The following is a 144,179-nucleotide window of genomic DNA, read 5'->3' on the forward strand; positions in this document are numbered from 1 at the left end:
AGTCCTGGCCTGCAGTGGCCAGTCACTCCCAGCTGCTTCCAGGACATCCCTCCAAGTAGCTATTGGACGTAGAAGCCTTCTCCTTCTGAGGTTTTTCCCAACAAAGAATAGTTTGGTTTTATATAGCCGTCATTCAAAGGAGTACAACAGGACCAGTTAAGCAAAATTGTACCTTAATTTTAGGTGTAGTAATTTCATGTATACACAGAACATTACGCCATTGTGTGTAAATGGCGATCACATAACCACAAGTCGCACATGCAACCATCATAAGTGCATGCCAGTTGCCAAGCATCTAAATTTTGATCACCTGACCAAAGAGATGGTGCAACAGACGTAAGTATGAGGACCTATTGTAAGTCAATTTTTCAGTGCCATTGTAATTTTGAATGATTGATAAACAGATGATTGTAAGTCAAGGACTACCTATACATTCATCTTGTCATCAAAGAATCAATCAAAGTCCTGCTGATTGAATTGTTATTTTTTCCCCTCTCTTTTTGCATGACTGTTGCTGAATAATCAACAGAAGCTTTATCTACAAACCATAATAGGCTTGTTTTAAGGCCCCAAAATATTTTGGAAGGTTCTTTTTAGATCACTTGGCTACTCTTGCTACTATACCTCAAAAAGGACAAGCCTACAGTTCTCTTGGCAACAGATGAAGTACTTTGCCATGGTCTACTTCTGAGATATTTTTCAACTTCTAAGTATAGCACCTGGATTACTGGGTGGTCTCCCATCCTATCACCAAACAGGTCTATCCCTGTTTATCTATTTAAGATCAGTGAAAGACAGCTATGTGCTGCCCCTTATTCATATGAGAATTGATACATTTAAGTCTTAAAACAACAAAAAATGCTTGAAGTAACTCTAATGCAAGAATAACTAACTGTAATTAACATAGAGGATGATTGGTTGGACAGAGATGTCAATGGGAGGTGTAATTTTAAAAAATCAAGGTAGCAGCCATGATCACATGATCAAAGCCTTACCTGTATTGTGTCTGGTAGAATTTTAAAAAGGGGAAGGGCTTTCATTGCACAACTGTAGCCAACCATTTTGATATTTTGGCAACCTTCCCAGATTGAAAATTCAAGATGGCGGTTGTGATCCCATGACTGAAGCTCTGCCCCTTTTGAGCAATGGGCATTGCATTGGTTGCTTCAATCTCACAATCATAGATCCCGCCTTGACTTTTTTGACCCCCTTCCCTCCCATGACGGCCTTGCTTGGTAAGGAGTTATTGTTATAAATGTTGAGACAAAAAACGTGTCTGTGATGCAATTAAGTGAATACACCGCTTGGCTAACTTGCTGCTGTAATCTTTTGAAGTGCTTTTAGTTGGCGCATTTTAACAAAAAAAAAAAAGAGAGAGAGAGAGAGAGATAAATGTCTTTTTTGCCTTAGACTGAGTATGATTTAAATGTGCATGTTGGGTCCAGGAGACCTATGTTATAGGGAAGTTGGATAATATACTTTTTGAAAAAGTCTAACTGGCCCCTAATCAGACTCCTTGATTTTAATCAGGAATGGAATAGGCCGGCTGCAATCCAGCTGGCAAGGGAGACAGGGAAGTGAAGTTGCAATTTCTTTGTTTGCTTCCTCTGTTCTCACCCACCTTTGTCCTTTTTATCTCCGCTCCATAAGCAAGAGAGTGGCATTGCACAACCGCTTCTGATAGAACCACCTCTACAAAAGGTCCTGCTATATAATATGAACCATATTTGACTTTTAAGATGCAAAACTAATTCTGCCGCAGTAGACCAAACCGAAATCAGAAGTCCCCACTTTTCAAAACGGGACGGAGAGAGTTTCAGCTTGGTCCCAGTTTGCTATTTGTTTTGTTCCCTGGCTTAGTGTGTTGTGTCTACCAAGCTCTTTGGCTGGTTTGTGACTGTATTGTGGAGAGAAAAAAAATGAGATAATTCAGTACTAAATTTATAACGTTGGACAGACCACCGTGGAATTTAGCATTAGATAGCCAGCTGGGTGACCTTGGGCCAGTCCTTCATTCTCAGACCTCAAAGAAGAAAACAAGGACAAAGCACTTCTGAAAAAACCCTGCCAAGAAAACTGTGGTTACCTCTAGTCAAGTCTGACTCAAAAACACACAGACACACAAACAAAAACTTTTCAAGGCTCATAGACCTGGAAGCCATTACTCTCATTTAAATGGGTTTGCACTGTATCTTGCTCAACTGAGGCAATCTCTGTTCCTGCTTATGCAATTGATAGGCAAATATAAAGTCCCATTTTCCATAATTTCAGCAATGTTGTTATGGTCAGCCCAAGGCTGTAATGCCCACAGAACAGTGGTGGGTTTCAAATTTTTTTACTACCGGTTCTGTGGGTGTGGCTTGGTGGGTGTGGCATGGCTTCGTGGGCGTGGCAGGGGAAGGATACTGTAAAATTTCCATTCCCTCCCCAATCCAGGGGAAGGTTATTGCAAAATTTCCTCCCGATCAGCTGGGACTTGGGAGGCAGAGAATAGATGGGGGCGGGGCCAGTCAGAATTTTAACTACTGGTTCTCCGAACTACTCAAAATTTCTGCTACCAGTTCTCCAGAACTGGTCAAAACCTGCTGAAACCCACCTCTGCCACAGAAGTCCCAAACAAGCTCCACACATCTTAAAATCAGCAATAACAGCACCAGCTATAATCTGTCCTTTTTCTCTTCTGCTTTTGAGAGGTCTCTTGGAAAAACTAAACTTTTAGGCAGGGGTGGGATTGAAAAAAATTAGCAACTGGTTCTCTGTCCGGTTGCTGGGTGGGCGTGGCCATGGGGACGTGGCCTACTTGGCCTCCTGCACCACGGCGGTGGGGGGATGTTTTTGCCCTCCCCAGGCTCCAAGAGGGTGAAAACGGCCTCCCCCAGGCTCCGGAAGCCTTCCGGAGGCCAGAAATGGGCCTGTTTCCAGACTTCCGGGAGGCCCATTTTTTGCCCTCCAAGAGCCTCGACGGCCCTGCACCACAAGAGGGGAGGGGTCTCCAGTGCCTTGATCCAGCCCAAACTCTGATTAGCTCCAGTGCGTGCCCCAAAGGTGTTTTTTCAAAAGGCAGCTGGACTTTTTTGTTTTTCTGTGAAGACATTTTGCTTCTCATCCAAGAAGCTTCTTCAGCTCCCCGAAGAAAGTCCAGTTGCCTCTTGAAAAAGCACCTTCAGGACAACCCGTGATCTGGATGATTGAGAATCTCCTCAGAAAGTGGGTGGCATTCCCCCTTCTCTTGGTCACTGCCCTGCGCAGTGATTTCAACCTGGGCTTGTTGGCTGCTCGGTTTTCTGTGGGTTGGCCGTTGTGGATTTTTAAACAATTTTGCAATTGACCTGTTATGTCCTATTAAGTCAATGAACTTAACTCAACCAGGCTTAGAAGTTTGGGCACCTTTCAGCTTTGATTTCTGCCCAGGTTGAATGAAGAAGTCTGGAAGTTGAGTCATGGGAACTGAATTTCTTTTTTTTTGTTGTTGTTGCTTTGAACCGTTTCGCTGCTTATCCAAGTAGTTTCTTCGGTCTGAGCAAGTTGGTGAGGGAGACCCCATATACAGGTAGTCCTCGACTGACGACCACAGAAAGAGGCCAAAATGTTTGTTGCTAAGCAAGGCAGTTGTTAAGCTAGTTTTACCCCATTTTACAACCTTTCTTGCCACAGTTGTTAAGTGAATTGCTGCGGTTATTAAGTTAGAAACTTAACACAGTTATTAAGTGGATCTGGCTTCTCCATTGACTACTTGTCAGAAGGTCATAAAAGGGGATCGCGTGACCCCCCCCCCCATGGACACCGCAACCGTCATAAATATGAGTCAAGCATTCCAGAGCCTTGGTAGTGCAGTGGTCTAAAGCACCCTGTTATTAAGACCAGCTGCCTGCAGTTACTGCAGGTTCGAATCTCGCCAGGCTCAAGGTTGACTCAGCCTTCCATCCTTTCTAAGGTAGGTAAATTGAGGACCCAGTTGTGGGGGCAATAAGCTGACTTTGTAGAAATATACAAAAGGATGACAGCTATTGCTTAGCGCATTGTAAGCCACCCTGAGTCTCCGGAGAAGGGCGGCATATAAATCAAATTAAAAAAAAAAAAAGCATTCAAAATTTTGGTTACATGACTGTAATGCAATGGTTGTTAGTATGAAAAACAGTCATGTCACTTTTTTCAGTGCAGTTGTTGTAACTAATGAATTGTTCTATATATCAAAGTCTACCTGCAGTTTATGTCCTCCAGGGAGGGTTTCATTTCTTACCTAATCTGGATAAATTCAATGGGTGAGTAGGCAGAGAATCATTGGGATGAAAATGTTCCGACTCCTAAATCCTTTGCCCTAGAGCAGGGGTGTCAAACTCAAGGCCTGTGGGCCAAATCCGGCCCACAAGATGCTTAGATCTGTCCCACGGGCCGCCCTGGAAATAGCGAAGGACTGGCCCGCAGTGCCTCTGCCAGCGAATGGCATGGCTGGGCATGGCCCTCCCGAGCTCTGTTTTTGCTGGCAGAGAGTTGCAGGAGGCTGTTGCAGCCAAAAATGGAGCTCAGGAACCTGTTTTCGCTGGCAGAGTGCTTGGGCCACCATAGGTGCCCCCCAACCAGTGGTGAAATCCAATTTTTTTTTACTACCGGTTCTGTGGGTGTGGCTTGGTGGGCGTAATGTGGCTTGGTGGGCATGGCTCGGTGAGCATGGCAGGGGAAGGATACTGCAAAATCCCCATTCCCACCCCACTCTGGGGCCAGCCAGAGGTGGTATTTGCTGGTTCTCCAAACTACTCAAATTTTCCGTTATTGGTTCTGCGAACTGCTCAAACTTTCTGCTACCAGTTCTCCAGAACCTGTCAGAACCTGCTGGATTTCACCCCTGCCCCCAACACAAATGATGTCATGCTGGCCATGCCCACCCTGGCCACGCCCACCCCAGCCCCACGAGGTCAAACCACAAACCTGATGCGGCCCTCAATGAAATTGAGTTTGACATCCCTGTTCTAGTGGGTTGTTAAATGTGGTCTCCCTGGGAAATCTCCTTCATGCCATCCCAACGATGCCCTTGAAGTGATACCCCGGTGCCTGGAGGCCGTGCGGACCTGGATGGGGAGTAACAGGCTTCGACTCAACCCTTCCAAGACCTGTGGCTTCCGGCATCCCGATATAACCAGCTGGTGCCATTGCTGGCTATTGGGGGCGAGTTATTGGCCCCCACGGATAGGGCTCGCAACTTGGGTGTCCTCCTGGATGCACGGCTGTCTTTAGAAGAGCATATGATGGCCGAGGCCAGGGGGGCTTTTTATCAGGTCCGCCTGATTCGCCAGTTGCGTCCCTTTCTGGATCGGGACTCCCTACGCACAGTCACTCAGGTGCTCGTCACTTCCCGCCTGGACTACTGCAATGCTCTCTACATGGGGCTCCCCTTGAGGAGCACCCGGAGGCTCCAACTGGTGCAGAATGTGGCCACGCAGGGGATTATGGGAGCGAGGGGCTGCTCCCATGTGACACCTCTCCTGCGTGAGCTGCAGTGGCTTCCAGTAGTCTCCGGGTGTGTTTCAAGGTGTTGGTCACCACCTTTAAAGTGCTCCATGGCATGGGACCTGGGTATTTGCGGGACCGCCTTCTGCCGCCGATAGCCTCCCACTGACCAGTACGCTCCCACAGAGAGGGACTCCTCAGGGTGCCGTCAGCCAGGCAATGTCGGCTGGCGACCCCCAGGGGGAGGGCCTTCTCTGTGGCAGCTCCTGCCCTCTGGAACGATTTGCCCCCAGAGATACGAAGGATATCGGATCTCCGGGTTTTTCACCATGCCTTAAAAACTTTTCTTTTCCATCAAGCAGGGCTGGCGTGAAACCCCCACCTTTTTTTTTTTTAGTTTTTTAGCTTTTAAATTGTCAAAGGGGTTTTAGTTTTCAATGTTTTAATTTTGGGGGGGCACAGTTATTCAATTCTTTTAATAATTTTAAATTTTGTATTGATATGTGTTTTAGTTCTGGCTGTGCACCGCCCTGAGTCCACTTGGAGAAGGGCGGAATATAAATGGAATAAAATAAATAAATAAATGCTCCCTGCCAAAAGTTCTCCAAAGTTTCCCTTCTCTTTCCTATATCTAAATACCTTTAGGTTGCAAGGTAGGGTTGTTGCTACAGTTAGTCCTCAACGTACAACAATTCATTTAGTGACCGTTCGAAGTTACAACGACACTGAAAAAAGTGACTTATTTTAGGACAGTTGCATTATCTCCATGTCACGTGATCAAAATTCAGCCGCTTGGTCACTGACTTATATTTATGACGTGCGGTGTCTCAGAGTTGTGTAGTCAACTTCTGCAACCTTCTGACAAGCAAAGTCAATGGGGAAGCCAGCTTTCCTTAACAATCATGTTACTCACTTAACAACTACAGTGATTCAGGTAACAAACCTGGGGCAAGAAATGTTGTAAAATGGGGCAAATTAACAAATGTCTCACTCAGGAACATAAATTTTGGGGTTCTATTGTGGTCGTAAATCGAGGACTACCTATGCTTGGCTTCTCTGAAGCTGAACTCTCAATTCTTCATTGCTACCAAGTTTCCAACAAGTTTCCCCTTATTTGCTTTGATTAGGTTAGTCTGGGAGCTATGAAGCGACAAATAAGGGGGTTTAAAAAGAGAGAGAAAGGACCAATGACAGTAACAAAGGAGTTGGTGTAGGAAGTGGGCGTGCAAGTACGTGTGCAAACATTTCTGAGAAAGCGAAAGAAAAGCACGGGGATTAGTGAGAAGAGAACAGTCCCTAAAAGGAAAAGAGGGACACTGGTAGATTGAACCACCCAGGAACCAGCCAGCAAGGATAGGAAAAGCCAGATGCAAGGGACTCACTCAGCAGCAGAGGTGTTATTCAGCTGGTTCGGGCGAATCAGTAGCGGCGACTGTGGGTGGCACCTGCCCCGGCATAATGCCGTCCTATTTAGCCACGTTTTTGAGGCCGGATGCATGCGTGGAAGGCGCATACGTGGCAAACTAGTGGTAAGAATATGTGAAACCCACTGCTGCCCAGCAGGTGTTCTGGTGGCCATAGTCCACAGCCTGGACTCATTGGCAATCCCTTGCAGTCTGGACTGGAATGACAGAATAACAGAGTTGGAAGGGACCTTGGAGGTCTTCTAGTCCAACCCCTTGCACGAGCAGCAGACCCTATGCCATTCCAGACAAGTAGCTGCCCAGTCTCTTCTTAAAAGCCTCCCGTGATGGAGCACCCACAACTTCTGAAGGCAAACTATTCCACTGGTTAATTGTTCTCACTGATAGGAAATTTCTCCTTAGTTCCAGGTTGGTTCTCTCCTTGTTTAGTTTCCATCCATCGCTTCTTGTCCTGCCTTCAGGTGGCTTGGAAAACAGGTGGCAGCCCCTCAAATATTGGAATACTCCTATCATGGCACCCCCTCGTCACCCCTAGTCCTAGAATGTCTGAAGGTGGCGGAAGAAACAGTCTGAAGCAGCCAGGGAGAGAAGCAGCTTAGGCTGCAGCATGGAATCACCCTTACAAGTAGTCCTCCATTTACGACCATTCATTTAGCAACTATTCAAAGTTACGATGGCACTGGGGAAGAAAGTGAATTACGACCAATCCTCACGCTTATGACAGGTGCAGCGATCCGGATGCTCAGCAAACGGCTTGGCTTGCACTTAAACAACAGTTGCAACGTCTGTAGTCACAGAATCACGCTTCACAACCTTCCCAGCCAGCTTCTGCCAAGCAAAAATAAGTGGGGAAGCTGACAGGGAAGGTTGAAAGTCACATGATGTCTCACTTAATGACTGCAGCCCCAAAAAAGTCATAAAATCCGGTATGGTCACGTAATGCCTCCCTCGTGTTTTTAATAAAACAATAAATTAAAATTAACATGCCATCTTTTCTATAGGACAAGAACTTCCTGGAGCCAAAAAAAAAAAAAACCAGAGCATCTTCATTACATCTTGTTAAAAGCATGCTGAGCACTCAAAGAGCCTTCTGTACAATCCAGTAATAAGCCTCTTGTGACCAGTGTAGTAAGAGCTGTTATGACGAGGCTTTCTAAGAAAAAGGGCTGCTGGCTTCAATTGACTAAAACCTTAGACCAGTCCTCAAAAAGTCCTCACTGATTGATTGGTTCACTTATGGCTCATTTTTCCCCCCATTTGAAATGGATTGTCTGAATACACATTTCTTTTGGCTTGGAGACCATTATTTCAAGTATTAAAGTTTTTTTAAAATATAAATATATATATATATTTCGTGCACTTTTGGTGTCTGTATTATTTAAAAGATAACAAATCCTATTTCTACAAGATGGGTCGATACAAAACACTTCAATAAAGTTTATAGAGAAAAAAGAAAAAAGCGAAGAAGAAGCAAAGACTTTAAAAGGATCGGATTAAAGAAGTAAACAGGGGAAAGGAGTAACGCCTGCATGGTATGAGGCAGCTATCTTCCTTCAGATTTCTTTCAATATAAATTCAATAAGTAAAATAAATAAACATATTGTCTTTAAGCATTTAATCCATTCCTTTAAAAATATTTCTCCTTTGGTAGTGTGGTTATTAAAATCTCAATTATAAACACCAATACAGAAAGGAGAATATTTGTAGCTCAGGATTGACATGAGGGGTCCTCGTTGCTCTCTGAGCTTGCTTGTTTTCTTGCAGACTTTCATTACCCAAACTAGGTAACATCATCAGTGCTAATGACCACACTACCAAAGGAGAAATATTTTTAAAGGAATGGATTAAGTGCTTAAGGACAGATGATTGATCAGCCCAACATCTTCTCATAGGCGACAATCCTACAAACAAGGGGAACCTCTGCTACATTGGGAGGCTATAGATCTCAGCTATCATTTATGAAGTGTTAACCTCTGAGCAGTCCTCCTTGTGTACCCCAAAGCATTGCAGCAACCGTTAATGACCTTAAGAGTTTGACTCAAAGTCACTGGCCTTTGCTGCGGGAGCGGTTGAAAAACTGATTTAGAAAAGGGAGATGTTTGAGAATAGAACACTGCATCCAGTTTTGGTCACCACACTATAAAAAAGATGTTGAGACTCTAGAAAAAGTGCAGAGAAGAGCAAACAGGATGATTAGGGAACTGAAGATTAAAACATATGAAGAAAAGTTACAGGAACCGGGCATGGCTAGTCTAGTGAAGAGAAGGACCGGGGGAGGCATGATAGCAGTCTTCCAATATTTGAGGGGCTGCCACAGAGAGGAGGGGGTCAAGCTATTTTCCAAGGCACCCAAAGGCCAGACAAGGAATAATGGATGGAAACTGGCCAAGGAGAGATTCAACCTAGAAATAAGGAGGAAGTTTTTGACAGAACAATCAACCAATGAAACAGACGTTTCTTTCAGAAGTTGTGGGAGCTTCATAACTAGAAGCTTTCAAGAACAGACTGGACTGCCATTTGTCAGAAATGGTGTAGAGTCTCCTGCTTGGGTGGGTGGGGGGTTGGACTAGATGACCTACAAGGTCCCTTCCAACTCTGTTAATCTGTAATCTTAATCTGAGAGACCTCAAAAGAAGCTACTCACCAGTGATTTCCACTATGCCATCCTTTGTCTTCACCAGCAACTCTTCCGGTGCAAAGTGGTTGACATCCAAAACCACTTTCCAGCTCTCTGAAGTCTGCCGGATCTCAGAGACGCCACTGCTCAATTGGCGGCTCAAAGCCCGGTTGTAGGCAGGGTTGGGCCCTGGTGAGCTGACGACGGGGCTAGCGGCCACCGGCTCTGGATTTGAGCTGACCAGAGGTCGCATGTAACCTGGCCAGCCGGTGGTCCCTGTAGGCCACTTGTACCAGTCCTCGGGAATCAGTGGCATGCCAAAGGACTGGTCCAAGAGCCTGCTGCCCCTGTACCAGTCCCAGCTGGGGCTGCGTAGAAAAGTGAAGGGCACTAGACGTTCCGACATGTCCTGTTCCAGAGCCGTCCCAAAACTCTCTGCCCAGACCTGGAGAGTGAAGATCTACTCCCTCTAGCTGGCCCTTATCAACACACAGCTAGCTATTTTGGGACAAGAATCTCAGTTCTCTATTAATGGAAATTACGCTTGGCTGAAGGAAGTTGATGAATATTACACAGGTCTCAATGACATTCCCCCTGTGCATTTGTCATCCTCTGCTTTCTCTGCTGGGGAGGGGGAGCAAGGAGGGAGGGGGAAAGGAGAACAATTCCCGTTGCAGGACTGCAGGGACCCAAATTCCAGTCTTGCCCTTTTGACCTCAGCAGTCTGAAAATAAAGTAAGACTAACTAAAAGGATTTTTGAAGTACAGCAAAAATTACCCCATCTTTCTTGCAACACCAGAGCTTTCAGGACAGTGTGACATGGGTTGTTTATTTTCGCCCAGTCTTTCTTGGCTCCTATTCTCCTTTTTAGTATAGTTTTTTTTTTTTAAGAACATAAAACAAATCTCTGAGAGATGTACGTGCTAAAATGTGCATAAAACCAATCAAATGAATTTTTTTTTTTCAATTTCAAAAACAGAAAATCAGTAGGGATAACTTTAGGGAAAGGAGAGGAGAGGGGGAGGGAGGGAGGGGAGGGGGGAAGGAAGAAAGAAAAAGAAAGGAAAGAAAAGAAAGAAAAGGAAGGAAGGAAAGAGAAAGAGAAAGAAAGAAAGAAAGAAAGAAAGAAAGAAAGAAAGAAAGAAAGAAAGAAAGAAAAAAAAAGAAAACAAACCTTTACATTGGAGGCTTGGACAATCACCAAAATGGCACTGTTTTACTTTTTGTGACTAAATAGGCTTCCGTTTAATATAGAAATCTATAGTGGGAGATCTTTAGCTCCGGGAAAAGTGACGTGGGAGGAAAATTTCCCAAATATCCCATCCCCAGCGAGCTAAAAGCAGCAACTTTTGTAACTGTGTTAGTAAAGGTTCATACACTAATGCGTATCCATTAGCTCCTAAATTTTGTTACTGAGTGCTTGGACTTGCCTTTTTCTCCTATTTTACATCTGATGTTTGTCAGTCAGCCTTGTTCCCTTCTAATAAAAGAGAGGGGTTAAAACATAACAGTAGACATTTCCCCATATTAGTTAACATTCATTGTCTCAAGCCATGCTGGTTCTGTGAATAATCCAGCATATTTTGGGACAGAATTCAATTCTCAATTATTACCTACTAGTTGATGGTCAGTGGTCCTCATGAATTATGACCTGGCTGAACACATTTTGGCACCTGGATTAGAAAAGTCTGAATGTCACCCTCTTTTGATCTAATTAAGATTTGGGACATAATCCAGCAATCTCTTCTACAAACATCAAGGAAATGAATGGGAATCAGGGCCAGCCCTAACATTTGGCTGAAGAGAGCAGCCTACACTGGGCCAGAAGGTCTTATGTGACATGAAAGAGTAGCACATTTGAATCACTTATTTATCACTGTGTCCTCTTTTTTTTTTTTTTTAAATGCCAAAGTGGTCAGAGGGGCTTGTGGGATCTTGTGTTTCATGTATCCAAATTACTTGCTTGATTCCAGGCCCTGAATTGCGAATACCGTAGTTGTAAGTGGGAAGGTGTCATTCATTGCCCTACCATTGGGAGCCAGTCTCTTATCGCTTATCTCATTTGACCCATGACTTTAAAAAACAACCCCCAACTGATAGCCCCATAGCTCATTTCTTTCACACTGTGCCCTCTCTGCTATTTTTCATCAGGTTCCAAGCACATCGTTTCAGGATGTTCTTGAATGGCTATGATACATTCATGAAGCATTGATAGATGATAGGTAGAATCAGATCTAAGTGAAGAGCAAATGCCTGTTGAAGATGAGGCTGGCCATATCATTAAGCAGGGCAAAGCATCTGTCAAGTAGCAGATACTATGCTGGGATGTGAGATGTTTGACAATTGAGCTGGGGTGCCAAGTAGATGGCCCTGGATCTGCAGCCATTCCATGTCTGGCCGTGTTTAGTCAGCGTCTCTCCTGGTGAGTTGTTGGACTAAGGAGTCAAGGGTGATGGCTTGTCTATCCCTGAGCAGTAAAAGGTCTTTGAGGGTCTGGAGGGAGTAGAAGATCTTTCACACCTTCTTAGTGGCCATGAGTCATCAAGTGGAAAGCAGCTACTTCAGAAGGAAGAGACCCTCTGAAGTCATCCGCCTCATCTAGCCAAGACGGTCCCTAGAGGATACAATGGCCTTTCTGGCACATTCTATATGTTTGACACACTTGCAAAGTATGACTTAGCCTGGTAGTTAATAATATAGTCCATTTCCTCCCAATGTTTAAAGGGAAGAACATTCTACAGAAATAGACTAATTTTGAGATATGGGGGGGGGGGGTTGTAATTAAAGTAATTTGTATTTTATTGCAAGGAGGGAATAAAATACCTGGGGTTATCTGCCTTCAGGTCAGAAATATCATAGCTGGCTACCCTTGGTGAGACAGAGAAGGCAGATAAAAATGTTGGGACAACCCATTTCTAACTTCTACTTCCATGCTGGAACAAGGTTATGCCATGCTTTTTTAAAAAAATGATTTGTTAGATTTGTCTAGAAGCTCAAGGTGACATACACAGCATTTCTTTCTTCCATTGTTTCTTCACAACAATCACCTTATAAGAAGTGTTATAAGAGAACCTATGGGTATAGTCAAGGGTGAGCTGCTGGGGGTTCACAGGGGTTCAGGAGAACCTCCAGCTAAGATTCTGTGCAGTTCGGAGAACCCCCAAATCACACTCCTGGCTGGCCCCGCCCACCCTGCCCCTCCCCTCCCAGGAGTCCCCATGTGGCCCATTTTGGATGCAGGTAAGTGCAGGGCACGCGTGGAGGCTCGGGGAGGGCAAAAAACGGGCCTACCAGAAGTTCGGGAAGGCCGGAAATGGGCCGTTTCTGGCCTCCAGAGGGCCTCTGGAGCCTGGGAAGGCCATTTTCGCCCTTCCGGAGGCTCGAGGAAAGCCTCCGGAGCCTGGGGAGGGGAAAAACGCCCCCCCCCCCTGCCGTGGTGCAGGAGGCTGACTAGGCCGCACCCACCATGGCCACGCCCACCTAGCAACCGGGCAAAGAACCCCTTGCTAAAATTTTTGAAGCCCACCCCTGGGTATCGTGGTGAAGGTGTTGGACCAGAAGTAAAAGACTCTGCCCATTCTCTCTCAGACCTCTCAGACCAACCTATCTCAGGAGATTGTTGTTGTCTTGGGAGAGAAAATAGGAGGAGGGAGACTTCTCTACCTCCATCTTGAGATCCTGTACAGTATGAATGGTGGGATATAAAGCTAAAGAAACAAAAAGAAGTTAGGGCTGAGAGTTAATGACTAGTACAAAACTATTCAGTGATGGCAACCAAGTCAATTAAGGATTTAATGATAATAGTGTGGGAAGGCCCTCCCTCCTAAAAAATGAAATATTTTGGGGAATATTAAAAGAGGTAGAATATTATATTTTCACAAAGGAGAAGGGAGAAAAATCTTATCAAAAGCAGAAAGCATCCACAGTGTTCCTGCCATAGCCTCAAGCAGAAGCCTGAAACCTTTAGAGGTGGATATTTTGTACCAATTAAGAAAGCCAGGCTATCCTATTCATAAACAAAACACCTTCAGCCACAGCAACCACAGAAGGCTGGAGCTGATGGGTTTAAGAATTTACTTTCCCCCCACCCAAATTCCAAGGACAGGACATGACCATTAGGACATAATAGGATTAACCCACTGCCATTGGAATAGTAAAAGACACAAGGCTCACTACATTGCACAACCCCCTGGAGCATCTCAATCTCCAAACCCCAGAATCCTTTAAAAACCCACCCACTCATCCAGCCAATTGGTCAGCCACTCCAGAAATATATTGCTGTCGCTGAAGTTTCTGAAAAACAAATCAACAGGACCTTCTTTCCTTGTAGCCAGCCTCCATTTTATTTCCAGCATCTTTCTCCCGGCTTGGAACCAGACCGGATTTTTCTTCCAACAATAGCATTTCCACAAAGCTAATTTTAACTTCAAGGATTGTACGAATGAACCTTTTGGTTAGTTCACTATGTTTTATGAACTCGGAAAATGAGTATCAAGCTCATTTTTGTTGTGAATGACTTTCCATGAGTTTGAACTTTCTTCATCCATTAATATAATTCCAGGTTTTGTGCCTAACATCATGCTGACATCTGGCTTAAATATTACTAAACTACATATCCCAGCAGTCTCAGTTATCCCACAAAGAAAGACATATGGCCATCTTCCAATGTTCATAAAATAAGTAGATCCGTTTTCTGTTTGGAACAACAGGACCATGTCAGCATTACAGCTTTTGAGAGTGAAGAAATATATATAGGGCCAGATTTTTCAGGGTTTCATTACTTAAAAGTATGCAATTTCTGTGGAAGTTAGTTTGACTCTTCTTCACAAAGTATAATCCCACAACATCCATCCATTCCTGCCTCATTGTTTTTCATCCACTAAAGCCAACAAGTCAGAGATCAGGAAGGAGGAGGAAACATTATGTTGAGTTTGGGGGAAGGGGCTAAAATAACTCTTCTGCCATTCTAAGTTATTAGATTTGCTGCCCTAAATGAAAAAGTATTAATTCAATGTGGAGGCCCAGGAGGTTGAGGGTCCTCCTTACAAGGCCATAATTGCTTAATTCCCATTGACAGCAGTTGCCTTTCTGTACCCTGTTCTCCCACCCCACCTGCCCTACCCCAACAACATTGCCTTGTGTAATTGCATAATTGCAACTTAAACCCATCTAAATCCCTCATCCTACTTCTCCTTTTTGCTCTTTTGGCAGGGTAGTATAAAAGAGCTTTTAAAGAGCTCATGTTTAATTAAGGATTGGTTTCCTAGGATTTATATCCATCTAGCAACTTTATCTTTTTACCTACCCATCTTGATGCATCTATCTATCCGTTTATCTATTTGAAAGCTGCATTAACATAATTTCAAGTGATATACATATATGCAAGAAAAGAAATATAGAAAAAAATTATGTGATATTGTAAAGGGGAAAAATAAACTACAAAAATATTTTTTCTTTTCTTCCTTCCTTCCTCTTTCTTTCTTTTCCTTCTTCCCTTCCTCTTTCTTTCTTTCTTTCTTTCTCTCCCCTGCATGATGAACGCTTGCGAGATTAGTCCTCTTGCGTTAGAGATTATCCTGCAGCTGGATTGAACTGTGAGTCACTAGTGGACAGGCAGCCAATTTTCCGTGCTTGGTTGCTGATGGTGTTAATATATTCTGGGGAGCAGCTGCTGATGGGCATGCAAATGACATACTGATTTATAAATTCATTTTCCCTAAGCCGGTTTTTTGTTGTTGTTGAAAAAGAGTGGGCATGCCTGATCCCTCCAGGTCTAATACAAAAATCAAATAGCCAGTTCCCAAGCAACTTTATACAGATTATGATGGGACTAATTGCCACAAAATATAACAAACGGTGGGTTTTTCTCTAGCCAGTTGAGAGACTCCTAATTAATTAAGTAGAGAGTCCATTTCCTTGGTTCTCTACTCTTTCGGTTTCTTTTTCATGCAACAATCAGTATTTTCCATCCCATGAAAAATGTGTGTGCATGCGTGTGCGCACACCTACACCCACACCCACACAGGAAGGCAGATAACATGGACGATTTACATTTTTTTCCTCTACAAATGAAGAAGTATTTATAACCACCCTAATTTAACAGAAACCACTATGGTAGCCAAAGGAGGAAGTCATAGTAGGATAGAATCATAGAGCTGCAAGGAGACATTTTGGATAGTAACTCTGACTTCCTTTAAAGCATCTATTTCACCTACCCAATGAAGGAGAATCCACATGTCTATAACTGAATGCAGTATTGAACTGCTCTTTTGGTTTTTCTTCTGATATTGAATTGGGATCTGCTTTGCAGATAATAAATCCATTACAGGGGGTCCTTATTTAGTAACTACCTCATTCAGTAACTGTTTGCAGTTCTGATGGTGATGAAAAAGTAACTTTAGCACCAATTCTTGGCATTTACAGTCTTCACAGGTCTATAAAACAAAGGAAACCTGAAGTAAGATTGTAAGGCACAGATGCGGTTTCACTTGGTGATTACTTTACTGAATAACCAAGTTGCCAGTCCCAATTATGGTCATTAAATGAATATCTTTATTCTCTCCCCTGCATATTAGAAAAAAGGTTCTTGGCTTTCTTCTGTGTGCTGTCAAGTATTTAATGTGTTTGAAGAATATCAATATGGCTCATCTCACTTTTTTCAAGACTAAACATTTCCATTTCCTCAGTTTCTCTTCAATGCCTTTATTTTCCACCCCCAGTAATTGTTATTGCCCTTCTATGGGTATGTCTTAGTGGGATCCCAATGGTGCTTTTTCAGGAGGCAACTGGATTTTTTTGTTTTTTGTTTCTCTGAAGACGTTTCGCTTCTCATCCAAGAAGCTTCTTCAGCTTTGACTGGATGGTGGGGAATGGAAGGATTTACTGTATTTTTCAATCTATAAGATGCACTTTTCCTCTCCCCCCCAAAAAAAAAAGTGGGTGCCAGTCCTTTGGTGAATAGCAGTCGGGGCTCTGCGGCAGGGTCCTTTTACAGTGCTGAACCCCACCTCTTCTGTCTCTTTTTTGCAGTGCAGGAGTCAATAGGACGAGCTGGCATATGAGAGGACACCTATCTGTGGTCCTCTCAGGCTCCGCCTGATTTTTTTTTTCTTGTTTTCCTCCTCTAAACCGAGGTGCATCTTATGGTCTGGTGCGTCTTATAGTGCGAAAAATATGGTATATTCCTTGTAGACAGCAGGTCATTTGCATCCTTTTTGAAGGTCGTTGAAGCACTTGGAGGTTTATCTGTGTCCTCAGTGTCACCTGAGTAGTGCTCCTGGTTCCTGTAGTCTGCAACTTTTCTGGAAATCCATTCATACGCCCACACCATTCAAAGTCTTAGTGGGATGTTACAAACTGGGCACAATTCTCCAGGTGGGTCCAACCAAGGCAGAGTAAAGTGGCACCATTACATCCCATGGTTTGGAAATTATGCTACCTTTGATATAGTATAAAATTGCAGTGAATTTTTTGAAGCCACATCACACCACTGACTTACCTTTAGTTTTTTTTTTTTTTAATTTGATTTATATGCCGCCCTTCTCCAGAGACTCAGGGCGGCTTACAATGTGTTAAGCAATAGCCTTCATCCTTTTGTATATTTTATACAAAGTCAGCTTATTGCCCCCACAAACTGGGTCCTCATTTCACCTACCTTAGAAAGGATGGAAGGCTGAGTCAACCTTGAGCCTTGGAGAGATTCGAACCAGCAGAAATTGCAGGCAGCTGTGTTAATAACAGGGTGCACTAAACCCCTGTACTATCAAGGCTCCACCAATATTCCAAGGTTTTTTTCTACCATTAGCATTACCAAAGCCAAAGCCATTATTACTGATTCTATATCTGTGCCTTTTGTTTTTCTTTCCTAAAGGTGATGAACTTTGCATTTCACTCTGTTAAATTTCATTTTGTTATGCTCCGTCCATTTCTCTTGCATATTGATTGACTTGAATTTTATTTCTGTCTTCTAAAATGCTAGTTTTCCTTCCCCATTCTGTGTTGTCTGCAGAATCAATTAGTATTCCTGCTGTTTCTTCATCCAAGTCAATTAATGACAACATTGAAGACCACAGAAATTAAGCCCTAACCTTCTAGCACTCCAATCATTCTAGTTTGATGAGAAACCATTAATTAGCACTCACTGAACAGGATTCTCAAATCAGCTGTGTTTCCACTTAATTGTCATGCCATTCAGTTTACACATAACTAGCTTACCAAACAGAACGTTACGGGGCATTTTATCAAATATTTTGCTGAAATTGAGTACCTTTTCCTAGTTATATTAAATCACAGGGAAGCAGGCCCTGATAATGTTTCTTGCTCTGCACCCATCTTGTTTTCATTGAGCCTCGGTGGTGCGATGGTTAAAGTGCAGTACTGCTGCTTGCCGGCTGCCTGCAATTTAGCAGTTCAAATCCCACCAGGCTCAAGGTTGACTCAGCCTTCCATCCTTCTGAGGTGGGTAAAATGAGGACCCAAATTGTTGGGGGCAATATGCTGACTCTGTAAACTGCTTAAAGAGGGCTGTAAAGCACTGTAAAGCAGTTTATAACTCTAAGTGCTATTGCTATCCCATAAATGAGATAGCTTTGTGTTAAAATCCTTTATTTCCCTCCTTATTCCAGCATTGTCCAAAGACAGGCTTATGGAAACACTGTTAAGGTTTGTCACCTGTTATCTAAAAATGACAGAATTAATTCCCACACAATCAGTGAAAAACAAGATAGCACATCTGACCATTATAAAAATAGTGGACATCTGGAGACAGACAGGCCCACTCAGAAGCAGCAGAAACCAGGTAGTCTACTTAGTGAGAGTGGGAAGGAAAGCTGAGTGCAAGAGAGTTTGAATGTTGTTTCTGTAGATATAGGTAATCCTCGATTTACAACCACAACTGTGACTAGGATTTCTATTGCTATGCAATGTGTTGTTAAGTGAGTTGCACCTGATTATACAACTTTTCTGCCATTGTTATTAACCAAATCACTGTAGATGTTAAGTGAATCAGAATGCAGGCTAACAAGAATTGGAAGGGACCTTGGAGGTCTTCTAGTCCAACCCCCGGCTCAGGCAGGAAACCCTGGCCTATATCATTTCAGACAAATGGCTGTCCAATCTCTTGTTAAAAATGTCTAGTATTGGAACAACTTTTAGAGGTAAGTTGTTCACTGATTAATTGTTCTGTCAGGAAATGTCTCCTTAGTTCTAGGTTGAATCATATGGTTAATTGAATCTGACTTTCCCCCATTGACTTAGCTTGTTGGAAGCCAGTTGGGAAGGTCACAAATGATGATCATAAGACCCTGAAACCATTATAAATACATGCCAGCTGCCGAGTGCCTGAATTTTGAACACATGACTGTGGGGGATGTCGTGAGGGTTGTAAATGTGAGGGCTGGTTGTAACTACTTTTTTGTGTGTGTGCTGTTGTAACTTCAAATAGTTACTAAACTGTTGAGAATGGAATCAAAGGCTGGAACAAGGCTGTGATTGTAGGCAGCCCCTGTTCTCTAGCCTGAAGAAAGTGGACTTCAACTTGTAGAGCAATGATAAATTCAAAGCATCTTTGAAGATGGCAAATAACATCCCTCTGATCTCACTAGGCAGATCCTATCTTCCATGCAGCAGCATCTGATTCCCTCTAGGCTTTAAAGCAGATTAGAAAGTTGATTGTGTCATGGGCAGGCTAGGAGAAGCCAGCGTGGTTTTGGGGAGAGGAAAATTAGATGCTGCAGCAACAGCTGCTTACATGCAAAACAACTTCCAGCACATATGTGGAAACCGTAGACTTCATCTCCTCCTGCTGGCCAGATGTGCACACAGCAACAGAGTCCTAACTTCTGTTTTTCAAAAAGTCGATTGTCTATTCAAAGGCATTGTCCATTGCTGGAATAGGTTGGGCTTGCTACATCAGCTTGTGCAATCCAGGAATACTCCTTTGAGATTGGAGTTGAGCTAGCAGTGCTTTCATACACAAGTCCATCCCAGGTTGTACCAATTAAGCTTTCCATGTCAGCTCCCCAGTTTACATGGGGGCAAATCCCTCTTGTGACATTAGACCCAGTAATTGATTGCTAAGACCTAGCTTAAGAGCTGATCTATCTTATTTTTATTTACATATATATTTTCCTTCACTGCAGTAGTCAGTTTTCATCCCATTACTGCATTTGAAAAAAAATGACCAATTCTAGCACCTTAATGCAGCTTCTCCCAACCTAACAATTTTCTTATATATTAGAATTACATGCCTAAATTAATTTTTTGACAGTTCCAAGCTTACTATGTTGCACAAATGTATCTGCTATGTCTGTATCACCCCTTATTTATCTTGCTGCACAAATTCTGCCACCGCGTCTTGCATTTTTCTAGGTGCTCCATCTAATGTGAGGATGGTGATGCAGTTGGGCATGAGGAGGAGATAAGCAAGCAGTCTCTGGTCACTGGTATATTTGTGTTTTTTTCCTATAGAAATCTCCCACTCAAGCGGGAGTGAAAATTTTTATCCTCTCTTTATAGGAACAACACGGTACAGTGCAGTGGTGAATTCATTCTTGTAACCAGGAATCACACTTTCTAAAGATTAAGATCCCTAAGATCAGACCAACAGCCCATTTAGTCCAACATTTTCTGTCACCCAAGAATCAACTGGGTACTGCACATCCAAGAAACATCCCTGCAAGAAGGGCAGGAGGACAATAGTTTTAATTTTTTTTAAAAAAAATTGTCCTAGTAGAAAAGTGACAAAGTAGTCATGACATCACCATGGGCATGTGAGATATTTAGCCAATTTCTTTTTAAACTGTATTTTTAAAGATGCGTATGACCTATTGTGAAGTTATTTGACTTCCTTCTTGGCTGCCAAGTACAGTGTAAAAGTCCTTTTAAGTTTTCAATCAACTTTGATTAAATCATCTCTCATTTATTTTATTATGCTTCCAACACTGATGTGCCAAAAACCCTCTTTTCTATATGAATGAAATACTATGGGAAATGTCATTTCAAGCCAGAACTGAATAGCACATTTAGGACAATTGGAAGAAAAGAATCTTCCATCCAATCCGTAATATATCAAACTAGCAGCTGTAAGATGTATCAAGTATTGAATTAGTTAACTTTGAAATAGTAGTAGATAAATTCATAAAATCTATTTAACAATTAGTGGCTATTTTCTATGTTGACTGAACCGTTTGCTGTGCTGAGGCAGTATGTTTGGGCTTCAAATGCTTCAACTCATTAGGCCTTCTCTGGCATCTTCAAAAACATCTGATTTGGCCACTGGACACTGAGCTAAGTGGACGTTTGCTCTGATTTTATAGGAGCCTCTGTTCTCATTAGCATGAACACAGTGGAACTTCTGTCTTCCAGAATGCATGGCACGGATGATTTCCTTGAAGACAACTGAGTTGGTGGCTATTTAAGTGGATTCATAAAAGTTTTTTTCTCACATTTTAGACACAGATGTAGCCAAATTCCCCTTTTGTGAAAAAAAATGAAGGAGGATGATACATTCCTATGTGATTAGGTCTCATTTTTCACTGTCTTTCCCTGAGTGAGGGCATAAAAGTAGAAGCCTTTGTTAAATAAGCTTGTGGATTGCTCAGTAATAGTGTGATTGCCTCTATTTCCAGTTAAATTCAGTATCTTTAATTTTGACCTTTAGTATAAAGTATTGTCTACTTCTAAACTATTCTTTAAAAAAACAAAAAGGCCTATTTTGTAGTTCTTATTCTTGTTTAATTTGTTCAGTGTCACTTTGCATTTCAGTTTTCTTGAATGTGATCAATCTTTCATATAATTTCTTCCTGATTATTTTCATTCACTCTGATGAAAAGCAATTATTTTCAATTATTATTATTATTTTACCATGGAGAAAGTATTAAAGAAATTTTCATGGACAGGATGTTACTTCTTGTACTTACTGTATGAGAATGAAAAATCTCTGTAATTGCAAAATTATCTTTATCTTTGTGATGTGTCTCTTTCCTGTTTTATAAAAAGTTCACTTGAGGCTTTTTAAATCAGATTAGGAAGGAGGGGCAATTTGGGAGTCTTTGAAACAGCACAGATAGGCTCATTGAAAACAAATTTTCTGCTTTTACCTATTCCAACATAACTCAATAAAACAAGTTTAAAAAACAGGAAGAAAAAATTGGGAAGCAAAGAAGAGTTTTTGGTAGCGTTGCCACAAATATATTTAATAATTCCACCAATACCCAAAGTGGGACCAAAAATATGTATTCAGAGCTGTATGAATTTAATGCGAACGGAGCTGATGGCTAGACAAGATGTCACACTATCAGGGGTTCAACTAGACAAGAATAGCTATCAATGTGTTCCTTTGCCCAAAGAAGTACACTTTATCTGGAAAAGCTTTCTTTTAAAAGTGGAGGGATTCTGAATTCATTTTGGAGTGGAAGCACAGATGTGATGTCTTAGAACTTTAGTGTCTGAATCACACGAAATTATTCAACTTAAACATTCTGATAAATAATGTGCCACAGATGTTGAAACAGTGTCAAAAAATGTTCAAATGGAATGGCTTATTTATAGGTTCTGTTGTAGACATACCGTAATTTACTGTATATGTTTAAAGATTCCTTATAGCCAATATATAGCCAATATAGCCAATAGCAGTCTTTAAAGAGAAATATTTATGCAAAGTTTTTTTTAAAATAATTGCATTTGAAATGAAAATTTCTCATTATGTAGATTTCCTTTTTCATTCAGGATATATCCCAAGTCCTACTGTAAAATGTTTAAAGTCTGAAATATGAGATATATGCTGCATTTAGGAAGCTAGATACTTGGAGTAAAAAAGTATTTTTTCCAAGAGGCTTCTACAAACAATTCAGAAGTGAAAGCTATTCAGTAAAGTTTGCAATAAGAGAGAGAGAGAGAGAGAGAGAGAGAGAGAGAGAGAGAGAGAGAATTTTATTAATTACTATGGTCCTATGTTGTATATATGCTAGATGTTCCAGATGTTCTACATTGATTATCTTTTTAAATTTAGCTATGGATCAGAGATTTTAGAGATTTTGTTAGATTGTAATTCTATTCAAGCTAAATTTAATTCCTGTACATATATACATTGTTCTCAACCTGATTATTTTTAGAAGCATGATCCTTAGTTAATCAAATAGATGAATATAGATTCTGTTACAATATCCAATCATGGCTCTATAACTTTCTCAATTATTACGAGAAAAGACTCATCCTACTTTTGGAAGATGGTATTTAAATTTTTTAATAAAAGAGATAAAACATTTAAAAAAAACATTTCTTAAATGTGAATCTGTCAATTTTAATGGGAGTTTGGGAAGATTTTTAGGGATGTATTTAAATATTTCCACTGATGTATTATTGCATTATGCCATGGAAAATGAAACTAAATAGGAATAATAAAAAAAAAAAACTAAACAGGAACTTTGGGAAAATAAATTGAGGAACTTTTAATTTATGCTATGCTTTTTATCCCTCCTTTTATAATAATTCTTTTTGTCAATTGGAACAATATTTTAATGCACTTGATACAGAATATTAACTGAATTGCACAATGAAGAGATACTGAGAATGAGGGGAAATTACTGGTTTCTTGTCTGAAACAGCAACAACAAAAATTTCTATTAAGGATGCTCAGGGTAAAATAGGTAATAACTCTCATCAGCAAATTTTACATTTTTATCATCTATTTTATAATACTAAGCCATAATTACATGGAATAAAATTAATTAAAATAACTCTTATCTATGATTACCTATGGCCACATTGTTTAGCTAACAGTTCCTTCATTTCTAGATGAAATAAAAGATTTGTTTAAATCCATACAAACAGGAAAAGTTCCTGGCCCTGATGGTTATGATATTGGTTTTCCAAAAAGTCATTAAAACCTGGCTCCTCTACAGAGCCTTGAATAAATTGGTGATGGGTGAAACCCTCCTGGATATGGATATATATATAGTAGGTAGTCCTTGACTTATGACCATTCGCTTAGTAATGGTTGAAAGTTACAGTGGCACTGGAAAAAGTGACTTACTCGTATCCCCATGGTCATGTGATCAAAACTTGGCTACTTGGCAACCGGCACGCATTTATGATGGTTGTAAAATCCCAGGATCATATGATCACCATCTATGACCTTGCCAACATAGCAAATGGAAATTGTTATTCCAAATGTGGTTGTAAGTTGAGGACTACCTATAATAATTGTTTTTTGGGTCACAGTTGTTTTGTTTTCATTTTTATAATTAGTTTTATTTTAATGGTGTGATTTTTTCCTATTGTGATATACTTAAACTCTAGTTAGATTGACTATAAGTAAATAAATATTTTTACTTTAATTGGAAGTTTATAAAAGCTTATAAAAATGAGTTTTGAATAATTTTTCATAACTTCTTCTAACAAGGTCTATGCAACTGGAACTTGCTTGCTAATTTTGCAAATAATTATCCAATTTCTTTGTTAAATATATTTTGCCAAAATTTTTATTCTGAACCCAAACTACAGAGAAAATTATCTTTGTTTGCTCAATATAATTTCATAAAATGCTAACATGACTTAAATAGAGCAGCAGATATTTTATATATATATTTTATACTATATATTCATTTTAGATATACTTTTGTTATACTTCTAAAAAAATTGAATCTGTAGTTGGCAGTCTAGTTGGACATACAACAGTTATTTGATATTGTGCAGTAGAAATTTTTGCAGCTGATGTTGGCCCAATATGGATTTATGTTACAAATTAAAAAGGGCATCAGTTATCAAAATAAAAAATAAAAAAGTGAACCGCTCCAAACTCAATTGCAGAAAATATGATTTCAGCAACAGAGTGGTAAATGCCTAGAATGCACTACCTGAACTCTGTGGTTTCATCCCAAAACCCCCAAAATTTTAACCTAAGACTGGCTACTGTTGACCTCACCCCATTCCTAAGAGGTCCTTAAGGGCCGTGCATAAGAGCACCAGCATGCCTACCGTCCCTGTCCTAATGTTCCCTTTAATTGTATTCATTTTATGTATTCAATTCATGCTTATACTTATATATTATCTAATATGTACTCGACAAATAAATAAAATAAAAAAAAATAACAAATAACAAACAAGTGAAAACTTTCCTTCCTTCACAAAACAGGAGGTTCAAGAAAGAAGGAGAGGTAACCAACAAACATTTTGTGCTCTGGAAATTGCTTTTTATTGGTCTCTCATTTGAAAGTAGAGTACTTGTTGGAGTTCCTGTGTTGGAACTTTAACTTTTCTTCTAATAAACACATGTATTTCAGGTTCCACTTTTTCAAAGCAATCAGCTTCCAGTTCCCTTGACAGTTCCTTCCATTATAAAATGTATGTGAGAATCATAAAAATGTTTTACTACCAATATATAGAGAAATCTCATTTGCAAATAAAGCTAAAGCTCTCATAGGAATTCATGTGTTGTAAACTCAACTAATAAATATTAATAACCAAAGGGTAGGAGATTTCCTCTTTGGAGTAACTGGTTCTTGTCCAGACTCCAGGCAATAATACTAATCAAAATTCTTAGATTTTTTTTACTGTTATTTCTATTTCCAATGAAAAAGTCCTTTTTTAAATAAAATGTGGTATTCCACTCCTTCATCCAGGATTATCACAAATAGAATTTTCCTCGCCTTTTTATGTTTTGTTCTAATGTCATCAAGGATCAGAAGCATCCATGAACTGGGAAGAAATGATGCAATTATGCTATTGTGATTCTAGCTTTGGTCCTTTTGTAAATTCATGGTGACATCATACACTTTCATCATTTTGATAAAAGAATTGGAACCTGTAATAAAGGATATACTTTTATTGAGGATGTGCCTTATCTCTATCTTCTTACATTTAATTTGATATTGGGACTATTGTTCAGGCAATAGAAAGAAAGCCCTGGCATAAAACCAGCTGGAATTGAACACCAATTATTACTCCATGCTGATATCTTATTATTATGAAAGTTGTGTACTAGAATTCATTAATGCAGTAAAAAAGTTTGGAAAGTTAAGAAGTTACTCACTTAGCTGAAATAAGTATCGTACACTTCCTATAAACTCTAAGATATTTATGGAAATTTTACTTGGTGTTTGAACATGCTTAAATATTTCAACAGATTAATATTGATGTAGAAATTTGGTAAAAAAACAACAACATACCACCCTCAGTGAGTTTACCGGATTCTAAAATTGGGCAGCTGATGGACTCACTTGTCCAGTAGTAGGTGGGATACTTATGCACAAACACGTACATATCTCATTGGCTCTTAATGAATGCTTACTCAAGGTTGATTCAGCCTTCCATCCTTTCAAGGTCAGTAAAATGAGGAGCCAGACTGTTAGGGGCAATATGCTGACTCTGAAAACCTCTTAGAGGGGGCTGTAAAGCACTATGAAGTAGTATATAAGTCTAAGTGCTATTGCTATTACCGCCTGTCACTTTTAGACACCTACTATGAAAGACTTCTGCTGACTGCAAAGCTCGTTGCAAGGTCTCGGGTTCCACTCCCAATTCTATATCTTTATGGTTGCCCTCCAGGGTTTTGAGAGGAATTCTTTGCACACATATCTGGATATATATTTGAGTATATCTTTGAAATAGTCTTTGGCAATAAGTCAGGCTATTGAGTGCGGTTTTGCCTAAAGCGACTAGCAGCAGCTCCTCAATCTCAGATCAAGGTTTTTTTCCCCCAGCTCTTTTTCCACCCATTGGTATTAAACCTTGGACTTTTCCATGCAAAGCATGGTTTCTGCCGCTGACTTATGGCTTTTCATTGACATTGTCCAATCCCCGAGCAAGGACTCTATTTCATGATGGAGATTCCATTACAATATAGATATTGTACATTTTATTATAATTGAACCAGATCATTGAATCTACAGCTTAACTCACAATCTAGAAAGAGAGAGGGAGAGAGAGGAAGAGAGAGATTTTCTACAACATATTTTGTTCCTGTTTGCTATTTCTTGCAGAGATGCCCAATGAATGCTAGGAAGACTGAACATTTTCCCTGATAAACCATTTTTTTCTGTTCATTACTGCTGGCTGGGTTTTGCTGTTATAGAAACTAGAAAGCCAGAGAGAATGCACTAATGGGGAGGAGCACTGTGGTTGCAGTCCTTGTTAACTTGGTTTGGAAACTGCTGGCCATTAATCAATGTTTAATATTGTCAAATTGGCCATAGAGTGCCAACCCACACAAAGGCTGTGTGTGATTTAATGGGAGAAGTTTTGACCAAACTCATTGCCTGCCCTCCTTCCCAAGCACTTATAAAAACATTAAGAATATAAATTGTTGAACACTAGACAGGGAATTGTTCTGCAAACAGAGAAACCTCAAACCATATTTTTTAAAAATGGAGCCCGTTATTCCTTTCATTTTGTCAACCAAACCAGACTTTCTTTTATCTTATAATTGTGCCTGGCAGTGCTTGATCTCCACAATCCCAGAGGTACTTGGTGTGCCACTTAAAAATAGAGATAAACAGAAGTCACTTTCCTTCAAAACATTTTCTAACTCAGACTGACTAAACAGGTTCAAAATGATAAAGGTTTCAGTGCCACAGAAAGAATTATTTTGCCAAAATATATTGTCCACTGTCAATCTATCAACTATACCCCATCCCCCAATATTTCTACACTGAATTTCAAAATACTATTTCGGAGTCTAAAATTTGGCTTTTAAAAAACTGGAGGATGATAAAAAGCCTATAAATTTGTATGACAAAGGTCTTTCAAAATGTCTACCTTGTTTTGGCTTTGGAATGGCTATAGGCCAGAATTAATTGTTCCAGTTTCTACAGGAACAACTTCTGGAGTGAAACCTTAAAACTAAATGGGATGATTTGCAGATTTCATATCTATGGAACAGAGAAAACTTAACCAATACAGCAGTGTTTCTCAACTTCAACAGTTTTGAGCTTCAACAACTTTAAAATGTGTGGGCTTCAACTCCCTGAATTTCCAGCAGGCTGGCTGGGGAATTTTGGGAGTCAAAGTTCACACACTTTAAAGTTTCCAGAGATTGAGAAGTGCTGCAATAAAAAAAAAAATGCTTCCACAGATGTGATAGACCCTTCATTTTATTTTTATTATGCTAACAAAGGATCTACCAATATTTCTGTTCCTCTATTCTGCATATCTTCAGCTATTTTAATATTCAATTTTTCAGATTATCAGTCCTCTTTATATCATGTTTTTTAGAAATATCTTTGACTTGATTGAAAGGTTCTTAATAGATTTTAAAGGGTTGCCAGGGAAATCGTATAGGTACATGTATAAAATGTATAGGAAATCCTATAGATGCATGTTTCTTCCCTGCCCCCAACCCCTGCAGCAGGGGCCCCCCCAACTTCTGGGCCACAGCCCACTAGTGGGCTGTGATGTGTTTGCAACCGGGCCATCGAAACAGTGGGCGAGCCTGCAAGTGCGGACATGCACACATGAGGAGCAGCGAACGTGTGCATGTGCACTCCATTTGCATGAGCGGCAGGCGTGTGTGCACACTGCTAGTGCAAATGGAACTGTGTACATGCATCCGCTTGCCGCCCGCTCGTCTGGAACCATCCCCTCTCTCCCCCACCTCCTCTGGTCCACAAGGCCGGAAAGGTTGGGGAACTCTGCCCTACAGCTTGACATGATCAGGGACAGGTTAATCTCTTGGGAAGGCTGCACTTTATGCCCATTTGGGCATTTTGCATTAAAGCTATTATTTGTATACTGTAAACTTAACTGAGTTTTGACATGGTTTGCAAGGAAGGTACCTGGTTGTGCTCTAAATTACATTAGAGCCAATTCTAGGACAGCTCACCTGTATGACTAGCAACTCTCAATCTCTCTCTCTCTCTTCTGGTTTTGTTTAGCTGATTGAAGAACTTGTCATCCAAGTTCAAGAGCTCGAGGTGTGTAGATTAATATTCATACAAAGTGCTTTTTTATACATCAGGCTGACAGTCTGCCATTTCCAACAACCCTTGGGCTTTTCAGCCAGCCTGCTATCATGGGGCAGGGGATAGTATCATGTGTCAGTTCAGACTATTTGTCCAGCTAGCTCTTCATTGTTTGCGCTCAGCAGCAATTATCCAAAGTATTAGGAAGGGAAAAATCAAGAAGTATCACTTGGACCTTTTCAACAAATACACCTGAAATCAAATTAGTTTCTGCAGGTGACAGCATCTACCAGGAAGTGCTTGGCATTTGTTACTGGTGACCATATCCAATAATCTCAGGGTGTTGCAATTAGGCTGTGGCTGGTTTTAGGCCCACAGACGTGGACCCTCTTTTAAAAACTGAAAATCCAGTATTTATCTCTGCATCCTTGTGAAGCCTGCCTTCCTTCTTTCCTTCCTTCCTTCCTTCCTTCCTTCCTTCCTCCCTCCCTCCCTCCCTTTCTTTTCCTTCCTTCTTCTCCATACATACATCCACCTCAATTTTTGACAGCTATCAGAGCTTTTCTTCCCCTATGAACATGACAGAGTTATGCCCATTCCCACCCATCTCCTTTTTGTCCAAATAAATTAAACCCCAAACTTCAGTTGGTACCAAAATTGAAATAAATATCTGCAAGAAATAAATTAAAAAGTCAACCCCAAGGAAGAATCTTCTGTGGCCTGTTTGTTAAGAAAACAAGAACAAGAAATTAAAAAGCCCTCCCGCCCCCACTCCCGCTTTTCTTCCTTTTCCGGCATCCAAAGTTCTTTGCTGGAATTGAAATTTGTTCATTTGTTCTACTTATCTTATGGAATCATAGGTGCATTATTCCTCTGGAGAATTCTTTCTACCTTTTATTGGTAGAAATTAAAGAATTAAATGAAAGCAATGTGCCTCTCCTCCATGTAAGCAGCCATAGATTTGAGTCCTCGCCGGGAGAGACTTGAGCCACACTAAAATGTCACATCCTGTTTGAGTTTTTCATCCTCTCTGCTGAGCTGCATTTTCAAAGGTAGCTTCATGGTTTTCCCTGGGGCCCATGGGTCCTGCTTACAGAATTTCTGACTCCCCACTTAAGGTTTGGGCCCAAATTCATAAGGCCCTTGCCCACGGGACACATCTAGCATCTCCAGAAATGCCAGGATGAGTCCCTGAAGGGACCAGAGAAATGACAGAGACAAGCCCTGTTGGAGGAATTAAGTTGGGCCATGCCTGGAAAAAGGGGATGGAGACAGGGTTGGAGAGAAAGCTGGACCAGCTCATTCCTCAAAGTGGCTGGCAGGGGGTGCTCAAAATCCAGTGCTCTCAGAACTGCTTCGGCTGTTGTAGCTTGGACTGCGGCTCTGGGTGCGAGTCCGGCTCCTGCTGCTGCTGTAGCTGTCATAGCTGCGACTGCGGCTGCGACTGTAGGAGTAGCTGGTAAGTGAGCTGGAAGAGGAAGGGCTGGGTCGATAATAGGGGATTGGACGCTTCCGAGCACTGGAGGAAGAAAAAGAAAAAGTCTCATACTTTGGTAATAATAATAATAATAATAATAATATGAAGTGAATGGAACTGAGGGGGGAGGGGGCATTGGCTTTAGCACAGAGGACAGCTTTAAAAACTTGGAACAGAGGACAGCCCTGATGATCATGATGTCACCATATTAATTCTTAGAAGTGTTTTGTTAAGTTTGCTCACTTCCCATTCATTTTTTAAACTGAAATTTCTTTTCTAAAATAAAGTCAGATGGGATATATAGCAAATAAATATGATAATATGTAGAAATCTTCTAACAGAGTTTCAAATGTTCAGTTCATAATTTTTTTTTTAATGCAAACAATGGAGAATAGAATTTGCAATTGTTTAAGATTAAACTACAATGTTTCCATATTTGTTCCTTTTTATCTGGTATGATCTGACTAAGTGGACTTGTAACTCTTCCTAAACACCTCCTCTTATTAAACTGGACTCTTCAGTGCTAAAGCTGCTGCCCCGCCAGTAGTTAGTCCTGGATTAGCCAGCTAAAACAACCAAATGTGAAAGAATTAATAATGTTTGTGATTTGCAGGAGACACTGGAGAATTAAAGCTGTAAAAAACAGAGGTTAGGTGTTAGTTAGAAGCAGACTTTTTCCTGGAAGCAGCAGTGCCTTTCCCTAAAGAAGTGTTATTTCCTGGCCAAAAGCCCACCCATAATTGTCCACAGAATTAAAGTCCCAGGAGATACTAACTATAAACATTGACTACAGTCCCAAGCCAGGGTATATATAATTTAAATATTATAATTTCAAGCCTGTTAATTTGGGCTGAAAGAATCATTGATCTAAATCACAGAATCTTGAATAAAGGCTCAGTGCAAACAGTTGGAAGTATCCTGGATCAGGCATACCTTGATTGCATTGAATAAAACAATTAAATGAGTGAATAGACTATATACTGAATATACTGGGGGTGGCATGAGATCAGTTAGATTGATGGTGTGTATTTACACTTGCAACCCTTCTGTGGACATTGGTATGTGTGAAACTGCCTTCAGTCACTCCAATAAATCTTCAGATTCCCCCAGTTTCAAATAACCTGGTACATGCACCTCAGAGTCATTCTGAACATTTTAGATTCCACTTGAATTTTCATTACTTTTCTTGCATTGCAGGCCAGTTTAGATATCTCTATGGGTGATATACAGATAATTTCTTTATTCTGAATGTAGATCTCTACTAAAGCTAGGCTCACAGTACTGTTATGTTGCACAAGAGAGAATCTCTCTCTCTTGGGCTGGATGCAAATTAATGGCTAATCAATGCTGCAAGGTGTGCCCAAATTGCTTAGACAGTCTGGATGTATGTTAAATTGCCCCCAATTGCAGGGTGATAGGAAGTCAATTAGTTGTTTTGCTCAACATAGATTTAGGCCTAAGGAACTCATTTGATATCTTGGGAATGTTTGGTGTATAATAAAGATTAAGGTATCAGGCTAGAAACCAGGAGACTATGAGTTCTAGTCCCACCTTAAACATGAAGCCAAGTGGATGACCTTGGGCCAATCATATCCTTGCAGCCCTAGGCTGCCCTAGGTTTCCAAGAAAACGTCAGAAACTTCAGAAACATCCAGGCAGTTGCCAAATGTCAATGCTGACTCAAAGGCATATATGTATCATCTTCAGCAATAGACATTTTGTTAGAGAGTAATTTTCATATGAAAAAGGAGTGGAAGAGAAAATAATTACTTATATCACTTCAAAACTTACCTCTGTTTGCAATGTTTTGCCCTTACTGACTATGAAAATAAACCAGTCAGAGATCATGGAATCAGCATTATGTCATAGTGGCAGATTTAATTTCACATGTCATAAAATCACACAGAAGGAGGGCCATGTTTCCTATTTTTTGAAATTCAAAACATTTCACCCTTTTGACAAATTGTTACTAAAGCATGGAGACAGAGAAATTTCCCAGGGGGCAATTTTTAAAATATGTGAAAAATGTAGCCCTTTTTTCATCCAGTCCTCTAATCTTAGAGGACAAGAAAAAGTCCCATTCTTCCCATCTGCAGCCAGATAAACTTCTCCTGATGTCGGAACGTGAAGGTGAAGCAATACCCTGTGGAGAACATGAAATGTGTGAGGAAGATAGGAGGGTCTAGAAAGAAACCAACTTGTTTCATCAACACCAAACCCATCTATAATTTTCTCAGCCATTAGATACCAATCAAAGCAACACTTGAACTGATATACTCATCATCCTAGCTTCATTATTAATGAGACAAGAGAGAGAGAGAGAGAGGGAGAGAGAGAGAGAGAGAAGTGGTAAAGCATAGCTCTACAAAGCTTCACAAAGTGATGGATTCAAGGACACACAGCAGGTTTCTGATGGAGGAGAATGTTACCATGGTAACCCAGCCCTGCCGTTATGGGCTTCACTTGAAGTTTCTTCAGGAAGAACCTTGAAAGAGGATGGAAAAGGAGAGATTTGCATCTTTGACAGTGGGGGGAGCAAAGCAGAAGACAGCAAGAACAAGTGGGGAACTGGTAAGTGAAGGGAGTTACATTTGCACAAGAATAATGAGCACAATAGAGCTCAGTTGCCTTTTAGATTTGACTAAAGGTTTTCATAAATCTGCAAAGCTGAACTCCTTCCAATAGTGAGTTTGAGGGAGTAGTGATTATTAAGGAAGTAATAAGAAAGTGACTTTTAAATATTCTACATTGTAGGTGTCATGTATGCAGAAAAAGATAAACTTGTGAATCAAAATATTTTATTTAATTATGTATAAGTTATATGCTACCCATATGCCCAATAAATTGACACTGGCCAGTTTATATTAGTTGATTAGAAAAACTTCCAAATTCCTTGATAATAACCTATGAGTTTATAAAGTGCTGGTTGCAACTGAAGAGAGGAAGAAGGGAGGAAGAAGAGGCAGAGGGGAGTGAAGTTAATTTTAAGGCACACTTCCCCAGTCTGATGTCCTCCAACTATACTGGAGTAAAAATCCCATTATCCTAGTCACACGACTGAAGCTGGTAGGATTTTTAGTTGGAGAGATCTGGAGTAATCTGAGTTTGGAAAGGCAACTAAAGGAATTACATCAAACCAATATTGTGAGTGAATGAATTAGCTTTACATTTAACTTTAATTTGACTCATGGTTTGCTTCTGTGTAACTTGGAAAAAAAAAAAGAACCTGGAAGGAAGAAGGAAAAAGCAGACTGACTGACTCTCTGTAATAACAATTTTGGGAATTTGGGCCCCCGAATATGTTTCCTGTGTATTTTCTATAGAGAAACACAACTGACAGGTTAATGCAAAAAGTCAAGGTCTATCAGACATTACAGACCAAAGCTTTTAAAACAGGGTTTCTCAGCCTTAGCTGCTTGAAGATATGTGGACTTTTTCTTTTTTTAAGGAATAGAGAACTTAGTACAGGTAGTCCTCGACTTACAACCTTTCATTTAGCGACTGCTCAAAGTTACAACAGCACTGAGAAAAGTGACGTACAACTGATTCTCGCACTTATGATCATTGCAGCATCCCCAAAATTACATCGTCCAAATTCAGGCGCTTGATGACCATTATGTATTTACAAGGGTTATAGTATGCTGGGGTCATGTGATTGCAATTTGTGACCTTACCAGCAACTCCCAACAAAGCAAAGTCAACGGGGGAAGCTGGATTTGCTTAACAACTGTGTGATTCACTTAGCTGATGTGATTCACTTAACAACTCTTGTAGAATAGATCATACAATTGGGCACAACTCACTTAGCAACTGCCCTGTTTAACAACAAAAAAATCTGGTTCCAATTGTGGTTATAAGTCGAAAACTATCTGTATGCCAGGTAAAGCAAAAGCTTTTCTAGACAAAGAACTCAGTAGACATGCAGGAACAACACGGACTCAAATACATGTGCAAATTGTGAACATAGTCAGGTTTGGGACTGACTACTCTATGGAGTTAGACATTGTATCAGAGGCAAGTTCTAGATAAGAGTGAAAAAAGATAAGACCTTTAGTTATCTCTTTTGCTGGAAACTCTAACCTCCTTTACCCCAATAGATGTCCGAATGTATCTCAAGCCCCCAGTGCCTCCTCTTCTTCCCCTGTAGATGCCTATGCATCTTTCAGAGATGAAAATATTTTAAATGCTAAATAATTTAAATAAAAATGTTTCCATTAATGCCAATATTATCTGTATAAGTGCAATACACTATGAAAATGTTATATAAATTTCTGAAAATATAATATGGTAACATCCAGCTAAATTTCACAGTCATCTTTATTTGTTTGGTCTCAATACTAGTTGAATAAACTTCCTAATGTTTATTTTTGGAACTCTTTCAATTTTATTTTATTTTATATTTTATTTTATTTATGTTATTATTTTATTTTATCAAATTTCTAAACAGCCCATCACACGTAAGTGACCAGGTGGCTTTCAAACAACATTTTATTAATGCTGAGATAATGTTCTGGCCTATTTATTTTATGATGATTTTACTCTGTAGAATTTTCCCCAAACAGATAGAGATAAATTTGCCACATGCAAATTTCTTGGCTTAATTGTACTACTTATTAATGTCAAGTTTCTTCAACATAGGCTGGTTTTTATATAATGCTACTGTTTGTACAATGTTTTTGGATGTATTCTTTTTTAGCTGCAGACATTAAATTGAAGAATATTAATCTTTTAGGATATTTTTCTATATGAAGCAGGTCATGTAAATCTGTTTCCAGTGAAATCTGTGAGTGCTAGGCATATGCTGTATTGTTACCTCTGGAAAGGTAGATGTTTGGATAATACAGATCAAGGAATTTTTAAATCACTAAATAGGACCAGATTTCTAAAAATTTCAGAGAATGCCTTAATTCTTCTGAAATCAATTTGCATTTGTACACTTTGCAAGTTCTCAGATCAGCAATTATCTGCCATGAACTCTACAAGCATTTTATTTTATTTTTCAATTTTTTATTCTACATTTTGTTTGAAAAAGAATTCTATGAAACTCAAAAGCTTTTTTCCAAGATCTGCTGTAAATAACAAATTTTGTCCCACATGTTCAGGGCAGTGGTGAAATCCAATTTTTTTTTACTACCGGTTCTGTGGGCGTGGCTTGGTGGGCATGGTGTGGCTTGGGGCGTGGCTTGGTGGGCGTGGCAGGGGAAGGATACTGCAAAATCTCCATTCCCACCCCACTCCAGGGGAAGGATACTGCAAAATCTCCATTCCCACCCCACTCCAGGGGAAGGATACTGCAAAATCTCCATTCCCACCCAACTCTGGGGCCAGAGGTGGTTTTTGCCAGTTCTCCGAACTACTCAAAATTTCCGCTACCAGTTCTCCAAACTATTCAAAATTTCCGCTACCGGTTCTCCAGAACCTGTCAGAACCTCCTGGATTTTACCCCTGGTTCAGGGGCTTGCCATAGGAATGGAGAATCTAATATTTACCTAGTGATTCTTCTAGGCTCCATGAAACTTGGTGAATCACGCCTTCTCTTTCTGATGGGGGAGTAGCTGCGGGAACGTCGTCGGGCACGGGTTGGTTCTGTGTCACTATGACGTGTTCGTGGCTCATTGTCCTTCTCTCTAGTTGTTAAAAAAAAACAATCCCATTTAAATGCTACTTCCATACATATTTAAGACACACTGGACTTGAGGAGTTCAGGTTATGAGATTGTGGACATCCTGGGCTAAGCGTTGTAGGTAAAATAATCAAGTTCCCACCAGGCCTAGAAACAAACCCACACTGAAACACTGATATAACATTTATTTTACATGTTTATGTACTGTCTATGTCCAAATGTCTCTCCCTGCTTATAAAATATTAATGCTAAAACTGCACTGCAGAAGGCTACTATTGCCTGAATTGAAAAAGCAATTTATTTCTGAAAAAAACAAAAACAAAACCAACTTCCCAATATCTTTAAAAAGCAGCATTTTAATAGACTTTATTCTTTAATAGACCCAGTGAAAATGGTACAAAAGAGTGTGCAAATCTGGAACTCTTTCAACACTTTATAATTTCTGCAGTGGTAGACTGCAGAAATAAAGGAACTGAGCAGATGCTTTGGTGCCGGAGAATTTAATAAAGTTTAATTTAATTATCTGAGTTTTATTACATGACAATCTGTCCAACTCATCTCTAATTCACTCTAGAACCATTGTTCCCTTCTCCTGCATTGTGTTCATAACCTGTGGTGGAAAGTAGTGGGCCAGAGATCCCCAGGGAGGAGAGGGTGCATTCCAGAGGAGTAAGACGCAGCTCAGTTCAAATAGTTTGTGTGAGAGAAAAAGGGTATTCACTATTACTATTAGCCACTTCCTAATAATTTTCAGAGTATATGAATAATGTAGATAGTATGGACACTTCCGTTTGGCAAGATTCTGTGTATAGGTGTGGAACAATAAAGAAATCTGCTTGGAAGAACCACCACGTAACTTTCTTGGTTTTGAGGTCTGACCCAGCCCTTAATTTTCACCAGAACAGCAACTGGGTCTCTTCTTAATGGACCATAGCTCACACCAGATGAGCATGCAACTCACCAGGAAGGGCTCTGTTAAAAACGACAATTACCATTGCTTTCTCCATTCTGCAAACTTGAGAGGAACAGGACAGATTAGACTAAATATATTTATATTTTGAACCAAGTAATATGTGTACAGGTATTAATCATGGCTTGGAAGAAGCATCATAAAGAGTCCTGCATTTGTTCCTCAGTTTGTTGTGTACGCAAAATGCACAATTGTTAAAAGCAATGGTAACTTTCTTACCATTTTATATACTTCAAATCATAGTATGAGCAATTTTTTTTTTAAATCAATGAAAAGGTATGCATTAAAAATGCCCCTAAAGTTCTCAGGCAAGAACTATCACTTTCCCCACCTTGTTAGAAGTAGGGATTGCAGCCTCCATACCTGCTGCTTGTTATTTTTTTCTGTGATCCCGATCGAGTCCTGCTGCGCCCAGCTCTCTTCTCCCGAGATCGGGATCGGGATTTTGATGGAGACCGGCTGGAGCTCCAGGAACTGCTTCGAGATAGACTCCTCTTTCGTTCAGAGTTGTGTCTGGAGTGTTTGGCTGAAGTTGGAGAACAACTATGTGGTCTTCCCCGGTGGTGCCTCTCTTTTACCCTAAAAGATGCAGTGGGTTAAAATTTAAATGGCCTCAAGCTCAGATCCATGCAAAGGTATGGGCACAAAATATGTTACCTTTTAAGGACCTAGGAAAAGCCTGGATTAGAATACAGATCTATCTAATTCAGCTCCCACTTCCTGTAGTTGCCACAGTAGTTCTCCTGACCTCCACCCTCAGCTCTTTATAAGTTTTCACTTATTGAATCCGGAAGTTCAATTTTGTTATGGTTAAAAGGAGCTGATAACCTAATTTAGTTATTCATTATATTACTCCAGTGCATTGCTCTTGCATATTTTCTCAGATGCTGTATGTGTCAGCAAAAAAAGAGATTGCTATTTAGATCTATCTGTCCTAATCTGATGGTTTCATATATGTTGGGATGCTAACATTCCAATATTTTCAATAGAAAATTTTGCTTGTTGGAGTCTCAACACAATCTGGAAAGTACCAATTTGGAAAATTTGCATTAGATTTGTTTTAGAAGAGATGCAAACCCAAATACAGATATCTCATTACCTGTACATGCCATTTGCTTCACTCATACTAAATGCTTTCCAAAGAACTGATATGAATTCTACTAACTTTGTGAACAGAATGGGACATCTTATTTAAATAAATCCTTAGGGTATTTATATGGACATTAGAATGATCACCCAATGGCCACTGAATACAACTGTAGTATTTTCCTTTCTCATGAAAGGAAAAGCCGGTTGTGGCATTCTCTATCAATCTCTTCCATAGAAAGACATGGGTTATCATGTCAGAAACAGGTATGGGAAGAAGGTGGACAATAGGACTTTTGATTCTGCCTGTTTCCTTGATTTAAAGGTTATTTGAGTCTGGTTAATGACCAAAGTAAAGCACATTGGTTTTGAATAGGCACCCTTCAGACGGCTATAAAGATTTTGGAAAAATTAATGGAAGAAAGTCTTGTAGAAATCCTTTATGACATTGCAGTGTTCTTCTCAGGATGGAAGAGTCTGTAGGATATACTATAAACTATTGGTCATACAGTCAGACAGATGTTTAGACTGGATTTGACATTTTTGTTCACCGAGTCCTTCCAAGGACCTGGTATAAGCAGATGTTGTTTGATGATGTTGAAAATATTCTTGAAGGATGTAAGATTATTATTATTATTATTATTATTATTATTATTATTATTATTATTATTGATCATCGCACAGTCAGCCAGATGTTCAGACTGGGTTTGGCATTTTTGTCTACCTATCAAGTCCTTACCAAGAACCTGGGATAGGCAGATCTGGATGTTTGATGGAGTTCCAGATATTCCCGCAGGATGGAAACTGTTCCCAGCTTTTGCAAATGATTGATGGCGAATTTGTCAATGCCAATGGTGTTCAAGTGGTGCTCCAGTTGTTTTGGGATTGCACCCAAGACGTCTATTACTATTGGTACTACCCTTGCTTGCCTTTGCCACAATCATTCTATTTCTATTTGTAGGTCTTTGTATTTTGTTATCTTCTCCGGTTCTTTCTTGTCTAGTCTGTATATTATTATTTAAGATTTAATGTTCAATTCGATTCACAGTAAGGGACTGGTAAATAACCAGACTCCTAAACAAGGACCTAAGAGTTTATTATTATTATTATTTCAGAGAAAATGAACCAATTAATATGTTGGATAGAGAGGATGGAGACAGTGAAGAAGCCTGTCATCTTGTTTATGGTCTTGCTGGAAATTTCTCACTGGCAGCTGAAAATATAGGACAGTCAAAAATGTCAGGAGGTATGATAGCCATATACATATCACCAAACAAGGGGACAAAGAGCATATATATTTATATAAAATGCAAATGCTAATTTGTATGAATAAATTCAAATGTGGAAAGAATGAAGTCTGTCACACCATCATTCATTCCATTGTGCCACTCAAGGCACTGTAAAGCCAAGTCACATCTCTCCATTGATCTCATTAATGGCTCTTTATAAAGGTATTTTATCATGGTGCCAGAATTAGGGAGAGATGGAACTAAGAGTCGAGAGAGCTCTAAAACGAATACGATGTAAGGACAACAACAACAACAACAAAGGATACCTAATGAAAAACAGAGTGGGGAAAAGACAGTCAAACAATCTAACTTTGTTTTGATAATTAAGCAGTTGACACATTTTCTAGACTTGTGTTCAGCTTTCAAGTTGGAATTAAATTCTCACAAAAAGGGAAAGTTCCTTTATAAACCTATTCCAATTCAATTTTTGAGTGGACAAAGCTGTTTCCATCAGCAGGACCTGGAGCAGAATTTTATCTTAAATGACATCTGGTGTGCAAAGAACAGGAAGAAAACAGAATATTTCAGGACTTACAGTATACTATGCTTTCTGGGGAACTTTTATCTTAGGTTGGCTGAGATATACTGGTATTCCATCGTAGATGCAGGATATTATCCTGCAAGTGGTAGTACTCAATTATTATCATTATAATAATATAAATTATTATAATTTAAATTAAATCTATCTTGCTGCGGTGACTGATCAGGTGACCCATATGTCTTGACAATCTGCTGTCCAAAATGTCATTGTGGGATATTCGAATCTCTTATTTGTTTTTATTATTCTTTATCTTTAAACCAACCTTCTTCTGGCCATTGCTCCGAATAATCTGGTGTCTTTAAAAACAGGATATACTTTATGTAAATTCCTTTCAAAAGGAATTTTAAAAAGTTTAAGGACAGTAATCAAGCCTCATGTTTTTTTCAAAACAGATGGTCTTTTATTTTTGAGGTCTGGAGTACACAAAACCCATTTTTGCAAATTTGTACTGAATCCAGGAATGTGACTTACGCAACGAACATTTGCTCAACTCAAAATATTGGCTGTCAAAAGCTACCCATTTGCTACTGAGATACAGCTAAACTCAATCCCAGATAGAATCTAATCCAAGGAGGTATTCCTGACTACAGGGTTGGATGCTTGAATTGAACTATTCATTCATGCACTGAATTAGTCATACATGCACCACAATCTTTGGCTCTTACGTTTTCAGATGTACCCTGTGGTTCTTTTCTGCCCCGGTTGTTGCGTGGTATTGATGTGAATAGGTAGACCCTTCTGAGTCACTGCTATATCCTGTATGGCTGACCGACCAGGATGATTCCTTGCTTGCAGAGGTTTTGGCCCTGCGATGCCCTTTGCGCTTGTGTTTTGATGTGGATCTGGTGTGGCGCCTGTGGGAGGGTTTGTCTCCTCCAGAGCATCTCCCTGGGGATGTGGACCTCCGGGGGGTCTTGGCCCCATGTTTGTTCCCCCTGCTTTCTTTGGCGTGGAGCGATAGGGTTTCGGTCTTTATGTGCCCTTTGGCTGAAGGCGACAGGGAACCCAACCTCTGGCAGAATGAAAAAAAGGGAGCGAGCAGGAGGGGGAAAAAGAAAGAAAAAGGAGAGGAGAGGTTTTTAAAAGAAACCCCCCACCAACAAGGAAAGCTGCAATTCACAACAGCAATGCACAATGATTGAATAAGGCAGGCTACACAGAAACTACTCTGCACCTCGATCCCCTGTTCAATCTCTCGTCCTTAAACAACGCAGCTCATGCAAATCTCTGGCATGCAAAACAGAAAATGAACCAAAACCAAATGTAAATAGGAGGGAAAGTTCAATCGGGAGGAGGGAATCACCTTGGAAAAATGAAATTACATGATATATAATCTTTGTAATGATTTAAAATGATATTTAAAAAGAGAGAAAGGGGAGGATGTGGATGAGGGAATATTATGGGATGAAGAAAGGATTAGAAATAGGGGTCCAAGTGTGGGATTGGATTAAAAAAATAAATTTATTTCTTGATAGCCAATCGAGGAGTAGAAGAGAAGACAGAAGTATGGGGAGGAACATGGTGGTGTATATGATGGAAGGGGAAAGGGATGGTGGGGTGGGGGAAAACAAATTTTAAATAAAAAGGAAACTCCACAAATGTCATCAGTACTGAAAATAAACAAAGAAAAGTTTCTGAACTCTTCCTGGGTTTTGAACTTTGTGCAGAGTCTCCACCAGCGTTCTATTCTCTTTTATTTTTCTTTAAATTTCACTTTATAATATTTTTGTTAAATTACCACTTTTTTTAAGACCCTCTTGGTTAACGTCCACTTACCAAGAAAGTGGCATTTCCTCCTTTAGTAGGTAAGGTATGAAGAGAAGGGAAAAGTTGGGCAATATAAGTGAATCATTAGATTGACAAAAATGCAAGAGAGAAAGAGAGATAAAGAAAGAGAAAGAGAGAGAGAGAGAAAGAGAGAAGAGAAATAAAAAAAACAAAACCACCCTTGTCTCCTAGGGCCTTGCAGCAAACAATTAGGGAAAGGAGGGAAACAATCTCTTTGTTCCTCTCTCTGGGTAAATTGTCAGACCTGGACTTCAGTTTGGCTCCTTTAAAAAAACACCCATCAAGAACTGGTCTTTGTGCCTTGACTTTCTTCCAATGAAGAAGCAATGACAACATGGGAGTAATGAGGATTTATTTATTGATTTGGAGAGTTGAATATGATTGGTGTCTTATTAGCACTTCCCAACAAACTGTGTGGTTTCCATCCAGATTTGGAATCTGAGAAATTTGTAACCCCCAGACCTGAAGCAGGAAGCCCACCTTCATCTTTGTCTGCTGATGATTTGAAGCAATTTCTCTCTTTATCCTGATGTTCCATTCTGTCTCTGATCCTGAGCAACCAGGTCCCCTAATTCAAAACTCCTCTACTCTCAACAGCCATGCTGACTAGGGGTATTGAAAATTGTGCATTGAAAGGATACCATACTGATGACATCCATTCAATTCTGCCATTAGCTTTGGTTAACCAGATGTATTTTGAGAAATGTTTCAGAAGAACAGCATTCCTTCATTTCTCCCTTTCATCTAATCTAATTCTATTATAGGTTAATGGATTCTCCTTTCTTTAGCAGAGGAAAATCTTTCCCTTCACTGTTGCATTTTCCCTTTTAACTTTAGTTATTGGAAAATTAGCCATGGGTTTAGTATGGAAACACGCACTTTAGGAGATGGGCTTTCCCCCAGCAAACAAAAAGATATATAACCATAACAGATATTTCTTGTTCTAAGAAATAATTATTGTGATACAGAAAAGCTTAACATGGATTCCGTGCTATTTCAGAATCCCATCACTGTAAATAATGCGTCAAGATAGTAGAAGTTAGGCTGACAGAGATAATTACCAAATCAAATCTTTATTATGATCATAGACCAGCATAACAGAGATCATTAGATTCTCTGTATTTCAAGCATTTATAAGCTTTTTTTTTTATTTTTACCAATGTTACCATAATGTTTTTCCTAGGACACCCTGATCATTGTAATTTCCCATGGATCTTCAGTCTCACCCTTCACAGAACAGTTTCAAAAATCCCCTCATTAGTATAAGAAGCTGTACCAATGTAAATTTTCCTTGAACAACTGAATGGCAGAACGCAACTGGATCAGATAACAAATCTCTTTTCCTAAAAAGTTTAATGGTTTGCTCAAATTTTTTTCAACAAACATGGTAAGGTAGCCTTCAAATTTCTGAATCCCAGTTGTACTTTGCCCCAGTCATGTTAAATTGGGTGGGCCTACAAACACCAATTTGCTTGCTTATAATACTTAAATACACTGTGCAATGCCTTATTCCTATTAAAACAAAGCCTTATTTTCCATGTTTCTGGTTAGTTTTTCCAGCCAGCGAAATGAAAACACTAATAAGCTCACATATGTTGCCTTTCCTAAAATGGTGCTTTCCAATGGTCCTGCTGGATGAGCAAAATGAAAGTTGCAGTCCAGCACATCTGGAGGGCATCAGTTTAGGCAAGGCTGATCTATACACATCATGATGCTGATAGGAACTCCTTATGGCTTCTCTTGATCAGAAAAGGCCTTCACATTATTATCAAGGTTATTTCAAAATGGAATTAAAAACAAGTGTGTGGCTTAGTACTACAAACACACATCAGAGATTATCTGAAAATGTCTCTACTAACTTGGCATCATATGGAGATGTTCTATCTCTGAATTATTCTTACAGAAGAACAAAATAATAGGCACCACTGGGCACTTTGATTCTGAAGAGTCTAGTTAAGGAGCTAGACTAGAAACAAGGAGATTGCATTCTAGTCCTGCCCTAGGCATGGAAGTAGACTAGTTGACTTGGGCCAGTCATTCTCTTTCAGCCCAACTCACCTCAAATATATATCATCTTGAGTTGTAAAAAGACAGGTGGGATATATCTCAAATGAATAAATACATTTCCCACTTCTGAAGTCTGCCAGATGCCCTTGGACAAGTATATTGTTCAGGCTAAATTTGATTAGTAAAGGTATTTACAATTAAAACCTTGTTCAGAAGTTGTAGCTAGCAAATGACTCTTTAGTGGGCAATCAAAGGGAATCTTAAGGATGACTATGAGGTGGACAGTGAAGGAATGAGGCATTTTACAAAGATTGCAGTTGTTCATTATATAGTATTCAATATAGACACAGACAACCAGCATTTTCTTTTTATGATTGCAGGTAAAAGAGTACAAGGATATATGGTTTCCAAGATGTTTGGCATTTATCTTAAAAACGGACATTATATTTCCCAAGATCCAAAACTGGGATGTTATGTTATGGGGACAAAGCCCCAGGAAAGCAATGAGGCAGAGCTGCTGAGGTTTGTAGTACTGTCAAAGCATTATGACTTTTGCATATCCATATGCAAAAGCAGAAAATTATGAACTTAATGCTTTTTCGTTTCTCTTACAGTAAGAGAACTAAAAACAATAATGGACAAAATGGCATTAAGGGATTCAGCTTTACAAAGTGCTACATATTTACAACAAAAATGAGGAATGCTACCTACCAAGTGTCTACTTGGTATTTTTAGGGTCAAAAATATAATTATTTTTAACTCAAAATAGGTTCTATTTTGCATTTGGTAGGCCACCTAGGAATTCCAGGATCAGGTGGGAATTTGAAAAAATATTTTGGAAAAAGCCATGGCAATCCATTAATGTAATGCTAACAAGAAACTGCATGTACCAAAGGAGCTTTTTCAGGAGGCAACCGGACTTTCTTGTTTTTTCTTTTGAAGATGTTTCGTTATCATCCAAGAAGCTTCTTCAGAGCTGAAGAAGATTCTTGGATGAGAAGCGAAATGTCTTTGAAAGAAAAAAACAAGAAAGTCCAGTTGACTCTTGAAAAAGCACCTTTGGGACAACCATGACCTGGATGACTGAGAATCTCTACAGATTTAAGAAACTGCATGGGTGGTATCAGCAGACATTGATCTTGACTCAAGGGCATCTTTTCTTTTTTATATTTTTCATCAAAAAGGACTTGCTTTTTAAGGCTTCAGAAAGCTAAAGTTTGGGAAATAGCTTGAGAATATCACCTTTCCAAAAACAAAAAACAAAAAAATCCAGGCCACCAAATCTTTAGCTCCTTTGGCTAAGGATGTAGGTGCAATAGACTATGAGCAACACCTGGAGAAATCTCAAGAGGCTGGATGTGGGAATGTGGAGAAAATCTGGGTCAGAAGAAAGGAAGGGATTTCTCCATGTGTTTCTGTGATAAGCATATGACCACTACAACTTCTGCAGTGTAGAAAACTACTAAACTCAGTGAAATTCTGGGGACACATACAGAAAAATTCAGCACACTTTTTGCCAAATCTTCAAATATATTAATGTCCAAGATCTGTGATCATGTAGACTTGAGTTCATCATACAGAACTCAAAACATTCTTGGCACAGGATTTGTAATGTGTGGTTTTTAAGTCACATTAAGTGTGTATGTATAAATTATATTTTAAAAATCTTGAAGGAATGAGGACTCTCTTGATTCTTTCTTCATGTTCTACCAATATTATAGTTCTGAGTGATGGTAATATTGTATAACTCTGTCATCTCAGATAGTCTATCCTAGTCTGGTGAGCTGCAAATATGTTGATGAGGTATAATTCTGAACTTGACTGGATAGCTCCATTTGATGCAGTATGTAGTACAATATTTTTGGAAAATGTCAGGTTGGAAATTCTTAAGCCAAAAGATTATTTGTGTAGTCCTTCAACATTTCACTGATAGAAATAAGGAAACACATTCATGTATATAGAACTCTTTCACAAAGAACTTCCATACTTGTAAAGCATTACTGCATTATACTTAATGTACCAATATTATCCATTTTTTCTTTCTCCCTTCCTTTTTTTTCTTGTTTAATTTTCTAATGAAACATTTATATTTAATTCATAGTATATCTTTAATTGATGATTGCTAAAAATGTCCTTAAAGATCTTCAGCAAGGGAGAGTCCATTCATCCTCTGAATAATTGGTTCTATTGTCAATAATTTTATCTTCAATAATTTCCTGTTAATATAATTGAAATTTTCCTTCTCTAACTTAAACTCCCTCCTCAAGTCTGCCTCAAGGAACAAGTTTCTATTTCTTGGTGATAGTCCTTCAAGAATCTGTACAGCAGTATTTCTCAAGCTTAGCAAATTGAAAATGTGTGGACTTCAACTCCCAGAATTCCCCAACCAGCCCATGTTGGTTGGGGATTTCTGAGATTTGAAGTCCACACATCTTCAAGTTGCCAGAATTGGAAAATACTGCAGTAGAGTGTTAACATATACACAGCCACTGTTTTTTTTTTCCAAGCTAAGTATTCCCTGTCCCTTTAATCTTTCTTTACTTGTTTCCATATATGTAGCTATCTGCTTTAAATCCTCCAAACAATAAATGATAAATAATAATTACTGGGGCAGCAAATGGATCTTAATAATTCTGAAGAATTATAAAATATATATACCATGGATCTTGCTGGAAGCAAATTTAAATATTTCACTGCCAGTTGATCTATCATGGGACAAGTGCTGCTAATTATGACAGGCTACCATTAGTCCTTTCCTTGAAAAAAAAATCCAAAGTGGGTAATGAGATATTTGAAGGGTCTCTTCCATCTTTTGTTTTTTTGAATAAACTTGTAAACCAAACCTGTTTTTGATGTTCAGTGGTCTAAAACTACTCCAATAAACAGCAGGAATAATGCTTCTATTTTCTAAAATGTCCTGCCATAGATATGTCAGGCTTATTAAAAATTAAAGGAAGATAGAAGACACTTTTCCCTACTTTTTTAGAGTTGTAGAAATCTGGGGAAAGGGATTGGAACTTTTAAAATTGTAACACAGTTTGCATGCATCTATGAAAAGGAAAAATATCCTCTAACTAATCCCAAAAGAAAAACTGGATAATGATTTGAAAACTGGAACATTGGGAAAGGATTGGAAAGCCTTTAGCAAGCTTGTCAGGATATGAAAGGAATCTCTTTCCCTTGGGCTCTGTAAATTTCAATCATTTGAATTATATTCCATTGGCAAAAACATGTATATCATGTCTCAAAGTCGATTGCAGAGTTGGCTGTAAGATGGGCAGCTATATGAATGTTTTAAATCAATCAATCAATAAGGTCAAAATGGCCTCTCAAATGGCAGTAGTTGCAAAAGGACATGTCTAAATGTTGCCCTTTGCTTTTGGGTTGCTGGAGCTAAGGAGCTCCACTGGTTAACATCAGGGGGCTGGTCAATGGCAATCCTGCTGAGGGGATTCGGCCTGGGCTCAGCTGGTGGCCAATCTACCTTTTCCAAGCATGCCCAACTAAATCTCAAGAGAGTTAGCAATCCTTCTAAAATGTATATACCTACCAGTGAGGCACGCTATGGAGGCTTCAGCATGAACAAGAAAACAAAAGGAAATCAGTATATGTCATTCTGAAAAGTTAGCATTTCCACCACCAAACTAGCACCACCATGAGCTCAGGCAACAGTCTTTAACTCCTTCAAATTGTTCAGTATGTACTGGAATTGGGGTGGTGATTGTGAAAACCATCTGATTCAGGCCAGAAAGGACAGGAAGTACAGAGATGATATAGTTGTTCTCTACTTACAAAGTATGCCAGTATTATATCAAATAATATTTTTTCCATGATGGATTTGTCTTGTATTCTGCTCCAGCAGGATTACATTTGTCAAATAATGATGGAAAAACCGATCAAGAAGTAGTGAGCAGATTGTTCTTTTTGTTCCATATCTAATTATTCTGATATGAGTTAATTAACTAGACAATTGTGGTAATATATCCATCCCTTCCAAGCCCTGTTTCATTATGCAGGGCTTTGTCCTCAAATCGTTTTTGTGCTCAGTTGTGACATTTCTGGATTTTCTCTGACATGCATGGGGGATCCCAATACTGCAAGCAGTTCCAATCTTTCTGTGCTTCTTAACCTGAGCTGAAGTGCTGTTTGATAGACTGCAAAATGCTTTATGCTAGATTGATAAAAAGAGCTTATTAAAAGGTTGTGCTTGTGTGTTTATGAAAGTGTGCATTAAATCAGAGGAGGATTATTGGAGAAATGGTCTCCATATCAGTGACCTATCTTGCAGGAACCTCTAACAATTCTTTACTTTCTGGACATTTCTTGGTGCAAGTCAGATTTGCTTCATTACAAATGTCCCGTGCAATAAACAGCATAAGATGGAAAAGCAAGAAGGGTCTGATTTGAACCAGGAAAATAGGAGGCTTATAAGCATGCATTAAATGGAGCAAATTAATTTATCCCCAGAAAAATAATTGGAAACATAGTGAAGTATGAAACTCAAAATCCATTGGGGTGCGTGCATTTTTTGGCCCAATTCAGTTGTTTAGATGTTTCATGTTAGGTCAATTGACTGCAGAAAGTCAATATCAGAAACAGATCTTGAAATCTACCACATAGCTCAAGCTTTCTGGCAATCAGTACTCTAGGATTAAGATTTGGGTGATAATGGTATTTGCTTTACTGTGCAGCAGATACTTAATTTCTGCTGCTGCTTCCCAAAATGTGAACTATGACAGGCAAGCAAATGTTTGCCAGCCTTGGAAAACTTGGGAAGAACCCTATAGGGTTACTGTTCATACACCTGAGGATAAGGGACTGAGGAATTCTTGTTAAGATATCAGAACACGGGGCAAAAGGGTATAGCAAAGAGGATGGAGGATTATGCTTTGGAGTAGGTCGAGGACCAATTCCATCAGTTGCCTTACCTTAATCTTTCCCAATCCAGTACCCTCCAGATATGCTGGACTTCCACCAAAGCTAAATCCAGAGGACATTAGGTTGGGGAAGGCTGCTTTATCCCTAAGCAAAACTAAGGAGGAGAAAAACCTGAGTATACAAAAGGATAACCAAGTAAACTTTACAGGAAAAGAAAAATGGATATACTTTTAAGTAACCTTTGAGGTAATTGGCTATGGAATGGACGTAGAAGGGGCCAAAAAAATCCAAATCCTTATTGATTATGGACCTTTATAATGTGTTATTTTGCTGAATGAGAAGAGTTTAAAGTCCAGAGAAAAACACCTGATTTAGGTCAAGAACTTCTGGAGCTGGCTATCCTTTCAGCTATTTTCAAGGCTATTTTTAAAAACTTCATATGTTTTAGAGCTAACCGTGTCCTTTTTCTTAAGATAATTCAAAATATATGGGACAAAGTGCAGAGGAGTTGAGGGAAGGAGGGATGATTTCCTAGACTGGCCACATAGGAATGAGTGGGAGAGCAAACCATCAGAGAAGCTGCTTTCCGATACTTTTTGACAATGACTTCCCAAGAAGAAAAAAGGCATCCGAAGGCTTATTTTGTTGTAAATATTCCTGAAAGTTGCATCAGAGTTAGATCTAGTCAATGGAGTCACTCCAAAACAGTGTTATTCTAGTCATACACTGACATTTATCTTAGTCTTCTAGTTTTTAACTTCTTTTAACTTTCCATGAAGTAATGTCATATGAAGTCTAGCCCAACTTGGAACCTCATCAGGAGCCACCATTTAAAATACAAATAAATGTTTGTGGCAAACTAAAAATGTATACAGTCAGTCCTCATTTAGCAATTACCTTATTTAACAACCATCTGCAGTTATGATGGTGACAAAAAAGTAACTTTATGACCAATCCTCACATTTACAACCTTCCCAGTCTATAGAACAAAGGAAAGCAGAAGTAACATACTCATGATTTCACTTAGTGACCACGTCAGTTGTTGTTGCCAATTGTGTCACTAAACAAGGACTACCTGTATTGTAATTCATTATCAAACCCTGTCTAGGCGATATCTTAAGATTAATAAGGTTGTTAAAATTATTCTTGCTTCCCTTGAAACTGATGCTTTGGTGTAAATAGAAACCTTTATGTTTCTGAATTGTACAGTATACAAAGTTGTGTATGCTACTATAGTAATCACAAAGTTGTGATTACTACTGTATATTTGGAATTATTTTTTTCACAGCTTTTGCAAAGTCAGTAACCACTAAATCAGTATATAAGTTCAACGATGAGGATTCTATGGATAGTCCCTCTATTTAAAGATTCTTTAATGGGGATCATTAAATGACTTATGTTTAATCAGCCATATTAAAAATCATACTTAAACCACACAGAGGAAATCAAATCAGCTGACATAATTATACCATTTATGAAAACAAACACAAGATCGAAGAGCTGAAAACACACAGAAATGCATTCTAACAATATAACAATTTTTTTTAAAAAAAAGAAAGAAAAAACACGGGGAAAAAGAAAAGCATGATTTTGTAGCTGTTAAAAAAAATACAATGAAAATTGTACAGAGCCACCAAAAAGAGACAAGCGTAAGGAGAGAGAAAGAAGGAGAGAAAGAATGAAAGAGAGATACAGAGAGAGAAAGAAATAGAAAGACAGAAAAATAACATTTAATCAAACTACGGTGCTTTTCAACAGGCTGATCTGTAGAAGTGAACGTGCGGAGGGAGAAAAATACCTACCTTCTGTTTGATCAGGAATGCAATAATAAAAAAAAGAAACAATAATCTCCACATTTGGAGGGCAGAATGGGAAAAAGACAATGACTCTTTAGTAATGTACTTCAGACCCCTTTGCTTTGCTCTGAGTATTCTTTTGACTCAGCTTTTCTTTTTTCTTTTGATCCATCAAGGTAAACATATTTTTTGCTATCTATGTATCGGCATATTTACCAATTGTCTAAATAGCACAGCCATTGGGAAATAAAATTTTAAAAAGTTACTATGTAACATTTAAAAATTTTAAAGGAAACAAAAAGTCCCAACAGCATGCAAGAAAAGCAGCAGATGAAAGCAGAAAATGTCAAGATTTAAGGTTCTCTTTGTAATAGGGAATAGGCCAGAAGTGATTTCCCTCAAAAGATGGAGGCATTATATAAGGTGACCATGAGGGAAAGATATAAGGGGGGGGAGGGAGGGAGGGAGGCGCAATAAGAAATGGGAGGGCAGTGTATGGGCCGAAAGAAAGAGCTGTAAAGGAGGTCCATTATGTGAAAAGTTTACATGAACATTGAAAGGATTTCTTTATAAGGGAAGTCAGCATTTCTTTGAGTTTAATAGAATTCTACTCCTATATCTACCTATCAAGTTGTTTTAATTGGTTTTCCAGAGAGAATTGGATGATTCGGGGATAGGTGAACAGCAATACTGCTGATTGTATTTTATAAGTTGAAAACCTACCAAAGATATCAGCTCAGAGAAGTTGGTGTTCTACTAAGGATCGATAAAGGATGGCACTTGTGTCATAATACTGGGGTGCAGTAGTTTTCCTCACCTATCTCCACCCTTTTCTACCTATGGCTACAGTCCTCCCCAACTCCTATTCTCCAGTAGCTGGTGTTTGGAGACATGCTAATGTGGAGGTAGTAATTCAGGACACAGGCAGCTTGCAGTCTTTAATGGTGTGTTGTGGGTTACATTTTATAAGGTGGGTGGAGCAGGATAAAGAGGGCTGGGCAGAACAAAAACTAAGTTTAATTTTGCTTAATGTTACCTTAATAAAAATTAAATTCAACATTGTTAATATGATTGTTTGGAATAGCAGTGTATGCCTCTCTGGTTTAGAGGCAAAAGAGTTCCTAATTTCTGTGTCCCTAAAACCAGAAATCAGAAGAGGCAATCTTATAATTAGCCTAATGACCAGGTGAAGGAAGATAATTCAGATTCTGAATTTTTCTGATAATTTTATTGAAATATATTTGGATTCAAAAGTTTTAATTTTATTCTAACTTTTTAAAATCTGCCTTTTATCTTAAAAGAATCTCTGGAACAGCTTAACAGATCTTTCCACTTGGCAAAAGCTAAAATTTAAGTAAAGTTGAACTGAACTTATTTTTTTAACAATGTATGTAATTGTTTTCCCTTTTAAACATGAAATCTAAGAAACCAAAATGTTTAAGAGTCATAAATAAGTACAGAAAGGTATCTGTGCATTTCATAATTGGCTGGAGGGTTCTACAGTAACACACGTACATGTGTATACACACACACGCACACATATATATATTTCTAGATTCATCTAGCTAGTTCTATATATATATATATATATATCCAAATGACAATAGAGAAAAAAGAAAAAGTGAACAGTTTGCATTTCTATACATTACAAAGTGGAAGAAATCAGAATGAAATAAAAGCCCCTCTAGCCCCCTTTCCTGTTTCTACTGAGCAAGAAATCAAGCTACCACATTTCAAATTGGGGGCTAAAGAAAAGCACAGTTTCAGATAAAAAATAAAGACTTTTTGAAAGTAATTGGCCATTGATGTTTAAAACAGGAAAATGTGAAGCAGGACAAGAAGGGCTTTATTTTGGAATCTTTAAAGCTAGTTATTTTTTTTAAATCAATTTTAAATAAATATTTCCAAAATTTCAGAGAAGTGAAGCATATTAATAGATTACATATTAGGATTTAAGACAGTTTCACTAACTTGGATTCATCCAGCTATTATTGGTTATTTCTTCTGAAATTAAGCCATTATCTTGGATCTCTGCATTAATAATGAATTGATTGCCCAATTGCAGCTGATATTGGAGAAAAAAAATATCAGATCCAATGAAACTGATGCTGAAATAGGGACTCAGGCAGAGTAGGTGGCCTCTACTGAGGTTTCCAAAGCCCCTTTTGTTCTCTAATTGATCCATTTCTCAGGGCATACAAGTCACATTATGCTTTAAAGCAGTGGTTCTCAACCTGTGGGTCGCGACCCCTTTGGGGGTCGAACGACCCTTTCACAGGGGTTGCCTTAGACCATCGGAAAACACATATTTTTAATGGTTTTAGGAATAATTTTATGGTTTGGGGTCACCACAACATGAGGAACTGTATTAAAGGGTCGCAGCATTAGGAAGGTTGAGAACCACTGCTTTAAAGCATTGTTTTAAAAGCAAAGAGCATGAAATTGAAATGAATGGAATAAATACAGTACTGTGTGTTTATGTGTACATGCACGTATGTTTTGTACATGGAAAGAAGAAAAATATAAATGATAAGAATAACAACAAGCAAATGTTGTTTTGAGACACAAAATGGGGATAAGGCTTATGACCAAGAAAAAAGAATGGGTAAGCTGAGCAGAAATATAGAGCCCTATTTAATTCTCTGTGAAGATGACTTGCAGGGGCTTGCTTTAATAAATCATTAACAATTGGGAAGATCAGGAGCTCTGTTTTTAGGTAATGGATTCCATGCTGGAGCATGAAAGGCGTGTTCAGCCCAAAGCCTGAACACCCCTTAGCCAGAAATGAGGTCTCAGTACACATGGCTCAATACAGCTAAATGCCTCTTGAAGAGACAGGCAACAGAAAATCGTGTAATGCCTGACTCTGTCCCTAAGGTCAGGTCTCCCCTTCTTCAAATAGACTAGTAGTGCCATCCAATGCAATAATCTCATTGGGTCAAAATAAGTTGCAAGTAAGATATTGACAACGAATAATGAGTTTTTCATCCGGAATCATTTGAGCTAAGACATCTGAGGGGACACATATATTCACCTTCATTTGTAAGACATCTGAGGTCAACTGAGCTAAGACTTCTTCCAAGTGCTCTCTGTCATCCTGAAAATGTGACGGCCTTTCCTTCCATCTCTATGGTGCCTGAAATTTTACTGCCAGATCACTTCAACACTGGATCACTTCAGTAATCAATCACTCATTGAGTTCTGCCATGAAATTCATTGGGTGATTCTGGGCCTGTTATTGCCTCACAATCTAATTTATATCAAAGGCTTCCTGAGAATATAATATGTTTGCATGTATGCAAACTATGTCTTCTGTCATAAGATTCTTGGCAGAAAGCAAATAGCTGGGAATCTGTTGGAAATCCTTGACCACTGGTCCTATTGGATAGGGCTGGTGGGATTGGAATTCAACAATAGTTGAAAGGCTACAGATTTCCTATTCCTGCAGCAGATTATTTTCTTTCCCCCCAGAATGACAGATATGTTACAATATAAGGAATGAACAACCAACAATGCTACTAATAGAGACAAAAAGTAGTCTGCCAAATGAGATCTTTATATTTATTCATATTATTTTAAGTGATTTGTATATTCTCTTTCCATTACATATTTCCAATTGTTGAAGAATTAAAAAAATAAAGCATAACTGAAAAACATCTAGTTTCCTGTAACTATGTTTTGCAAAATTAGTTTCCAGAGTTTTCAGAGCATTTATGAAATATTTGGACCAGAGGCAACCATGAAGTTGGAAAAAAAAAAGTGGATACTACTTGACTATCAATGGTTCTATAATGGTCCTTTGAATTTTTTGATGTGGGACAAGAGCAAATTTATTACTTATTTCCAACTATGTTTGGGTTGGGTTTGGATGATATTGTTATGACAGTGTAGGAGAAGGAGTAGCAGAATTTGGGGTGGGATTAAAAGAGAGGTCAGCGTAGAATCCCTACATAACCACAAATGAACTAAGTCCAACCTCCTTTGAATTTCATTGACCTGAGAAGATTAATGTCAGGAGTGAAAGATTAGGTCCACTTCTGCAGGTTAATGACTGAAATGAAGTTATTTGAATTTGAGATTATGAAGATCCAATTAAACTGATTTATTGCTAATCACACTAATGCACAAGAATCTTTTCAGTTAATGGTTAACACCTGCTTGGGGTTAGATAAGAGTCAACGGAATTCAAGGGAAGTTGGGCTTAGTTCACTTGTGGCTATGTAGGGATTCTAAGCTTATCCTCCTTTTAACTCCACCCTCCCGATTCTGCCACTCTTGTTCCTTCAGAAAGGCCCACTAACAAACAAGCAACTGTCCCAGGAAACTGTGGGTGAAAGTGTCATGGACAATTCTTCCTTTCCTTGACTTTTTAGAAAGGAGGGTATATGAGCAAGAATGAATCATCTTCCTATTCACAGTACAAATGATCATACTCCTTATTTTTTCCAGTGACAATTCTTTAGTTTTTAATTTATTATGATTACTATTAAAATGTCACAATAGTGGCAGGAACCACTGCCCTGTCACTAGAGATTTTGATTAATACCCAGCTATGTTTGACATCAAAAGAACAAGGCAATGTGAACAATATCTTCAAAATAGGAAGATGCCTTATACACTTCATTGAATTCAGCATTATTTGTCCTAAATGGACTTTCTTTCTCATCCTGCCACCCTCCAAAGATGATGAATGACAACTCCCTGTTTTTGGCCACTTAGCAATGGAATTTTATGAATTGTAATTCAATACATTTAGAGGTTACAGAAGGATGATCTGTGGTTGCTGGGGATTTCTAGGAATTGAAATCCACATATCTTCAAGTGGCCAAGTTTGAGAAACACTGATCTATACTTAGTGGCTTTTGAGGGGTTCAAGCAGTTACAGACTGCCTCTGGGGATCTCCTGTAAACAAAGAATATGCTCTGTCCCACTGATTTAAGGAATGTTCCTATCCTCGAAGCGGCTTGTGGATAAAAGTTAACAATCTCTACAATTGCCAGAAATCATGAACAGGCCATGAAAGAGGGTGATAGAGGTGTGTGTGCATTTTGTGTGTGTATTTGTGTGCACAAGAGAGAGAGAAAGAGAGAAAGAAAAATGGGATTTAGAATGTTTTGCACTTGCAACACCCCAACTTTTTGAACTGAAAAGATTTGCCAGCAAACTTTTCCCCTCATTCCTAATCTTAACTAAAACCTGAGAAACAGTTCATTTCTCCCCATGGTTTCAATTTTTTGCCCCTTCATATTGTACAGGTATATGAAGGTGCTTGGATGTAGATTGCTGGATTGTAATTGGCATGGCAGAATAATGGTTATGGGGAATCTCACTCTGAATCAACGGAGCCTTTGCTATCCATCATATCCTGAGCAAAGTGTCCAAAAGAGAACAAGGGAGGAGTGAAAGGAGGGGACAAGGCTGTTTTGGAAAGGAGGAATAGGTGAGGCTCAAATCATGGTAAAAACAGAAGCATCCATACCTCCTGTTTCTTCTCCAACAGGGCGCCATGGCTATGGCGGCCATTCTGGGCACTGCCCTTGTGCCCATTTTGATGAGGCGTGGCTGATCGGCTGTGGCCAGTGCAAGAGGAGGATGGGCTGTGGCTGGATCTGTGGCTGCTGGCCCTTTGACCATCCTCTCTGTATTTGGGGCTCAATCTGTAGACAAAAGGGAAGGCAGAGGAACTGTCTATTCTCGTAAGTCATACTGAAGGCAGATAGCAGAAGGGAAGGCTGCTGTTTATCACAACAGGTCAGGGATGCAAAATGTGGCATTTATAGTTGGGCTGTGATTTTCCTTTTTCCTCTGAACACATATGTATGAAAGGAGGGGTTCGAGAGTTTGGGATTTTAAAAAAATCAACTGTATTAATCTTATTTTGGAGTTTATGCTTTTTATATATTACCTTTCTCAGCTGATGGAAAGCCTTGTTGTTTTGTTGCTCTGATTAAATCAGAGTTACAAGCCACGCCACAGATTGCCAAAAGGGGGGGAAAAAGAATATTTGGAGGAGTCTGCATGCAGCCTGGGTCTTCCACTGCCTACCCCTGAATCAGAGGAAGTCTACTTGTGGAAAAGCTGTACAGAAAATAGAACATTATTGTCCTTACCATGGTATTTAAGACCAGTTTCCCCAGTCTAATGCCATCCTTATATGGGAATTACTGCATTAGGTATTATCTTCAAACAGTCACTTTTACAAGATTTGAATCCAGTGCTCTTTCTCTCCTATTTGCTGACACACTTCTTACCAAATAATGTTAATACTATAATTCAGTACTTTAACTGAACAGCAGCCATATTTAATTCAATGTTGCAAAACAGTTTGTGTCAAATTTCATTTCCAGTTATTTAGAGATATGTGTTCTTGTACAGATGTAGTTAAAGTTAGGAAGGATTTTCAGGGGCTGCCTTGAATAAAATGAACTCTATTTAGTTGTATTCCTCTTTCATGCTCCTGCCCTTTAAAAGAAAACTGGGGGGAAAAAAACCTGGCTCATTGAGCAGATTCTGGACCATAGCAATTTGTAAACCTACTGGAATGTTGAGTTTTTGTATTCCCTGTTACCATTTTTAGTTTTTATTGTGCATCACTTTGAATTACTTGAGGATCAGGCAGCCTTAGAAATTGACTAAATGAAATTGTAAATAATATTGCATCTCCACTAAAATGTGCCAGATCAGACTCAACCACAGCTTACCTGCTTGTGGATTTGCAGTCACTGTATTCCGAGGAAAGAGAAAGGCTCCGAGAACTATAGCTGCTGTGTCTGTGGGAGCGACGAGGAGACAGTTCACTGTGAGATCTGTAAGAAGGCAGTGAGAAGCTGGAGCATAAGGTAGCTAAGCAGAAAACAGTGATCAGATACTCTCTCATGGGATTAGCAGGGTTGTACTCGAAATTATGGATTGTTCTGCCCCTCAAGTGCTGCTGACTAACTCTCTGGTTTTCACTGCAGTGGTGGGAAAGGAGGAAGGGAAGAAAAGAAGAGGATGACCAGCAGCAAGGACTCAATGACAATGCTGATGGGTGCAAAGACTCGAATGACCACGTTAAGGATAGATTGTCATTGATAAAATCCAGTTATGCTGTGCTAGGAGTCAAAAATAGCTTGATTGCATAAATTAACCAACAAATCAATCAATCAATCAATCAAACAAACAAACAAAAAAACAAACCTGCCCTGTCAAGTGCTGCTGTTGATCTTGTTGTCCTATTGCCGGGAAAGGCAAGCTGTTTAAAATTGGATGTCACAGGTCAATCTCATTTTATGGTCAAAATAAACCCTAAACCCTAAAATTTCATATGATCTTATAGGAAGGTCCTCAGATACTGGGAGATTTGGCAGGTGTGCAAGATTCAGACTGTTTTTCATTATTACTTTTTGTCTTTATTCATGTCAATCTGGGGATTCTCTGGATATTAACTGGGGTGCTCCAATGTCAATTCTTATCAACTTGCTGTTTTCACAGACATTTTAATGGAAAATATTTAAATGCTTGTAATGAAACCCTTATGAAAATAAGGATCTTTAAATGTTGGAACAGAAAAGGAGATACAAAGAAAACACAATATTCAACAGCAAAACCTACAAAGACATTGGACTTTTATTCAGAGGCTTCTGAACAAGAACAAAGGGAGGAAAAATGCAGAGTCAGATTCTCTTCAAGGTCCTCAGCCAGCCAGAAAGCAGGAGGGGCAACAGCCTGAGCCTCTGGCAATGTCCCAATCCTGGATTTGAACATTTACTTTTTTTCAAAAGAATTTTCCCAAGCTACCAGTATTTTTTTTAAATCAATTTCGCCCTTGCTTCTTCTGGAAACTTTGCTGTACTATCAGTGATGCTTCTTGTCACTCTTAGAAGCTATGTATACACACACACACACACACACACACACACAAATATATATACACACACACACATCTGAGTAGCATTTCAGAGGAAAAATGTCTTCCTTTAAGTCTGCACCATGGCATTTTTCTGCTTGTGGGGTTGGATGGCAACAAATAGCATCTCATCCTATGAGAATCTGTTGCAGCTCCAGTGGCTATTCTCTAAGGCAGTCTTTCTCAATCTCAGCAACTTTAAGATGTGTGGACTTCACCTCTTAAAATTCCCTGGAGCTAAGGGTCCTGTTTCTTCAAGCTCCACTGAGTACAGTATTCTCAGAGTAGAATGTTTGAAGAAGTTCATTTTCCTGCAGATTCCAGAATTCCCCCTGGAATTTTTGCATCTTTCCCCCTTATTAGTAATGAAGGAAACTCAATTAAGAAAAATAGCTTGACGTAACTATGAGTAATAAAGGGTTTTTTTCCCTTGTACTGCATGTGTTTCCCCATCCACACCCAGCAAAATTATCATTCAAGAAGAATTTCAGTACTTTTGTGTGCAAATGCAGCATAAATGCACAGACTGGTCATAAAGTTATTTTTTCATTACTGTAATAATTGAACAGTTGTTAAAACAAGACAGTCATTAAATGACAAGTACCTATAAAACTAGTGACAAGCTGCAGAGGTGGCTGCTGGTTACCAAATTAAACTGGGTTTTCAGAATCCAGTGAACCATGAATTAACCAAACTTGATGGGTTCACACGGTAAGCTAAGTAACACAAAAGGAACCTAACCAAAATGTGTAACTGATCTGATTAAGAGTCTTTCAAGAACCCAGCCTGAGTGTATTTTGAAAAAAATGATTGTCCTGATAAAGCCCATTATCTTGTAAACAAGGTTTTTGTTTTTGCCCTTACCTTACAAAACATCTTCCCCCTGACGATTCCGGCAGGTCTCCACCCTTTTAGCCTTTGGCGTTTTACCCAGACCTGGCTCTTTACCCAGGCGCTGGGATAGAATAGAATAAATAGAATGAAATGTTGGAGCTGGCTGTGCAGCTTCCCAAAGGGAAGATTATAGCACCAGGGATTTGTTTTGTTTTATGGGTGTGTTTTATACATATTGGGTTTTACTGCTGTTGTGAGCCGCCTGGACTTGTTTAACATGGGCTAGCATATAAATCTTTTAAATAAGAGCTCTCTACATGCTTCTCAGGTTGTAAATCTGAAATTATTTCTGATATTTAAAGGTTTCTACTATAAATAAAGGAGAAAAGACAAGCATTTGCTAGACACAGGATCAAAAGACAATGTCAATGCCCAAGATGCATTGCCTATTCTGATTTAAAAACTTTCCCACGGGGGTGTTGTGGGGGAGAGTAAATAGATTCAACTCTCTGGAAGAAAAAGCAAAATGTTCAAAATGATCTCTCCATTCCCAATTCAATTTTAATTTCCTTCAACCCCACAAATTTATCAACAGTCTTTATCTCAGTTATTCATAAGTTATTACTTTAATCAGGGATAAGGCAACATGGAGCTCATGTCAGTGCTTTTCAGGACTTCTGCTCTATTTGATCTTTTAAAAGAGAAATGGAGAATTATTGTTGCAGATAATCCAGCTTTTCCCAATTTGCTCATTGCAAATGTATTAGGACTGTAATTCCCAATTTTTCTGGAAGCTTGTTGTTCTTCTGTTCAAACATTTAAATTGTTTTAACATTGTTTTCATTTTCCAGAGTTGCAATGAACAGGTGGCCTTGTATATTTAATAAATTAATAATCCCAGCAAATGAATTCTGAAGCATACTGAATTAGGAAAGACTGATGATAAGACACCTGGGAAAGTCAAGGGAAATCATCAAAACCATAAAAAAGAGAAAGTTAGAATATTTTGGACATGTGATGTGACACCCGGAAAAATACGGCATACTTCACTTATTCCTACAAGGAAAGATTGAAGGCAAACAGAATCCAGGCAGAAGAAGAAATATCAAGGCTTCAAAATCTAAGGGACTGGTTTGGACAAAACTCAACAGCACTTTTTTGTGTGGTTGTTGATAAAAATAAGATCACCAACATGATCGCCAATGTCTAATGACGCATATGGCACAAGAAGATGATTCTATAAGTAACTTGGCAACTGCCTGGGCAAGTTCCAGCAGTTTTCTTGGTAAGGCTTTTCCTTGCCTTCTTCTTCCATGGGCTGAGAATGACTGGTCCAATGTCACCCATCTGGCTTCATGCCTAAGGCAGGATTAAAGCTCATGTTTTCCCACTTTCTAGCCTGATGTCATAACCACTACCCCAAGCTGGCTCTCCTGTCAGTAATGTAAACAATCCATAGAAATTCCCTTGTGGCCAAACTATGATGAATTTAGGCCTGGCCAACAAAGCAAGTGCCCCAGATTAATCATCTTCTCCCCGCCCCCCCATGTAAAATCAAGTGATATAATTTATTCCACCTTCTGATGAATTCCTCCATTTTAGATCTACTTCATATATCACTGCCAGTGAGATATAACACATATCACAGGTAGATACTCTGCCTACTTTAGAAAGATGCTTTCTAAAGCATTAGTTTGAAGCAAAGACTGAAATGCTTAGAAGGAGACTTTTTAGCATTTTCTTGCCCTGCTCCATTTGTTGATCTCACTCCTTTTTGTGATCTGGCAACTTCCATCAAGCTCTATTCCAGTATTAATATCAGCACTGCTACATCTGCTAATGCTACGTTCTTGGAGCCAACACAAGCAACAAGCTAACAGGCAGAAAAAGAAACTATTGATGAATTAAAATTGTTTAAATCAGAGGTTTATACAAAAATATTAAAGTACATGATTTTAAAGGCTGTCTTAAAAGAAGCATTTTCCTCCTTTCTGATATATAGGAAAGAGAGTCTCTTCTTGGATGAAGCACTTTCCTTACATGAGAGACAATGCCTTTTCTTAAGTGTGGCATTTCCACTTCCTTCTTCTTTCCATAGGAAGGAATGTTTTTATTAAATGGGAATAAAACACCAGCTTTATAGTGGTGGGTTTCAAATTTTTTTACTACCGGTTCTGTGGGTGTGGCTTGGTGGGCATGGCAGGGGAAGGATACTGTAAAATCTCCATTCCCTCCCCACTCCTGGAGTAAGGTTACTGCAAAATCCCCATTTCCTCTCTGGGTCTCAGGAGGCAGAGAATAGATGGAAGCGGAGCCAGTCAGAGGTGGTATTTACCGGTTCTCTGAGCTACTCAAAATTTCCGCTACTGATTCTCCAGAACTGGTCAGAACCTGCTGAAACCCACCTCTGACCCAGATGCATTTTATAGACACCAACATCTTATCCTTCCTGTTTTCTAGCTCCAGAAATTCATAAGCATTGCAGACTGAGAACTGAAAGCTCACCTTTTTCTATCTTTATTTTTTTCTTTCCTTTTGTTCTTGGGACTTCTGGACCTACAAGAGAGCAGAAAACAAAATATTCAGGAGAAGGAGAAAGAAAGAAGAGAGAGCACGGTGGGGTAAAACAAACAGAAGGAACAGCCACTTGGTTGGGCCTACTGAGTAATTTGCAGATAGTCTCATCTGCTGGCATCTCCTTTTTCTTCATTTATCAAATGCCCCCCTGTCTCCCCTCCCCCAGTTTATTTTTATCCTAATCTCAACCCTTATGAAACCTCACTTCTCTTTGCTCTGCATATGCAAAACTTTTATGTTGCTAAAATGAATGGAGATGTGGGCAGTGTCAGGGAAGGCTGTGTGGGCACAATATGTGACATGCAATTCTTACGGTTAGGTTGCTGTGGAGCTACTACTCTGGATTTTTAATTGGGATATCAAGATCAGATTTCTTGATGAGTTGCTATAACATCACCTGAAGATGCCTTTCTGCCAAGTGAAGCAGTTTTCTCACTGCTACCAAGCTTTTGAATTTTGAATCTTTCACTCAAGATGGTAGCTAGTGGTGTGCTAGCGCTGGCTTGTACCTGCTCGTGAGAGCCAATTATCAAATTTTGGGGAATTTTGCAGACTGGCTGAAAGTAAAGCTGAGCTATGACACCTAGTGAACCGAAGCATAGCCACAGACATGGAGCTGGCAGAACTGGTTGTTATACACTTACCAGCACAGCACTGCTTTACAGCTCTAAAGCTATCTTTGCTATAGTCCAGTGATGGCTAACCTTTTTGCCGTCATGTGCCAAAAATGGGGGTCACGCCCTCGTGTGCCCACACTCATAATTCAATGCCCCCCAGTGCCCCCTGTGCATGCACGTGCAACCCCACTGCGCTCCCCTGCTTTTGGCACACAACGGCAAAAAGGTTACCAGTGGGCCCAGTAGGCCCGTTTTTTCGCCCTCCTCAGGCTCCAGAGGCTTTCTTGGAGCCTGGGGAGGATGAAAACGGCCTTCCCCATCCCCCCGGAGGCCTTCCGGAGGCTGGAAACGGCCTGTTTCCCGACTTCTGGTGGGCCCAGAAGGCCCGAAAATCAGCTGGCCGGCACACACATGCGTGCTGGAGCTGAGGTAGGGCAATGCTCGTGTGCCCACAGATATGGCTCCACGTGCCACCTGTGGCATGCGTGCCATAGATTCGCCATCACGGCTATAGTCCCTAGCCCATTTCAAAGCAATCTGTATGAATATGCCAGGCTGTTTTAAGCTCATCACAAGAAAAAGAGTCAAATAATTAAGTTTAAATTAATATTATCCTCAAACCGCAAGGCAATTTATTATCTATCTTGCTAATTATAAAGCAGACAGTAGCACCTACTTTACCTTTGCTAAATTCAAAAGCTAAACAGGATTAGAGCTGGTCAGCACTTGAACAGGAGACCAGCACAAAACTGGAAAAGCCTCCCAGAGGAAGGCACTGACCAATCTTCCTGGTGTTATTGCCAAGAATACATGGTTCTTCCATGTAATCATCAGGAATTAGGCTTGATTAGGGCCAGAATTAGCATCTATGAACAAAGAAAGGAAAGGGGTGCTAGGCCTAGCCTGGAGTGCAAAGCAGTGAAAACAAGAAGGGGGAGAAAGCTATACCGTCCGCCCTCACCTGTGCCTCCTCTTCTTATGAGATCCAGATCCAGACCTGACAGGCAACCAACCAGAGGAAAACAAAGGGGAGGGAATGGGAGAGGGATACATTGTTTGAAACAGAGGATTAATAGCACAACCAAATATTAACTGGAATGTTTAAAGGTTTTTTTCCTCTACACTGTATTCCATCGTATGACAATATTGTATGAGAAAAATGGAATCCAAGGTAGAGACAGCGTAAGTGTGGCAACATTGACTCTTAATGACTGAAATTTCTACAGGAAGCTTTAGTCTTCACTCAGAAGGGTGTACCGTTTAATTGTGTTATATAACTATTTCTCAGAGAGAAAGAGAGAGGAAAGGAGGGAGGGAGGGATCTTGCAAGCTTTGGCTATCTTGTAATATTTTACCCTTTTTTCCTTATACTGTGAAATAACTATTTAAAAAAAAAACAATAGGGTGATCATTTGTCTATGGAGATTTTCAGTCATTCATGTCATGGTTGTCCCAAAGACGCTTTTTCAAAAGGCAACTGGTCTTTGTTTTTTTTTTCCTTGAAGACATTTCACTTCTCATCCAAGAAGCTTCTTCAGTTCTGAAGAACTTCTTGGATGAGAAGCAAAACATCTTCAAAACAAAAACAAAAAACCCCAAAACAAAGTCCAGTTGCCTTTTGAAAAAGCACCTTTGGGAGAGTAGTCATATGTCTCCTAATATTACCAGCCCTTCAGTCTGTTCCTACCTTCCCTAATCTAGTGTTTTCTGTGTAGATTAATGCATCTTCTACAGATACTGTCCCAAACTGTTAGGGAAGGCTCCCATCAGGAACTTTTCTGGGTTTTTGGGATCAGTGGCTCCTTTAGCTGTTTTAGCTGTTGGGAGGCTGAATCAGTATCTTTTTCCTTAATGGAATTGCTCTAGCAGTGAATTACATCATTTCTTCCAATAAGTCCTTCGTGTATACAGTATTTTTCTATACTCAACATCGTATAAAAGTTCTTGTGTATAGTTTAGTTGTGTATGAGTGTCTATGTACGTGCACGCACACGCGCGCACACACACACACAAGCACAGTGTCATTCTCCAAATCCCATAACAGTTTAATATGACCAAGAAACTAAATCCAAAGTGTGAATATTAAAAAGGGACAATCTGCACTGAATCTGTTTTGACAATCTGCACTGAAACCCAAACTTTATGAGTGCCATAAAAGCATTAAAAAGAATAAAAACATTTAAAAAAAAACATAAAAGTATAAAAACATGTTATAAGTGGTCCTTGGCTTATATCATGCATTTAGTGGTCAAGATTCTGACGGCACTGGAGAATGTGATTTATAACCTGTCCTCACACTTATGATTGTTGCAGCATCCTCACAGTCATATGATTGTATCTTCTAAAGATACTGTCCCAAACTGTTAGGGAAGGCTCCCATCAGGAACTTTTCTGAGTTTTTGGGATCAGTGGCTCCTTTAGCTGTTTTAGCTGTTGGGAGGCTGAATCAGTATCTTTTTCCTTAATGGATTTGCTCTAGCATTGAATTACATCATTTCTTCCAATAAGTCCTTCGTGTATACAGTATTTTTCTATACTCAATATTGTATACATTCGGTCACTGCACTGAAGAAAGTGACTTATGACCCATCCTCACATTTATGACTGTTGCAGCATCCTCACAGTCACATGATTGTGATTTGGGCACTTGAAAACCGATATGCATTTATTGCAGTTGCAGCATCGGGGGGTGGGGTTCACATGATCTCCATTTGTAATATTCTCAGCCAGCTTCCTACAAGCAAAGTGAATGGAGGAAGCGGGATTCACTTAATGATCATGATAAAAAAAAGTTTGTAAAATCAGGTGTGGTTACATGATGACCCAATGACCACATGACTTAGTGACTGAAGTTCCAGTCCCAATTGTGGTTATAAGCGAAGGACTATCTGTACCATAATTTGAATGGGAGTGAATTTTGTTTTTTTTACTGCCATCTGTTGCAGCCAAAGATCAGAAGTCCTTTTATTTTCACATTAACAAATTTCATTAGAAGGCATACATTTTCATGATTTACAGCACAATGCATCCGATGCACAGAGTGGCTAAACTGCTGTAGGTTTTACGCTGGGTTGGTGGAGGAAGAGAAGAGAGGGCTGTTGTACAGATGCAGGTTACACATTCAAGTGAGATTGAGGATAGCAAAGGAAACATTGGCCTAGCCTAGAATTTTTAATGTCAGCCATTTTAAATGTGGACTTCAACTCCCAGAATTTCTCAGCTGGCTGGAGAAGTCTGCAAGTTAGATAGTGAGGTTACCAATATATTATATAGTAAATTCAATTGGCTTTTAAATGTTTAAGAAAGAAGACAAGAACTTTCTTTGTAAGATTTATAAAGTACAAACAATTCTATCCATATCCAAGCCTGACAAAGTTCTTTCAAGCCAAGATGAATGCTTGCTAATTTGGCTAAACTGGAATTTAAACACAATTTAAATGGGACAGATTTGTTTTGGCTGCTTAATCCCTAATGGTATTGTCTCTGGAGTAACTGGATACACACACTGATTCATATAACCCAGAGTTTCTCAATATCAGCAACTTTCCTATGTTTGGATTTTAACTTGCAGACTTCTCCAGCCAGCTGAGAAATTCTGGGAGTTGAAGTCCACATTTAAAATGGCTGACATTAAAAATTCTAGGCTAGGCCAATGTTTCCTTTGCTATCCTCAATCTCACTTAAAGAACAAACTGTACCTGTTGGTTACATTCCTTTTAACTGGAGATACATGAGAATGTGCTTAAGACACTCAACAAAGATAGCCAAATAGATTACCTGTCTCTCCGGTGTTTTTTCCCACTTTTCTTCTTCTTCTCCTTCCGAACTGGGGAAGAACTACCCCCACTGTAAGTAATAACAAGTATCAGATGTTAGTTAGTAAAAGGTAGGAAGGAAGAAACGCAGGCAGGGGCTGATTAAGTCTTATATATCCCCAATATCCTGAGTGGGTGGAAAAGCTGTAGTTTTAGAACCTGGGAAAATGGATGGACAGATCCATTATCTTTCTCAGTCTTTGTCTCATGTATGTCCTGCACTCATTGCATCAATATTGGATTTTTTGTTAGTTCTGAGCAGGATTTCTCAACCTTGGCAACTTTAAGATATGTGGATTTCAACTCCCAGAATTCCCCAGCCAGCTGGTTCTGACTATGAAGGATAAGAAGTATATTCTGTGAAGTGCTTCTTCTCTTTTAAGAATATATTTTGGTATTATATTGCCAGAATGCTCAGTCATCATGGGAGTTACAGTTCCCAAGGCAAGAAGAAGGGCAGAAGTTTGAGTAGATGAATGACCACGCACAACATGAATACACACAATCACAGAACCTCATAGATGTACACCTATATAATCCCATGCAAGGGGATTTCTTAATAAATTCCAGCTATGGGTATCTGATATGAGCTACAAAATTCTGGATCAGTGGAGTCTAGGTTGGTGGGATGCCAAAAAGGCAAGATGACAGAAGCGTCACAGTACAAGTCCTATCTCTTTTGTACATGCCGATGTTCATGCAAAACAGACCGGGCTTGCATTGCCATGCACCTTCTGCCATCTTGCCTTTTTAGACACGGACATGCTACCATGGGCCTGGACAACCATTGGGTCACTGATGGTGAACCACAACATTTTGAGCGACACATGAGCGTTCATCAATGCCCAACAACAACTATTCTCAAAAACACACAAAATTCTTGTGTGCTTTTTGGAGACTGTGGAGGCCTCATGAGAATGGAGTGTGCTCTGGCATAGCCTATGGACCTTCTGCAACTTATACAAAAGGGCTGTGCTCTTGCATGGGCTCCAGAGCCTCCAAAAATCATGTGAGAATAGAGCATTTACTGCAGCTGAAGGTCTCATGTGACCCGGGGTAGTCTTGTAGAGGCCGCAGGGGCCTATCAATAAAAAGAAAACATTGTCTGAAGGTAAGTGGTATATAACAGATCCTGAGAGCACTGGGTCCTGGGGGAAATCTCATGCACCTTGGGGAACAGCATGAGGTGGCCTTTTTGAGAGGCTGTGATGGTGCTAGGACTGAAGTTGAGTTCCACCATTCAAAGGATTTGAGGGAGGGGGAAAAAGGTGGGTGGGAGAAGGTTTGTTTAGAGACTCCAATCCTAGTTCTAGCTGGATACCTAATCTGTAAGGGAAAATAACATATAAGAATTCTTTTGTAACCATCTCATTATAGGCCATGCAATTCTAGGAAATGCTGTCCCCATTCAAGAGGAATAGGATTTGCATTTTTCTCTGAAAGTGTACTGCTTTCTGCAAAAGATAAATAGCTTCACAAAAGTTGAGAGAGAGTGTGTAGTTATATGTAGGTATGTTTTCCACAAGGACAAGAAAATTAAAGGGTACAAATGAAAGGATACCAGCTTAAACCAAAAGGCCAGATTAATCAATAAAAGAATTCTCAGTTAGTTTAAAAACCTCTGAAAGAGCCAGGAGCAAAGAATTTTGGACAGGATTTTCACATCCAGGTTTCAGATTGCTGGGGGGGAAAAGCATGACATCAATTATGTTGCCCTCCCCCCAAAAAACCTGAGACTCACCTACGCTCTGATCCAGGTTTCCTTTTTTTGCTGAAGTTGCAAAACAGAAACAGACAAAGCAGATATTAAGGAAAATCTCTTCATAAAGAGAATTTGGGAAAAGGACCAGCTTCTAAAATTGGATTTATCAAAAGACGGGAATTTCTTTTTCTCTCACCATCCCCACAGGTTCTATTTATAAACTTTCTGCAAGTTCTGTCATCTTGCATGCGCTCTGAATAAATCCATGAGTATCTAAAGAATATCAGATTTCCTGAACAATGTATTAGTTCACATTGAGGTGAAAAAAATGGGCTTCAGAAGCTGTGGATCCTCTTTGAAAGAGATGTACAGAGATACATAAAGATTTTGCAGCATTGCTAAGTGACAAAGCATAAAACATTGACATGCCAATTATATTTAGTCTATTTTTTTATGAACCCAACCAATTATTCAGTTTTCAATACAGCATGTTGTGCAAATTGGACTAAAATCATGGGTTTTAGTTATCCATGGGAAAGTACAACATATAAACAAAGCCAATCTAGAAGACTTTAGTTAATTATTTAATATCCTACACTTTTCTCCAAGAAGCTCAAGGAATTCTAACAATTAACTGAAAACCACTTCATGAACATTAGGAATTAGAATGTGTGTCATATCTGATATTAATAGAAAGCTTAATGCCATCTAGTGCTCGAAGGGAGATATAATAAGAAGCTACCCTGCCAAAATATCTTCCTCTGGATTCATCAGGTCACACCTATATTTCATCCAATTGAAGACCAGTCAGGTGGTACTATAATTTGTTTCCTTGCCCATAGTTCAGAGTAATTTCTTTTAAAACAAAAGTTATTTGTGGATGCACTTACTATTGGTTTTATATGGTTAGCACTAAGAGTGAGCATTTATTAGATCATTCATTTAGAGGTTATAGTTTGAAAGATCATCATATAGCAGGTGCTGTAAGTGCTCAGAAGAAACTTTAAAAATGACTAAGAATTTAGGAACCAACGGGGAGTTACATTTTGCAAATCTTCCTGAAAAATGCTTTAATCTGCATTTGACTAGTTAATGTGTAGATTGGAACATGGTTATCACATTTTACATTTCCCAACCATTGGAGGAAGAGAAGATGATTAAGCTGTTAAAATGGTTAAAATAGTTGTTCAAAAGTAGGAGGGCAAAGAATGACAAACACATCACTGCTATAAATGCTCAAGATCTTTTTAACATCCCTGGAGAGACCTGAAGGGAGAATTTTAATTGAAATCTGCTGTTCCGGGCCCCCTCCTTCCATTTCTCCACTTTTTCCTCACTTCATGCTGGGTCAATATATTTTTTTATCCATTGTTTTTGTCCTTTGAAGCCAGTAACCCAATATAATGGAATGTGTGTAGAAACCCTACTAACTCATGGTATTATATTCTTGCTTTCCTGCCCAGAATGAAAAGTGTTCATCCATTCAATCATTTCAAATTCTGAAACATTGTATTTCTGGACAGAGCCTCCCTGTGAGGATTGAGGCCAGCGGGACTAAAGGCAAAAAGTTAAGATGATGGTTGCAACTATATAATCAAATCCATCAACTTTTTTGACACCCTCTCCCCTGTGATATCCTGCTTGAGGCAATTGCTGCCACCATTGTTTCTAAAGGCTTTGCCAATTCCTATAAAATATCTTAGTTCGTCAAAAGAGACATTCCAGGTTGCTCTTGTTTTGAGTAATTATTTACTGCATTTACCAAATGGCTAGACAAATCTAGTTGGCTTGATAGACACCAAACAAGCAAGACTCATAGAAGAAACAGAGTGAATAGCAGATAAAGCCAGATAGTTTTACCACTCTATAGTTCCTCTTTTTAAGTGCTTCTCACTCAGTCTAAAAAAAACCTTGTTCCTCAAAACAGTCATTCTCTGAAAAGACTAGCACATTTAAGCAGAAAACATGGAAGATTGGTGGGAAGAAAGAAAGGAAATGGGTATTCCTGCTCCTTGGTCTACATTGCCTCTCACAGCTTGTTGCAGTTCACTATCCGGCTGGAGATATTACCAACAGAGCTGGGCAGCCATTCATATTTTAAAAAAATATGTGACACAGGAGCAGGCTGGTCTTTACATTAAGTGGGAGAAACTGGAGATGTCAGTTGTGGTTGTGATATCCTCAGCATCTCACTTTGATCCATTTCTTTCTGATGTATGGGGGTCTCAGCCTTAATTGCACCCTGAAGATCAAGTACACTGCTGCCTAAAAATGTCCAAGAATTGGGGAATTTCTTCGGCCAGCAAAACTGAAAAAATATGCAAAAATTAAATGTGATATGATAGCAGTGTTCCAATATTTGAGGGGCTGCCACAAAGAAGAGAGGGTCAACCTATTCTCCAAAGCATCAGAAGGCAGGACAAGAAACAATGGATGGAAACTAATCAAAGAGAGAACCAGCCTAGAACTAAGGAGAAAATTCCTGACAGTGAGAACAATTAACTAATGTTAATTGGCTTGCCTCAGAAAGCTGAGGTTCCAAGAGTTGCAAAACTCTGGAGGTTTTGGAACTTCCACTCCTGGAATTCTCAATTAGCAAACACACCTGGAAGTCAACCGCTAAAGAAAGGATGGAATCATTTGGAAACAAAGATAATAGGCTGTCTGGTTCTGTTACTAATCTCTTAGTCTTCATTCACAACTGCTCCTGTTGCCATGCCTTCCTTCTTTAATGGATGTGAATCATGTTTAGTGCAAAGACCATCATGCTCAATTGTACAGGGAGCCTCCTAAAGTCCAGCTCTCTCTCACACAAAGCAACAAAGCCAGGTAATCCTTTGGCAGCATCTTCACAGAGATCCAACCATTGTCAGATGCTACTGATGCAAGAGGTTTTGCTCTCTGAAGCAAGGGTGAGATGGTGTCAACCTTCCCCATTCCCTTTACTGAAGGCCATTTGACTGATAAGATGAAATTTAGATTTATACCCTGTTTATCAGGCAGAAACTCAAGGCTCTGGCAGCTGAGTAGCATTTTTGCCTAAAGCTGATGGAAGCAAGCTACCGGTAGTTTAGTAGATAAAGGCTCTGTTCTCAATAGGCAGAACAGCTTGGGAAGCTAAAGATAATCTAGACAGCTCATTCCTGTTGTCTCCTAGCATTTATTACTCAGGTGATTGCTTCCCTTTGCTTCTATATAGCCACAAAAATGGGTGAGGATGGACAGCCCAGGTGGGGAGAGGGGAACCAATTGCCCTTTCATGGGGTCTACAAGAAAACTTTTCCAAGTCCTTCACAAAGTCCAGGCAGAAGAAGAACATCATGGTTTCAAAATCCAAGGGACTGGTTTGGACAAAACACAGCAGCACTTTTTCATGCGGCTGTTGATAAAAATAGGATCGCCAACATGATTGCCAACGTCCGATGATGGATATGGCACAAGAAGAAGAAGTCCTTCACTACCTTTAGTCACCTGGTGGTCTTCCTACTCCAAAATATATCTTTTTAATTGAAAAAGGTTTATTTGGCATGGGGGTGGGAGTGTTTGTTCTTTCAGTTTTGATAGTTTCCAAGGTAGAGTTTTCTCAATGAGTGTAGAATAGGGAAGGATTCAAAGTCTCATTTTGTTCCATCTTCTCGCAACATTTATATGTGTGTTGTTAATACTAATGCTACCAGTTCCGGCTGCAGAAAACCAGATGAGCCCTTGATGGTAGTAAGAAGATCCAGAACACTCTAATGCTTTATTGCCACCTGGTGATTATCTTGATTTATGCAGCCCAGATCTGGTAACTCTATTAACGTGCATGCTCAAAACAATGAACCATTTAATATCATATCTACCTTGCCCACAAGATGGCGACCATGGAAGACTTTATATTCTCTAGATATAAAGGTATGTATGTATGTATGTATGTATGTATGTATGTATGTATGTACCCTGTTTCTCCCAAAATAAGACATCCCCTGATAATAAGACCAATCTGAGTGCATGGCAGTAAGGCCAAGCGCTTATTTCAGGGTTCAAAAAAAATATAAGACAGGGTCTTACTTTCAGGGAAACACGGTATGTATGTATGTATGTATGTACCAGTATGTATGTATGTATTTATATTTCTATAGCCATCTGTCTCAGCAAACGACTCTGGGTGGTTCACAATTCAAAACATATATTACAATTAAAATTTTAAAATCATTTTGAAATAATTAAAACAGTAAAAAGCATTAAAACAGTAAAAAAATTAAAATGTCTAATTCAAAATACATATAAAAGCAAGGTATCTGGCCTGTTAACAATATACCCAGGAGACAGGGCCCTTGGCACATGTTGTGCCCCAGACCCGCGAGCACAGCCAGATTTTTAGTGCTTTATGGAAGGCTAACAGGGTTGGGGCTACTCTAATCTCCAAAGGGACACTGTTCCACAGTGCAGGGGCCACTGCAGAAAAAGCTCGCCTTCTAGTCCTTGTCAGCCGACATTCTTTGGCTGACAGGATCATGTGATGTGAGAAAGACCTGAAGAGATGCTGCTTAAGGAATGGTCAGGTAAGAGAGGACAGAGCCTGGAGCTACATAATGGGTAGAGAACGAGGCTCAGAAGGAACTCTCCCTAACTTCTCAGGCTGTAAAGGAGATGGCAGGAGATTTGTACTTTCAGGTATGCACGATTTTGTCAGTATAGTTTTACAATAAAAGTAGAATTAGTTCATCTGATAATGTTTCCTGTCTGATTTACCTGGGAAGGCTGCCAATAGATAAAATTATATTGAATCAGATATCAGCCAACTTTTCCAGCTAAGGAGGGAGTCTTTTTGCCAGATTCAAGGTCTAAAACCTTCCTAACTTCCCTAACCCATGCTCTCAAGATGTTTTACCTTGGCAACTATGACTTCCCTAATGTCTAGATCATTAGGAAGGTGTAGCCCATTGCAACTGGAGAGTATCAGGTCAGAAAAGGCTATCAAATCATTGATTCAACTAGCCTCGTAGTTCTCAACCTGTGTCCATGGACCCTTGGGGAGGCTGCAATGTCATCACAGGGTATACATGAAGGCTTGAAGAAATGTTACAATTTAAAATTTGAGTTAGCGCTTGGGGGTTCATGGCCATGGACCATGGCCACAAAAGGGTGGTGGTGGTGAAGAAAAGGTTGAGAACCAGTGATCTAGCCTATTATATAGTAGACTATTCTACTTGGCAGCAGTGTAAGATTATTTTTGATGCAAAATGCATGCAAGAAATAGATGGTAATACAGAGATACAGAAAACACTCTTTTCTGCCATCTAAGGATCATTCTGGTTATTTCAGCCTAGTTCTGGAAGCCCTCAGTATAGATCTAATTAGAGATATCAGGAATCACACTTAGAATTTTCTGCATAAATGCATGAATGAAGCAGTTCGATTGGATAGCCCCTGATTCAAGTCATAGACTTCCAGATATCAGTTCCATTGAAGAGACTCACCGGTTTCTCCGGTGACCTGATTTTTTTTTCTTTTTCTTCTTTGGTGGTGGAGAGGTGGAGCTACTAGATTGTCTCTTCAGCCTAAGGAAGAAGTAAATAGAAGACACTCAGTCATTTCTTTAACGATTTCTCACAGCAGAAGAGTAGATTTGTCTGAATCTGAACTGCACCACTTTACAGAGTACAGTACATGGTACAGGTAATGACTAAATACTCATCTTATATAACTACCAATTCATTTCTTGACATGCTTATTGGTTTTATTTTCATTTGCAATCTATCACTTATGTGATCCTTTCCGCAAACTACAACTGTAATTGCAGGACTCTATGGTTGTAACTCGAGGACTACATGTAGTATCAGTCAGCATACAATGTTGAATCAAGTCAAAAGGGAGCTCCGACAATCCCAGAAGAGTAAAAAGAGAATTCTCCAACATTTTAAGAGCAAAGACAAAAATGATAATATCTGTTTTATAATAAACTTTAGATACATAATATGAAAACAGCTGCATAAGCAAAAAATGCATTTCCTGAGTTTAGAAATATGTGTTTGCTATGGTTGAAAATAAGTCTTTATTTGTGAGCCGTGGTGGTGCAGAGGTTAGAATGCAGTATTGTAAAATAACTCTGCCCATAATCAGGAGTTCGATCCTGACTGGCTCAGGGTTGACTCAGCCTTCCATTCTTCTGTGATAAATAAAATGAGGACCCAGATCATTAGGGGCAATATGCTGACTCTATAAACCATTCAGAGTGCTATAAAGCACTAAGGCACGGTATATCAGTCTAAATGATACTGCTATTGCTATCTTTGCCACTATTATTTCAAGCCAGAGGAGATGCTTGTACACTTGAAGACCCTCAGTTGATGGATTTAAGCTACCTCTAGGAAAGGTCTTCCCTCACAGGGTTCCTCAGCATTTGTCCCCCTGCCTTCACTTATGGAATAGTCTCTCGAAAGAGATACATATTATAGTTAGTATTAGCATTTATCATTGTTTCAAACTTTCATATATATAAAAGCTTAATTATTTCTTAATTATTTTTTGTTTGCTGCTCCAAATGATGCATCAGAAGGGAAGCAAAAGAGAATTATTTAACATAAACATGCCTCTGTGTGTGTGTGGATGTGGGTGTGGGTGTGGGTGTGGGTGTGTTTGTGTATCTGTGGGTGTCAATGATAACAGCATTTCTATAGTATTCTCTCTGGGTGACATAGACAGAAATTAAAACCATAAAATAGAGAAATGGAAAATAAAGGTAAGATTAAAAGCAAATTAAAAGAGCAGTGAAACTAAACCAGCAACAGTAGAACCAAGATATCTATCACTTAATACATAAAAGTGGGCCCCTTTACAGGGAGTACAGATATGATGACTTCATTTATTTCACAAAATGGGCCTTGTGTGTCTATTTCTTCATATCACCATGAGGGATAAATCAGAAAATGACCTGAATTAAATAGAAAGCTCAGAATTGTCAGGGCCTTTTCCATACAGAATTAACTGTCGAGTAAAATTATTGGTCCTTAAAATTGCTGAATGCAGAATCCTAAAATTATACATTGGATTCACGCAACCCTCTACAGTACATCCTAAAGGGAAAAGGGAAACAAAATACAAGTACAGTGTTCACAGCATAATATTATCCAAAATCCCATTTTATAGCTTTATGCAATGGCCTGTTTTGCACAACATTCTACAGTCATGACTCAGTTGCCATAATATCCCGAATCACAAAATGTTCAACTTCATTTTTGCATTGTTTGAATTGGAAAGGCCTTCAACTATGTTCTAACCCCTGCCAATTACTAACTAATCACTGCAGCATCCTTGGGATTATTTGATCATCCAGCCTGAAGACTTCATAGCAAAGGTGAGGCTGGGGCCATCTCATGTGCTGGAAAGTTAAATTATTTTGTCTTGTAATTTGCTTTGGAATGTTTGGGAGCAAAAAGTGGCGAATTGATGGTGTAAGTAATTCTTTTTTCTCACTAGAAAAGGAGAAGGGAAAGGATCCAAGGAAGGAAAGGGGTTGGTGTTTGGGAGGAGAGGGGGAGGGGGAGGGAGAGGGAGAGGGAGAGGGGAAAGAAAAGAGAAGAGAAGAGAAGAGAAGAGAAGAGAAGAGAAGAGAAGAGAAGAGAAGAGAAAAGAAAAGAAAAGAAAAGAAAAGAAAAGAAAAGAAAAGAAAAGAAAAGAAAAGAAAAGAAAAGAAAAGAAAAATCAGATGCAATGTTGAGGAAATTCCAGAAGCATCTGTAGGTTTGGTCAAAAACTGTGTAGTGATGGCAATAGTGTGATGCAAACAGACAGATAGACAGACACAGACAGACAGACAGGTGACAGAACTTCAATTGCACCATAATCTTGGCTTTTTTCACCACACCCTGCAGACATCCCTGATGAATTCTCTTAAATTCATTAGTCTGCAATAATGAAAAGAAGTCTTACATAATCAGTAAAGAAAGTAGATATAAACTAGGCAGTGTCTGTAGAGATTCTCAATCATCCAGGTCATGGTTGCCCCAAAGATGCTTTTTCAGGAGGCAACTGGACTTTTTTTGTTTTTTCTTTTGAAGAAGTTTCACTTCTCATCCAAGAAGCTTCTTCAGCTCTGACAGGACCCCCACTTCCATTCCCCACTGTCCTTCAGAGCTGAAGAAGCTTCTTGGATGAGAAGTGAAACTTCTTCAAAAGAAAAAACAAAAAAAGTCCAGTTGCCTCCTGAAAAAGCACCTTTGGGAAAACTAGACAGTGGCTTGAAGTTATATTTTTGGTTACATTTGTACGATTTATTCCCCATTCAAGTTCTTTGGCATTGGAAGCCTGCCCCTAATAAAGCATAGCAGAGATGTATAAATATTATCCCTTTTAGCTGCGTACAACACGTGGACCTGACCTGGTTAAAAATCTAGCAGCCACTTTGCATGAATCTTCATTTGTTTCTTTTGGGTCTTAGCATGTTGTGCAAACCCAGCTTATTTACAGTATCTTCAATGTTGTATAATCAGGTTATTCATAAAGTGTGGAGCCACCTGCACAGTAGGTAAATTAATGTGACCTTTGGGGGATTAATCAGCCCATTGAAGTCTAGTCTCCTGAGTGCTGTCAACTTTGACACAGATCTGACAATTAAAAAGATTGTTTTGGCCAGGGAAGAAGATTTTCTACCCCAGTTTAAAATAAACAGTGGTACTTTACCAGTGAGATGCATAAAAAAGGCACATCTGGGTATTCTGAGCATGAATGGACAGTCCAGAGAAAAAGGGTAAAATATAATTGAGAATTTAGAGCGTTTTATCTTGACATATGGGACATCTATTGTGGGGGGATAAAAAATCAAGTTGGCAGCTATAGTGTCAGGGAATTGTGCAACAATGAAGTCGGAGATGCTGACAATAACGTGTAGTTTTATATAAATAAATATATGTTACATCTATATTTACAGTAAACAAGATAGCCAGGCTAACAGGCGCATCATAAGGTAAATCACAGAGCATACAGGGCACACAGAAGAAAAAGGCAGGAAAAAAGGGAAACTCCCCCTTCACACCAATAGCAACCAATCAGAGTGCAGATTGCCTCATGCAAGAGCCAGCACTCTCAAATCAATCAACTATAACGGTGTTCTGGCTCACTGCACAACCCACTGCTTCAGCTACTAAATTTAAATATCTTAACATATAGTCACATAAAGATCATCAATGTGGCATCAATGTACATAGAAAAGGGATGGGGCTTTAACTGTGGCTGCCATCTTGATTTTTTTTTTTTTTTTTTGACATTCCCCCTCTATGGACACTCTTACTGCGACAGCTATCTTCTTGTCTTTTGATGGATTTTACTTCAAACCAAATACATCCAACTCCTTTTACCTTTCATCCTAGAAAATAAATAGCTAGCAAATCTGGTCACATGGAATTGCATAGAAGTCTGACCCCAAATAAGGGCGAGGAGGTAAATAAGAAATTTTATCACTTCCAAAATTACCAAAAAAAAAAATATCTCCCAAAGTCAAAAATTCCAACTGACAGCTGAAATCTAAGCTTTTATCTAAGCTAGAATTGCAATGCCATTGGTGGATGTGTGGGCTTATCCTAAGAAAAGTAGAAGAATCTGAGATTGTTCTACCAGTATTTACTATAATACTGCTTCCTGCATTTGTCAGGAAGTTAGTATTTTATTTCAAAATTTCACTGAAAAACCTCTCTTCCTAGGCATTAGAAAATTGGCTCAGCTGCTGCATCTGTTTCCTTGACTTGCTCATTTTAAGTTCTAAGTAAGATCTAAGTAAGTTCATGGCATAGGAATTGTTTTTTTAAAAAATCTATTTGGGTGTTATTATTTGGCAGATTTCAAAATCCACAGTTGCCATTTGAAATGAACCAACGGTAAAGCTCTTATCTGTAAAATTAAGCTTCATGTAATAAAAGAGCTCTGATTAAGCTTCATAGAATACTAAAATCTTGCTAGAAAATCATTGCACCTAACTTACAATAGAGTTTCCCTTGGAGCCATAGCTGATATCTGTGACATTTACCTGTATTCTTGGTGACTGCTGTCGTATTGGTAACAGTCAGCTGCACAGTCACACTGCAATGGGCAACCTTCTTCATATTCTGCATATTGTATGGCGTATTCTTCTCCATCTACCATATGATGATTTTCTATCACTCTGCCAAGAAAAAAAGAGGAAAACAGTCCTTCAGAGCTTACCCAATATATCTAGTATTATGTGGAAAGCCCCATTGTGAATATGATTTTATTCATACTTGCACCAGGATTCTTTGTTTCTTTCACTGCACATTGTAAAACAACCAACCAAACAAATCTCATTGTTACTATAGGCCAGAATCACATTTAAACTTCTTTTCTGTAATGTTTTGTCAATATGTGTGTAAGTGTGTATATGTGGATGATATACAGTAGATATACATACACACATACCCATTCTAATTATAAGGGAAAATGGAGTGATTGAGCAAAATTTCAATCTTCAGCAAATTTGCAGTCCACACATACAGGTAATCCTCAATTTATAACCACAATTGAGACCAAAAATTTCTGTTGCTAAGTGAGACAGTTGTTAGGTGAATTTTGCTCCGTTTCTTGCCACAGTTATGTGAATCACTACAGTCATTAAGTTAGTAACATGGTTGTTAAGTGAACCTGGCTTTCCTATTGAGTTTGCTTGTGAGACATTCACAAAAGGTGATCACATGATCCCAGGACTGTCATTAATATGAGTCAGTTGCCAAGCGTCTGACTTTTGATATGACTATGGGGATGCTGCAGATATGACTATGGGGATGCTGCAGTGGTCATAAGCATACAGTCATAAGTGATTTTTTCAGTGCCTTTGTAACTTCGAACCATTACTAGATGAACTGTTGTAAATTGAACACTATCTGTACTTATAAGGCTGTCTACCTCATTTTTACACTTATGTGTTGAGTGGTGTTTCTAAAATGCATTTGAAAAGTTGTTTTAAAGTAAATTTTTGAATAAATTATCTTTCAAAATCTACTTAGATATATGCATGTTGTCTAAAGATATGTTTTAAAATACAGGTAGTTCTCAACTTACAACCACAATTGAGGCCAACATTTTTGTTGTGAGACATAATAACAACATTTCTGTTGTTAAGTAAATCTGGCTTCCCCATTGACTTGCTTGTCAGAAAATATGAACTAGTTGCCAAGCATTTGAATTTTGATTACATGATCATGGGATGCTAGAAATGTCGTAACTGTGAAAAATGGTCATTAGTCACTTTTTCCAGTACAGTTGTAACTTTGAACAGTCACTAAACAATTTTCTATGTCAAGGATTACCTGTACTTTAATGCATCTGAGTATTATATCACAAAATATGGGGAAAGGCTTCACCCAAAGGATAATTCTACTATCAACTCACATTGAAATTTATAAATTTAAAAATGCACAAATATTGAGCACTTTTATATAAAAAGTGTAGGAATATATATCTAATAATTTTACCACTACTTTGGAACTATCAGCTTGAATGATCTCTTTTGTGTCCCAATTGAAGTTTGCCTTAATGAAAGTAATATTTGTTGTATTTGGCATATGCAGTTTCTGCACATTTATGAACAGTGCAATAATAATTTTAAACTGAGGAAAGGAACTCAGCTAAATAGAATGGTCAAGGAGACTACAAATTCTCCATCAGTTTTATTATCTGGAGAAAGACTGACAGTGGAGGCAGACAGTTCATTTGGACTTATATTTCTTACTAAAGTGAAATATATTAAATTGCTATTTTTAAGTTACTATAATTCACTCTTAATTTGCACATATAAATTAGCATCTTAATATAAATTAGCATTCACTAATCTTATACAAAGACCAGCATTGTCCAAAGACTTCCTATGTCAGCATGCAGTTGCCTGGAGCTCTCATTTACACCCAGCCTGACATATTGTTCTTTCTAGCTGACCCTGACAGTACAGGAAATGTAGAAAATAGGGACAGCTACTGAGCTGGTAAGAGCAGGGTGAAAAGGCTGAGAGAAAGAGAAATGAAATATAATGGTTAGTAGACCAATATGAATTCTAGGACAGCTTTTTCAAGACAGCCCAGGGCAAGACATTTGATGGGATCAGAAGTGAGCAGAAATTTCAAGATCCACTGAAGGAAAGAAAGTATTGTCATAGGCAAATCTACCCAAGACAGATAACTTGTGGGAAGCCAAAAAAATAATACCAGAATAATAAACCCCTCCTTGCTTATCTCTAAGAGATAGATAGATAGATAGATAGATAGATAGATAGATAGATAGATTATATGCCATCAACTAATTTTCTACCACATAGACTTTCTCCAGGAAGATCTATGACAATCTATAACAGAATAATAGAATAACAGAATTGGAAGTTCTTCTAGTCCAACCCCTTGCTCAAGCAGGAAATCCTCTACCATTCCAGACAAGTGACTGTCCAGTCTCTTCTTAAAAGCCTCCAGTGATGGAGCACCCACGACTTCTGAAGGCAAACTATTCCACTGGTTAATTGTTCTCATTGTCAGGAAATTTCTCCTTAGTTCTAGGTTGGTTCTCTCATTGATTTCCATCCATTGCTTCTTGTCTTGTCTTCTGGTGTTTTGGAAAATAGGTTAACCCCCCTCTTCTTTGTGGCAGCCCCTCAAATATTAAAACACTGCTGTCATATCACCCTCTAGTCCTTTTTTTAAAGAAGACTAGCCATATCTAATTCCTGCAACTGTATTTCATATGTTTTAGCCTCCAGCCACCTACCGGTAATCATCTTGGTTGCTCTTCTCTGTAATCTTTCAGAGTCTCAATGTATTTTTATAATACGGTGACCAAAACTGGATGCAATATTTTAAGTGTGGTCTTACTAAGGCTTTATAATTGGTACTATCCTATTTAAATATGGAGTGTAAAAGTAGAAGAGTTCTTATTTAGTGAAGAAAACTCTAAGACTGAAAGCTTTACTTTGCAAATAGAAAAGTATTTTAGCCTAAGAATTTTTGGCACATATTACAAGCTCCCCCCGGAGATACGGAGGATCCCGGACCTGCACGCTTTTCGACGTGCCATCAAAACATTTCTTTTTCAACAGGCTGGCCTGCCCTAACCTCTCTTTTAAACTTTTAAACTTTTAAAAAATTTTAAATTTTAAATTTGTCTTAAGAATTTGGGGTGTTTTAAATTTCGTTTTCCAGGCCAAATTATTTAATTGTATTTTAATGCTTTTTAACATTTGTATTATATGTATTTTATCTGGCTGTTCACCACCCTGAGTCCTTCGGGAGTAGGGCGGTATACAAATTCAATAAATAATAATAATAAAATAATAATAATAATATTAGTCAAGTCAATTGATTTTTCTTCGCATTATGGATTTATTGGTACTTCCTGGGTATTTCAGAATTTGGTTGCTTAGCTAAATTATAACGCTGCTTAAAATGAACCCTCCCTTGTTTGGTTATATTAATAAGAGAATAATCACAGTTTTCCCCTGAATGCCATCATTCTGCTAAACAATTAATTCCCACAACATTGTCAAATTATTTACTAAGACTGTATTACTATTATTCTTCTCATCCTTCCTAGTACCTATCTCTTCCCACTTATTCCTATAACCATGTTGCTTGTATCTTTACAATTTATATTGTTTTATTTGTTTCCTAGTATGGTTTGATTGCTTATTAGTAACCTATGACTATCACTAAGTGTTGTATCTTATGATTTTTGATGAATGTATTTTATTTTTCTTTATGTACACTGAGATCATATGTACCAAAGACAAATTCCTTGTGTGTCCAATCACACTTGGCCAATCAAGAATTCTATTCTGTTCTGTTCTATTCTATTCTATTTTCTATTCTATTCTATCACAAAAAATGACTTGGGTGCTGCATCTTGGATCACATTCACAACTGCCAAAGCCCTCATGACATCTCTGTAAATACTATTTATAATCTAGATGACATTTTAAATCTAGGAATTTGGCTAAATTATTTCTTGGATTAGGTAGACTGGGAAGAGGAATCCCTTTAGTTGTATTTATTTATTAAAAATTAACCCATGCATTGTCAATAAGAGTAAATTCTTTACTGAGAGCTGCCTGTCTTAAAAATTCCAAAAAGTATTGAATCAGCATGGAAGCAATGCCTCCACATCAACAAAAAAATCCAGCATGGACAAAAATAAGAGAGATTCACTATAACATTTGGAAATGTCACCCCCTCTGCCTTTGTCTCTGCTTTTTCAGAAAAAGCATATAATTACAATATTATGGCTGACTAATGTTTTTGGAGGTGGAACTCTCCAGCCTTCCCTTGGAAAGAAGTCAGTAGGGGGAAATTGCAGCAAGAGTAGTACAGCCCAGCAGATACTGCCTGGGAGACATTAATCTCTGCTGTTGAAGAAGCTTAACCCGATTATAAGCCAAGTGAATAATTGGCTGTTGTAAAGGAAATGAACCCCAGGATGTTTGAGGGAGCAATATTAGTGGGCTGGGGAAACAAAAAAAAGGGAGCATACAGTAGCTTTTGGATGGGTAAAAAGCATACTCATAGTTTTCTCCAGGATAAAAGATAAAGTATCGATTGAGTCAAAGTTTGTCCTTTGGTAAGTTCATGGACATATCCATGAATTCTTCTGGTTAACGTTACAGCCTTTTTTCTATTGTTATTGGAAAGCAAAATAGAGGAAAATTCTTAAAAACAGTATTGTGAGCTTCAGTTCATTATTGTCTCATGACAGAAGACTGAGAAGGGGATTGTATTGTCTGTGTGTCCAGTTTTTTTGCAATAATTTGTGGGCAGGAGAACAATGAAACACAATACAAATGTTCTTCCACTGAAAGAAAGTTAAATCTCATTGCTCTCTATTAGATTTGACTTCGTGATCCTGCCATGTATTCATAGCTGATACAATAGATTGCAAGCTAAAGAACAGCATCATAAAGCAGGCTATACATCCTTCACTAGTTCTATCACAAGATCAACCAAAAGAAGATTATGTTGGATCAGGCCAAAAGCCTAACTAATCCAGTCCAGGCAAGCCAAAGAATTAGACATCCCTGATCTAGACCAAGATATAGAAACTCTTCAGAATAAGGGATCCCTAAAACTCAGAGCCATTTAGTTTTGCAAGGTTGAGTTGAAGTCTGTTTTTTCCCATCCAAACCCCCTCAGCCTTCAGACTTAAAGACAGAACCTCCATAGCATCATTTCAGTGGGCAGGGTGGAGATATAAAATTACTTTGTAAAGTTATTACATAAAGTTACTACATCATACTGATGTTGCCAGATGACTTTATCTAGAGATGTCATAGGTAAGGACATAAACAAGAGTGGAGAGCCTGCTGAAGCCTTTGGGACCCTGTAAATCACAGGCCACAGATTAAACTCCTACCTTTTATCAACACTGACTGGAACTGGCCCTTGGAGAAGGAAGAGAACCAGCATAATGGACTGCTACCCATTCCCCAATCCAATTCAGAAAAATACCATGATCAAGGGTGTGCTGAAGGCTACTAAGAGCTCAAAGGAAGAGATGACCATTATCCACTTCTGCCAGAGGTCACCTACAAGCATGATCAATGCCATTCCAGTCCTGTACTCAGCGCTTGGTTTTGAGAACAAGCATATCCCTAATTTTCACCTCTAAAATGATGGAGGATACAATATAGTCATGTATAAAAGAAGTGGGGCAGGCAAGAAGAAGAAGGAGTTTTGAAGCACTTCAGTCCCCAAATGATCTCCTTTAGCTGCTTTTCATCTGGTAGAAGAACCTTTTAGAATTTAGATTGTGATCAAAATGAAACTTTTGGGGGTCTCAGTGGAGCTTGAGATGCAAATGCATCTGCTCTTGCTAATCTATAGTTTAGGTTACATGTAATAAACATCATTTGGGTTTACATAACATTCTTATCCTTGTAGTACTTTGACCCATAAACTAACCAAATATCACATTAACCTAACCAAGGCCAGGCAGCAATCAACTTTTGTGGTACAAATGAAATGTGTTATGTAGATGCTGCCAGCAGAACCTTAGCTAACCTAGTTAATCTTATTACATAAACACGGCTAGCTAGTTCTTACTTGAAATAAGGCAAGTAATCTGCAGCAAGATCATGATTACAAGCAAAGCAGATGGAGTTTGCTAAAAAAAGAAACTGATCTAACCTTGAAAGCTAAGGCTTAGGACTCCTTTGGCATCTTTTGATTCCATTCTGAGCATTATGCCTGTTTTTCTCCTTCCCTTCCTCAGGACCATGGCTAATTTATCTCTGATGTCCCAAATGGCCAGCCCTAGCTAACAAAGTTTTCATGCTAATAAATTAACTTTATTCCTCTCCGGAAAATCCTTCTGATTTGTCTCTTGGTCTCCTGATGGCTGTCCTGGCTGATGGCTGTACGTTCATGTGTAATTCATTTGCTGTGCAATGTGTAGTACATTAGTTCAATCAATCAAAATAGAGCTGGAAGGGACCTGGGAAGTCGTCTAGTCCAAACCCCTGCTCAAGCAGGATACCCTATACCAGGGGTCTCCAAACTAGGCAACTTTAAACCTGGAGGACTTCAACTCCCAGAATTCAGCTTTGCTGGCTGAGGAATTCTGGGAGTTGAAGTCCACCAGGCTTAAAGTTGCCAAGCTCTATACCATTTCCAACAACTAACTCTCTTCTTAAAACCTCCAGTGATGAAGCACCCACAACTTTTGAAGGCAAGCTGTTCTACTGGTTAATTGTTCTCACTGTTAGAAGTTTCTAATTAATTCCAGGTTGCTGCCCTCCTTGATTAGTTTCCTTCCATTGTTTCTTGTCTTGCCTTTTGGTGCTTTGGAAAATAAGGTGACCCCCTCTTCTTTGTGACAACCCCTCAAATACTGGAACACTGCTATCATGTCACCTGTAGTCCTTCTTTTCTCTAGACTAGCCATACTCAATTCCTGCAACTGTTCTTCATATGTTTTAGACTCCAGGCCTTTAGTTCAGGTGAAGCCTCCAGTTCAGAAGAAGCAACATCCTTAATAATGAAAAGACTTGTGCAAGGGACAGATCACCATCTTTGTGATCCATTAGGAAATAAACTCCAGAGAAGAGAAGACTATAGTGTTGTTCATAGCAAGTTGTATTCTCCTTTTGATAAATTGGTGGTTTTTGACAAGCAGCAAATAGACTGGTTAACTAGCCAATGACAGCAGGGATGGTTGGTCATTTGACAGAAAATGGTTGGGATGATGAATTTAGACTGAATTGAAGTAGCCTTGATGCAATCTATCCACAGTATAGGAAGAGTGCTTCAGAAACCAAGGGTTAGCATGACAGAAAACAATCTCTTTGAAGGCTTGCCCAGCCAATTAACCTTTTCTAGTAATCAAGATTAATATTGAACTTAATGAACTATCTGTTGAATGTTCAGTCAAGTACATATACATGAATACCGAAGTGCATGAAAATACAAATATTGGGATAAACTAAAACAATGATGTACCAAAGATCAGGGGAACATCAAAGTACAACTGCTGGATAAAAGAACTGGCCAGGACATGTATTTCGATGATGAAGAGCTGGCTAAGAAGAACCAAATCCCTTTCTGATAGTCTTCTCCATTAGTCTTTTGTAACAATATTCCAGGATAAAAACCAGCTGGTCAGAATCAACACTTTCAGATTATAAAACCGGAGATTAAAAGGGACTGTGCTTGCCTATCTCTGGGTGTGCTTGTGTGAGAAGTATTCTCTCATCCATACCTTGCCATTTTATTAGCTGTTTTTTGCCTGCTACTTCTCTGCTATCTCCTCATTTCAGCAATCTTTCTAGAGTTACAAGATAACTTTTCCCAACTATCCGACGACTAATTTAGATAATTCTCCTGCTAACATTAGTTGGGGAAACAGCATTCATCAGCAATGAGTGTCTCTAATTAGTTGTGCTGGAAGTGAGGAATGTACTGAAGGGATAACTATATTCAAGCTGTGGTTCAATAAACCTGTGCAATAGTTTGAATCCCTAGTGCTGCATAACAGGGTGAGCTCCCGTTACTTGTCCCAGCTTCTGCCAACCTAGCAATTTGAAAGCACGTAAAAAATGCAAGTAGAAAAATAGGGACCACCTTTTGTGGGAAGGTAACAGTGTTCTGTGCGCCTTTGGCGTTTATTCATGCTGACCACATGACCACGGAGACGTCTTCGGACAGTGCTGGCTCTTCGGCTTTGAAATGGAGATGAGCACTGCCCCCTAGAGTTGGGAACGACTAGCACATATGTGCGAGGGAAACCTTTACCTTTTAATAGCTGTACTATACTGAGAAACTGTTACTTTCTGCAGTGATTGAACCAGCTAAGGACAAAGTTCCTGCGAAGTAGGAAAAAGGTTGTCTATGATTTCCTCCGTTAAGAATCACTTCCCGAGAATTGAGATTATTGTGGAGTTAAGTCCAGGCCCCCATCTGAACTGGACAGAACCATCAAAGGGGCTACATTGGGGTGGGGGGAGAGAAAACTGTGTTTCCCAATAAGTATTTAGAGACAGGAGAGGTTCTTACAACCATCTCCCTCTGCCTGTACTGTGGTTTCATGGATAAAAATTTAAATATTTCAGTCCAGTATTTTGCAATATGGTTCCTTTTCAATGGCCATATTGGATTGTAATTGAGAATCACCACACTAATTATCTGATATTTGGGGCTCCTGCTATTTTTATGGCATTGGTGGTAGTTATCATACCACCCATACCACTGGGTAGAACAATGTACAGGTTAATTATGAGCACCAGTTCCCTTTCTGCGAAGGCTTGTGTTAGTTGTATCAGAGCAACACTAACTGATGAAATGTTAACTGACTGTCATGGGATTTGCTGTTTTCTTCAGCAGGGAGACATTTTCCCCCCTCAGTGGGTAGAAAAAAAAGAATACTGGATGGAAAGTCCAGTTTATCCTTTTTGCTGGCATGCTAAATTTCTACATGAAAGGATTTGGGGCAGAGGTGGGTTTCAACAGGTTCTGACCAGTTCTGGAGAACCGGTAGCAGAAATTTTGATTAGTTTGGAGAACTGGTAAATACCACTTCTGACTGGCCCCACCCCCATCTATTCTCTGGCTCCTGAGTCCCAGCTGATCGGGAGGGTATGGAGATTTTGCAGTATCCTTCCCCTGGAGTAGGCTGGGAATGGAGATTTTACAGTATCCTTCCCCTGCCACACCCACCAAGCTACACCCACAGAATCAGTAGTAAAAAATTTTGAAACCCACCACTGATTTGGGGGCAATTAGACTCTTTTGAATCTGCTCCACAAAGCTGGAAAAAAAGAAGCCAAACTGACATGATTGCATAGCAACCTCTCCATACTCACATATGCCGTCCATGTTGGTCTTCACGGGTGAGAACACCCTCCTTTTCCATCAGCATTTGCCGGAAGGTGCCAACCTTCTGCCGGATATCCTCTTCAGAATACCTGTTGGAAGGAAGGAAGATGGGAAGCGCATCAGCAATGTTTAAAGTTTGCCATCCTACAGATATCTATCTTTCCTTTATTAAAGGCTCCTCCTCCAAATCACAAGTCAACCATCTTGACTTTTTTCATATTTTCCTTCCCTCAAGAACACCCCTGCTAAGGATAATTAGCATCTGGGGCTATCTCTTTCCATTTCCTCATATTAATTCAGTAACAGAAGACTTTACGTTGGCTTGCTGAACTGACAGCACCAACAAGAAACAGCACTAATGGTCTCATTCTGCTTGGTCTACAGTACTACAGCATCTTGTCCTTGATGCTTTAAGGTGCTGAGCACACCATCTGCCTTTGGTCTCCATAGCAGAGCCTCTGGGATTCCGTTGTGCACTCAGAGTCCAGGAATTAAGATATCAATAATTCTTATTCATCTAACTTCAAAGAATATAAAGCAACACATTTGGGAGTCCCATAGTGACTCAACAATGTTGAACAGACCTCACAGACATACAAGGAGGAAATTAGGAAGGGATGGATACTGAAAGAACTGATGCATGCTTTCACACAAATTGAACAATGGGCCTTATTTCAAATTGCAGCTTTGCCTTTGGAATGGTATGTGTTATATAAACAGCTCAGATCAAATAATTTGTTGTTATTGTGGCATGGGTGGCACCTATATTAACAGAATAATGGAACAGAATAACATTGTTGGAAAGGCCCTTGGAGATCTTCTAGTCCAACCTTCTGCTCAAGCAGGAAAGCCTATACCATTTCAGACAATGGTTGTCCAATCTCTTCTTAAAAAATTGTTGGAGCATTCACAACTTCTGGAGGCAAATTATTCCACTGATTATTTGTTCTAGCTGTCAGGAAATTTCTCCATAGTTCTAGGTTGCTTCTCTCCTTGATTAGTTTTCATCCATTGCTTCTTGTCTTGCCTTCAGGTGCTTTGGAGAATAGGTTGACTCCCTCTTCTTTGTGGCAACCCCTTAGATATTGGAACATGTATTCACAATAGCCATCCTAAATCTTCTTAGCATTGACTGTTACCACCCAATATACTGTACATAGTGGCCACCCCTTTGATCTTCTCAGAAACTTCCTACCAGCTTGTCCTGTATTCACCAGCTAACCTTCTTACTGTCCTCCATCTTCAATGATATGTTTTTTAGAAATTATTTTAAAAATTGAATGCTTTATTCAATTTAGCACAGAATGGCAAAAAGGTGAGATATAATTTAGATAAACAATTAACAAACCTAACTCCTTAATGCCTCTATATTTAACTATATTCCAGTGAATGGAATCAGCCATAAATCAGACATTTCCCTCTTCAGAATTTCATCTACTTACTCATCCCCTATTTTCAGATGCCAATATCTACCTGCCAAATCACTGACTGTCTTCACACTTTACTCTCAGCCTTAATGTGCTTTGTTTAGTTTTCACTTAGTGTGATGTGTAAAGCCAGTCACCATGCCTTATTTAACAAATCCTATTTAAATTAAATCAGGATTCAAAGCAATGTATGTGGCCAGGCACTGACCTGATTTATGGGTGCATCTATGCTTCAGAATGTCCATGGAACAGTGATTCCTAAACTGGGGTGAGGGGGGTAATTCCCCCAAGGTGGTAATTTGAGCATATCCTAATTGTATGAATAGAACAATTTGTAATTGCTTGATTGTGAACTGAGGGCCGGTTTTTGGACTGCCACTGTTAAGATAACTGTAAAATAAGAGATTCTGCTATTTTTGTCAGGTTAATGACATTATTTGAGACTGAAAACAAGGGTAATTGGGTCAAACAGTTTAAGAACTATTCCTCTTGAAGTTAAATCCCCAAATATGGAGTGGATTTACTTCTCTACAGTGGTGGGATTCAGCCGGTTCGGGTTGAAGGGAAACAATAATAAGGATATAATAAATAACAGTAGAATATGATATACTGGTATACTAGATTCTGTAACCATTAGGTTTCTGTAATGCATATATGCCTTTGTATTTGTGTCACATATATTATGCCTTTATATTTGTATCGCCTGTAACAAACATATTCTGTTATTAGGCCTCTGTAATGTATCTGGTATTCGTCAAACATATGTCCCTGCCATTTGACCTGAACCCATATCAATCTTCTTCCTGTTTTTCTTGTGCCATCTAAGAGCATGGTACGTATCTCCAAGGGATAATTTACACCTAAGCCCTAATTTATGTTTGATCTGGATGAGCTCCTGCCTTGCAGAACCAGGGGGCTAAATGGCCAATTGAGAAAACAAAGGAATGCTCAAGGACGACTAATTGGGAAATTTCTATTCCCTTGCAGGGCAGCAAGGAATACACAAACCTAAATTAGGAGGCCAGAATTGGGTACTAAGCCGACGTCTCTGAGGGTATAAAAGGACACCATACCTTCCCCAAGGTGTGGCTATCTCCTCACATGCATTGTATCTGTATGTTCTGGATATAGTTCCACCCAGTATTTTGTTTTTGGCCATGAATAAAATCTGCTTTTTTGCAAGCCTCGTCTTGAGTCTCTCTCTTTGGCATTCTGGTGACTCGAGTATATTTTGGGACCTTACAGGGTGAACCAGTAGTTAAATTGCTGGCTGGTGCTGCCCTGCCCCGTCCCTTCCAGGATTCCCCACGTGCCCCATTTCGGCTCCCAGGTAAGTGCAGAGAGGCCTCCTAGGCCCAAAACAGGGTACGGGGGACACTCCTCATGGCCCATTTTTGCTTCCAGGAAGCTTCAGGGAGGCTTCCTAGGCCCTGTTTTCACTTCCCAAGGGAGTGCAGGGAGGCCTACTAAACTCAAAATGGGGGTTGGTGCATCCTTCCCCCCCCCCCAGCCCTTTTTTGCTCCCAGAAGGGTGCAGGAGGCCGAGTGCTGCCTGTCACACCCCCATGGCCATGCCCACCATGACCACGCCCACCCAGCCAGTCAATAGGGCAGAGAACCAGTTGTTAAATTATTTGAATCCCACCACTGCTTCTATATCCTCTATCTGTTATAATAGAGGTGCATGCATGTTTCTACGGCTTTGCTGAATTATTTATGTATGTGTGTGGGGTGTGGGGGGGTGTTTTCCATGTAGCTAGCCACCCAGAGTCACTACACTGAATAAATAAAAAATTTAAAACCTGCATGAATAATTAAAGTATGGCATAAGCTCTAAATTCCATGCAGGTCAAAGGGTCTTTCCCCACAACTGAATTAAAAAGCTTTTTACTCTTGAATGGGCAGAAGACAACCCCAGCATTAAATTTGCTATTCCCCTTACCAAGTCCATATCTTGCTTCTATTGTTCCTCTCCCCAGTCAGAGCAAATCTTGACCCTGAAGTCTCTTCTTCACTTAATAGTTAGGAGTTGAATCCCTGTATTCAGGGGCAAGGATGTCTTTATCTACTTCTCTGAAGCATTCATCAGTTTTAAGTTGAAAAGGGTTCTTCCCTCCAAAGTAAATGCTAATAACGTTTTAAGAGATTTTATATTGTACACGCAAGGCTGTTGTTAAACATTGCTCAAACAAGTGGGGAAATGCTATTTTTATATCATCACAGCTTATAACCATTTCTCTCACTCATGGGCTGAGGACAAGATGAAAGCAATGTGAAAGGGGAAAATAAGAACGATTGCAGAATAATTTGGTCTTGTAAATAATTGACTGTAATGTAAGATGCTTTTGCTCTGCTATTGTATCTGGATAAAAAGACACCCCTCTCTTTAGCCAAGACAGGAGAAATGAAAATGAAAGCAGATGGAAAGTAATATCCCTACATCACATTTAACCAGGTCTGATGAAAACCTGGCACAGTGTTTCTCAACCTTGGCCACTTTAGTCTGGCTGGGGGATTCTGGGAATTGAAGTCCACAGAATTTAATGTTGCCAAGATTGAGAAACACTGATCTAGCAGTTGCTTTTGTACACTCCCTTGTTGACTTTGGTTCGTGTAATCCGTAGTTTTGTTTGTTGTCACTTAAGGTGTTGTGTGAAGTTAACTCGGGTTATTATTTAATTGTATGACGTAGTGTGTGAACCCTGAAAATAGATTAATTCAGAAATCAGGTTAATTGTTATCAATCAATCAGTTAATCAGAATAGAGCTGGAAGGGATCTTGGAGGTCTTCTAATCCAATCTCCTGAATTGAATTTGGATTTCATTCTACTACTGCCAAACTCCAAACCAACTCATATATATATTCCCAACTCATATATATATTCCCAACTCATATATATATTCCTTCTTCCCTGTGACATCTCGGTGTTATCTTCCAAAGTTCTTTCTTTTTCTGTGTAGTTGTCATTACTTCTATCTTGATCCTTATCCAGTCTACAATATCAATTCATCACTAACATAACATTCAACTCATCACATATTTTTACATACTTATATAATTAATCATTTATATCTCTTCTCCAGCCAATAATAAAAATCATTCCATATTTTAAAAGATTCTTAGTCTTCTCTATCTTTAATCATCAGAGTTAATCTATTCATTTCTGCACAATCTTAAGATTTTTTTTATTACTTCTTCCAAAGGTATTTTCTCCGCTTTCCAATTTTGTGCATAGACAATCCTTGCAGCTGTTATTACATATATTATCAGATAAACTTTTTCCTTGCTAATTTTTTTAGGTAGGATACCCAGTAGGAACAGCTCTGGTTGAAATTCGATACGTTGATGTATCATTTCCTCCAACCAAGTCTTAAATTTAATCCAATAGTTTTTAGCTTCCAGACATGTCCACCAGGTATATATATATGTGTGTGTTTGTGTGTGTGTATGTATCATCAGACACACACACAGAGATATCCATACACACACACACACACACACACACACACACACACACTAAAACCAGGTAAATAAAAATACATTTAAGGAACTAAGATAAGGAAATGATGCTTCAGATATCCTACCAATTGGGAAATGAGGAAATCAAACCAAAGCAAGCAGCTTGTTTCTGCTATTAAGATGGAAAGAAAAAGCTTGTGTGGGCTCTTACAGATGGCTCAGCTGCCATCAAAGCCCTGATGAATATTTCATGGCTTCCTTGCATGCTTAGCTTTTCAATAATAGAACAGTTGACTTTGGGTTGGCGTTCAAATACACAGAAGGGACTATCAGCTCTTCCCCACCTCTGTCAGCAGCCTTCTCTCTGCCTTGCATATTTTTATTGCGGTCGTCCTTTTCCTCTCTTCATGAAACAGCAAGGCGCAAAACAGTTCCCCTTCTTTTTCCACATAGTTCTCACTCTCTACCCACAGGTGAGACACATGTGCCAAACTAGATGTAAGAGATCATTGCAGGGCAAATGATGGTGGTGGTGATACTGGATGTATTGTAATTCATGTTCATATTTATATAAAACTATATAACTCTCTATTTATCATATTTGTATGTACCATATTTTTCAGAGTATAAGACGCACCTTTTTCCCCCTAAAAGGGGGTGAAAATTTAGGTGCGTCTTATACACCGAATGTAGCCCCGCCTACCCACTGCCCCCCCCCCACCCTTTGGCCTCTGCCTCGCAGCAGTTACCTCCTTGCAAGCAAACAGCAAGAAAAAACATCTGCTTTCAGTTTCATTACAGGCTAATTAGCACAAGTTGATTGGATCGGTCTCCTGACTCTCAGCTGATTTGCTCTCAGCTGTTTTGCACAAAGAGATAAATTGCTGGTGCAGATTTTTTTTTTCTTTGTGCTAATCAAGCTTGCTGAAAATGAAAATGAAAGTAAAGCAGGCTGTTTTGCAATGAGGCAAAATTGCTCAGAGGCAGAGGGAAATTTCTTTTTCTTCTTTTCCTCACAAAAAAAGGTAGGTGTATCTTATACTCTGGTGCGTCTTATACTCTGAAAAATATGGTATTTTGATATTCTTCTGGTGGGGGTTTTAATTTCTCTGCTATGGTTTTTCAGTTCTTACCCACACACAGGTGAGACACCTGTGCGAAACCAGATGTAAGGGATCATTGTAGTGGATATATTACACAGGTAATCCTCGAGTTACCACAGTTCATTTAGTGACCATTCAAAGTTACAATGGCACTGAAAAATATGACTTATGACCATTTGCAGCAGCCTCATGATCATGTGATCAAAATTCAGATGTTTGCTAACTGATTCTGTTGCAATATTTTTCAGGATCAGACTCAATAAATTTAGTAAGAGTTAAAGGTTTAAATATATCTCCTTTTATTTACAATAGGCATTCTATATTCACTGAATATTCATAGGTAGAAGCAAGTAAATGGGGGCAAACAGCTCCTTATATATACAATGGGTGGAGCTAGATGTGGGAGTGGTGAATCATGAATACATTAAGAAGTGAAGAATAAGTTAACCCCTGATACCCCGTTCATATATTATTTACACATTATAGAATAACGCATTTACATCTGACAAATCCCCCTCTAAATGCCGATTCGTTATACAACACCAATTACATTCAGATTCAGGACAGTACAAAACATACAATTTAGAAGTTAAGTATTTATGCTGCTTGGCAGGTAAAGGCTTTGTCAATATGTCAGCTAATTGTTCTGAAGTTTCACAATGCACAGCTTTAATAAATCCATCCTGAGATAATTGTCTCACATGTTTAAATTTTATATCTATGTGTCTGGACCTTTGTCCAATGGCGTCAGATCTGGATATTTCAATAGCTGCTTTATTATCTTCATGCATAATAAAAGGTAAAGCAGGTTTTTTCCAAACATCTGAAATCAAATCATTAAACCATACAAGGTTATTTGCAGCTTTAGATAAACAAACATATTCTGCTTCTGTCGTTGAAGTGGCCACTAATTCTTGTTTACCAGTGTACCAGTAAACTGGACAGTCATTTAAGAGGAATATATAACCAGATGTACTTTTTCTACATGATGTGTCTCCAGCCCAGTCTGCATCTGCATAACATGTAAGCTTTGGTTCTTTATTATCGTTAGGTTCCAACATTAAACAAAAGTCTAGTGTACTTTTCAGATATCTTAATATTCTTTTAACAGCTTCCCAGTGGTACATTGTTGGCTTGCTGACATGTCTGGATAATAAATTGAGGGGTAAAGCGATATCTGGTCTTGTCCAATTAGATATATAAAGAAGTGAACCTATGACTGATCTATAAAATGTGTTATCTTTGAATTCAGGGGATGATTCATCAGTATTTCTTAGAAAGTCAGTTTGCATAGGAGTATCACAAGGTTTGGCATTACTTAGATTGCATTTATTTAAAAGCTCTATGATCTTATCTCTCTGAGTAAGTTTGAATCCTCTTTTTGTTTTATTAATTTGAACACCAAGATATTTGTTTACTTTGCCTAAAGATTTCAATGAGAAATGTTCATTTAGCTTAGTTACAAAAGTTTCTCTTCTCTCTTTATGTTTTCCTATGTATAAAATGTCATCCACATAAATCAATACAAATTCCATGTAATCATCACCCTTTTTAACGAAAAAACAGTTATCAGCAGTGGTGGCATTGAAGTCCATGGTTTTAAGTACTTTTACTAAGCAATCATACCATCGTTTACCAGATTGTTTTAACCCGTATAAACTCTTGTTTAACAACCAAGTCTCATTTCTGTTTGTGTATTGACTGTGGGGTGCTCTTACATATATTTCCTTATCTAGTTTTGCGTGTAGGTACGCTGTCTGTATGTCATATTGGAATACATCGAGATTAAGTGCTGATGCTACCACTAGAGCTGTTTTGACACTCTCGGTTCTTACTGTGGGGGAATACGTGTCAGTGTAATCCTCCGGATATTTCTGTGCATAACCTTGTGCAACTAGTCTAGCTTTGTACAGGGTATTGCCTCCCTCTAAGTTCTTAATTTTATATATCCACCTGGTACCAATAATTGTTTTATCCTTTGGTGCGATTGCAGGTGTAAATACATTTAGTCCTTGTAAGCTTTCCATTTCTTTTTTCATTGCTAATTCCCATTTTTCTTTTTCTTCACGAGGGAGTTTTAACACTTCCTCATATGTATTAGGTGTCTTTGACTCATCATCCATATGCATTATATAGTCTTTATATTTATTTGGCATCTGATTTCTGGTGTTTCTAATTGTTTTTTCAGGTTTACTATTGTTATCATGCAAATATCTTGCTTCCTTTTTAGTTAGTGTGTCTGTCTTTATTTTGTGTTGGCTATTTGTCCATGTTTTGGTTTTGTTTTTATATTTGTTGATGTTTTGCTTTTCTATGGTCCCTTTCTCTTGAGATTTTGTATCTTTGTTGTCACTTGGAAATATTTCATTAAGATGTATTTTAGACCAGTTGGCCTGTTCATGGAACACAGCTGTTCTGGAGACTATAAATTTGTTATTACTATCAATGAATCTGTATCCTTTAGTACCTGTCTCATATCCCATAAATCTGAGTCTTCTGGACACGTTTTCTCCCTTTCTTCTCAGTTGCTTAGGTATGTGTACGTCTGCAGTGACCCCAAATATGTGCATGTGTGCCAATTTTGGTTTTCTATTATACATTACTTCATATGGTGTTTTATTTACAATGCTGGACCAGGTTCTATTCTGTGTGTAATTGGAATAATGTAAGGCTTCTGACCAGAATTGTTTGCTTAAGCCAGCATCTTCCAATGTGCATCTAATCATGGTTTGTAATGTTGAGTTCTTCCTCTCTGCAATCCCGTTCTGGAACGCAGAAAATGGACTAGACGTGTAATGTAACATTCCTCTGTCCTTTAACCATTGGGAGAATTCTTTAGACATGAATTCACATCCCCTATCTGTCATAATTTGTTTTATTCTGATATTGTGTTGTGTTTCTATGCGTTTATAAAATTCTTTAAATTTTTGGAAGGTTTCGTCTTTGTGTTTTAATGTATAGACAAATCCATAACGGCTATAATCGTCTACTATGGTTAAGAAGTAACGTTTTCTATAAGTGATTGATGGAGTTAGTGGACCAACTAAGTCCATGTGTACTAAATCAAAAATTTGGTTGGTTGATCTGGTGGATTTTCTTGGTCTGGGACTAGTCTTTAGTTTTGTAGATTTACATACTGAGCATTCCAAATAGTTTTCACAATTTTTTATTTTGACACCTTCTGCGTGTTCAGTCATTTTTTGTACTACAGGAAAACTGGCATGTCCTAACTTCCTATGTAAGATGTGAGCACACTCATCATGAATTGGCTTACCTATTTTTGGTTTTTTTTCATTGTGTACATCTTTGTGATCATGAGATATTTTACATTCATCATTGTCACTGTTGCTAATGTTTCCATCATCTACTTCAATACAATCTTCCATATTTGAATCAATGTTGTGTAACCATTTTTCCTTTGTTATCAGATAAGGTAGGCCTCCTTTAATTATTACAGTGCCTATATCTATTTTATTTTTCTCTAAAGTCGCCTTTCCTTTAGAAAAAACTATGTTAATATCAGAATCTCTACTTAGTTTTATGGCACTTAGTATGTTATGAGGTATTTCAGGTATTAGCAATACCCCCTCTATTTTTCCTAGACCTGGCAGTATTACATTCCCTCTGCCTAATACTTGAACCTTTTCTTGGTTAGCTACCTTTATTACAAATTTATCTTCTACAAATGAAGACAATATATCTTTGTTATTAGTGGTGTGATTAGTTGCTCCAGAATCAATAAGCCAATTACTATTTTCATTCTGCTGTGTGTTAGTGTTGTCTTGTTTATTTAATCCATTCAATGAACCAGATTTTCTATCCTTTGAATTATCTCTGCCCCCTCTATTGTCTTTGTAATTTGGTGGGCTTCTGTATCTATGTCTATCCATGGAAGACTGTCTATAATTGTATTTGTTTCTATATTCTGACCTATGTCTTTCTTTTGAAATTTTGGGGCAATCCCTTCTATTGTGTTCCCTGGATCCACAGTTATGACATTTAAATGTTTCATTATATTTTTCTTGGAAAGCTACTTTCCTATACGTTTTGTGTTCTATGTGATTGTTAGAACGATTCCTTCTTGAATTGTCTTCTGCTATTAATTTATTGGATAGACTTTCTATGGATAAGTATCCTAGATTGATTGTGTCTAAATGTGACATATAATTGTCCCATGATGGATCAAGTGAGTTGATAATAACACTTTTCATTGTTTGATCTGAAATCACCTCCCCCCTTAAATGCAGCTCAGCTCTTATTTTGTTTAAAGATATTAAATGCTCACTTATGGAAACCCCTGGTTTTATCCTAGATGAAAAGAAATCTTTAGACATCCTTGTAGTGGTAGCTACACTGTCACTGTAAAACAAATTGAACATGCATTGAATAATTTCTGACACAGTCATATTTTGCTTAATGCTATGATACATTGCAGGAGACACGCTAGATATTAATAAGAAAAATGCTCTATGGTGTAAGCAGTCTATTTTTAGAGTCCAAGGTCTTTTTGGGGGACTAGTGATAAAAAACAGTAAGTTTTCCTTCATAAAGACAACCTGGAGCTGCTGATACCATTCTTGCAAATTAATGCCATCTACCCTTAGCTTTGGGAAGTCACTGGGTAAATTTCCGACATTATTAGGTCCATTACTTACAACCTGAGGTAGTCCGTGGTCTCGCAAATGCAGAAAGTTACAAAACGGCGTGGGGATGCTCGCAACGAGCCTGCACGGTCTCCTCGCCAGTTCATGTCTTCCCGGACCGTCTGCGTAGTCTTGCGCATGCGCGTTGTTCATTTCTTCCACGGAGTCGTCGTGAGAGGTTCTCCTCGTTGCGGCTCGCTCGTTCTGCTCCTCCTCAGACGAATTGGTCTCTGGTTCGATTTTGGGAGTCTTGACGATGGCGGCTGCTCTTCTTCTTCCTTTGACGGCGTTGGTGCTTGCTTCGGTCTGTGGCGTGGGGCGGTATCGGCAGGGCTCTCTGGGTTCGGGCGTCGTCGCTCTCGTAGTCAGAATGGGAGCGGGCAGGTCTTGAGGCATTGGCTTGCCCGCTCGCTTCTTCGTTAGCTTTTTTGTTATTTTTAGTTTTGGTCCAAAGGCAGCAAAAAGCGTTTTCATTGCTGATTTTATTGGATTGTTTGTTGAATCCTCTTCACTTTCCGATTCTGATTCTTCAGAGGTGTTAGAGTCTTCTTTTTCATTTTCGTTGTCTGATGTTTTTCGCGCCAGAAATTTTGAATTGAGCTTTCTGATTGGCTCTGCTTCGCTCACCCTGGAGGTCTGTTGAAACCAAGATGGCTGCCATTCAAAATTTCGCGCGGGAAATTTCACAACAATATTTTCTGTAGTCATATCACTCACTATTTTGGTGTCTTTTGATTTTTCATTAGTGATGTGCTTCTCTCTCGCTGCTCCGCTGTTCTTCAGCATATCTTGGAGGTTCGCGATGAGGCTTTCATCATTCTTCTGGCTCTTCAATAGTTTTAATATTTCTGACCTGAGTTCGTTATTCTCTATTTCGATTTCCTCCTCATCATCATTTTCATCTATTATTTCTTCGTCTTCAGTGGTGTATTCTTCAGATTCTCTCGAAATCGCATTTGTGGATTCGTTGATTATTTCTTGTTCTGTTTCTATTTCTTTGCTGTATGCCCTGGTGTTGGGCCTATCTTTCTTAGACATTTTTAATTTTTATTGAGTCAATTAACCATCCTCTGCTACCAGCTTGTTGCAATATTTTTCAGGATCAGACTCAATAAATTTAGTAAGAGTTAAAGGTTTAAATATATCTCCTTTTATTTACAATAGGCATTCTATATTCACTGAATATTCATAGGTAGAAGCAAGTAAATGGGGGCAAACAGCTCCTTATATATACAATGGGTGGAGCTAGATGTGGGAGTGGTGAATCATGAATACATTAAGAAGTGAAGAATAAGTTAACCCCTGATACCCCGTTCATATATTATTTACACATTATAGAATAAGGCATTTACATCTGACAGATTCATTTTTATGATAGTTGCTGTGCAAAGTCAATGGGGAAGCCAGATTCTCTTAACAACTGGGTTACTAATTTATCAACTACAGTGATTCACTTAACAACTGTTGCCCCAAGCCTAATCCCTAACTCTTTCTTTCCACAATTGTTTATGATGGGAACTGGAATTCAGTCTTTGAAGAATTATACTTTGCACAGCTGTACTCATTTGGGCTGCATTTTGTTTATTATAGAGCAGTGTTTCTCAGCCTTGGCTACTTTAAGATGTGTGGACCTCACCTCACAGAATTCTGGCTGAGGAAGATGCCAGGTTTGAAAAAAAAAGTAAAGCCTGTGAACTCAGCTTCAAGCTAATTGTCTCTTTTGCTTTCTTCCCAGAAAGAAATTGGAATGGCTTCCATACAGAAGCTTCCAATTAGCTGTTGTAGTGAATAAAAGTGTTAAAAAAATTCTTGACAGACAAATGAAGGTTACCCTAATTCTTCAGAGAGCACCAGCAAGATGCCACTTGGTATCACCTGATGCCACCTGGTGAGATGGTGGAAAAGTTAGACAAGGAGTGAAAGAGAACACAGATATAAAACGATCAAGAAAAAGAACCAAGTCAGCTAGCAGATGATCTCATGAATGGGTGTCAGGTTTTAACGTTGTTGTTGTTGTTGTTTATTAAATGGCAACTTAGTGTTGTAGTCCACCAGCAGCCTGCGGAACTGGCAGCGGAGTCGGACAGTGAGGAGGCTGGGGAGGAACATGGGCCAGTCCTGGAATCTGGGAAAGGCCTGGACGAGGGCTCTGCATTGGAGGCAGATGGGGCCAGGGCCATCTGGGAGTGATGCATGGACCTCCGGAGCCCCCAGAGTCGGACAGCAGAGAAGCAGAGGAACAGGAGGAGCCTGTTCCTAGTGCACACATGTGCAGAGCTGCCAGAAGGCAAGAGCAGCTAAAGCAAAAGGGATGACTCGGGAGTAAGGCCAGGAGATGATTGGCCCCTCCCATAAGGCTTAAAAGAGAAACAAAGGCACTTGGGCTTTTTGCAGGAAAGCAATGTTGCTAACTCTGTTTCCAGTCAGCATCTGGGGCTTTGCCAAGTAAGGCCTTTGGCAGGGTGTCAAAGAAGATAAAGGGTGGGGATTATCCTGAAGGACTTCTTCCGAAGGACTTGTTTTGCAACTAATTGGGACTCAACTGGGAATGAACGTAATTCTCAGCTGTTACAATAAAATAGGTTTTTGGGGGACTAATTGTATATTGTAATGACTCAGTAAGCCTAGGTCACAACACTTAGCTCAAGTGACCAGAAACCTGGGAAGGAGTTTCCCAAATCTTTCCAAGAGACTTCCTGCGCTAATAATAACTAGTTTGGGTAATTAAATGTCTGCAAAAAAACCAACCAAGCTCAGAGAGAATCAAGAGCCCTTCAGACTCTTCCTTATTGTCAGCCCTACAAGGTAGACCAGATGAAGAAATCAGTATCAGGACCAATTTTACGGTAACTATAAAAGCAAAACAACCTCAAAAAAACATTGCCAAGAAAACTTTAGAATCTTGTTCAAAGAATCATTACTGACTTGAAGGCAAACACAGACAGAGTAACAGAATCTTGCAAATCTGAATGGGTTCCCCTTTCCCTTCCTCTATCTTCATTTGAACTAAGGAGGGGCTTATCTGAGATATTTTCTTAAGTTATTTTCTTGGCCTGGGCTCAAGACTCTCTTATCTGATTGTTGACTTTGATAGTCCCTTTTCCTCCTGCCCTTCAAGGCCACTCTCTATGTCCTCCACACTTTTTGAACTCATTATAAATGAGGGTGAGAAATTGTTTTTATTTTTTATAAGATTCTCTAATTATCTCAGTGTTTTTTAAGCTTGGCAATTTTACAATGTGTGGACTTCAACTTTTATCATTTCCCAGGCAGCAAGCTGGCTGAGGAATTCTGGAGTTGAAGTCCATTCATTCTTAAAGTTGGCAAAGTTGAAAAACAATTATTTTATTTTTTTCAGTAAAGATATCTTCCTGATCTCTGTACTATTTATTCTTTCTTGATCTCACCCCGGCTGCATGGGGCTTGACAACCAGTTACAGAGGACATAGCAATGTAGCAACTATATCATCATAAAACATTTAATGCTTTAGTTTCAAAAGGAGTAGCTTTCTCCTGTTGCCTGCCTCTTATCCCTAATACAGGGATACTCTACCTCTGAATAGAGAGGTTCAACTTAAGAATCATTACTAGTAACCATTGAGCGGTGCAAGCTTGATGAATCAGTTCTCTTGACTTATTTCTTTCTTTCAGGATGGTTTTGATAAGAGTGGGAGAGAAAAAAAATCCATTATTCACAGCACATGATTAGAATAAATAGCAACTCTGCCTTCCATGGGTCTTCCTTCCCCATGATTACCCTATCTATTCCCACTGTGACCATGCCAGCTCTCTGAAGTAGCTCACTGGGAAGATACCCACAACATGAAAACTGTCTCCTGGGTTTGAGATATTACAAAAGAATTGTCAGATGAAAGGGAGCTGGTGAGGCAAGCAGGAGACAGAGAAAAAAGCAAGAAATAACTGGCTCGTTAAATCATTGCCTTTGAAATATACATTAAAATTCAGCAGCACAAAGGGGGGTGGGGGAGGAGAAAGAAAGCAGCTATAAACCAAGATATCCATCCTACAAATTCCTAAGCTTCATAACAGGTAAGGATGTTTTGAAGTAGCCTGCTTTTAAAGTTGATGCGGGAAGTGTAACTTTGGTGTAAGAAGTGAGGAAGAGAACCTTGATGGAGTTATGCAGGCTTTGTTATCTGGTCAAAAGGGGCTGAAACATTTTTTAAAGTCCAGATCAACGAGCTTAACAGTCAGAAGCTGCTCAGGCAGACCCTTCCTTAATTCACTGGAGTATAAGGAGGAGGAGGAAGTACAGCACAATCAAATTTACAAGATTCTGCTCTTATAACCCAATAAAAGTAATTTTAACTTTCTTATGGAGATTATTTCTTGATCTGGTTTAGCTAGTGGGGCTGACCCCTGGTATCAGGACCTGTGTATTCACATTTTTCATTTGCCAAGTATTGTGAAACTTTTAAGAAGGGTTGGGGGGGCTTTGCTGATCACAGCACTGTCTTGACTATTTTGACACCTCTCTCAACATCTTGAATTTCCCCACAGCTCCTGAGAAAAGGGAGTATCTACATGCAGTGAACATTTTGCTCTTTATCACTAACAAACAAACCAAAGTCTTTACACCTTGTGTTGGTGGCGTTCAATTGCAAAACAGGCAGCAGGGATAAAAAAAATGAGGAGATAACAAGAGAGCTGACTGCCTTCCCCAGCAAGTACAAAGACATAGAAGAAGACAGTGACGAACTCATGCTTTGCTTCCTTGTGAGGGTTCTTTGATCTCCAAGAACTGGACATCTCATAGATTGGCACACCTATACAAAATATTTTATTGCAAGACACACCTTCCCCAACACTAGGCTATTTCTCTGGGTCAACTCCACCTTTCTAGACCTTGCCAGGTGTTGTTGCCATGCAAACAAGTCTTTAATACTCCCTCCTTTATAGTCAATCTGTTAATACTCACTTCAAATTAAAGTCTCAAGGTCTTTAACATACAATCTTTGCCTTTTCCCCAAATGTTCTAGCACTTGTTTGGGATGAGATGCTATTTCATTATGGTCGCTCCCTTTCTAGGTGCTACTGAGCCCCAGGAAAAGTTCCAAGCTCCAATCTGGACTCCAGGATATAAGTACCATAGTACTTGACGTACGACCGGTTGCTTAGCAACCATGCAAAGTTCCGACAAATTGGGGAGGAACTTATGAACCAGATTTGGAGTTCCCATGAACAGATTCCCCTCATGTCATGTGACTTCACTCAACAACTGGCCTGCAGATGCTTTTCGAACAATCCAGTAACAACCCCAACTTCATTCCCTTATGTACTTCTCCCTTTTAGAAGGTCAAAATTCCTCTCTAACATTCTTTCATTGGCATAGAATTTATTCATTTATTTATTTATTTAATTTATATACCACCCATTTCACTTTGAAAAGTCACTCTGGGTAGCTTACAATTAAAAACATAAATATTAAAAATATTTAAAACACACACACACACAGTGTGAGAAGACAGCAGAAGTGGGCAAAATTGTCATTATCATGTCTGCCAAAGGAGGACAATTTCCATCTCTGTTGTTGCTAGGCAAAATGCCAAGTCCGTTTCCTTGAAGAATGCCATAACTATGGCAACAGTCTTACACCTTTGCCTATGGAGGTTATAATATAAATATTATATTATAAATGCTGAGTATGGGGACAAATTTTCCCCCTGTCAAGAATCAAGATTAAACAGAATGATGCCAATGTGCTAGCACTATGTGGCAGGATAAGTTAACCAGAAAACAATTAACTTTTTTTCCTCAGGAACTAAAGAGCTGATCCGGAATTGAGTAGGATTCCTCCCTCACCACTGTTATTTGCTGTTGAGATTAGCAGTGTTTTCAATCCTGGTCTTCGTCCTAATGTCCTCCTCAAAACTGCCCAAATTATTATTTTTTAAAATTTAAATTTTCTTTTGTTTTACTATATACAGCACACAGAGTCACTACATGAGATGGGGGGCTATACAAATGTGATAAAATAGTTTGAATTTTGATATAAGAATGCTGACAGTTTATGAAATTGTGATGTACCTCTCACGAGGTCTCAAAAAGATGTGGCAGTTCTCATAAGTGATCTACACTCATCTCCCCTTTGTGTCGGAGACTACAACAATCTGACACAAATAGCAATTGGCTACAGTGGAGCGAACTCTGACATCTACTTTTTGGTGTGATGGCCTCTTCCTGAATAGAATCCAATCCATGATCTTTCCCCTGCTGATACCAGCCTCAGATCAACCTAGGACAGTGATGGTGAAACTTTTTGGCACGCGCTCGTCGGGGCTGCACTCCAGAAAAGCTGAACTTCCTGGTTCTAGTGCACATGCGTGCCTGACGATCAGCTGGCCAGTGAGTATGCGCAGGCCGCTTTTTGGCACTGCCACCACGTGAAGGGATCATGCTCTGGAAAAGCTGAATTTCTGGGCTCTGGGGTGCCTGCGCACCCAACAATCAGCTGGTCAGCGCGCATGCACACACTAGTTTTCGGCACTACCACGTGTATGAAGAACAGCATGCGTGCCAGAAACCCAGAAGACAAACAGGCAAGGCCCGCATGCCGGGCGACATGGCTTTGTGTGCCACTTTGGGCAAGCGTGCCATAAGTTCGCCATCACGGACCTAGGAGAACTACTGTTTAGGATAACTGGTTTCTCCAGAGAGTCAGACAGAAAAGGTTAAGAATCCAGAACTTTTTATATTGGCCAATCCATGCTTCCATTTTGATGACACTTTTCATTGCTCTTGTAAAGTGACTTCTTTACAATCAAAGATGGACAAGAGTGAAACAATTCCATCTGCGAATAATTTCGGGGGGGGGGGGAATCCATCTGATCACGGAAATAAAACGATTTATTTTATGATCAAATGTTTATTTTTCAAATGACTAAGAGTTCCATTTAACAAAGCTAACAACTCTACCATCCCTCATTAAAACTCCCTTCCTTGACTTAGCGATAGGATCTGAATAAAAATAAAGCAAAAGAGACTTTTTTAGGCAAAGAAAACTCGCATCAGCCTGAAATCTATAGCCAATCTAATAGACTGTACTATTGTGATTAATTCAGCATTAGGTGGAGCTCTACTGCCTTCCCCATTGCAATCAGCCCCAAATCTACACTGGTAGCTTGTGCTTAGCAAACACAGTGACTAATCCAGCCTCAGATGGAGCTCTATAAAGAGTCAGGTCTGAGAGATTAAAAATAACCAACAGTTACCCACTGGTTGGTGAAAGATCCAGCTGAACGAGGTAAATATTTGCCATTGCACATTATTCATACCAACAATGTACTTGGTGACAGGATGTCAAAAGATTGTGGCATATGGGAGGCAACAGATGGCCACTCTTCTTATTAGCCCCTTTATGTTTTATTTATTTATTTATTTGCAGATGGAGCTGATCAGGGAGGGAAAAAAAACCCAGAGAGGACAGCTTTGAATTATAAACAAGGAAGAGAATCTGTGACTCTCAGTAGGAAGGAGACACAGAGCATTACCAATTAAATGAACTATGTCTGATTCTTTGGATGCAAGCATATTCATCAGGGAAGTCCTTTAAAGTTCCTTCTTTAGTGCTTTCAGATGTCATCTGATTAATTCTGAATTGCTCTGATCATGACTTGCAGTATGTCCTGTTGAAAATAGGCCATTTTTTTCAGTAGATACATAAACAGCTGTAACTTCCCATTTCTGACACAATTACAGGTAGTCCTCAATGGGTTGAGGACTTAAAATGGGTTGCTTAGAGACAATTTGAGGTTACAACAGACAATAAAGCTACTTACAACCTGATTTGAAGTTCTGATGGTCCAGTACCCCTTGCAGTCATATGACTATATTTTGGGTGCTTAGCAACTTAAATTGTATTCATAGCTGTTTCAAGCGTCGTGCAATTTACGTTTTTGCTGAAAAGCAGCAATTTTTTTTTTGTTTTCACATGATCGCCATTTACAACATTTTTGCTGAAAACCAGCTTTTATTTCCAGTTACCAGAAAAAAAAAAACCCTCTCCATAGTGAACAATGGGTTAGCCTAATACTGCAGCATTCATTTAACGACCACGGTGTTCACTTAACCACAGCTGTAAAAAAAGGTTGTGAAATTGGGCATGGTCATATGATAACTAGCTAAACGACTGTCGTGATTTACAACCATCACTGTGAGTTCATTTAGGGTTGTAAATCAAGGACTATCTTCGGATCAATAGCGTGATGGTATGCCAAACAGACATCCAGAGCTAGGGCTTTTTTGCAAAAATATACAGAAGAAAATATTTTCTTGCATTCCGACTATTTGTGAGAGGTATGTAGCACAATAATCTACGCTGTAGGGATATATCCAGGCAAAAAAACCTGCAGTGTTTCAGACAAACAGACGCAAGGAGCATCCTTCACTTTTGCTAAGAGAATATTTGCATCGCTATTTCTACCCAAGGAACACTGTAGAGATGCCACTAAATAAATAACATATAGAATGTCATACAGAGCATTGGGGAAGAAGGAATGATGGAATCAGAGGTGTTTCATGAGGTGTAAAAGTTAGATGATGGGCACAGCCATGTGAGTGAAGTCACATAATGCGATGCGCATAAAATCATGGGGCTTTGAAAGCATGGCTATGGCTGTCATGTACACTTTTCTCATCCCTCTGCAGACAGCCATGTGTGGAATTAGGATGAATAGAAAGCAGTTAACACAAAATGTCAGATTCCTTTTATCTTGTTCTCGAAATAATCTAGAAAAGTTGATGGGGGAAATAAAAAGAAAGCCCCCATAAGCAATCATCTTATAAGAGGTTTGTAAATCATAACCTATAACTACCTCCCCTGTATTCCTTGGTTCTCTTTGCCTTCCCTTTATTCATTTGTTGGTTTATTCATAAGATGCATAGGGGTGCCCAATTTGCATAATTGTGCCCAAACTCACGCAATTATATATATCAAATAATTATAGGTAACAAAAACATAACCAGTTACTAAATGAATTGCTGCAGTTGTTAAGTTAGTAACATGGTTGTTAAGTGAATCTGCTTCCCCAGTGACTTTGTTTGTCAGAAGGTCACAAAATGGGATTACATGACGCCGGGACACTGCATCCATCAAAAATATGAATCAGTTGCCAAGCCTGGGGATGCTGCGATGGTCATAAGTCTGAAAAATGGTCATAAGTGACTTTTTTCAGTGCAGCTGCAGCTTTGAACGGTCAGTGAACAAACTCTTGTAAGACTACCTGTATTTTGGATTTTCCCCATTTACCTATTTACTGTCCGATTATATTGGTGGTCAAAAAAGCATTAGGGAAAAAATATTGACATAGGATCAGTGGTGGGTTGCCCCTGGTTCAGACCGGTTCACAAGAACCGGTAGTAAAACCGATGGGAGGCCCTGCCCACCGCCCCGGAAGTCGTCATCGGCGATCTGCACATGCGCAGAAGCTTCCCATTGCAAACTGGTAGTAAAGGTAAGTAGAACCCACCCCTGCATAGGATGCACTGAAAAGTGGAGGTTCTGCAAATGAATATCCTATCTATAGGCTTCTTGGAGTCTTGCAAACATGCATGAAACATTTAAGCATCACATGTACCAACATTATTTTATTCCAATTCATTTGCAAATTGTATTTAGAGAAAATCTATGTTTTTATGCATAGCTTTGCCTAAGAAGCACAATCTTGCTTATCTAAGCTTATACTTCAGTTACCATCAGTATGTTTTTAGTTTTCGGTAATATACTTGGTTTTTTTTTTTCATAGTTTCTTTTAATATATTGTTTTATAGAATGAAAAATGAAGGAACGAAGAATAAAAGATGCTGGCAGATATGTACATTATTGCCATTTGGACCGTGATGAAATTTGCATTTTGCATTGTTCACCAAGCAATTAACTTAAATGAGAGAATGCTGGACAGATATTGGCAGTGATAATGCCATATCCAGATATAAAGGATCTATTCTGCTAGGCTAATGACTTTCTGAATGGATCACTAATCTGTTTAAAAATCCTAGCCAATTAGTTGATTAGTTAGGAGCCTCTAATCAAATATATGTCATTTGGAGTATGCATTCTCTTTTTTCTTATAATGCTGTCTTTCTACTGAGAGCAATAGAAGACGGGCCTCCTCCTGGGCTCCTGCCAATGACAAGGAAGTGAATCTGACAGGCTTGATTTCTTAAGATAGTTGTTGCTGCTAGTTAAATCTGAGTCACAAACTAGCTGGCTGAGTTAGAAGCAGCTGCTTCTCTTTAAAAGGTAAAGGTTCCCCTCGCACATATGTGCTAGTTGTTCCTGACTCTAGGGGGTGGTGCTCATCTCCGTTTCAAAGCCAAAGAGCCAGTGCTGTCCGAAGATGTCTCCGTGGTCATGTGGCCAGTATGATTAAACGCCAAAGGCACACGGAATGCTGTTACCTTCCCACCAAAGATGGTCCCTATTTTTCTACTTGCATTTTTAGGTGCTTTTGAACTGCTAGGTTGTCAGAAGCTGGGATAAGTAACGGGAGCTCACCCCATTACACGGCACTAGGGATTCGAACCGCTGAACTGCCGACCCTTCGATCGGCAAGCTCAGCATCTTAGCCACTGAGCCACCACATCCCTTTAGGAGGACAGAAAAACTCATGTCATACGTTCCCAGTGGCCTTCTGCTCCCCTGTTTCCTGTGATGCATCGATCCCTTGGTGCATCACAGTAGTAAAAAAAAAACCCAGAAAAGCAAAGCAGGGTTGAAATGGAAGACAGTGCTGCCTGGGGATCTCTCTTTCCAACATTAAGAGCAAAACACCTCTCTTCCCCTAACTGGTTTTTCTTCTCAAAGATGCAGGAAACCCGTCACTCAAGCGGATGATGCCCTGCAGCAAATCTGAACTACACAGATTCATGTTCAGGTTGATTTAACCTGAATAGCGGATTAGCCAGTAATCAGAGCATACCTTTTCCCTACAATTTTGGGGATTATGCAAGTCTATGGTAGACTAGCAGGTAAATCATAATATTTGAGATTTCATGTGATGGGAAGAACTGCATTTTTTACTACTCTCTTCATTTTACAGTTCTTTAAACTTTAGGGTTTCCCTGTAACAATCTATATTGTTTATTACAATATTCTCTGCCAAACCTGTGGCTGGTTTCATGTAACCTGCTAAAATAATGATTTCTTTGCTTTGACTTTTATGGCTTATGAACTAGAATTGCTGAATGTGCCAAAGGTGGCCTATTCAATGCACAATTTTTATTTATTTATTTATTTTATGTATTTATTAGAGCAGCGTAGTGGCCTAGTGATGAAGATGCTCGCCTTCCACTTGGAAGGTTGAGAGTTCAATCCTAGGTAGCGATAGATGTTCCTGTCCTAGGACGCAAAGAAAAAAATATCTGCTGTGAACTACCACGTGGCATCATGAAGGGCATCTGGTCAGTAAATGCTCAGCTCCATCCAATTACCCCCAACTCTACCCTGAATAAAGGAATTACCTGGTTGTTAAAAAAAGGAATTTTTTAATGTATTAAATTTGTTTGCTGCCCATCTTTCAGTGTGATGACTCTGCTACTGAGTAGCTGTTATTATTACATTATGCTTTAATGTGGTGTATAAATTTTGTGTGTTATGGCAGGTGCAGAAGCAAAAAGGGACAGAATTTGAGATGGGAACAAGACAGAACATCCAAAAGGAATTCAATTGGTCAAACTCTCCTAGAGACAGTTCCCCAGCATTGTAGACAGGTGGCGTTGACCATGATGCTGTTTTCCTGTATGAACAATGTGGGTATATGACAGTCAGTTCTAGAAGGGCCACAAGCAAATAACCAGAAACAAGGTGGGATTATTACCAAATCAAGAGGTAGATGGAAACCATTACATCATATGAGCAAAAGGCTCACATGGGAATTTGATCCTTAATTTCACTATAAATAGGGCTTCCATTTAATACACAGCAATTATTGGAATTCTTTCACAATATCAAATATCAATAGCATATACGGCTTCACGGTGCTTTACAGCCCTCTGTTTACAGAGTCAGCCTATTGCTCCCAACAATCTAAATCCTCATTTTACCCACCTCGGAAGGATGGAAGACTGAGTCAACCTTGAGCCGGTGAGAATCGAACTGCTGTCAGTCTGCAGAATTAGCTTGCAATACTGAATTCTAACCACTGCACCACCACTGCTATTCACAATAGCTCCAATATATCTTCAATATATCTATGTATTAAAAGTTCTTGAATCTGTTTTTCTGCTTCTGGTTTGTCCTGAGAAGCCTGACAGGGTAAATCTCTCAGAAACATTGGGATAGCTATTGTGCAAACTCGGGTACTAGGTCAAACAAGCACTCACTCAACCAATAGCACTGATGACGTTATCTAGTTTGGGTAATGAAATGTTTGCAAGGAAATGACCAAGCTCAGGGAGCACCAAGGACCCCTCACTCACTCAATCCTCACTTACCCTTGCTCTTCCATCATCTCCTGCAGCTCCATGCACTTCAGCTCCACCCGCCGTTTCCGCTCATGGTCCAGGATTTCTCGGTGTGCCTTCTTCACCAAGCCAGATTCTACCAGTCGCACTTCCTCTTCTGGTTTATGCCAAGTGCCTGAGGCACTAGGCTGGGGGAAGCCATTGGATGCCTCCTGTGGTGAAGGCATCTTGGTGCCGTTGTTATAGACAGACATGTAAACTGGGTGGTCTTTGGTGGTACAGGCTGAAAACTAAGAAGAGAGGAAAAGCACACGCTTATTTTTTGATTCTGGAGGGTGGGAAAATCCTCTCACATCTTACAATTAAAATTAACATCAGCAGATAATTTCACTGGGATCACACTGGTTGTGTTCACTCAACACACTTAATTGATGAACTACTGATGACTAACTTCATTTCCGAATATGTTAAATCTTGAACTAGTTAGTTTCGTACAACATGCTAAGCAACAAACAACCCAAGTGTAGTATGTAGATTCAGCAACAACTTTTAACTAACCTGGTTATGTTGGATTCACACCGCCAAAATGCTTTTAAGGTGCAAAAGAGAAGAAATAATAACGATGAGTTGAAGTCAGTGGTGGGTTGCTACCGGTTCGCCCCGGATCGGGCGAACTGGTAGAGGCGGTGGCGGGAGGCTCTACCAACCTGCCCGGATGTCTCTGCACATGCGCAAAAGCATTGCGGGGGCACGTTAGCACATAGGCATGCCCACGAGCGAACGGTAGTGACTGAAATTGAAACCCACTACTGGTTGAAGTCCATGTATCTTAAAGCTACCAAGGTTGGGAAATATTGCCCTAGGATGTATTTCCTATGAATAAATATCCTATCTGTTATAGGGATAAAATATGCTTCTCTAATAATTATTCATTATTCACAACAATCAATACATTAAAACATGTTCAAATGTACATGAGAGTAGATGCTAAAAAAATAACATCTGAGAACCAGTTGTTACTGAAACATTAAGTGATTGAGTGTCTACTTATACAAAATATCTGCTTAGGGAACACTTGCCATATTTTGAAGGCCACCATGGAAATGGCCCATGGAGTCTCATATATTTACCGCTATGGAGATTCAAAAAAGGGCCCCCCAATGCCACATTCAACCCTTGATATCTGAATGGTTCGTGTGGCTCAGTGGCTAAGATACTGAGCTTGTTGATCAGAAAGGTTGGCAGTTTGGCAGTTCGAATCCCTAGTAGAGGTCTTCTGCATGAGCAAGGGGTTGGACTAGATGACCTCCAAGGTCCCTTCCAACTCTGTTACTGTTACTAAAGATTATTTTGCTCTCAAGCCATTAAGACTGCTTTTCTCACTTTAATACCCTCCAGTATGTTATCCTTTAATCTCTATGCTGGCTAGGAGATGATGGAATCTCTTTGTTGTAAACCGCCCAGAGTCCCTTGGGAGTTGGGCGGCATAGAAATGCGACAAAATAAATGAATAAATAAATAAATAAATAAATAAATAAATGTAACATATGAAAGTCACCAGTTTAAGGAAGGCTGAGTTTAGTCACTTTAAAGTGAAAGCATAGCACTCTAATCCTGCTACTGACACTGAGAAACCATAGCCAACAAAAGAAACTGGCATAAATTGCATGAGATAAATCAGAGTGTTTGAATTTCAGAATCCGAGTTTGATTTCATTGTGGAGAATAATACAGAATGGAGGAAAGCGAGCAGAGGGAGATTTTACTGATTAGAATTACTCAGTGTTATTGCAAGTCATCAAACAGAAACTCACATCTTTAAAACTGCTATGTATCAGTAACCAAAAACAGGCAATGTCGGTTGCTATAGATCACATTTTGTCAAAATCTGACTGCCGGAATTCAGCTATTGTCACCTTGAACAGTTGCAAAAGCTTTGTATGACAAAGAAGACTGATAAAAAGACACATCTACTTCTTTAAAATTAATTCATTCCAGCTCCTACCTTCTCTTATCTTATCCAGTCAAGAAGTTTATTTTCAGCTTAATAAAAATCAGCAACAGCTGAGGAAGGGAGGAGGATGGCACCCAAGAACCACTGAGAAAGTATCTGCAGTATCATGAAGCACACATTGCTGTGAACTAATTCAAACTACAGGTTTAAACAGGTTTAAGCCATGCAATGATGATCTCAAGAGAGACTGATGAACTGCTATTCTCACAATTTCTAGGCCAGCTGAAGATCAGTGGAGGATCCAAAACCTGGAAACTACATCTCTAAACCAACCAGGATGCCAGATTGGGAAAGATGATGGTTCTTTCTCCAGGTAGGGAAGTGGGTTCCCAGGATACCTACAGCAAGAATCACCAGCTTCACTGGTGAGTATGATCAGGCATGAAAAGCCATGTCTCTCTGTAATGTGAATTACAGGCATTGCACAGGGTAAAGGTTGGCAGGGCTACGGTTCCCCAGTGATGTTCCTAGTGGTGGGTTGCAAAAATTTTTACTACCGGTTCTGTGGGTGTGGCTTGGTGGGCGTGGCGTGGCTTGGTGGGCGTGGCAGGGGAAAGATACTGTAAAATCTCCATTCCTTCCCCATTCCTGGAGGAAGGTTACTGCAAAATCCCCATTTCCGCCCAGCCATCAAAGTCAATGGGGGAAGATTGATTTATTTAACAACTACAGTAATTTGCTTAACTGTGGGGAAAAAAGATTGTAAAATCAGGAGGGATTCACTTAACAAGCACCTTGCTTAGCAATGGAAATTCTGGTCCCAACTCCTGGTCGTAAGTCAAGGACTACCTGCATGTGCTACATTTTTTACTCTCTGCTTCCACATATGTTTGACTTGTATAATTGCAAATAAACCCAAACCAACCAAAAATCCCAACCAGCCTTATGACCTCTTTGAAAAAAGGAATGAAAGCTGGGCAAGTTACATGACCCTGGAATTTCTTACTTCATCTGAAGCAGCAAAGGGAGCATAACCATTAATGGAATAGAATAGAATAGAATTCTTTATTGGCCAAGTGTGATTGGACACACAAGGAATTTGTCTTGGTGCATATGCTCTCAGTGTACATAAAAGAAAAGATACGTTCATCAAGAATCATAAGATACAACACTTAATGATAGTCATAGGGTACAAATAAACAATCAGGAAACAATATCAATATAAATTGTAAGGATACAAGTAACAAAATTACAGTCATAGCTTAGTGTTATCTTCATTTATTTAATTTCTATTAATTTCTAATCTAACAGGGCTCTGTAAAATAGGTTGTCTTGGTATCTTCCCTCAATAGAGCAGAAAATGTGAGATTGGAATCCAAGCTTAATTTTTTTTCCCAGCTTGTTGCAATTCAGCACTTCAGATCTTTGTCTGCAATCCCTTTGTTGTCAAAAGCAGAGCCACGCTGACGCTAAGAAGTGGTAGCCTAATGCACTTGGTGTAGGACTCAAGGATTTCCTTCTTCCATTTTTGTTTCCCTCTGCAACCCATTAGACATCACAACTTTTCTGCTGGCTGATATTCAATGGGAACAAACAAAGAGTGGGACCCTTTCCATTATGGGCTCATCGCCGTACGGTTTCTAATATCACACAAATATCTGGCTGCTTAAAAGAAACCCAGGGAAGCCATACTGAGATCGTGTGTTCTATGTTATCACATATTTGCAGTTCGCTTGCTTTTTCTTTGAGCAAAAGAATGAAGGTGGGAAGATTTCAAAAGCTGAGATTCAAAGGAAGGTTTTTTTTTTTTTTTTCTCATTTAGCAGTCTTGGAGCTGTGGCGAGCGGCTGTTTTGTGTCTGTAGCAGCTGTGACAAGATTCAGAATGTTCTGTACAGAGTAGAACCATGCACAAATGTACTCTAATCTGCTTCAAGCCAAGGGCTAGTGCAGGCTAGGTTAATTAAAGAACCTGAGCGAGGAAAACAAAGGCCAAGCAGAAGGAAATTAAACTGGGAAGGCTGCCTCTGGTCTCTGAGCTTTTATCAACATTCTCCTCAGCAGTCAGAAACTGTGTCTGGGATTCTGCTTTGGAAGCACAGAAGGCTGAGAATCCGTCTGGGGATTTTGCTTGGATGTTTTATGAGCTTTTTATTGTGGCAGTTGTAATGGCTTGCATTGCCTGCATACATGATTCTCCCCAATTCCTATTCTTTGCTTCCGACTCCTGGGAGACAAGATGCTTCCTTTTCCTTGCTTCCCCAGAACAAAAGATGCTAATTTGCCAGTTCAGCCATTCACCTTGCAATGGACAAGAACAAAGATTCAGGAAGAGAGGAGTGTAGGGCAAGAGAAAGGACATTGGAATATGAGTGAGTGAATGAATGAGTAAATGAATGAATGAATGAATGAATGAGTGAGTGAGTGAATGAATGAATGAACGAATGAATGGAGTGAGTGAATGAGTAAGTGAGTGAGTGAATGAGCGAGTGAGCGAATGAATGAATGAATGAATGAATGAATGAATGAATGAATGACACTGTGCACCAAAAGATACAATATTTGGTTTCCAAAGGAAAAACACCAATTACAGAGAACTTAGAATAACAGAGTTGGAAGGGACATTGGAGGTCTTCTAATTGAACCCCTAACTCAAGTAGGAGACCTTATGCCATTTCAGACAAATGCCTGTCCAGTTTTTTTTCCTGAAAACCTCCAGTGATGGAGCACCCACAAATTCTAGAGGCAAATCTTTCCACTGATTAATTGTTCTCACTGACAGGAAATTTCTCCATAATTCTAGGTTGGATCTCTCTTTGATAAACTTCCATCCATTACCTCTTGTTCTGCCCTCAAGTGCTTTAGAGAATAAGTCAAGAAATAAGAGTCTCAAAAAGTATCACAATGCAGTGAAGGAGCAAGTCATCAGAAAGTGAAGATATTAAGCCGGGAGGATTTTTTTAAAAAAAGTCTGCAGTGTTGTTTTATCAGAGTCACATTCTTGTTGATCTGCAACTTTTGATTATTTCTTGAATATATGAGTTACATATATGAGTTAGCCAGGAGAAAGGATAGGCAACCAGGCAAAAATAGTGGCTAGTCTTTGCAAAAAGCAGCAATTTCTCCCAAATCAAAGCTGCCCCACCATCAGCCTCATAAGGATGGTTCCTAGAAAGCCAGATGTCACAACTCATCTTTTTATCTCTATAAGTCATGCAAAGTCAAAAATCTTACCCCAAAAAAGCACTGTCCTTCTTGAATCTGCCATGGCTTCCTTAATGCTGCTTTTTTATGAGTTTCAATTGAAATCCATTCAGGGAGCTTTTTTTTTTTTTTTAATTTGATTTATATGCCGCCCTTCTCCGGAGACTCAGGGCGGCTTACAATGCGTTAAGCAATAGCCTTCATACTTTTGTATATTTATACAAAGTCAGCTTATTGCCCCCACAAACTGGGTCCTCATTTAACCTACCTTAGAAAGGATGGAAGGCTGAGTCAATCTTGAGCCTGGCGAGATTCGAACTTGCAGTAATTGCAGACAGCTGGTGTTAATCACAATGCTATCAGTCTGCTGAGCCACCAGGCCCTAATTAGCTTTCTAATTCATAGGTTATAATCAGAGGCATGATGTGACTGACATCAGTTTCATCATTTATTTATTTTTATTTACCATATTTCTACATCACCTATCTCACCTAAGTGACTCTAGGCTGCTTATAATAAGAAGGAATTATGAAGAACAGAAAGGTATTTGGAATCAGCAATGATCAGCCGCAGTGGCGCAATGGTTAGAGTGCAGTACTGCAGGCTACTTCTGCTGACTGCTGGCTGCCTGCAATTTGGCAGTTCAAATCTCACCAGGCTCAAGGTTAACTCAGCCTCCCATCCTTCCGAGGTCAGTAAAATGAGAACCCAGATTGTTGGGGGCAATAGGCTGACTCTGTAAACAGCTTAGAGAGGGCTGTAAAAGCACTGTAACGCTAAGTGCTATTGCTATGGCTATCAGAGAGACAGGGTAGTTACATTCTCATAACACAGTAGACTAGGTTAAAATAGGTACAGGTAGTTTCTAGGGAAAGTTAGCTATTCTATGAGCACTTTGTCTGATTGGGCAACCATGTAAAATCATAATCTGACTGAGCACAGCATGGGAACCTAGATATTGCATTGTGTCAACCACAATTTAAGATTTAGCTTATTGTATTACTGACCTTACACACAGTCAGTCATGCCTTAATCGCTTTCTATTTGGATGATTGCAATTTGCTCTATGTAGGGTTGCACTGGGAGACCCTTGAGAACCTGCAACTGGTCCAGAATGCATCAGCATGGTCAATGTGCAGTGTCCCATGTGTCCACCTGAGTTAGATCACTGGTATGTGGGCTGCACTGGCTCCCAGTTGCTTTTCGAGTGCCATTCATAGTGCTGATTATCACCTTTAATTCGCTACATGGCACAGAGTTAGGTTGTCTGTGTGACTACCTCTCCTGAGGGTATCTGCCTCTCCTACTAAGTTAAATAAGGTGGGCACCAGGGGTGAAATGCTCCCGGTTTGGACCAGTTGGGCCGAACTGGTAGTGATAGTGGCCGGTGGTTTGGAGAACTGGTAGTGATGGCGGTGCGAAGCTCCGCCCACCCGCCCGGTCATTACTTCCTGGTTTTAACCAGGAAGTAACCTGTTTTTTATCCTCTGTACATGCGCAGAAAGGTTTAGAGAAGTCCCTTATCTAAAATCCTGATGGGATCACAAAGGCACATTTTTTGGTGACCACGCCAGTCATGAAATCTGAAGAATCCATGACCTTTTAGGCCTGAAAACCTGGCTCTTCCTCCAAGCATTGGGCTAGGATGGGAATCAGCTGTGAGGCTGTTTGATCTGGAACCTAGAGGCAAGGGCAGCTTTATTTTTAATCCAGTTTTTCTTTTATTGCTCACTGCACACCATCTAGAATCATTGTGTGAGATGGGCAGCCATGTCAATCCTGAAAATAAAATAATAAAATTTACATTGGGTGATGAACTCCTGCATAGATATACCGTACATAAAACTTGCCGTTAAATGCCTTCATGTTTCTGCCTCTGCTGCCATGTGAGTCAATCTTACTTGGCAAGGAGCTGTCCAGCATGTCAAGAGCAACAGCAAAAGAATAGCAAGAAAGCTCTCCAACATATGATGTCCCAGCATTATATGAGCTTCAGTTGAATAGCTTTAAAGCTACACTTTTCAATCCTTTGATCTGCCCTGGAGCACTTTGATGTAAATTCAGAAAGAATTTTGATGTCCTACTTCTAAATAAGATTCAGGGAATATTTACCGTGTTTTCCCGAAAATAAGACCCTGTCTTATATTTTTTTGAACCCCAAAATAAGCACTTGGCCTTATTTTCGGGGAGGTCTTATTATTTTGGGGCACGTGGAGCAAGATGGAGCTCCTCTTGCCATCTTACCTGATTTCCAGCTCTGCATTTAAATATTTTCAGGGAGGGCTTATTTTCGGGGGGAGGCTTATTTTAGCACATGCGCTCAAGAGCCCATTGGGCTTATTATCAGGGGATGTCTTATTTTCAGGGAAACAGGGTATTTATTTTATTTATTTACCATATTTATTATTTCGTATTTCTAGACTGCTCATCTCCCTCAAAGAGAAACTCTAGGTGGTCTACAGTACAATAATATTAATCTTGAATTATGTGAATACAGAATACATTCACACAATGCATTTAACCAGATCAACTACATGCTAAGCTTCATTAGCTTTAACCCTATTTACAGTATGTGTGTGTGAGAGAGAGTCAGCCAGTTAGGGAAAACTTAGAAAGGGGCTTAATTCAGTATACTATGAACTCTGTCCACCCAGCAAATGTGATGTAAGAAACCAGTTTGGTATAGTGGTTAAACATCAGGCTAAAAACCAGGAGTCCCACTTTAGGCATGAAGTCATCTGGGTGACCTTGGTCCAGTCACAATCTATGAGCCCCAGGAAAAGGTAATGGCAAATCATTTCCAAAAAAATTTGCCAAGAAAACTGCAGGGACTAGTTCAGGTAGTGACCAGGCAAGTCAACACTTACTTGAAGGCACCAAAATAAAAAAAACCATTGGGGAGGAGTAGGATTGAATTTAGATTAGTTGTGAGAAGGTGATACACAGATTAGAACTGTTAATCACCTTGTTAGATCAGTGAGGGGAAACTTGTGACTTCAGGATCACACACAGCCTTTGTTCCCTCAATGATATCCTTTGGTACATCTTTGGCCATGATCATTGAAAACATAACCTTTTGCCATGTTGAGGTGGCGAATGGATTAAAACTAGCATAAACCTTTATATTGCCAGACTGAAGTTAGAAAATAAATGCTCCAATTCTCTGCTACTCAGGACCATTGGTGTGTTGTGGCCTTTGTTGTTGTTAGTTGCAAAGTCATGTCTGACCCATCGCGACCCCATGGACAATGTTCCTCCAGGCCTTCCTGTTCTCTACCATCCTCTGGAATCCATTTAAGCTCATGCCGACTGCCTCAGTGACTCCATCCAGCCACCTCATTCTCTGTTGTCCCCTTCTTCTTTTACCCTCAGTCTTTCCCAGCATTAGGCTCTTCTCCAGTGAGTTGCTCACTTAGAATCCAGCAAGAAAGCAGAAAAATGTTCCCTTGTATAAGGCAGCAGTGGTTCGATTCTGGCTTTCCTTGTGTCAAACTGATTGGACCCCTCTTTTCACAATTCCTAGGCATGATCATCCCAGAGAATGGGGACAGGGGCTGCTGCCTTGTACGAGGGAGCGTTTTTCTGCTTTCTTGCTGGATTCTGAGTTCTGGCAGAGGAATAAAGAAGCGTTTCTTTAAAAAATTAGGTGTTTCTGTAGCAAGGAAGATTAATTGGAGATGAGAAGAGCCTTCTGAAATGTGTGATCTAGCCTTCTCTGCAACCCACCATGAGCCAGGGAAAGCTATTCTGCTAATGAGCTAATAAACTCCAGGGGGCATTCCTTATTTGTTGCCGTGACTTGGTGAATCTAACTCTAAGCCCAAGACACCAGAACTATTTTCTCAGTGTCACTGTATGGAAATACACCTTGTTCCCCAAAAGACTAAATCAGTCTTCCTTCAGCAGGAATCCTGCAGAAATCTTCACTTATAGCTCCATTCCGGATCGTCACAGTGATCGGATATGTATTCCAACCCTTCTGGAAGGCCCTGGATTGAGAAAGCTGGATTAGATGTTTCTGTGGGCAGATGATAAGCAGGCTTCAGATTTGATGGACTGTTTTGTTTTTAACAGAATCCTAAGAACCACAAACTGGTGCAAAATACCAATTAAAAACCTAGTCCCACAAAAATCTACTCATGCCTTTCCTTTCAAGCATTTTGTCTACAACCTAATATCTTTAGATGTGGAGATGATGTTTTTAACTCATCATATGAAAGTCATGGCCAGCTGGTGTGCCACTTATAACCCTACCTAAACCAGGATGCCCTGAATCAGGGGTGAAATCCAGCAGGTTCTGCGAGGTTCTGGAGAACCGGTAGCAGAAATTTTGAGCAGTTTGGAGAACCAGCAGCGGAAATTTTGAGTTGTTTGGAGAACCGGCAAATACCACCTCTGACTGGCCCCAGAGTGGGGTGGGAACGGAGATTTTGCAATATCCTTCCTCTGGAATGGGGTGGGAATGGAGATTTTGCAACATCCTTCCCCTGCCATGCCCACCAAGCCACACCCACAGAACCAGTAGTAAAAAAAATTGGATTTCACCACTGCCTTGAATATAATAAATCATGACTTTAGCATCTTAATTATCACTTTGCTAGACTACTGTAACACACTTTATGTCAGTTTCTTAAAAGCTGCATCTGGTACAAAATGTAACAGCCAGTCTGCTGGTGGGACAAAAACATTAATGCAGCACTTAGTATAACACCAGTATGGAAGTCATGGCATTGCACTAAGCTCCCACGCCTAAATTTTGTTTTACTTGTCTGGTCCAAATATCTAGGGTGGGCCTCTGGGTTACATCGCCCCTCAAGCGGCAAGTCTAGCTGTAAGGATTCCAACAGCTTTCCCATGGATGTACATCATCATCATCATCATCATCATTATCTTCTTCTTCTTCTTCTTCTTCTTTTAATGACCTCATTCCACCTTTAGGCCTTGGCTCGGGGGAGGAGAGATTGCAGGCTGGAGGGAGAAGCTGAGAGTCCAGGTCAAGGACTGCTGCTCCATCTGCAGGGAGAAAGTGACTATTGTTGGCCTTTTACATCCAGCCGCGGTGAGAGAACGGCTGTGGCCATCCGCCTGCACTGCAACCATCTGATCTGGTCGCCCCATCACTGTGAGAGAGTGAGGGGGCCCCAGCTTCATCCTGGCCAGCCTCTTTTGCCATCTCTCACCTCAATGACTATCTTTAAATTTCGCTGACATCCAAGGTTCCCCTTTTCCATCTCATCATACTTGTATGGCTTATACCTCGGCAGATTTGCTTGCGCTGCGAGATGCCCCCCTCTCGCGACGATGGCCTTCCACTCTATCGAAGGCCTACCTTAAGGACGGGCTTTGGAGCCCCGAGAGGTGGCATGTTTTAAAGCGGGGATTGAGGGGTTTTTTAATTAGGGTTTTTAATAATTTTTTAAGGGGAACTGGGAGGGCGACCAAAGGGGATGGGGGGGGTAATCCACCTAGGTCAGGGCCCAGCCTGGCACAGGGTAACGGGCTGGAGGGCGCAGGACGAGGGATTGGGGATGTCATCAGCACGGTGAATGGGAGGGGCAGATATGGCGGGAGCAGAGGACCTTATCCTGTGCCGGGGGTGCGCACTCGCTACTTGAGAGCGATTGCACGCCCCGGTCCTCAAGGCTCCCCTCGGATACTAGGTGGCTCAGATACTCAGGACCTGGGCCTCCGGCTGATGCTGTGCAACGCCAGGTCCGTGGTAAATAAGGGCCCCCTCATTTACGATCTTATTCAAGAGGAGGGAGCGGACCTGGCGGGTATTACGGAGACCTGGTTGGGCCCGGAGGGAGGGGTCCCTCTGGTTGAGATGTGTCCACCAGGCTTCAGAGCATTCCATCAGCCGAGGGCCCAGGGGAGGGGCGGGGGGGGTGGCGGTTATTATTAACGAAGGTCTGGGTCCGAGGGAGACCACTGTGCCACAGATTGCCGGGTGTGAGTCCCTCTTTGTGAGATGGGGTCATGGGGTTCAGATGGGCTTGTTGCTTACGTACCTGGCTCCCTGCCGCGTGGCAACGGCCCTGCCCGAGCTACTCGACGTGATAGCCACGGTGGCAGTTGATACACCCAGGCTTATGGTCATGGGTGATTTCAATCTGCCGTCCGTTGGTGAAACGTCAGAGATGGCTCGGGAGTTCATGGCTTCCATGACGGCCATGGACCTGACCCAGTTAGTTCATGGCCCCACTCACAGGGGGGGACACACACTGGACCTGATTTTTGTCTCTGGCCAGTGGTTGAGTGGTCTTATTATAGGGGATATAGACATGAAACCCTTGTCATGGTCAGATCACTCACTCCTTCGTCTGGACCTTCGAACCGCTACACCCCGCCGCAGGGAGGCGGACCCAATTAGATGGATCCGCCCCAGGCGCCTGATGGATCCTGATAGGTTCCAGACGGAGCTTGGGCCAATTCCTGAAGATCTGGCACACGACTCGGCCGAGGACCTGGTAGCTGCCTGGGATCGGGCGGCTGGTGGGGCCTTGGATCGAGTCGTGCCTTTGCGGCCTCTGACCCGGTGTCGATCCCTCGCGGCTCCTTGGTTCACCGAGGAGCTGAGGGAGATGAAACGCCGGAAAAGACGCCTAGAGAGTGGTTGGAGGGCCAGTCTCGCTGAATCTGACCGAACACTGGTAAGGTCGCATATTAAGACCTACCTAGTGGCGATAAAGACGGCAAAGTTTAACTACTTTTCCGCCTCTATTGCGTCATCAGGGAATCGTCCGGCCGCCCTGTTCAGGGTAACCCGCTCCCTGCTCCATCCGGGAGCGCAGGAGGATCCCTTGGAAGGCAGGGCGGAGGATTTCAGACAATACCTGTATGACAAAATCGCTCAGATCCGGGGGGATTTGGACTCTGACTGGGTAGATCAGGGCAGGGTGACGAGGAATAGTCTTGAGAATGTTACCTGGGAGGAGTTTGATGCTGTGACTCCGGATGATGTGGACAGGATTTTGGGGAGACTTAGTGCGGCCACATGTTTACTGGACCCGTGTCCCTCCTGGTTGGTACTGGCCTCCCGGGAGGTTACACGAGGCTGGCTCCAGGGTGTTATCAACGCTTCGTTGAGTGAGGGTCACTTCCCCGCCGCCTTGAAAGAAGCGGTGGTGAGGCCTCTCCTCAAGAAGCCGTCCCTGGATCCGGCAATATTGGCCAACTATCGTCCTGTCTCCAACCTTCGCTTCCTGGCGAAGGTTGTTGAGAGTGTGGTCGCGCGACAGTTTCCACAATTCTTGGAGGAAACATCCTATCTAGATCCGTTCCAGTCGGGTTTCAGGCCTGGACACAGCACGGAAACGGCATTGGTCGCGTTGGTTGATGATCTCTGGAGGGCTCGGGACAGGGGTTGTTCCTCTGTTCTGGTCCTGTTAGACCTCTCAGCGGCTTTTGATACCATCGACCATGGTATCATGCTGCACCGGCTGGAAGAGTTGGGGATGGGGGGCACCGTATTACGGTGGTTCTCCTCCTTTCTCTCCGACCGGTCGCAGTTCGTGTTGGCAGGTGGGCAGAGGTCGACCTCAAGGCCTCTTATATGTGGAGTGCCTCAGGGGTCGGTCCTCTCGCCCCTCCTGTTCAACATTTATGTGAAGCCGCTGGGCGAGATCATCCGTGGCTTTGGGGTGAGATACCACCAGTACGCTGATGACACCCAGCTGTACATCTCCACCCCAGGCCACCCCAACGATGCCCTTGAAGTGATGTCCCAGTGCCTGGAGGCTGTGCGGATCTGGATGGGGAGGAACAGGCTCAGGCTCAACCCTTCCAAGACTGAGTGGCTGTGGCTCCCGGCATCCCGATATAGTCAGTTGACTCCATCACTGACTATTGGGGGCGAGTCGTTGGCCCCCACAGAGAGGGCTCGCAATCTGGGAGTCCTCCTGGATAGGCAGCTGTCCTTGGAGGAACATCTGACGGCTGTAACCAGGGGGACCTTTTGTCAGGTTCGCCTGATCCGCCAGTTGCGGCCCTTTCTTGATCGGGATTCCCTGTGCACAGTCACTCATGCCCTCGTCACCTCTCGCCTTGACTACTGCAACGCTCTCTACATGGGGCTCCCCTTGAGGAGCACCCGGAGGCTCCAACTGGTCCAGAATACAGCAGCGCGGGTAGTGACGGGAGCAGCCTGGCGCTCCCATGTAACACCGCTCCTGCGCGAGCTGCACTGGCTCCCGGTGGTCTTCCGGGTGCGCTTCAAGGTGTTGGTTATCACCTTTAAAGCGCTCCATGGCATAGGGCCTAGCTATCTTCGAGACCGCCTGCTGCCACCGACAATCTCCCATCGACCCGTGCGCTCCCACAGAGAGGGCCTCCTCGGGGTGCCATCAGCCAAACAGTGCAGGCTGGTGACCCCCAGGGGGAGGGCCTTCTCTGTGGGGGCACCTACCCTCTGGAATCAATTGCCTCCAGAGATAAGGAGAATCCAAGACCTCGGTGCCTTCCGCCGTGCCCTTAAAACCTTCCTTTTTCAGCAAGCCGGGCTGGCCTAATTTTTAAAGTGTTTTTAAGTGTTTTGTTTATTGTTTTTAATTAATGGGGCCAAATTTATATATGTATATTTTAACTGTATTTTAATATTTGTACTTGATGTTTTTACTTGGCTGTTCACCGCCCTGAGTCCTCAGGGAGAAGGGCGGTATACAAATTCAAAATAAATAAATACCATAATGCCTTGTCAGAGATTGGACTGTCATTTGTCAGAAATGCCTAGGTGGGGGGTTGGACTAGATGACCTACAAGGTCTCTTCCAACTCTCTTAATCTGTATCTGGGGTGGAGTCTGGGCAACTGAATGGAGCCAAGAGTTTATTGGCCGGATGCCCTTCCTGTCACCAATGCAGAGTTATATTCAGCAGATATATTCTCATCCGTGCCCAGAGAGAGAAATATCCGCCTCCACCTAGGATCGAACTCACCGCCTTCTGATTGTGAGGTGAGAGCTCCACCTCTAGGCCACCGCACTACATGGAGCCCATTATTCCTGGGATTTTGTAAGACTGTTGAAAGTGTCCCATTTTAGACATGCTAGTTTGAATGATACCGTACAATACTATTTAGATCTGTTTAGATCTTTTACCCTGCTCTGTTATATCATTCAGAATCTCAATTAATTTACAAATATTGGAAACCATTACATATTTTGCTCATCCCCCACAGAGATCTTGGGGAAGCATTTCCTAACCAATGGCTTCCCAGATGTATAGAGACTGCAGCTTCCAAATTTCCAAATTTCCTGGCAATAGTTTATAAAAGTTTTATTGTTATAAACAATAAAACTTTTGGAGATACATCCCTAAAACATCTGGAAGACACCAGACTGGGAAAAGCTGATATATACAGATTTCTTTACCTTGCCAATCAAATACTAGTAATTCCTGCTCCTTACCTCTGCCCAGGGCTGGGCTTCAAAAATTTTAGCAAGGGGTTCTCTGCCTGGTTGCTGGGTGGGTGTGGCCATGATGGACGTGGCCTAGTCAGCCTCCTGCACCACAGGAGGGGGGGCATTTTTGCCCTCCCTGGGCTCCAGAGGCTTTCCTCAAGCCTCTGGGAGGGTGAAAACAGCCTCCCCAGCCTCCGAAGGCCCTCTGGAGGCCGGAAACAGGCTCGTTTCTGACCTTCCCGACTTTCCAGTAGGCCCGTTTTTCACCCTCCCCGAGCCTCCACATGCGCCCTGCATTTACCTGCATCCAAAACGGGCCGCGTGGGGACTCCTCGGAGGGGCGGGCAGGGATAGGCGGGGCCAGCCTGGAGTGGGATTTGGCGGTTCTCCGAACTGCACAGAATCTTAGCTAGAGGTTCTCCCGAACCCCTGCTAAGCCCCAGAAGCCCACCCCTGCCTTTACCCCACTTTGTATTTTGTTAGAGCATTTATTTTTAAAAACAGTACTTTCCAAATCTGAGCAATTTACCCAAAATTGGGTAACGATACCCAAACCAACTACCTAATCACAACAGGGGCATTTAAATTGACTTGGCTAAGTGTTTTACCTACAGAGCGGCTTTCTGATAAGTGGTTTTGGGTAATGAAGGAAAAGGTTTGGGAAGAAAATTAAATCAACATCCTTCTATTGTTTTGAAATTAGGGCTGTCTGCTCATTAAAGGTGTTTTTTTACCTGATTGATCACCTGTCTTCAGGTTGATTAATTAAGTAAATTTAAATCAACATGTCCATTATTAAAGCTTCACTGCAGCTGCCTTTTACTGATTTCAAAGGGACTATGAAATGGCTTTCAATTTAAGAAGCAAAACATGCATATAATAAGGTCATCTTTAAAAATACATACCTTACTCACTGTTTGAGAAATTCACTAATATTAAAATAGCTTGCAGGGACAAACAAGCATTTTTTTAACCCTTAGCCCAATAAAATCATTCTCACTGAGGAATTAACTAACAATAAATGTTGTTCAATCTGCAGATTATTTCACAGATTCTAGTTGCCTTTCATCGCGTCACAATATTTAACCTAAAAAAAGAGGAAAATGGTACCCATCTGACCATTCAGACATATGGGGGGGAGGAGAAAGATAGAAAGTTAAAGAATAATTTTCCGTGGAGCTAGCATGGTGCCAAAAAGGAGTAAACCTAGTAATCCTAGATCAGTGATTCTCAACCTTGGCAACTTTAAGATGTGTGGACTTCAACTCCCAGAATGTTGCCTAGAGAATTCTGGGAGTTGAAGTCCACACATCTCAATGTTGCCAAGGTTGAGAAAGACTGATCCATATGGATATATGGGAAGTCCTTGACTTACAACAATTTGCTTAGTGACCGCTCAAAGTTACAATGGTATTGAAAAAAGCGATTTATGACCATTTATTTTACACTTATGACCATTGCAGCATCCCCATGGTCACATGATTTACAACTGACTCACATTTATGACGGTTGCAGTGTCCCAGGGTCATGTGATTGCCTTTCGCGACCTTCTGACAAGCAAAGTCATTGGGGAAACTAGATTCACTTAACAACGGTGTTAGTAACTTAACAACTGCAGTGATTCACTTAACAAATGTGGCAAGGAAAGTCGTAAAATGGGGCAAAACTCACTTAACAAATTTCTCACTTAGCAACATAAATTTTGGGCTCAGTTGTGGTCATAAATTGAGGACTACCCGTAGAAGCTGACACCTGATGAATTAAGGAGAAATCTTGCTCATGAGAGATATATGATGGGCAAAGGGGGGTTACTTACCTTTACTACTGGTTCACAATCGCGTGCACTCACCTCTGCACATGCGCAGATCGCCGATGACAACATCCGGGGTGGTGGTGGGGGTCCTCCCACCAGTTTTACTACCGGTTCTTGAGAACCAGTCCAAACCAGGGGCAACCCACCACTGGTGATGGGCTTGGTGAACGTATTTATAGGCTGAGGAAATGGTAGAAGCTCTCAAGACAAGCAGATAAAAACTTGAAAGTTTATTTTGCACCCCTCTTCCTTTTGGGGTTCTGTTTAAAGTCCAGAACAGGAAATTAAAATATGAAATTTTACATTAACTCTCAAACCCCAGATTCCTATGATTATATCAATATACTCTGAGGCAAATGACTGCAAGCCCAGAGGACTTGTGAAATCAGCTTCCCATAGCTTTATATAACCGACCAAACTGATGCCACTAAGGAAAGCAATTCTCACCCTTGAAAACCTTCCATTTTTGCAGGTGTGCCCAACAGGATTTGAGCCAAAAGAGTCAAGATGGAGGCTACAACTGCACCATAAAAAAAAAAGGTCAGAGCTTTGTGCAGTTGTAACCATCATTTTGAGTAAAGAAAGCAGGGGCACTGATGTGTGGTTGTGACTGCCACCCTGGCATTTTTTACTTTCTTGTGGACCTCCCCTCCCTTCCCACCTCAAATATACATGCTTAAAAATACTCTAAATGCATAAAAATAACACTACAGTATCTTTACACAAACTTAAACATTTGACCGGTAGCAATAAGGGGTAGACAAAATTGGCACACATTGTTAAATGATAGCAAAGGGCCAATTATCTCTGTTCACCTTCTGCTATCTTTGTCTTCCAGACTTTTCCTCCCTTTTGCATTTGCTGTCATGCACAATTCTTCTCCTGTCCCCCAGGAAGAAGGCAGGCATAACTCAGCTGGAGAAGTAATGAGAATCCTGAACCTGACAAATAATCCCAGAGAGCTGATGATGCACAGAAGCGGATTGTATAACTGGACATACAGTATGTGGTGTTCTCTTAATTCAATCAAGAAGAAAAGAGCTCAGTCAGTGATATCTGAAGTGCCGGACAAACCTCCAGATTGTAGAGCTGGGAGTCTAATTTACTGCTTTTTCTGGTTGGCTTCATCCTGTAATTTACTCTTCCCAGTTTGCAGTAGTGGTTAAAGCACCACGCTAGAAACCAGGAGGTTATGAGTTTTGGTTCCAATTAGCTAGCACAGCTAGGTAACCTTAGAACAATCCCTCTCAGCCAGGGGTGGGTTCTAATTTTTTTTACTACCGGTTCTGTGGGCGTGGCTTATTTTGTGGGTGTGGCTTGGAGGTCATATGACTAGGTGGGCATGGCTAGCTGGTCAGAGTCATTTCTGGAAGGTCCTCGCACTTACGACCCGACTCATTTGTTTGCTTTTAACACTGATCAGCTATAGGACGGCCCTTTGAAGCCCCGCGGCAAGAGTTTAAACAGTTTTTTTCCCTCTAGTCATCAGCTGGGACTCAGGAGGCAGCAATAGATTGGGGGTGGGACCAAATAAAAGGTAAGAATAATGTGGGTGGGGGGGGTGGGAGGGCGGGGGGGGGGGAGAACCAGTTCGGTGACGTCATATCGTCACCGCTTCCGGCTCGGCCGAACCGGACCGAACTGCGAGGAACCCACCACTCCTCTCAGCCCTAGAAAACAGACATCTATCTATCATCTATCTATCTATCTATCTATCTATTTATCTATCTATCATCTATCTATCTATCCATCCATCCATCCATCCATCCATCCATCTGTAGGAAGTTAGCACCCACCCCTCTCCTAGAAAAATGAAATATTCTAGGAAATATCAAAAAGGCAGAATATTATACCTTCCTGGATGAGAAAAGGGGAAACATGCTCTTGGAAAGCAGCCCCCACCTTTGTTAATAGCCCCAGAAAGACAAAAGACCTTCAGCTCTAGGGTGATGGGATTAAGACATGGCCCTCAAGACATGACAGGATTAGCCCTCTACCCATCTCACCACATGGCACCTGGGAAGATTACATCATCCAGCAAGGCTCAGCCAAGCTTGGGACTCAGGACAGCCTACAGAGTTGCCCCTGCATGGCCCCATGGGAGTCTGACCACCAATCAGAATACAAGCTCAAATTCAAAGCCCAACAGAGGGCTCTCAGCATCTCGGCCCTTTTTTTTTCTGCTCAGGAACTCAAGCCATGTGATCCTGTTCATCAATAAACCTTCTTTCCAAGCAACTTCCATGAATCCAGTGTCTTTTTCCCCACTTGGAACTGAACTCAGATGGACATTTCTTCCAACACATCCATCCATCCATCCATCCATCCATCCATCCATCCATCCATTCATTCAATCATACTTTGGGTGGCATACAAAACTAGAAAAAATATAAAACTAAAAATGTTAAATCGAACAGATGCCCAAGACTAAAAGAAGCCACAAAATCAGCAAAACAAAACAGGGCTCTTAGACCAGGACTGAGGAACAATGGCCCTTTGATGACTTGTGGACTCCAACTCCCAGAATTCCTGAGCCAGCCATGTTGAAGTCCACAAGTCATAAAGGGCCATGGTTCCCCACCCTTGCCTTAGACAAATAACAAACATCAACCCCAGGCCTGGAACCAACACCAGCTTTTTCAAAGCTTTCTGGGAGAGTGGATGCCTTCCTTATTTGTGAGGGGAATATGGTTCCAGAAGGTGAGAGCTTCCACAGAGAAGGCATGCTTCCTACACCCTACAAGAGGATCATGTCTAATTGATGATAACACCACCTTCAAGTTTCTGGGTTCTATAGTATCCCAGGGTTTGAAATGGACACCTAACGTTAGAACCATCGTTAAAAAGACACAACAAAGAATGCTCTTCCTGTGTCAACTCAGAAAGCTCAAATTGCCCAAGGAGCTGATACAATTCTACAGAGGAATTATTGACTCTGTCATCTGTACTTCTATAACTGTCTGGTTTGGTACAGCAACTAAACAGGACAGGTACAGACTTCAACAGATAATTAGGACTGCAGGAAAAAAAAAAAACAATTGCAAACAGCCTGCCTTCCATCGAGGACCTGTATACTGCACAAAGGGACGCGGGGGCTCAGTGGCTAAGACGCTGAGCTTGTTGATCGAAAGGTCGGCAGTTCAGCGGTTCGAATCCCTAGTGCCACATAACTGGGCGAGCTCCTGTTACTGGTCCCAGCTTCTGCCAACCTAGCAGTTCGAAAGCACGTAAAAAATGCAAGTAGAAAAATAGGAACCACCTTTGGTGGGAAGGTAACAGCATTCCGTGTGCCTTTGGCATTTAGTCACGCCAGCCACATGACCACAGAGACGTCTTCAGACAACGCTGGCTCTTTGGCTTTGAAACGGAGATGAGCACCGCCCCCTAGAGTCGGGAACAACTAGCACATACGTGCGAGGAGAACTTTTACCTTTACCTTTATACTGCACAAGCCAGAAAGAGGGCTGAGAAAATATCTACATAGCCCTCATATCCTGGACATAAACTGTTTCAACTCCTCCCCTCAGGACGCCACTACAGGGCATTGCATGCCAAAACAAGAAGACACAGAGACAGTTTTTTCCCTTGTGCTATCACTCTGCTGAACACCTAATTACCACAGCCCTGTCTTATGTCTAAGGATAATAGATCTGTACTACTATTATCCTACTCATCTTTCCTACTACCTTTTCCTAATAGTATCTTATGATTATATTACTTTGTTGCTTGTATGTACACTGAGAATTTATGGACCGGAGACAAATTCCTTGTACAGTATCTCCAACCACACTTGGCCAATAAAGAATATTCTGTATTCTATAATATTCTATAACTGGGCCACCCAGTAACATATTGGGTGGGAAGAAATGACTGGGGAATAGTCAGATGTCCTGGCCCTATGCCATAAAGGGCAAAACAAACTGGTTTCAGGTTGGCAAGGAGTGTGGCAATGATGCTGTCCCTTTATTTATTCAACCTACAGTATATGTGGAATATATATATATATATTAAAGGCAGTGGTGAAATGTAAAATTTGTTACTACCGGTTCTGTGGGCGTGGCTTGATGGGGTGTAATATGACTGGGTGGGTGTGGCCAACTTTTTTTTTAACTTTTAAAAGCATTTTTTCCTATAACCTCAGAGGTTGTAAAAAAATGCTTTTAAAGGCTCTGATGATCCCATATGAGTTGCCTGATCGTCAGAGGCTTTTTTTTCTTTTAAAACCATTTTTTTTTTTGCTTTTAAAAGGAAAAAAAAAGCCTCTGATGATCAGGCAACTCAGGTGAGATCGTCAGCACCTTTTAAAAGCATTTTTTCTACAACTTCTTCGGCCAAAGAGATTGTAAAAAAAATGCTTTTAAAAGTAAAAAAAAAAGCCTCTGATGGTTGCACGGCTCAGCTGGGCATGGGGCGGGGGGGCAGAGATTTTTGCTACCGGTTCTCCGAACCACCCGCCGCCATCGCTACCGGATCGGGTGATCCAGTCTGACCCGGGAGCATTTCACCCCTGATTAAAGGGAACTGGATGGGAAGATGGTGTGTGGTTTTAAAACTGGAGGAAGAAACATCAATAACCTGCCACTTGAGGAAGACAGGTTCAACATTTACAGTGCCAGTTCCACCCAATTCTTAATTGGTGAGGTCTAAGGCATTCTGTGAGGTGGCAGGAAGCTTGATCTGAGCAGTAATCAATGCTCCTTTGTGTAAGAAGCGGTGTTTCCATCACATTTGAAAGAAGCAGGGAGGCCTCTGATTCTCAATAAAACTGTTCTTAATAATTAAAAGTCTGTCTCATCTACTGCCTCTAGATGAGATGGGGCAGCACGTGAATCTAATAAATAAATGCCAACTTTTCTTTTAAAAGTTGTAGCAAAAATCTGGGTCCTACATCTATAGAGGATGGTAGAAGAAGCTGATTATTTGGATCCTTGGCAATCAGGCTGGGATACATCATGAAAATTGCATGATGGTTAAGGATGTTCTTCAGAGCATCTGGGATCAGGAGAGTAATCCCGACCCTCTTGATTTCTCAGCAGATTTGGGAATTGTGGGAAATTCCTTATATAAAGGTATTCTGTAATTTAGATGTTCTCCTAGAGTCACAGCTCCTGCTTAAAGCTCTGTCTTTTCCCCACCTCCTTTAATAACTCCTAATAGACCTATGGGAAGAAAGACATAGATAGCAATTCCTCTCCATATATACATGGCTCCTGGCAGACCCTGCCATGCACGTCAGCCTGTGCAAATGGCTTTAATTGGGTGCACGCTGCATGGCTCTGAAATGCCAGGTGCTGAAATTCTCCCTATAAATTTCAATCTGAGAATGTGACATGCAATCCATTTCCCAGACACTGGAACATTTTTGTTGATTAGCTAAACCCTGCCTCCTTGTAAATGGTTGTAAAAATCTATCCCTCTGAACAAGCAGAGACTGATGTCAGTGATGGAGAAAACCAGGTTGTCCTGAAAAACCATGTTCCAAAAATGTACAGATGAGGCTTCTAGCAATGGCCACAATCACAGCCTAATACAGATTGCCAGTTAGCCAATATACAGGAGGAGGATAATTCATAATCAGAAATCATACATATGTTTATTGTCACTATTTTGGGGGGGGGGCAATTTTCATTTGAAACACAACATGCAGGGAGGGGCAATTTAATTTCTTTCCCAGACATGATTCTGGTGAAATTGTTCTTTTATATCCTGCTGGAAGGTTTAAGGAGAATCCCTCTCCCCAATAAAATTGAAGGCAATAAAAACGGATGATCACTTAAATATGAGCCAGCAATGTGCAGCAGCAGCCGAAAAAGCTAATACAATCCTTGGTTGAAATGTGTTTGAATACTAGTAGCTTGGGTTGGTAGTTAAGTTGTTGGTTTGAGCTCAGAGCTTGGCAATTTGGTTGCAAACGTTTCTGTCACCATTTGAGGAGACATCGTCAGTGAGTTTTGAACAAGGGGGTCAATTTATTTTCCAGAGCACTATTTTATTTTATTTATTTATTTTTTATTTTATTAAATTTCTATACCGCCCTTCTCCCGAAGGATTCAGGGCGGTGAACAGCCACAAGATAAAACACATAAATACAAAAATTTAAAATAAATTAAAAACAAATTAAATAATTTGGCTGAATTTAAAATACCGCATAATTTAAAAACAAATTAAAATTTACATTTAAAAAAGGGAGAAGATTTAGGCCAGGCCAGCTTGATGAAATAAAAAAGTCTTAAGCGCGCAACGGAGGGCACTAGAGGGCAGGACAAGAAATAATGGATAGAAACTATGAAGGAGAGAAGCAACTTGGAGTTAAACGGAAACTACATAACAGTAAGAACAATTAACCAGTGGGATAGCTTACCTTCAGAAGTTATTGGTGCTTCATCACTGGAGATTTTTAAGAACAGACTGGACAGTCACTTGTCTGAAATAGTATAGGATCTCCTACTTGAGTTGGGGTTTGAACTAGAAGATCTCCAAGGTCCCTTCAAGCCAGTGGTGAAATCCAAATTGTTTTACTACCGGTTCTGTTGGCGTGGCTTGGTGGGCATGGTGTGGCTTGGTGGGCGTGGCTTGGTGGGCATGGTGTGGCTTGGTGGGCGTGGCTTGGTGGGCGTGGCAGGAGAAGGATACTGCAAAATCTCCATTGCCATCCCACTCTGGGGCCAGCCAGAGGTGGTATTTGCTGGTTCTCCGAACTGCTCAAAATTTCTGCTACTGCTTCTCCAGAATCTGTCAGAACCTGCTGGTTTCACCTGTGCTTCAAGCTCTATTCTGATTGATTGTTTGAAAAAAGAGAACTTTATTGGGAATGTGGCTGAAATGGAAAGGCTTACATTTTCCTTTCTGCCTGATGGGCTCCAGATGAAAATTGTTGCCATCTGTAATCTCAATCATTAATGGAGCGGGAGAGAATCCTAGTATGATTTTTAATGGTAGATTAGGCACTACTTATTACTGAACGTAAGAAGACTTTTAAATAAATCAAAGGCACGCACAACTAGGTTGTATATAGCCTATTTAAATCAGGGCTACTTTGTGTTCTTTTTCTTCGATATTTTTATTAAGAATTATATAAAATTATGAATTAATACAAAAACATACACAGATGTGTGTATGTATGTATATGTATGTGCACACACACATACACATACACATACATATACATATATGCACATACAGTAGTGAAATCCAATTTTTTTTACTACCAGTTCTGTGGGTGTGGCTTGGTGGGCGTGGTGTGGCTTGAAGGGCATGGCTTGGTTGGCGTGGCAGGGGAAGGATACTGCAAATTCTCTATTCCCACCCCATCCAGGGGAAGGATACTGCAAAATCCCCATTCCCTCCCCACTTCTGGGGGAAGGATATTGCAAAATCTCCATTCCCACCCCAGTCTGAGGCCAGCCAGAGGTGGTATTTGCCGCTTCTCTGAACTGCTCAAAATTTCCGCTACCGGTTCTCCAGAACCTGTCAGAATCTGTTGGATTTCATCCCTGTGCATATACATATATGTGTATACACACAAACACAAGTGCATGCACAGAAAGACACAGAAATAGACAGATAGACAGGCAGACAGACAGACAGACAGACAGACACACACACACACACAGCATGGGGGGGCGGGAATCCCTTCCCAAAAAAAGACTGAAAGAAAAAGAAACATCCTTCTCCATCCTCAGCAAGCATATTCAATATTAACAACTTATTCCTGTCTCTTAAAATACAGCCAGATGCATCTTCATTCCATACCTTACCTCATTTACTATAAGTCATCTCTAAATCTTCAGGTCTCCTTATTAATCAGCAAAGGTCCAGTAAAAAATAACAACATCTAACAAAATAAATGCACAATCCTTCTTTGCATTTTATTTAAATGCCCCTCTTCTCTCTCTTAACCATTAAGCATTGCAAAATAAAAAAATTAAATGCTGTTAAAGATTACCAGAAATAATAACACCTTATTTGATGTAAATGTTACAAACGAATGCATTACACCGGTAAACATTTCCAAAAGAAAAACTATCCAATCCAAATGACTATTAAACATCACCAAAGATAGCAACTCATTATTTAACTGTAGTCAGATAAAAGAATTTTGTATTTTTCCTTCTTTGAGGGTTACATCATGTTCTTAGTTAATTGGTTAGTTAGATTCTCCATAAAAGACTGTTCAGTTTTTATCATATTGCAGTATTTTTCTTCATGATTAACTTGTTTGCTTATTTTCTTCTTTAATTTTCTTTTTTTTCTGATTCTCTACATATAGTTGAAACTCTTTTGCCCATATTTTAGTGCAAGAAGAATTGCTAGGAGGACTCTTAAAAGTTCAACTTCTGTTGGTTTATGAGCTTCATTTGTCATATCAATTATGAAATCCTTAAAGTGCTATCATTTGTAAAATGTTGACAACTAGCAATCATCTTTGCATGTCAGCAAATTACCTATTAGCAGGTGTAGAAATCAATTAATGAAATAAACCACTTACTAACTACTACTACATTTTCATTATCAAATGCAAATCCAGTTATACGCAAGGCATTCAAGAGCGAAAAGAATGTACTTTTCAAAGATACATTCTAAGAAAATTGCTTTTATGATCATGGCTTGCTTCAAGATATTTTTCAAAATTATTCCACAACCCTGAAACCAATAGCTGCTCTCTAATATCATCAGATATCCTGCCAGTGTTGAAACCTTCAGGGATCTAGTGAGTATTCAACATTTAGAAAAGATAATTTTGGGGAATAACTCATTTGAATGCTTGTAGGAGGGCATCTATTTCCCAAAGATTTGCAGACTTGCAGGGAAGAAAATTTTCTGTTTTCACACACACAGCACTCTACGAGTTCTCTCATAATTCTAGAACAATCATTGTTATCTCCTGCTGAATTCACCTCAGTAAGTGGCTGATTGCTTAATTATATTCTGTCCTCCCTTCTTTTTGTGCATTGATAGTAGACTAAAAATATGCATAGTCAAAGCTGAGGCCAACAGGGTTAGACAGCTGTATTTATGTTTCTCCTTGGTATTTGAGTGCTTCTTCAGAATTTGCTGAAAATTAAAAATGCATTAGCCAGCATATGTCCCCAGCTTGTAGTATGCCACCAACATGGATGAGGTTGCCACGAATCACATGCATAGGATGTTACTTAGATGCATAACTGGGGGTTGGGGGTGGGCAAAGGACCAGTTCTGAATCATAAATCCTTGGGTGTGGCTTCCAGAGCCCTTTCCAAAAAGTAATCAAATTCACCTTTGTCATATGACAGAGGCAGGGATGGTTAAATCAGAAGGGACTCTCATAATAATTCCTCAGTTGATTCACTTAACTTTATTTAAAAGTAACCATATTTAGTTTGGGTTTAGCCCACCCACTTTTCCCTAGAGTTATATAACACATCAAAAGCAGCTAATCTTGGATCAATAGAACACAATTGGTATTTGCAAAATAAGCCATTATACAAAATAACAGAATTGGAAGAGATCTTGGAGATTTTATAGTCCAATACCTTGCTCAAGCAGGAGACCCTAAAATTGTAGGGCTGTCCAATCTCTTCTTAAAAACCTCCAGTGATGCCTAAGCATACCTTAGGATGGCTCGATATGGTGCCTTTCCTCACACAACATTCTCAGGACAATAGCTGGCACAACCTAGCTATCCTCCATTTTAGCTTAGACTAGTTTGATCTGCCTGCCCAGTCCCTGTGTAACCTTCTTTTCTCCTCTATACTTTTATCAGGTTTATTTGCACGTGTACCACATCAGGTGCTGAGTTGCTAGGAGACATTCAAGAGAAAGATAGCAGTTGCTAAGTGCCCAAGGAACAAACGTAGTGACCAGGATGCTGAGAAGTAATTTAGTCAACTACCTCAGTCGTCCCTCAAGCAAACTGGTTGAAAGATAACCTTGCTGCTGAGGAACAGTAAGGAAAGAATCACCATTCATGGAATTTGGCTAACACTTGATCTCAGAACTTACAGAATTGACATAGAAAGCCAAGAATTATAGGTACCTTTCCCATTAATCCCAGATTTAATTTTTTTCCTTTTTTGCAACAAACCAGCTAAATATCACTGCTGGTAGGGGAAACTTTATTCCTCTCTTTCCTGGAAAGTGCCAGTTCCTCCTTCTATTACATTTTTTTTACACACCACCCTACTTAATATGTATTCCAAACATATTTATGTTTGTCTTCCACTATTTCAGTTCTTCCTGTGATGCTCCCACACATCTTAAGCTTCCTAGAGCATCTCCTGTTGCCATGGCACCCAAGAAGATACTCCACGTTTCTCTCCCCATAGCCTGCCTGAACTAGGCCTGGTGGAATGGAAGGGTGCCCTGGTCACCTGGGCAACCAAGTGGATATATCCCACCCCACTGGATGATGCATTACCTTAGCAACCTACCTGCTGTTTGCCCACCCACCTGTTTATTCCTCACCTGGGTGTTTTCATAGCTCCTGTCCCTGGCCCAGGTCGTGCTCTTCACATCCCATATAGCAGGTTGGCATAATTCTGGTTTTGAAAGAACTTCAAATTCCAACATTGCCTCCGGAAACAAAAGGGTGGCTTTGGGGAGGCCGCAGAGGCAAAATGGCAGCTCAGATGCTAGAAACAAATCCTTACCATCACATTTAGCTTAAGAAACCATCAACAAAACCATCAACAACCATCAACAAAATCAGATCTCACTTTAGGCGCATAGTTGTGCACAGAGCATCAACCTGGGTGAGAAGCTATTTAGACCAAATGTCCTTGAGCAGGACTGCCATGGTTTAACAAAGGATGGAGAAGTTTGACATTTAGAGGAAAGCAAGAGCAGATGGAAACTGACAGGGATTTTGTCATACATGAATGGGGAATGGACTGGGGTGTTTGTTTTATAAATTAGTGCAAGCCTGTTTAAGACTGGACTCTTCTGGGGTGTGAGTTTCCCATGTTACAAAGGAAGGAAACATGCCACTGATTTTCAGCAGTTGTGGGTGGGGGAGTTGGGTCAGAAAAGCTGCCATGACTCTACAACTGATCTCCGCCTCTTTTTTTTTTTTTTTTGGCATGCATCAAATATGCAATGCACATAGGGGGTGAGGCTTTAATCACATTATCACAGTAAACAACTTGATTTTATTATTTGCACCATGGTTCTCCTGGGGGGTGGGGGAAGGATATGGGTGGCTATATATATAAAAATAATTGGCTACATGATGTACAAGACCTTCAAGTTGCAGGCCATCTAGAATAAGAAAGACAGCCTACAGTTCCCACCACCCAATTTTTGGCTCCAGGACATCTTAAGTTCATACCACCATGTGTTGTTGTTACATGCATGGCTTTTGTTACATCTTTGCAAAGCACACCACTGTTGGAATATTTAGAAAATCCTTTCCAGAGGCAGCAGATGGTACCTGGCTTTATATATCTTCCCTTTAAAAAGTCCTCTTTTTTAGAAGTGATGTAAAGGATCTCTAGAGGGATATGGTGGCTCAGTGGCTAAGACACTGAACTTGTCGATCAAAAGGTCGGCAGTTCAGCGGTTTGAATCCCTAGTGTCGTGTAATGGGATGAGCTCCCGTTACTTGTCTCAACTTCTGCCAACCTAGCAGTTTGAAAGCACGTAAAAAATGCAAGTAGAAAAATAGGGAGAACTTTTGGTGAGAAGGTAACAGTGTTCTGTGTGCCTTTGGTGTTTAGTCATACCGGCCACATGACCACGGAGATGTCTTCTGACAGCGCTGGCTCTTCGGCTTTGAAACGAAGATGAGCAGTGCCCCCTAGAGTCAGGAACGACTAGCACTTATGTGTGAGGGGAACCTTTAGCTTAAAGGATCTCTATGCAAACATATCAAAATGATAGCATTTTTTTCTTTTCCCAGCCAATCTCCCCTCCTACTTCGTAAACTCAACAGCAGCACCTAATATTCTGTATCTTTAGATGGACCATGACTAATGCTACAGATTTTCTGAGGGACAAAGAGATGCAATTAGATGAGACTTCAAGTCAGGACTCCCCTCTGAGGCGCTCCATTGGGCAGGGTAAGGTTTGATCATTTCTGACTGTTTCCATTGCATCCCTCAGGGTAAAATATTTTCAAGTGTTGGCAAAAGTGGTAAGCTTCCATACCGGTCAACGTGTAAAATGTGATTCTACATGCACATTTGTATCCCTTGGATATTCAATCTGTTTGCATAGCAACCAAACTAAAGAATCCAAGCTGTTTATAGGACTCCAGTACAGAAATATTTTACCGTCAATAATTACTGGTTAGCAAGACCTTGGTATTTGCTAGAAAGCTGTTTCTTTCAGTCCTGGATATTCTGAAGTTCTCATAAATCCAGAGCTTAAAGAAAGGAATCTTTAATTGCTTCATTTATTCTAAGATAAAACAGAGTTCAGAAGCTTAACCCTGATGTGTCTTCCTTCAATTTAAGACTTTTTAGAATCTAATATATCATGCAATGGCAAACATGTCATACTCCAGCAAGATCATATCCAGAGTGCTTGGCCCCTCCCAACAGGAATATATTCTTATATACATATTTATTTATATCCCCTCTTTATTATTTTTATAAATAACTCAAGGTGGTGAACGTACTATTACACCTTCCTCCTTCTATTTTTCCCACAACAACAACTTTGTGAAGTGAGTTGGGTTAGGAGGGAGTGAATGGCCCAAAGTCACCCAGTCAGCTTTCATGCCTAAGGCAGGACTTGAACTCACAGTCTCCTGGTTTCTAGACTAGCGCCTTAATATCTGGACCAAACTGGCTCCATTGTTTTGTGATGTGTGGAAGTACAAGCTCATATTTTTCCTTCCTCAATCCCTTTCAATCAGTTGCATCATCTCTTCTATCCCTGTAGGCATCAAGGAGTTGTACCAGGGTCAACAGCTCTGTGATATCACCCTGGTGGCTGATGGAAGAAGGTTTCCATGCCACAGGTAGGCAACTGTTGTCAATAAATGAATTAAAATCTTCTATACAGTTTCTGCAAAAGAGATTATTTGTCATTTCTGTTTCTGCTTTTCTGGCTTATTCTCAAGGTGATTGAATTTTTAAAAACTTCTTTTGGCACTCAAAGGGAATATGATGTTACTGCTGATACTGTTCATTTCTTACACATCATTCTGTCATTTTGAAGCTTTAGTAATTGCCCATGTCTCTGAAACCAGAAAAAAAAATTCCTAAATAAGAGGAGTTCTTATGTAATTTTTTTCCTTTGGAATTTAATCTAAATTTAGGAAATGAGATGGAAGTGGGAAGCACTGCAGATTACTAAAAGAGGGTTGATCATTGAAAAATAAGATATTTGGACATACTTTTTCACCACTTCCTAATTAATGTAAAAATAGAACATTGCACAAGTAAGAATTTCAAAGTTCTCTTTTTTGAAATAAATTTAGTCCTCTTTAATCCACTTGAATAAAAACTAGTAAAATAATGTTTGGCTCTAGTAATAACTTATGATGTATTTAGGGGAAACTCATTATTGATGTTGAAATGAAGTAGGTCATTCAAAAGCAGTAACTGTGAGAGGGACATTGGAGTCTTAGTGGATGATCACTTAAATAAGAGCCAACAGTGTACAGCAGCAACCAAAAAAGCTAATACAATCTTTGGTTGTATAAACAGAGGCATAGAATCAAAATCACGTGAAGTATTTGTACCACTTTATAAATCTTTAGTAAGACCACACCTGGAATACTCCATCCAGTTTTAATCACCACATTACAAAAAAGATGTTGAGACTTTGGAAAAAATGCAGAGAAGAACAACTAAGATGATTAAACACCTGAAGATTAAAACATATGAAGAACTGATGCAGGATTTGGGTTTGGCTAGTCTAGAGAAAAGAAGGACCAGGGGTGACATGATAGCAGTATTCCACTATTTGAAGGGCCGTCACAAAGAAGAAGGGGTCAATTTATTTTCCAAAGCACCAGAGGGCAGGACAAGAAACAATGGATGGAAACTGTTAAGGATATCCTTGGCTCATATTGCTGAGCACATTGTAAGCCGCCCTGAGTCTTCGGAGAAGGGCGGCATATAAATCAAATAAAAAAAATATTAATAATAAAAAAATAACCAATGTTATGGGTTATTGAGTATGCACATGAAAGCAGCTGAGAGTGAATAACCACAGTTAATATACTGACACACTGAGTTGTGGTAGTCTTTTACTTTTTAGAAAAAAGTAAAGCGAAGTCCAATAACAATCCAAGTCATACACAGATAAGGCGATAGTTAAAATATCAATTCAGGGATATTCCAAGTACAAAGTCTTCTTACCAGTTGTTGTCATTATGCAATAAAACAGTTCTTCTTGAGTTTCAAACAGAAACAAGTTCAGTATTAAAACATTCAATAAATAGTAGAAAGCAACAAGTAGCAATGATTAAACAGTAATCATACAGAGAAAACAGGTAGAGAGTAACAGCACATAAGCAGATAAAATGGTGGAGTGTCCACAAGCCATGATTCAGGCTTCCCCTTAAGTACATTGGCTACAGAGCTTAGCCAAACAGGATACAGGATGATGCAATACAGTCTTAAAGCAATATAATACCTTTTGACAAACATGTATTGATAGTTTATATATTGCCTGACCAACTAGTTAGACAATAGCCATTTCCTAACAGAAACTAATCAAGGAGAGAAGCAACCTGGAATTAAAGAGAAACTTCCTAACAGTGAAAACAGTGGAATAGCTTGCCTTCAGAAATTGTGGGTGCTTCATCAGTAGAGGTTTTTAAGAGGAGACAGGACAGCAACTTATCTGAAATTGTATAGGGCAGTGATGGTGAACCTTTTTGGCATTGAGTGCCCAAACCAGAATTTGTGTGTGTGTGTGCGTGCGTGTGTGTGTGCACGCATGTGTGCACCGGAGCCCCGGAAACTCAAAGACCAGCTGGACGGTGTGCATGCGTACACTTTTCCACAATGATTGTTTCTCTTTCTTTTGGTTGCTTCCCCTTCAGAATACTCTTAGCTTCGGTCAGCCTCTACTTCCAGCGCATGCTTACTAGCACCTTCAAGGAATCACGGGAAGGAGAAATTGTGCTTATGGACTTATCTGCCACTTGCCTCCAGAGCCTCCTGGATTATGTCTACACTGGGGAATTGCTGCTTCTTTGGGAAGAGGCAGAAGAACTGTTTACTGCAGCCAGTAGACTTCAGATTACTTCTGCCCTAGACATTATCACCAGGTATAGGAAGGAATCTAAATCAGTTTATTTATATGTCTAAATCAGTGAAAATGATTGTTTTTATAGGCCTTAAGATCTTGTTCCTAATGTGTCCCAGATAAATAGTTCCACATGAAACCCTGCTTCCGGGCATTGCCCAGAAATACCAGTAGTTTGGTAACTTCTGGAAGTATTGAGCTACCACACATACAATCCTTTGTGTTATTGGCCAAACTAGCTGGCACTGAGGGGAATTGAAATCCAAATTTCTGGACAATACCAGCTTGACTGCTCTAGGATGCCAGCAGACTCTGTTTAATTGCTATTTTGCCACCGTATGTGCCATGGTGGTGCAGTGGTTAGAGTGCAGTACTGCAGGCTACTTCTGCTGACTGCCGGCTGCCTGCAATTTGGCAGTTCAAATCTCACCAAGCTCAAGGTTGACTCAGCTTTCCATCCTTCCGAGATGGGTAAAATGAGGACCCAGATTGTTGGGGGCAATATGCTGACTCTGTAAACCGCTTAGAGAGGGCTGTAAAGCATTGTAAAGCGGTATATACCTGTATATACACTGTAAAGTGGTAAGTCTAAGTGCTATTTCCAGTGCTATTTTCCTATGTCATGACAAAATCCGTTTGGGGGACCACACCATTTTGTAGGCATTTGTGATTCGTCGTTAAAGGTTCTATCAATCACATCCAATACCTCTTACAGATCTTTGTAATTTGCCTAATTCCTTTTAATTTATCATTTTTATTAAAAAGATAGGTGCACTACCCTTTGAGTATCAGAATTACTTAGAGAAGTACAATACAATGCAATAAAAACTAATCTAATCAGAATGTAACAAGCAATTGCACAAAATGAGACTGAGTGTTCAAGGTTCATTTTTACCAAAGTCTATTATGTCCTCTCTCTTGCTCTTTATAGATTTCTCAGAGAAAGGATTTCCATGGAGAATTGTCTGGAGCTTTATGTGCTGTCATATTCCCACAATCACCGACCTCTACTCCACTCAACATCAAGTTATATTGCTTTTCACTTTGAGCATCTCTCAGAGCTTCCTGCTTTCTTGTACTTGGATGTTGGCATCCTGATTACCATTATTGCTTCAGAAATCCTGGTAGTGGACTCTGAACTGACTGTGTACAAAGCTGTGCGCCGTTGGGTCACCTATAACCTTGCTGAGCGTCTCCCAAAGTTTGCAGCACTTATGGATTATGTTCGTCTTCCACTCTTGACTCCAGAGGAACTTGCTGAGGTCCGGGCTCAAACTGAAGAATTTTATGAGTGTGTGCGTCTCCCTTGGGAGGAGCTTAGTGTGGAAGAAAGGTTGTGGGCAAGTAGAGGGCTGAGGCATGGCATGTATCATGAAGGAATGGTGTGCGTAGGTCTCCCAAAATGGAGCGAAGTCAATTTTGAGGATGAGAAGTTGGATTCTCACGTGCATTTCTTTGACCCTTCCATTGATCAATGGGATCAGCTCCCTGACCTGAAATCAGTGACATCTCCCAGTTGCATCTCCATGGGCCATAAACTCTACATATCTGGTGGGCAGCATTTAGATGGTTCATATTCTGACAACCTACTTGTATATGATACTCTTGGGGGCTGCTGGTCCCAGCTCCCCTCCATGTCCGCAGGTCGAGCTTGGCATGCTTTCCTTGTATGCAAGAAAAAGCTATACGTTGCTGGTGGCTGGGATGCTACAGGGACACTGATAAGTGCAGAGACATATGACTTGGAGCAAGAAGAATGGATGACCATCTCTAGCCTTCCCTTTGCACTGTCCTATTTTGCTTCCACAGCACTCAGGAGCAAACTATATCTCATTGGTGGGGAGATGGGTGACTCTGACTTGCCAGTTCCCCACAAGGGATTCCTGGTTTATGACGTCATATCAGGAGCCTGGTCCCAGATCCCCACAACCTTGGAATTTTATGAAGCCAGTGCCGTCACATTGGGCAACAACATGTTTGTGGTTGGTGGGCTGTCTGGAGAGGATGCTCAAGGAATCCGTCATTTCACCCAGCGTTGTATTTGCTTGCTCAGAGATGGGACAATCAATCCTAACATCACTGTCCCATTGCTTCCCATAGCTATCTCTTATCCTGGTGTTGCCTGCTGGAGGAAGAGGATCTATGTCTTTGGAGGGGACAGCAACAACCGTTATTCCAGCATTATCCTTTTCTGGGAGCCAGGCCAAAACTCCTGGACCCAGTGTTCAGCGAGCCTACCTGATCCTAATTATGGGGCATTTGGGTTTGGCTGCATACCACTTAAGGTGCCTCGAAAACATATCCTCAGCATCTTTCATAGGGGATCTGCCACAGCAGTGACAGAGCACGCGACGTGCAGTTAGGTATGTATGCTACATGGCATCCCACCTACTTGGCAACCATGGCTGCTGTTTTTCACGAATGAGCTAATATTTAAAAGGAGAAACCGGAAGGCAAATATCTGGTGGTTATCTTAGATCACAGTATTAATTCAGACTTTCTCTATGGCCAACCAAATCAGCTTCTACTACCACTTTTGATTTGAACAAGTCATTTTTTGACTCTCATCATTCCCCTTTCTATCTCCTTGATTTCTCCAAATCTTTGCCTCTGCAACCCACAGAGCCTAACATTTTGTAGATCTTGCCTCAGTTCTCTGGGTGAGTTTACTACTTCTATCGCAGTCAAACTGACATTCCAATTACTGCAGGATGTGGGAAATCAGGGAAACGGCTGAAAATTGGGATGTTTTGTATTCTCTGGTTTATAAATATTTTCTGAAATGCAAAAACTTCAGCCAACCATTATAAGCTGTAGCTGTACTTCAGACTGTTTCTTATCAGGCTCCAAAATTGTGTACAGATCACACTAGAATCTCTGGACCAGCTAATATTCCGCTTCCCGATGCATTGTTTTGCTTCAGGTATTTTTAGTGCATCGTGTGAAATATTATATGAGAGTCCTACATCGCCCAG

At 40.1% G+C, this 144,179-nt stretch overlaps 3 protein-coding genes across 3 annotated transcripts in view; 1 reads left to right on the forward strand and 2 right to left on the reverse strand.

Moving 5' to 3' along the window:
- HSPB1 (heat shock protein family B (small) member 1) overlaps nt 1–9,947 on the reverse strand; it is a 13,594-nt gene extending 3,647 nt beyond the window's left edge. Inside the window, exon 1 of the mRNA XM_070932100.1 lies at nt 9,514–9,947. Within this exon, the coding sequence (XP_070788201.1) occupies nt 9,514–9,892 (379 nt within the window). The 5' untranslated portion in view covers nt 9,893–9,947. The remainder of the gene's footprint in view (nt 1–9,513) is intronic.
- A 21,860-nt stretch (nt 9,948–31,807) lies between these two features.
- On the reverse strand, nt 31,808–109,907 carry SRRM3 (serine/arginine repetitive matrix 3). The gene is made up of 14 exons (XM_070945963.1): nt 109,684–109,907; nt 86,585–86,686; nt 77,276–77,410; nt 72,735–72,815; nt 67,312–67,341; nt 65,533–65,601; nt 62,717–62,752; nt 61,067–61,117; nt 56,541–56,645; nt 55,319–55,496; nt 40,035–40,381; nt 36,817–37,032; nt 35,350–35,487; nt 31,808–32,003 (listed from the first exon to the last, which is right to left on the reverse strand). The coding sequence occupies exons 1-14, from the start codon at nt 109,905–109,907 to the stop codon at nt 31,808–31,810; spliced, it is 1,908 nt and encodes a 635-aa protein (XP_070802064.1).
- Nucleotides 109,908–137,962: 28,055 nt separating this feature from the next.
- On the forward strand, nt 137,963–143,567 carry LOC139318505 (kelch-like protein 12). Its single transcript, XM_070945974.1, has 4 exons — nt 137,963–138,056; nt 138,883–138,961; nt 140,999–141,226; nt 142,136–143,567. The coding sequence occupies exons 1-4, from the start codon at nt 137,963–137,965 to the stop codon at nt 143,565–143,567; spliced, it is 1,833 nt and encodes a 610-aa protein (XP_070802075.1).
- The last annotated feature ends 612 nt before the right edge of the window (nt 143,568–144,179 follow it).

This window comes from Pituophis catenifer, unplaced genomic scaffold (assembly GCF_029215685.1).
Source record: "Pituophis catenifer annectens isolate HBS135680 unplaced genomic scaffold, rPitCat1.0.hap2 SCAF_1, whole genome shotgun sequence".
NCBI classification, from domain to species: domain Eukaryota; kingdom Metazoa; phylum Chordata; class Lepidosauria; order Squamata; family Colubridae; genus Pituophis; species Pituophis catenifer.

Coding starts and splice junctions, on each gene's coding strand:
- LOC139318505 (XM_070945974.1), top strand. CDS start 137,963: ATGACTAATGCTACAGATTTTCTGAGGGACAAAGAGATGCAATTAGAT. Junction 138,962..140,998: donor AGAAGGTTTCCATGCCACAG/GTAGGCAACTGT, acceptor CTTCCCCTTCAG/AATACTCTTAGCTTCGGTCA. Junction 141,227..142,135: donor GCCCTAGACATTATCACCAG/GTATAGGAAGGA, acceptor TGCTCTTTATAG/ATTTCTCAGAGAAAGGATTT.
- SRRM3 (XM_070945963.1), bottom strand. CDS start 109,907: ATGTCTGTCTATAACAACGGCACCAAGATGCCTTCACCACAGGAGGCA. Junction 62,753..65,532: donor AAAAAACACCGGAGAGACAG/GTAATCTATTTG, acceptor GTTGCCTGTCAG/GTCTGGATCTGGATCTCATA. Junction 55,497..56,540: donor GACTGCAAATCCACAAGCAG/GTAAGCTGTGGT, acceptor TTTTGTCTACAG/ATTGAGCCCCAAATACAGAG.